This window comes from Rhinoraja longicauda, chromosome 15, assembly GCF_053455715.1.
Source record: "Rhinoraja longicauda isolate Sanriku21f chromosome 15, sRhiLon1.1, whole genome shotgun sequence".
Lineage (NCBI taxonomy): Eukaryota > Metazoa > Chordata > Chondrichthyes > Rajiformes > Arhynchobatidae > Rhinoraja > Rhinoraja longicauda.
In genome coordinates, this window is record NC_135967.1 from 38,119,229 (window position 1) to 38,247,394 (window position 128,166).

Consider the following 128,166-nt stretch of genomic DNA (forward strand, 5'->3'; position numbering starts at 1 on the left):
GACTCGGTGGGCCGAAGGGCCTGTTTCACTGCTGTATCTCTAAAACTAAAACTACACACCATCATTTAATGCTGTGTGATTAAGAGCAAAACCCTGGCGTGCTTGTCATGGGTTGTTCTGCTCCACGTGGCTGTGGTATTAATGTAGCTCCAGTCTTCTCAGCCGTACAGTGCAGCCAGACTTCAAATATGAACTTTTAAAGGGCACAATAACCTAGTCCTAATCTACGACATCCAATGTAGAAGACTCTGCCAGTCACCTTGCAAGCTATTCCACTGGAATAGTTTAGTTGAGCCACATGAAGCTAGGCATAATTCTCGAGACCATATCGGTAAAAATCTCTCAAAACGATAGTTTCACCAAATAGTGAACGGCCTGGATAGAGTGGATGTGGGGAGGATGTTTCCACTAGTGGGAGAGTCCAGAACTAGAGGCCACAGCCTCGGAATATAAGGACGTACCTTTAGAAAGGAGATGAGGAATTCCTTCAGTCAGAGGGTGGTGAATCTGAGGAATTCATTGCCACAGAAGGCTGTGGAGGCCTAGTTAATGGATATTTTTACAGCAGAGATTGACAAATTCTTGATTAGTACGGGTATCAGGGGTCATGGGGAGAAGGTCAGGAGAATGGGGTTGAGAGGGAAAGACAGACCAGTCGTGATGGAATGGCGGTGTAGACTTGATGGGCCGAATTCTGCTCCTAGAGCTTATGAACTGCGAGGGTCAAATGGCAACAAATACTAATATCGGGAGGAAATAACACATCAGATCCTGACATGATCCCAATGATTACCTAGACATGGGGCATGTGGGTCGGCATGGTCAGGTTGGGCCGAAGGGCCTGTCTCCACGTTGTTTGACTCTGCCTCTATGACAGCTGAAGGAGTGAAGTGCAATTACTTTGCATTACCAAACGAATATTCTGTAGGCATCGCTGATTGCATCACATACTCCAGGTGGCTACAAATTGCATCCAGTTTGTCAGTTATCCAATTCCAAACAAACTCTACTTACTCTCTCAAAAAAAGGGGTCAAATTACTCAAGATTTATAACTGCACGTCTTCTGTAGAAGATTCAATTGAGCACCTACAATGTCTAATCATGGTAGCAGAAAAAGCCAGAGGCGACCTTCTTAACTACTAGCGAGCATTACAGGCAAAGCAGCAGGGCTGATGACTAGGCTGCAATAGATCACAAGATGCCCTACAGAATCTCTATGAACTGTATTTCACCAGGGCGGCACGGTGGCGCAGCTGTTGAGTTGCAACCTGACAGCGCCAGAGACCGGGGATCGATCCTGAACACAGCTGCTGTCTGCATGGAGTTTGTACCTTCTCCCCGTGACTTGCATGGGCTTTCCCTGGGATATCCTCCATGTTCTAGGTTTCATTGTAGACATGTGAGAGAGGTTGGAAGGACACTGGGGGGCAGTGACATTGTAATCGACTTCACAGACTCAATATTTACTGCATTACTCCACTGGAAAGAGCAAAGAAACATAACGATTTATTCACAAAATGCTGGAGTATCTCAGCAGGTCAGGCAGCATCTCGGGAGAGAAGGAATGGGTGACGTTTCGGGTCGAGACCCTTCTTCAGACTGAAGAAACATCTTTTTATTTCCCCTAATCGAATATAAAGAGAGCTCACACACTTTAAAAAGAAAAAACACCACAATATGGTTTTCAAATAGGTTTAAAAAAAAAAAGACTCATGTAATCCTCTGGGTATTTCCAAGTCACAATTCCTTTGATAGACACCAAATGCTGGAGTAACTTAGCAGGCCAGGCAGCATCTCTGGAGAGAAGGAATAGGCGGCGTTTCAGTCTGAAGAAGGGTTTCGTCCCGAAATATCACCTTTTCCTTTTCTCCAGAGATGCTGCCTGCCCTGCTGAGTTACTCCAGCTTTTTGGATTTATCTTCTTATGTTAATTGTTAGTTTTATTGTGTTAAACCAGCATCTGCAGTTCCTTCCTACCTAATTCCTCAGAGGTTAATTTGATAATATAACAATAGAACTATTTTTGCAACTTTCTTTTGGATACTTATCCTCTCTTTGGCAGAGGAGTGAGTCAACGAATTGTCAATATTAGTGTAAATTTCCCCTTCATTTCATTTCAGTCAAGTACAAAGCCTATTCAACATGTTTTAAAGGATCAACAAAAAGGAAAAAATAATCAAAATCAGTGCAGAAAATGTGAAAATTTATTAGAGCAGAAAGGACAAATTGAGTACAACCTCCCAAAAATCAGCAAATAGTTTGTTACCGAGAACCCTTTGATAATTGTTAAATAGGAAGCAGATTTCACCGTAGAAAAAAAAAATGTACACTGGCCAATTTTCAATGTACAGAAAATTCCAACCACTGAAGATTAAGCAGCTTTTGTCAATGAGCTGAAGAGCCCCGTTCATTATTACCAAATGGCATTGCCTACTTTACAAAGTCATTGTAATATAAATCATCGTAAAAAAAAATCAACCAATGGGTTCCAAATGAACAGTTGGCTCCTTAATATAATACTGCATATTTCTTATAATTATCCTGCAAAATACAAAAGGTCACATGATAGTTTGCAAATCAATAAACCAGTTATAACACAATAATTCTGCTCTTCCTACTTTGCATAGTTATTTCAAAGTAACTACATCAAGTACATAACGCTATTTAGGAAAATAGAGCAACCAATTTCACAAGGAATGACCCTGGCCGCAAGCATATGCACTGTAACACTGAAAGGACTTTTGGCACTTCTACATAAAATAAAAAGAATGAGAATCAGCAGCAAACAGTAGCTCTTGGCAACAGATGTTCAATTAGAAATAGAAAGCTCATTAGTATCGGCATTTATAACACTTTAATATACAACTTGCACAATTTTCATTGCAGTAGTAGACTGTATGCCAAACCCTTCAATTCCAGAGGTTAGTGGAGCTGCAATTTACAAAATCACCAAGGTTCTTCCAAATTGACTCTTCCTATTGACAAAGTGGCATTGCACTCGAGTGGTAACACCTCCCAGGTACCACAGGCTGACAAACAAGAACCTTTATAAATTTAGCAAATTTAAAAAATTTTTTTAACACGTTTAAAATTTTAGTGCAACATACTCAAGTCAGAACAAGTTTACACAGCTGAATTCCAAACAGATTCCTTTAAAAGCCACACGACCTAGAGTCAAAATATGTGCATTTAATACCTCCACGGGAAATTACGCAAAAATAAATATCCCAAATGACCAGTCATAAATTCGTTGAGTGACCTTCCATGAATCTGCCCCCATTTATGAATTAGTTATGCCAGCAGAGGGTAATTTGGTGAAGGATTATAATATCCAGGCTACAAACAAAACATAAAAAAAGGAAAACAAGGCACTAATGAGATTGCAATTGGAAATTAAAAAGTATTAATTTCAAATTTAACATGGATTTGTGACAATGGATTTTTTTCCCCCTAGCTTCATACCTAATTTGATTTATTTTAAAAGTTTAATTAAATATACAACTTAGGACACGGACATTGTTTAAAGTGAGCCACAATATTAATTTTAGCCAAAGCTGAAAAAAGACAGTTTAAAAATATATAGATGAATAGAGAGAGCATGGCTTTTATAGAAATCTGATGGGTGTAATCACAAATAGAATAAACAATTTTCCAAACTTCATAACCAAAGACTTTTGTGCTACACAGGAACAATTTAATACATCTCTATTGCCGATTTGCACAAGCCAGATATTAAATCGAAAAGCAAGGGCTTCTCGGTAACTCCTAATGAAACCAGATTCATTCCCTTATAGTGACTTTGCTGGTCACAGGAAATGAGGATTTACATGGATTCAAACTCGTCTATCCGCTGCTTGGTGTTGCCCTGCCGAATCTGCCTCAGAGTTTTGTACTTGTCTCGTCCTGCCTTCATGTTCTCGGCATGTAACATGTCATTCCGTGTTTTCTTGGTCTCGTCCCGTGCCTGGGCCAGCTCCGAAGTTAATGCCTTGGAGCAGAAAGAAAAAAAAACTTTCATCAGCCAACATTATATGTATACGATACGATAGATCTTTATTTATCCCAGGAGGGAAATTGATCTGCCAACAGTCATAAAAACACAAGACACACAAAATTAAAGTGAAGAGTGGAAAGGACTGGGGATGTGCAAAGATGGGGGGGGGGGGGGGGAGGAGGAATCAGACTACCCCACAACCGAAGGGGAAGGAGTTGTAGTTTGATAGCCACAGGGAAGAAGGATCTCCTGTGGCGTTATATCTGATGACTTCCAAAATGTACTTCCAGGCATCTCCAAGTGCCAACTTAATAAGACTACTTTAGGGAGCTTGTGATTATTGATAGCAGAGCTGTACTGAAAGATATTTAACCGAGCAGCTCAAATCACTGACTTCTACGAACGTCATGTCCTTCTACTCTATTCTGAAACTTTTCTTCCCCCTCCCAAAATGCATCAATCTCCTCTTCATTAACCATACCCTTCATTATTCTCCCCTATCCCACCATTTCGACTTTTGGTTTGAACAGGATATTGTAGGTATTGTATTGTGGATATTGTAGTCCACAGAGCTCAGAAGACTATCGGAACACAGCTAACAGCCTTGGAGGGCATCTACAACACACGATGCCTCAGAAAAGCCACCAGCATTCACAAGGACTCCTCACACCCCTGCAATGGTCTGTTTGAAATTCTACCATCGGGCAGATGCTACATGGCCTTCTACGCCCGCACCTCCAGACTCAGGAATAGCTTCATCCCCAGGGCCATAGCTGCTATGAACCGGTCTTGCTGAGCCGGATGGTCACATCGCACAGTGAACCGGCACAGATCTACTTTATACTGTTTTAAACTGTTTCTAATTTGTTTCACTGGGTTGTATAAATTTATACTGATTAGCTAATTAATTTATTGCATCGTATGGGAGGCGCATTCCCAATCTCGTTGTACGCCTGTACGATGACAATAAAGATATATTGTATTGTATTGTACACAGGCAAATGGAAGCATTCGGTCATAAAACGGGTAAACAAGGAACATGTTCTGGCCCACCTGCAGTTGCTTCTGCACGCGCTGGTTTTTCTCTGCCTCGGTTAGTCGCTCCTCCTCACTGCGATCTTGCACAGTCCCCTCCGAGCTCAGCTCCGCACTCGCCTCTGCGTCGTTCTCGTCGTGCTCATCCGCACGCTCGTCTTCAGCTTGCGGGATGGGAGGGAGTGTTGTAGCCACTTTCAGCTCCTCTTTGGTCTTTTCCAGATCTCGCTGTGCCAGTGTAGCCTGCCAGCCAATAAGTTTGGACATTTTAGTTTAGACTTTGGTCATATGGAACGATGTTCAGTGAGGACAATAGGGACAGCATGTCCTGCAACTTCTCAAAACACGCAATCACATTCACAGGATTATCTCATTTGAAATCAAGGACTTTGCGCACCACCAGGGCCCACTGTAACCTGGTACTGCAGTAGTTAAAATGGACCATGCTTCTGGATTCTTCTATTCCTGGTATGAAGGGCATCTAAAGATCAGTAGGTACTGAAAGTCACACAATTCAGACTTTATTGATACAGCGCGGAAACAGGCCCTTTGGCACAGAGTCTGCACCGACCAAGAATCACCCCATTCTCTAGTGCTCTCCTGCACACTAGGGGCAATTTACAGTTTTACCAAAGCCAATTAACCTACACACCTGTACGTCTCAAGTGTGGGAGGAAACCGGAGCTCCAGAGAAAACCCACGCCATCACAGGGAGCACGTACAAACTCCATACCAACCTCACCCATAGTTACGGTCGTACCCGGGTCTCTGGAGCTGTAGGGCAGCAACTCTACTGCTGCGCCACCCCAAGTTATTGCAGTTAACACCACAGAAACCATGAACTTCATCCACCTCAAATTCAACAGCAAGATCCACATACCGTTTCGCTGAACACCTCTGCTTAGTCCGCCTAAACCTACCTGACCTCCCGGTTGCTTAACACTAACTCCCCCTCCCATTCCCACACTGACCTTTTTATCCTGGGCCTCCTTCATTGTCAGAGTGAGGCCCAGCGCAAATTGGAGGAACATTACCTCATATTTCACTTGGGCAGCTTACACCCCAGTTGTATGAATATTGACTTCTCTAACTTCAAGTAACCCTTGCTTTCCCTCTCTCTCCATCCTTCCCCCTTCCCAGTTCTTCGACCAGGCAGACTGTCCTCGATTACATTTCATGTTAGCTAACAATGATCTATTCTACATTTTCCTTGATGTTCATCCCCTTTGTCTTGTTTTCACACCTTACACTTCCTTATCTCCGTATCTCCCTCTCCCCTGGCTGAGTCTGAAGAAGGGTCTCATCCCGAAACGTCACCTATTCCTTCTCTCCAGAGATGCTGCCTGTCCCGCTGAGTTACTCCAGCATTTTGTGTCTATCTTCGGTTTAAACCAGCATCTGCAGTTCCATCCGCCACATTCCATCTGGGTGTCCTAGTGCATCAGTCACTGAAAGGAAGCATGCAGGTACAGCAGGCAGTGAAGAAAGCCAATGGAATGTTGGCCTTCATAACAAGAGGAGTTGAGTATAGGAGCAAAGAGGTCCTTCTACAGTTGTACCGGGCCCTGGGGAGACCGCACCTGGAGTACTGTGTGCAGTTTTGGTCTCCAAATTTGAAGAAGGATATTCTTGCTATTGAGGGCGTGCAGCGTAGGTTCACTAGTTAATTCCCGGAATGGCGGGACTGTCGTATGTTGAAAGGCTGGAGCAATTAGGCTTGTATACACTGGAATTTAGAAGGATGAGGGGGGATCTTATTGAAACATATAAGATAATTAGGGGATTGGACACATTAGAGGCAGGAAACATGTTCCCAATGTTGGGGGAGTCCAGAACAAGGGGCCACAGTTTAAGAATAAGGGGTAGGCCATTTAGAACGGAGATGAGGAAGAACTTTTTCAGTCAGAGAGTGGTGAAGGTGTGGAATTCTCTGCCTCAGAAGGCAGTAGAGGCCAGTTCGTTGGATGCTTTCAGGAGAGAGCTGGATAGAGCTCTTAAGGATAGCGGAGTGAGGGGGTATGGGGAGAAGGCAGGAACGGGGTACTGATTGAGAGTGATCAGCCATGATCGCATTGAATGGCGGTGCTGGCTCGAAGGGCTGAATGGCCTACTCCTGCACCTATTGTCTATTGTCACACCATTTTCCTAACCCAGAGAAATTATAAGACTTGGAATACAGAAGTTGTAACAAAATTATTTCTGGCTCTGTGTGGTAGCAGAAAGTGTAACCCAGTGAGATTTTATTTACTCGGACTCCAGCCCAGATATAGCAACTCCATCAAAGGACCCAAACATTCTTTCCAGGTGAGACAGAGGTTCACCTGCACCTCCTCCAACCTCATCTATTGCATCCGCTGCTCTAGATGTCAACTTATCTATATCGGCGAAACCAAGCGCAGGCTCGGCGATCGCTTCGCTGAACACCTGCGCTCGGTCCGCATTAACGCAACTGATCTCCCGGTGGCCCAGCACTTTAACTCCCCCTCCCATTCCCAGTCTGACCTCTCTGTCATGGGCCTCCTCCAGTGCCATAGTGAGGCCCGCCGGAAATTGGAGGAGCAGCACCTCATATTTCGCCTGGGCAGTTTGCGGCCCGGTGGTATGAACGTCGACTTCTCCAACTTCAGATAGCTCCTCTGTCCCTCCCTTCCCCTCCTCCTTCCCAGATCTCCCTCTATCTTCCTGTCTCCACCTATATCCTTCCTTTGTCCCACCCCCGACATCAGTCTGAAGAAAGGTCTCGACCCGAAACGTCACCCATTCCTTCTCTCCCGAGATGCTGCCTGACCTGCTGAGTTACTCCAGCATTTTGTGAATATAGCAGAATCAATCTGGGTTTGGTTACTTGATCATAAACGTGCAAGTGTTTCTCCTGATGAGCAAATTTGCTGACAGGCCAATGAAAATAAAATTACAACAAGATGGTTTTCAGTTTAAAATAGACAGTAATGGGCTCAGTCAGTCACCAGTAAGCCAGGGCCAATAACAAAATGCAGAAGGGTCTAAAAAAGCAATGATTGTGGCAGTATTTGCCAATGCAAGTTAAGTGTTTTAGGAGTGCATGGCAGTAAATGGAGGCAAGGGAATGGCCAGTGACAGAAAAATGAGCAGACCGCTTGGCAATCACCTCCATCCAGAGTTGCCAGGCTTGTTATCTCCAACATGCATTACGTTGCAGCAGAACTGCAACTGCTTAGGAAGAGGCATGTTTTCCACGCACACATTTCAAGTTAACAAACTAAATGACTCAAGTACACAAAGATAAACTGTTTGACTATCCATGTACTTGATCAACTACCTGCTATGACTTACTGCAGTGCAAGATACTGGACATCATTAATGTGGTACTAAAAATGCTCAAAAGGTCAAATCGCCTCAATCAACTGGGCCCAATGACATCTAACGGGGTGCATTTTTATAACCTCTGGACTTTGTTGTAATTTTAATGCCTTCGAACTTTATAGCTAATAAAGTGGTTATTGCTGTTGTGAAGGAAGTTTGATCATTTGCAAGGACCCACAAACAGCAATGAGACTGGTCATATTACATGCAGTAATGCTAGGCGAGGACAAAGGCACAACATTCCCTGCACATTCTCAAATCATGGAATCATTTTTTCACAGGGACAGTAGACACAATATCTCATTTGAAAACCCAGGCAACATCACACACATGCGGGTGTTTGGAACAAGCTGCTGGAGGTGGTAGTCGAGGCCGGAAGCATATACCTTTAAGAAACATTTGGACAAGTAGATGGATAGGACTGGTTTAGAGGGATATGGGCCAAATACCAGCAGGTGGGATTAGTGTAGATGGGACATGTTGGTCACTGTGGGCAAGTTGGGACAAAGGGCTTGTTTCCACACAGTATAACTCTAACGCAAGGACCTTTGTGCACCACCAGGGCACACCTGGTACTGCAGTAGTTAAAATGGAACATGCTTTTGGGATGCTTCTATTCCTGGGATGAAGGCTATCCAAAGATCAATAGGGACTGAGAATTACAGAGTTTAGACTTGAGATACAGTGTGGTAACGGACACCTCGGCCAACTCAGTCCACCCTAACCAGCAATCACCCTGTACACTCGCACTATAGAACACACTAGCAACAGCGTACAATTTTACAGAAGCCAATTAACCTACAAACCTGCATGTCTTTGGTATGTGGGAGGAATCCGGAGCACGCGGAGAAAACCCACGTGGTCATGGAGAGAACGCAAAAACCCCACACAGACAGCACACGTAGTCAGGATTGAACCCGGGTCTCTGGCGCTGTAAGGCAGCAACTACCGCTGCGCCACCGTGCCGCCATTCTGCCTATTAACCACAGGATCCTGGCAAATACCAAGGAATGGTGGGGCAAATATCATCTCTGAAAGTGGTAGCACAGGCAGGTAAGGTGGTCAAGAAAGCATACAGGATAGTGGCCTTCTTTAGCCAGGGAAAGGAATGCAAAAGGAGAGATGTTACAACTTTATATAACATTAGGTAGGTACTGCTGGAGAACTGAGCACAGCTGGAATCACTCCTTTATATGGACTCGAGAAGATAGAGGTGTGGCCTGGTATGAAACATTTCACATATGAACAGAGGATGATGAGGTGGGTTTGTTTTCCTTGGATTAGAGGCAGTGAGAGAATACCCAAGTCAAGGTATAGAACATTGAGAGCACAGATCGCATTGGTCATACAAAATTTCTCCATAACAGTAGTGACAGAAACAAGAGGGCATACGTTTGAGGCAAAGGAACGAGAAGGATTCTGAGGTATAACTTTCTCCACCCAGCCGGTGGCTGGAACCTGGAGGTAATTGGAATGAGAGGAAAGGGCAAATACCCTCAATGTTTTAGTATTTGGACTAACATTTGAACCACAATAAAAGCTATGGAACAAGTGATGGTAAATGGGAATAAGGCCGTGGTATGCATGGACAGATAGCCCGTTTCTATGCTATACCTTCATAGTAGCGTGCTCTTCTAGGTTGTAGTTCTGAATGAAGCCTACTTCACAGAACCTTCTTTAAGCTGAATTGCATAACAGACCAACTCCTGGCAGGCTGTGCGGCCCAAGGGGCAAGCACTAGACTCATTAAAAAACACTTCCCAAAAATGGTTTAAGTTTAGAGATAAAGCATGGAAACAGACCCTTTGGCCCACTGAGTCCATGCCAACCATCAATCACCCGGTCCACTAGCTCAATGTGAACCCACTTTCTCATCATTGATTAGCACGGGTGTTCTGGGGAGAAGGCAAGAGAATGGAGTTAGGATGGAGAGATCGATCAGCCATGGTTGAATGGCAGAATAGACTTGATGGGCCAAATGGCCTAATTCTATTCCTATCACATGATGATCTTCCCCTACTCAATGGGGTCAATTTAGAGGCTAATTAACCTGCAAACCCGCACGCTTTGGGGATGTGAGAGGCCACCCGAACACCCAGAGGAACTCTGCGAGTTCATGGGGAGAACGTGCAAACTCCACACAGACAGCATCAGAAGTCGGGATTGAACACTGGTCTCTGGCGCTGTGAAGCAGTGGCTCTACAAGCTGTGCCACCCTTCCATCCTCAAGTATAGTATCAGGAGAATAACCAGAGAACCTTTTCTGTCTCTGCTCTTTGAAAAGGCAATACCTCAATCGCTCATGGCAACTTTGTTACTCGTGACAACCACAGATCTTGTGTTAAAATATAGTTACCATGTGTAGAAAAACAAAGGTAATGTTCCATCAGATACAGCAAAAAAGACAACTAGACTTATCCTTAAGTATGTGCTTCTAAAATTCTAGTTTTAAATCGTGTTTTGTTCACAACTTACAATGCATCTCCAGTCATAGGTATTGAGGTGACTAATAGTGTTGTTACCCATGCCAAAGTCTGCAATAGAACTATTTAATCAACATTCCACATGATTGTGGAGGAAAACTTCCTGTTGGAAATTAGATAACGTGTACACATTGTGAAAGGAAAAAAATATTCAGTGACAGTCTATAGTCTTCTGGTATCCATCATCTGCTGTCATCAGGAAATGTATCTGAGCAATTGCATAACAGACCAACTCCTGGCAGGCTGTGTGGCCCAAGGGGCAAGCACTAGACTCATTAAAAAACTCTTCCCAAAAAAGGTTTAAGTTTAGAGATAAAGCATGGAAACAGACCCTTTGGCCCACTGAGTCCATGCCAACCATCAATCACCCGGTCCACTATGGGGAGAGGATTCACAGATCGGAGGTTCAATGGGATTTGGGAATGTTGCTGCATGATTCCCAAAAAGTTAATTTGCAGGTGGAATCAGTAATAAGGAAGGCAAATGCAATGTTAGAACTCATTTCGAGAGGAGAAACAAAAGCAGCGAAGTAATTCCGAGGGTAGACACAAAATGCTGGAGTAACTCAGCGGGACAGGCAGCATCTCTGGAGAGAAGGAATGGGTGATGTTTTGGGTCAAGACCCTTCTTCAGAAGTAATGCCGAGGCTTTATAAAGGCACTGCTTGGACCCTGAGCAGTTTTGGGCCCATATCTGAGGAGGGATGTGAAGAAAAGAGGGTCTCGATTATTAAGTGGTTGGACACGTTAGAGGCAGGAAACATGTTCCCAATGTTGGGGGAGTCCAGAACAAGGGGACACAGTTTAAGAATAAAGGGTAGGCCATTTAGAACTGAGATGAGGAAAAACTTTTTCAGTCAGAGAGTTGTGAATCTGTGGAATTCTCTGCCTCAGAAGGCAGTGGAGGCCAATTCTCTGAATGCATTCAAGAGAGCTTTTAAGGATAGCGGAGTCAGGGGGAATGGGGAGAAGGCAGGAACGGGGCACTGATTAAGAATGATCAGCCATGATCACTTTGAATGGCGGTGCTGGCTCGAAGGGCCGAATGGCCTCCTCCTGCACCTATTGTCTATAAAACGTCACCCGTTTCTTTTCTCCAGAGATGCTATCTGACCCACTGAGTTACTCCAGCCTTTTGCGTCCATCTGAGGAGGCATTGGAGAGGGTCTAAAGGCTTACAAGAATGATCCTCGGGATGATTGGGTTAACATATTGTGTGCTTGACAGCTCCGGGCCTGCACTTGCTGGAGTTTAGGAGGATCTCATTGAAACTTACCAAACAGCAAAAGAACTGGATAGAGTGGATGTGGAGAAGATGTTTCCACTAGTGGGAGTGTCTAGGAATGCTGGGCACAGCCTCAGAATAAAAAGGACGCATATTTAGAAAGGAGATGGAGGAATTAAGTTAGCCAGAGGGTGGTGAAATTGTGGAATTCATGGCCACAGACGGCTGCGGAGGCCAAGTCTTTGGGTAGTTTAAAAGCAGAGAATGACAGGTTCTTGATTAGTAAGGGTGTTAAACTTTACGGGGAGAAGGCAGGAGAATGGAGTTGAGCGAGAAAGATAGATCAGCCATGAATGACAATGACAGTAGGCCATTCAGCCCTTCGAGCCAGCACCACCATTCATGGCTGATCATTCTCAATCAGTACCCCGTTCCTGCCTTCTCCCCATACCCCCGGATTCCGCTATCCTCAAGAGCTCTATCTAGCTCTCTCTAATGAATGGTGGAATAGACTCAATGGGCAGAAAGATCTAATTCTGCTCCGATGACTTATGAACATCTCACAGAACTGGACCTCAAGATGTCGTTCAGGAGAGGAAAGCTTTATTAATTGACTTGGAGATTCCAAAGCCTTACCTTCTCCTGCCATTCAGAAGCCTCATCCTCCTTCTTTTTCTTCGTTTCCTCCAACACATTTATTTTGGAAGTGAGTTTCGTGAGCTCAGCAGCCTACAAGTTGATGTGCACAGTGTTACTTTCCCACCACTTACCCATTTCTTTCCGAGTACAAACATGCCAAGGCATTAACATTGTTTCATGCTTCTTGAAAGGAAAAGCCATAACGACGATTAACAGATAATTGGGAAACTACGTAGCAATGTTTAAAACAGTTTCAGCATTGGGTTATGTCAGCAAACCAATTAAAATTCCACTGGCTTTAAGAAGCATTGGGTCGCCCCTGGTTTTCAGTCTTCATATGCAGAGTCTTTTACCAAGAGTAGGGGAAATCAAGAACCAGAGGACATAGGTTTAAGGCGAGAGGGGCAAGATTTAATAGATACCAGAGAGACTATTTATTTCAGTCAGATAGTGGTAAGTATCTGGAACAAGATGCCAGACAAGGTTGTTGAGTTAGGTACAATAACATTAAAAAGACATTTGGACAAGTATAATGATATGAAAGGTTTAGAGAGATACGAGCCAAATGCAGCCACTTGGGTCTAGCTTAGATAGTGCATCTTGGTTGGCTTGGATGAGTGGGCTGAAAGACCAGTTTTTGTTCTGTATGACTCTATATTATAGAAAGGCCAGTATAAATCACGTACATTATGTTTAGAGGATGCTGCAAGGCTCTTTGGTTTCACTTAGTTTAGTTTAGAGATACAGCATGGAAACAGGACCTTCAGCCCACCGAGTCCATGTCAGTGATCCCCGCACACAAACTGTATCCTACGCACACGAGGGACAATCTAATTCTACTAAGCCAATTAGCCTACAAACCTGTATGTCTTTGGAGTGTGGGAGGAAACCGTAGATCCCAGAGAAAACCCACGCAGTTCACAGGGAGAACGTACAAACTCCGCACAGATAGCATGCCGGGTCAGGATCGAACCCAGGTCACTGCCGCTGTAAGGCAGAAGCTCTCCCGCTGCGCCACCCCTAATGTATCATGGCAAGTTGGATTGCCAGGCAACTCACCCAATAAACAAGTGTGGCCCTTCTCCCTGATGTGATCCTCCCTTGTGGGCAAGCCAGAATTTGAAACAGGACAAAGCAAGGTGCGTGGAACTCAAAACCATTCACTTATTGGGTTGAATATCCTCTGCACGATATCCAGAACTATTATAGAGGGCAAAATTCATGTGATGCTATTTACCAGTTGCTCCTGATTTTTCATCTGGCTTTGGGATTGTTCGATCAAGGCCAGCTTGGTGTCCTCGGCAGACTTGCGCTCTTGATCCAGTCGTTCAGCCTCCTCCTGGGCAGATTTCCTCTCCAGGTCCAGCTCTAGTGCTTTGCGAGTTTGTTCTTCCAGTTCTGAAGGTGACAAGGGATTTTCCCGTCAGAAATGCTGCATCATAACTCATTTAATGCATGCACAGAATACAAAAAAGTTTGTTACTCTGCTATATTTTCCCAGTCACACCAGCAAGGGGGAAAAAAAGGGGAAAAAAACATTGCCATTTCTAGTTACAGCTCTATATATTAAATGTGTAGGAAGGAACTGCGGATGCAGGTTTATGCTGAAGATCAGACTGATGGAGGGTTTTGACCTGAAACGTCACCTATTATTTTTGGAGCCACTCCAGCATTTTGTGCCTATCTTCCATATTAGATGGTCTTTATGCTGCTCAGCCTCCATTATTATATCAATTATGTCAGCTATAATATAAATTGCAGACTCCATCACAAAAAACTGCCATGTTTCATGGGCTTGTTTAAAAAATGACCCAAGCTTCTCCCACACAATCCAATAGACCCAGATTAGCCTTTCCAGCTCCTGTTCAATGAGGAACCACTGACAAAATGTAAAAAAGGTACAAACTGCTGAACTCAAGTAAACCACCAACAAAAAAAAAATCTGCACATGATGGAAATCTAACATGAGAAAATGCTGCAAGTGCTCAGAAGAAATTGTCCCTAGTGGGTATAGGATAGTGTTAATGTGCAGGGATCGCTGATCGGCGCGCACCTGGTGGGCCGAAAAAGGCCTGTTTCCGCGCTGTATCTCTAAACTAAAGATCAGGCCATGTCCTACAGGAAGAGAAGCAGAGTTATCATTTCAGGCCAAAGACCCTTCGTCAGAACTAGGAAGGTGAGGAAAGACACGTGTAAAGCTGCAGGGAGTGTGGGAAATGTCTGGGTGGGTAAAGTCTCTGATAGACTGAGGTCACTGTTGGGCTGTATTACACATCTCTTCTTTCCTGCAGCACTGATTATTTCTGGTCCATTTACATCATTCTTTAATCATCAGCCCCGTCATTTTAAATCCATAGAGACACAAGAAACTGCAGGCACTGGAATCTTGAGCACAAGCAGTGCTGGAGGAACTTAGCTGGTTCGGCAGCATCTGGAGAGAGAATGGACAAAAGCCGTTTCAAAGGGAATGGAATGAAACACTTTCTCCAATCTGTGGGGTCCAGCAAAATCATCGTCTAGCCATTCCTTCCATAGATGCTGCCTGACCTGCCAAGTTCCTCCAACACTTTGGTTTATTTTAAATCCATGATCATCCTGTTCCCTGTTCGGCTCTTGGAAAAATAAGACTATGCTGCCAGCACTCAAGTCCCTGGGTAGTTCAGTCCTGCCATGGGAGTTAGGGCAAATTTAAAATAAACAGAAAATGTGCTATCCTTTAAAAAGAAAATAAATCACAAAAATCCATGCATCTTTGGCAAGTCTCCTTGCTACTCCACTGCTACCACTTTGGTGTCCAACTGCAATAACAAACTATAGCATTGATGCCTACCAACACTTTAATTTAGACCTTAGAGATACAGCGCAGAAACAAGCCCTTTGGCCCACCGAGTCCACGCCAACCAGCGATCACGCCACACACCAGCAGTATCCTACACACAAGGGACCATTTACAATTTTACCATAGCCAATTCATCTATAAACCTGTACATCTTTGGAGTGTGGAAGGAAACATGAGAAAATCCCCGCAGTCATAGGGGGAACATACAAACTCCATACAGACAGCACCCGCAGTCAGAATCGAACCTGGGTCTCTGGTATTGTAAGGCACCAACTCTACCACTATGCTGCCCGTAATCACGTTCCTCATCATTCTGAGGTTCTGATTTGTCGAGTTTAAAATGGACTGCAAGCTGTAGCTTCAATGGGGTCTAACCTTCGTAGCCCAATTTGCTAAATAATAAATCATGATCCTGGTTTGTTGTGGCAGGGAAGGAAGGCAGTACCTTCCTGTTATCAAATGAGTTATGTGTTGTCAGTGCAGTGACAGAAGTGTAACTGTTGACCTTCCTTTAACACTATAGAAAGTATTCTGACTGGTATGGCTACTGCTCTGCTCCTGTCCATCTGAACCTGTAGAGAGTAAATGCAGTAGAAGGTTGGTCGAACCAAAGCTAGCCTTTGAAATTTTCTCCAGAAGAAAGCCAATTCAAGCTGTTGCTTTAACCAATTTCAGTACTGTCCCTGAAGTTCTGTCCCTACTCTCCAGTGACAACCTTGGGAAATTCACCTGCAGGCTCATTTTTCGAAACGTGAACTGGTCGGCTCATTGGGCAGCACGATGGCGCAGCGGTAGAATGCGGACTTCCAGCGCCAGGTACCCAGGTTCGATCCCAACTACTGGTGCTGTCTGTATGGAGTTTGTACGTTCTCCCTTTGACCGCGTGTTTCCTCAGGATGTTCCAGTTTCTTCCCACACTCCAAAGACGTGCAGGTTTGTAGTTTAATTAGCTTCTTTCAATTGTAAATGGTCCCCTAGTGTGTAGGATAGTGCTAGTGTACGGGGTGATTCCTGGACAGAGTGGACTTGGTGGGCCGATGGGCCTATTTTCACGTTGTATCACTAAAGTCTAAATAATTATTTTCTTTTAATTTAAAAAAAGTGCAGTGGTGGTGATGCATCGAAAGTTTGATGTACCAGTCGTTTCATAGGCCGTTAACATAGTAGAATGATACCCATTCATCTTATAAATTCTCAAGGACAGGACATTCATTTGTGTCCCGTATCACTACAAAATCTTCCCACCCTCCCAAACTAAAGCCCAGCTAATATTTTGTTCCATGGTCTTCCGTCAGTCCACTTCCTCATCTAAAACATATCTTTAGAAAGGAGATTTCTTCAGCGAGAGGATGGTGAATTTGTAGAATTCATTGCCACAGACGTCTTTGGAGATCATGCTTTTGGGTATTTTTAAAGCAGAGTTCATGATAGGTTCATGATTAGTAAGGGCGCCAAAGGTTACAAGGAGAATGCAGGAGAATGGGGTTGAGAGGGAAAGATAGATCAGCCATGACTGAAAGGAGGTGCAGACTCAATGGGTGGGATGGTCTAATTCTGCTCCGATGTCTTATGAACAACTTTGCCATTGCTGGCGTTTTGCCTCCCAACATTACCTCTTTGAGCTTTTTGAGTCTGCTCTTCAATTTGTTTCAGTCTTCCCATCAATTCCTCCTTCTCCAGCTCAATATTTTCACGGTCTTTTTCTGCTTGTTCTCTCTTCTTTCTCTCATTTTCCAACTGCCCCCTGGAGGCCATTAAACAAAAGTCACCATTAGAAATCACCTCAACATTTGTACTTATACTTTTAGCTGAAATGCATGAACATGTCCCACAAATTAAATTACTTCGGAATATATGTCATGTAAAGACAAACGCAGAACCTGACGATTCCTCAACAGCAACTTGGGGAAGAATAATGGCCACAATGTACCAATACACATCATTCCAAGAAACAGCACATCATTCCTTTGAAGTGTCAATAAGGACCATGGTGTAATATTGTGGAAACCCAAGTTCACAGATGTGCACAATGTGCCACTGAAGGCTATGGAGGCCAAGCCAAGAGATAATTTTAAGGTGGTTTAATAGATTCTTGGTTAGTGGCAGGGTCCAAGAAGTCTCAGACTGACTTCAGAACATCCTCAAGAGGGAAGGTGAGCAGCCGAACGTAGTTGTGTATGTAGGCACAAATGACGTGGGTAAGAGGAGGAAGGAGGTTCTGCAACGTGAATATAGAGAACTAGGCAGGAGGCTGAAAAGCAGGACCTCTAGGGTGGTTATCTCTGGGTTGCTTATCTCTGGGTTGCTTCCAGTACCTCGTGCTAGTGAGGGTAGGAACAGGGAGGTAGGGGGTCTGAATGTGTCGCTGAGGAGTTGGTGCAGGGATTTCGATTTGTAAATCACTGGAATCTCTTCTGGGGCAGGGGTGACCTGTACAAAAGGGACGGGTTATAGCCTAATTGGAAGGGGACCGACATCCTGGGAGACAGGTTTGCTCGTGCTACACGTGTGGGCTTAAACTAAAAAGTCACCAGTAGACTTCAACTAAAAAGTGGGGGGTTGGAATCAACTACGTGGAAGCGTATCCATGCAGCTAATGGGAAAGAGAGTGTAGGAAAGGTCACGTTTAAACTAACAGGGCAGGGGGATGGGACCAAATGCAAGGAGACAGAGGGCCATAAAAGGACAGAAACAAAAGTTAGAAGGGAGATAAGTAAAACTAACCTGAAAGCTTTGTGCCTTAATGCGAGGAGCATTTGTAATAAGGTGGATGAATTGAATAAGGTGGATGAATTGAATGCGCAGTTGAATTGAATGCGCAGTTAGTAGTTAAGGGATATGATATAGTTGGAATTACAGAGACATGGCTCCAGGGTCACCAAGGCTGGGAGCTAAACATGTAGGGGTATTCAATATTCAGGAAGGATAGATGGAAAGGATGAGGAAGTGGGGTGGCATTGCAGATTAAAGAGGAGATTAATGCAATAGCAAGGAGAGACATTAGCTTGGATGCTGTAGAATCGGTATGGGTAGAACTGCGAAATAGCCAAGAGCAGAAAACGCTTGTTGGAGTTGTATACAGACCACCAAACAGCAGTAGGGAGATTGGGGATCGCACCAAGCAGGAAATTAGGGATGCATGTAGCAAAGGTACAGCGGTTATCATGGGTGACTTTAATCTACATAGATTGGGCCAACCAAATTGGTAACAGTGCTGAGGAGGATTTCCTGGAACGTATACAGGATGGGTTTACCGACTACGACAAGCCATTCAAGACTGGGTATTGTGTAATGAGGAAGGATTAGTTAGCGATCTGGTTGTGCAAGGCCCTTTGGGCAAACAGTGACCATAATCTGGTGAAATTCTGCATTAGGATGGAGAGTGACACAGTTAATTCAGAGACTATGGTCCTGAACTTGAATAAAGGAGACTTTGAAAGTATGAGATGGGAATTGGCTAGCAAATTATACAGTGGAGATGCAATGGCAAAGATTTAAAGACCGCACGGATGAACTCCAGAAATTGTTCATTCCTGTCTGGCGAAAAAATAAAACTGGGAAGGCGGCTGACGAAGGAAATCAAGGATAGTGTTAAATCCAAGGAAGAGGCATATAAATTGTCCAGAAGAAGCGGTAAACCAGAGGACCGGGAGAAATTTAGAACTCTAGAGGACAAAGGGGTTAATTAAGAGGGAGAAAAAGAGCATGAAAGAAAGCTTGCAGCGAAAAGAAAAAAACTGATTGTAAAAGTTTCTTTTGATATGTAAAAAGGGAAAGATTAGTGAAGACAAATGTAGGTCCCTTACAATCAGAAACAGGTGAATTTATAATGGGAAACAAGGAAATGGCAGAACAGTTAAGCAAGTACTTTGGTTCTGTCTTCACTAAGGAAGACACAAACAATCTCCTGGAAATACTAGGGGACAGGGGATCTAGTGAGAGGGAGGAACTGAAGGGAATCCACATTAGTCAGAAAATGGTGTTAGGTAAACGGTTGGGACTGAAGGATAAATCCCCAGGGCCTGATGGTTTGCATCCCAGTAATCAAGGAGGTGGCCCTCGAAATCGAGGATGCATTGGTGATCATTTTCCAATGTTCTCTCGACTCTGGGTTAGTTCCTGTGGACCAGAGGGTAGCCAATGTAACTTCACTTTTTAAAAAAAAGAGGGAGAGAGAAAACAGAGAATTATAGACCAGTTGGCCGTACATTGCTAGTGGAGAAGATGCTGGAGTCGATTGTTAAAGATGTTATAGCAGCGCATTTTGAAAGCAGTGACTGTCAAAGTCAACATGGATTTATGATGGGCAAATCATGCTTGACTAATCTTTTGAAATTTTTTGAGGATGTAACAAGTAGAATAGATAAGGTGGATGTGGAGTATCTGGACTTTCAAAAATCATTAGACAAGGTCCCACCCAAGAGATTTGTGTGCAAAATTAGAGTACATGTTATTGGGGGTCGGGTATAGATATGGATAGAGAACTGGTTGGCAGACAGGAGGCAAAGAGTAGGAATTAACGGGTCCTTTTCAGAATGGCAGGCAGTGACGAGTGGGGTGCCGCAAGGCTCGGTGCTCGGACCCCAGTTGTTTACCAAATGTATTAACGATTTAGACGAGGGAATTAAATGTAACATCTCCAAGTTTGCGGATGACACAAAGCTGGGTGGCAGTGTGAGGTGCGAGGATGCTATGAGGCTGCAGGGTGACTTGGATAGGTTGGGTGAGTGGGCAGAAGCATGGCAGATGCAATATAATGTGGATGTGAGGTTATCCACTTTGGTGGCAAGAACAAGGGGGCAGATTTTTAGCTGGTGTCAGATTAGGAAAAGGGGAAGTGCAATGCAACCTGGGTGTCCCTGTACATCAGTCACTGAAAGTAAGCATGCAGGCAGTGAAGAAAGCCAATGGCATGTTGGCCTTTATTGCGAGAGGATTTGAGTTTAGGAGCAAGGACATCCTAGTGCAGTTGTACAGGCCCCTGGTGAGACCACACCTGGAGTATTGTGTGCAATTTTGCCTCCTAATTTGAGGAAGAACATTATGCTATTGAGAGAATGCAGCGTAGGTTCACCAGGTTAATTCCCGGGATGGTAGGACTGACATGTGATGAAAGAATGGGTTGACTGGGCTTGTATTCGATGGAATTTAGAAGGATGAGAGGGAACCTTATAGAAACATAAAATTCTTAGTGGATTTGACAGGCTAGATGCAGGAAACGTGTTCCCGGTTTTGGGGGGGGGTCCAGAACCAGGGGTCACTGTTTAAGAATAAGGGGTAGACCATTTAGGACTGAGATGAGGAAAAACATTTTCGACCAGAGTTGTGAATCTGTGGAATTCTCTGCCTCAGAAGGCAGTGGAAGCTGATTCACTGGATGTTTTCAAGAGAGTTAGATTTAGCTCTTAGGGCTAAGGGAATCAAGGGATATGGGGGAAAAAGCTGGAACGGGGTACTGATTTTGGGTGATCGGCCATGATCATAAATAAATAAATAATCATATTGAATGGCGGTGCTGGCTCAAAGGGCTGAATGGCCTACTCCTAAACCTTTTTTCTATGTCTGTGTTCCTAGTGCAGGTGTCATGGGTTATTGGGAGAAGGCAGGAGAATGGGGTCGAGGGAAAGATCAGCCATGATTGAATGGCAGAGTGGACTTGAAGGGCCGAATGGCCTAATTTTGCTCCTACAACTTATGAATAGTATTTCTTCAAACCTAACCAAAAAAGTTCTTCGCATGCAAACCTGCATGTTCCTGCACCAACACACATGTGAATTTACACTGGAATGGTTAGGCTGGGTGAAATTTACCAATTACATACACGGAAAATATTATCATAGAAGCATAGAAAATACGTGCAGGAATAGGCCATTTGGCCCTTCGAGCCAACACCGCCATTGATGTAATCATGGCTGATCATCCACAATCAGTAACCCGTTCCTGCCTTCTCCCCACATCCCTTGATTCCACTAGCCCCAAGAGCTCGACCTAACTCTCTTTTGAATGCATCCAGTGAATCAGCATCCACTGCCTTCTGAAGCAGAGAATTCCACAAATTCACAACTCTCTGGGTGAAAATGTTTTTCCTCTTCTCAGATCTAAATGGCCTACCCCTCATTCTTAAACTGTGGCCCCCCTGGTTCTGGATTCCCCCGACATCAGGATCATGTTTCCTGCACCTAGCTTGTCCAATCCCTTAATAATTTTATGTGTTTCTATGAGATCCCCTCTCATCCTTCTAATACATCATGTGTAGGAAGGAACTGCAGATGCTGGTTTAAATCATAGATTGACACAAAATGATGGAGTAAATCAGCAGGACAGGCAGCATCTCTGGAGAAAAGGAATGGGTGACATTTCGGGTCGAGAAGCTTCTTCAGACTGTGAAATCTGAATGGTATCATCATGACTGAACATACTGCTCTGGCCCCCACAAGTGCCCATCAGCATTCTTAAAACCACACACAAATTTTTTTTAACTGTTCATGCAGCAATGTGTAAAAAAGGATGCAGATATAAATTCTCCGAGAAAGGCCGTAGAGACCATCCCAAGGCAACAGAGTAGTCACAGTAGATTAAATCAGCTAGTGTCATCTCATTGTCCACGAGTCAAAATACATAATTTTCTTTAAATCCCAAGAGTTTGGGAATGTGGGCGGCACTGTAGCGCAGCGGTAGAGCTACTGCCTTGCAGCATCAGAGACCTGGGTTTGATCCTGACTACGGGTGCTGTCCGTACAGTTTGTACGTTCTTCCTGTGACCTGCATGGGTTTTCTCCGAGATCTTCAGTTTCCTCCCACACTCAAAAGACAGGTTTGTAGGTTGATTGGCTTGGTACAAATGTAAAATTGTCCCTTTGTTAACGTGTGGGGATCGCTGGTCGGTGCAGACTCTGTGGGCTGAAGGGCCTGTTTCCACGCTGTATCTCTGAACTAAACCAAAATATTCCTTAGTCTGAAGAAACGTCTCGACCTGAAACATCACCCATTCCTTCTCTCCAGAGATGCTGCCTGTCCCGCTGAGTTACTCCAGCATTTTGTGTCTATCTTCAGTTGAAACCAGCATTTGCAGTTTTTTCCTACACATAAAATAATCCTTACCTTTCTAGCTGTTTTTGGTGCTTCTCCTCTCGAGCCTGGGCCTTCATCTGCTGGACTTCAATTGTATCAGGCTTACGCCGGCGCATGTAGAGTTCATGGTTCCCCATACACAGCGCTAGGATGCGTTTGTTAATGCGGAGGCGAGGTGCATAGAATACGAAATCCTATGAAAGTAAAGAGAATTGGGCTTGGCACATTGCAGCATTTTAAATGAATTTAAGGAAAACAGATGCATTCTGCAGGCAGCATCATGCAAAGGGTGACTGCATCATTTTGAACAGAAACCATCACCATTTCCCCTTCCCACATGATTATATCTCTTGCTTTTCAAGCCTCTCCCTGCACCTTTTGGCTATGAACGCTATAATGAGCAAGCACAAGACTCTGTTACATAACGTATTGCAGGCAATACCCTGTATTCAGCACAGACTGGAGAAACTAGCACAGGTGAACCCTGGGTGGATGCAACACAAGCTAATTCACGAGTGCTTCCGTGGGTGGGAAGGACTGGGAAAGGCAAAAAAAGTGATTGGCACTAAATTCATGGGAGGGCTGTGAAAACGATCGTGTCAAATTCATGTCCACCTTCACATTACGCAAATATAGTTAAGTCCGCATGCAGCAAGGTCGTCTCAAATATCAGGATTGATTTTTTTTAAATTCAGAATTAAGTGCAGTTCGCATGTTTGAGTTTAGAATCCTGGTCACAATCAGGTTTAAATTCTGTGTGACATGTAATCACGTCAACAGTAAAATATACAGACATATCACCACCATGCTGACCAGTTTGGAACACAAGCTCCTTTCCATTAAGAAAAACAAGCACAGGGATTGCACCAACAAATCAAAAAAAAAGTTGAGCTCCTCAGCAGACACAGTAATCCATAGAAAGCTCTGGTCAGGCTGTATCAGGACCACTGGAATAATGTGGTGGAGGCTAGGATACAGACCGAACGCTGCAAAGAGATGGTAGGATTGGTATTCAGGCAAAGATCAATTATGGTATAGGTCTTCCCCATTCTCAAGTTATAGGAGTAGAATTAGGCCATCCGGCTCATCGAGTCCACTCCGCCATTCAATCATGGCTGATCTCCGCCTCCTAATCCCATTTTCTTGCCATCTCCCCACAACCCTTGACACCCGTTCTAATCAAGAATTTGTCTATCTCTGCCTTAAAAATATCCACTGACTTGGCCTCCACAGCTCTGTGGCAATGAGCACCACAGATTAACTACCCTCTGACTAAAGAAGTTCCTTCTCACCTCCTTTCCAAAAGAGGGCCCTTTAATTCTGAGGCTCTGACCCTTGGTCCTAAATTCTCCCACCAGTGGAAACACCCTTTCCACATCCACTCTATCTATGCCTTTCATTATTCTGCAAGTTTAAAATGAGGTCCCCCCCCCCTCAACCTTCTAAACTCCAGCGAGTACAGGCACAGTGCTGTCAAACGCTCATCATACGCTAATATGCATTTATATTCGTACCCATTTTATGAACAGAATTGTAAAACAATCTGCAAATATCATTAGTACTTACTGGTGCTTTTTTATCAATTGGTTTGATGATAAACTTTTTGTCGTTAAATGAAATGTTTCGGATTTCACTCCAGGGGAATCCAATCTTGGGTGACAACCTTGAAACAAGGAGAGACATTGGAGCCAAATAGACAACTACTTCAATTCCACATTCTGCATCCAACATTGATTTCAACCAACTTTCTCCCCCACCTGTTAGGAAACCATATCATGAAGCCATCCACACAAGGAATAACAGAAGATTCAGTTTCAAATCCCAAAAGGAAAAGTCAAGCTTTTCCCCAAATAACCAAATCATTGGTTTCCTCTGATGGGAAAGAACAATTGCGTGTCTAAAGCAAAGTGAGCAGGGGAAACTGTTTAAATCGGAACTCAGGGCTGCATAGTAGCGCAAAGGGGAGAGTTGCTGCCTTATAGCGCCAGAAACCCAGGTTCGATCCTGACCACGGGTACTGTCTGTATTGAGTCTGTACATTCTCCCAGTGACCTGCGTGGGTTTTCAACGGCTGCTCCATTTCCTTCTACACTCCAAAAGACACACAGGCTTCTCGGTTAATTGGCTTTGGTAAAATTGTAAATGATCCCTAGTATGTAGGATAGTGTTCATGCACGGGGTGATCGCAGGTCGGCACAGGCTCAGTGGGCCGAGGGGCCTGTTTCCGAGTTGGATCTGTATCTCTAAAGTAAAGTACTATGAAGTGAATGGAGATGCCAAGCAAGGGCAAGAGTGGACTTAATTCCTGGTTTCAGCATACACCTCTAGGCCCCTCTTGTCTTATGGAAGTTGATGACCAACCACTGCAGTGGAAGCCAAATGCAATCGCCTCAATTACAAAACGCCAAACTTTCCATATAGGTAAACATGCAAACACATCTACCCGAGGGGTGACTCCCCAATAATCAATAGTGACATATTGACCAAAATCAAAAGGTACATTTTCATATAAAATTGGCCATTTGCCCAACCATTATGAAAGCCAAGAACCCCACTTGCACAAGACAACAGACTTGCCACAAAGCAGTCCATGTCTGCTGCCCATTGCCATGACATGGCCAGTTAGGGCTGCTCTCATTACAATAGACAATAGACAATAGGTGCAGGAGTAGGCCATTCAGCCCTTCGAGCCAGCACCGCCATTCAATGCGATCATGGCTGATCACTCTCAATCAGTACCCCGTTCCTGCCTTCTCCCCATACCCCCTCACTCCGCTATCCTTAAGAGCTCTATCCAGCTCTCTCTTGAAAGCATCCAACGAACTGGCCTCCACTGCCTTCTGAGGCAGAGAATTCCACACCTTCACCACTCTCTGACTGAAAAAGTTCTTCCTCATCTCCGTTCTAAATGGCCTACCCCTTATTCTTAAACTGTGGCCCCTTGTTCTGGACTCCCCCAACATTGGGAACATGTTTCCTGCCTCTAATGTGTCCAATCCCCTAATTATCTTATATGTTTCAATAAGATCCACCCTCATCCTTCTAAATTCCAGTGTATACAAGCCTAATTGCTCCAGCCTTTCAACATACGACAGTCCCGCCATTCCGGGAATTAACCTAGTGAACCTACGCTGCACGCCCTCCATAGCAAGAATATCCTTCCTCAAATTTGGAGACCAAAACTGCACACAGTACTCCAGGTGCGGTCTCACTAGGGCCCGGTACAACTGTAGAAGGACCTCTTTGCTCCTATACTCAACTCCTCTTGTTATGAAGGCCAACATTCCATTGGCTTTCTTCACTGCCTGCTGTACCTGCATGCTTCCTTTCATTGACTGATGCACTAGGACACCCAGATCTCATTGAACTCCCCCTCCTCCTAACTTGACACCATTCAGATAATAATCTGCCTTTTTTTCTTCCTTCCAAAGTGAATAACCTCACACTTATCTACATTAAACTGCATCTGCCATGTATCCGCCCACTCACACAACCTGTCCAAGTCACCCTGCAGCCTTATTGCATCTTCCTCACAATTCACACTACCCCCCAGCTTAGTATCGTCTGCAAATTTGCTAATGGTACTTTTAATCCCTTCGTCCAAGTCATTAATGTACATCGTAAATAGCTGGGGTCCCAGCACCGAACCTTGCGGTACCCCACTGGTCACTGCCTGCCATTCCGAAAGGGACCCATTTATCCCCACTCTTTGCTTTCTGTCTGTCAGTCAACCAATTTTCTATCCATGTCAGTACCCTACCCCCAATACCATGTGCCCTAATTTTGCCCACTAATCTCCTATGTGGGACCTTGTCGAAGGCTTTCTGAAAGTCGAGGTACACCACATCCACTGACTCTCCCCTGTCAATTTTCCTAGTTACATCCTCAAAAAATTCCAGTAGATTTGTCAAGCATGATTTCCCCTTCGTAAATCCATGCTGACTCGGAATGATCTTGTTACTGCTATCCAAATGCTCAGCAATTTCGTCTTTTATAATTGACTCCAGCATCTTCCCCACCACTGATGTCAGACTAACTGGTCTATAATTACCCGTTTTCTCTCTCCCTCCTTTCTTAAAAAGTGGGATAACATTTGCTATCCTCCAATCCACAGGAACTGATCCTGAATCTATAGAACATTGAAAAATGATCTCCAATGCTTCCACTATTTCTAGAGCCACCTCCTTAAGTACCCTGGGATGCAGACCATCAGGCCCTGGGGATTTATCAGCCTTCAGTCCCATCAGTCTACCCAAAACCATTTCCTGCCTAATGTGGATTTCCTTCAGTTCCTCCATCACCCTAGGTTCTCCGGCCCCTAGAACATTTGGGAGATTGTGTGTATCTTCCTCAGTGAAGACAGATCCAAAGTAACGGTTTAACTCGTCTGCCATTTCTTTGTTCCCCATAATAAATTTCCCTGCTTCTGTCTTCAAGGGACCCACATTTGCCTTGACTATTTTTTTCCTCTTCACGTACCTAAAAAAACTTTTGCTATCCTCCTTTATATTATTGGCTAGCTTGCCCTCGTACCTCATCTTTTCTCCTCGTATTGCCTTTTTAGTTAACTTTTGTTGCTCTTTAAAAGAGTCCCAATCCTCTGTCTTCCCACTCTTCTTTGCTATGTTATACTTCCTCTCCTTAATTTTTATGCTGTCCCTGACTTCCCTTATCAGCCACAGGTGTCTCTTACTCCCCTTAGAGTCTTTCCACCTCTTTGGAATAAATTGATCCTGCAACCTCTGCATTATTCCCAGGAATACCTGCCATTGCTGTTCTACCGTCTTCCCTGCTAGGGCCTCCTTCCAGTCAATTTTGGCCAGCTCCTGCCTCATGCCTCTGTAATCCCCTTTGCTATACTGTAATACTGACACTTCCGATTTTCCCTTCTGCCTTTCCATTTGCAGATAAAACTTATCATGTTGTGATCACTGCCTCCTAATGGCTCTTTTACCTCTAGTCCCCTTATCAGATCAGGATCATTACACAACACTAAATCCAGAATTGCCTTCTCCCTGGTAGGCTCCAGTACAAGCTGTTCTAAGAATCCATCTCGAAGGCACTCTACAAACTCTCTTTCCTGGGGTCCATTTCCAACCTGATTTTCCCAGTCTACCTGCATGTTGAAATCTCCCATAACCACCGTAGCATTACATTTTTGACACGCCAATTTTATCTCCTGATTCAACTTGCACCCTCTGTCGAGGCTACTGTTTGGGGGCCTATAGATAACTCCCATTAGGGTCTTTTTACCCTTACAATTTCTCATTTCTATCCATACTGATTCAACATCTCCTGATTCTATGTCACCCCTTGCAAGGGAATGAATATCATTCCTTACCATCAGAGCAACCCCACCCCCTCTGCCCACCTGTCTGTCTTTTCTATACGTTGTGTACCCCTGAATATTCAGTTCCCAGCCCTGGTCCTCTTGTAGCCATGTCTCAGTGATCCCTACAACATCATACTTGCCCATGACTAACTGAGCCTCAAGCTCATCCACTTTATTTTTTATACTACGCGCATTTAAGTACAACACTTTAACTTCTGTATTTACCTCCCCTCTCACATCGGTCACAATTGGCCCTGCCCTTAATTTCTTTTCCCCTCTAGAACTTCTGTTCCTACTCTTCCGAGAGTCTTTTGCAATATCTCCTGTATTCCCTTTTTTTTAACCTCATCTTCATATTCACAATTTGTTAACCCCTCCCCCCCACTACTTAGTTTAAAGCCACAGGTGTCACACTAGCAAACCTGCCTGCCAGAATGTTTGTCCCCCTGCTGTTAAGATGTAACCCATCCCTTTTGTACAAGTCACCCCTAGCCCAGAAGAGATCCCAGTGGTCCACAAATCTAAATCCCTGCTCTCTGCACCAGCCCCTCAGCCATAAATTCATACCCTCTATCTCTCTGTTCCTGGCCTCACCAGCACGAGGTACCGGTAGCAATCCAGAGATAACCACCTTCGACGTCCTACTTCTCAGTGTTTTTCCCAACTCTCTAAACTCCCGCTGTAGCACCTCCTTCCTCTTCCGCCCGACGTCATTCGTGCCCACGTGCACAACGACTTCAGGTTGATCGCCTTCCCTCACTAGGATTTTCTGAAGCCGGTCCGTGATGTGTTGAACCCTGGCACCAGGGAGGCAACAGACCATCCTCAAGTCCCTCCTGCTGCCACAGAATCTTCTGTCCGTTCCTCGGACGATGGAGTCACCGACCACTACGGCTCTTCCTGACTTCGGTCTCCCCTGTCGAGTATCCTTGCCAACAGGTCCGCCACTCGGACTGGAAACGTCTTCTGCCCCGACAGTTCCCAAGAGGGTATACCTATTTGCAATAGGCACAGCCACTGGGGTCTCCTGTAGTCCACGTCCACTCCCCCCTGAAACAGTCTCCCACCTTCGCTCGCTGGGCGGCACGGACTTGGAGGGCCGAAAAGGCCTGTTTCCGGCTGTATATATATGATATGACCTGGACCCTTGGCGTGACAGCCTCACAATAGGTCCTGTCGAGGAAACTTTCGCATTCCCGGATGGCCCTGAGGTCATCCAACTGCCTCTCCAACTCCACCACACGTCCCTTCAGGAGCTGCACCTGGACACAGTTCTTGCAGGTGTAGCTCCCAGAAGCTCCAGAGACGTCCCTGTCTTCCCATATCCTGCAGGAAACACACTGCACCAACTTTTCCGCCATTACAGGCCAGACTGATTTACAGCTGTCTTGGGGATTTTATTCCAATCAAACTAACCACAGTAATAGCTCCACATTCCCATGCAAATATTCCTGGCCATTTTTTACCAACTGAATGTCTGCTTATATTATTACTTGTACTAAAAATGTAAACATTTTTAAAAATCCCATTTAATCTCATATGCCCAACACCAGTCTGGGCACCAAGTACTAAGTAACAGTCTGAAGAAGGGTTCCGACCCGCCACGTCACCTAATTATTTTCTCCAGAGATGCTGCCTGTCCCGCTGAGTTACACAGTGTGTCTATAGAAAATAGGTGCAGGAGAAGGCCATTTGGCCCTTTGAGACAGCACCACCATCCAATATGATCATGGCTGATCATCCAAAATCAGTACCCCGTTCCTGCTTTCTCCACATACCCCTTGATTCTGTTAGCCCCAAGAACTGTATCTAACTCGTATTGAAAACATCCATTGAATTGGCCTCCTGTGGCACAGGATTCCACATATTCACAGCTCTCTGGGTGAAAATGTTTTTCCTCATCTCAGTCCTAAATGGCCTACCCATTATTCTTACACTGCGACCCCTGGTTCTGGACTCCAACATCAGGAACATTTTTCCTGCATTTAGCCTGTCCAACTCCTTAAGATTTTTATATGTTTCTATAAGGTCCCCTTTCATCCTTCAAAATTCCGGTGAATACCCATTCTTTCATCATATGTCAGTCCCGCCATCCAGGGAATTAACTTGGTGAACCTACATTGCACTCCCTCAATAGCGAGAAAGTCCTTCCTCAAATTAGGAGACCAAAACTGCACACAATACTCCAGGTGTGGTCTCACCAGGGCCCTATACAACTGCAGTAGGACCTCCTTGCTCCTATACTCAAATCCTCTCGCAATGAAGGCCAACATGCCATTTGCTTTCTTCACTGCCTGCTGTACCTGCATGTTTACTTTCAGTGACTGATGTACAACGACACCCAAGTCTCATTGCACCTCCCCTTTTCCTAATCTGACATAATTCAGACAATGTGTAAGAAGGAACTGCAGATGCTGGTTTAAACCGGAGAGACACATAATCTGCTTTCTTGTTCTTGCCACCAAAGTGGATAACCTCACATTTATCCACATTATACTGCATCTGCCATCCAACTGCCCACTCACCCCACCTATCCAAGTCACCCTGCAGCCTCATAGCATCCTCCTCCCAGTTCACCCTGCCACCCAGCTTTGTGCCATCCCCAAACTTGAAGATGTTACATTTAATTCCTTTGTCTAAATCGTTAATATATATTGTAAATAACTGGGGTCCCAGCACTGAGCCTTGCGGCACCCCACTAGTCACTGCCTGCCATTCTGAAAAGGACCAGTTAATTCCTACTCTTTGCCTCCTGTCTGCCAAACAGCTCTCTATCCATGTCAGTACCCTACCCTCAATACCACGTGCTCTAATTTTGCACATTAATCGCTTGTGTGGGACCGTGTCAGGCTTTTTGGAAGTCCAGATACACCACATCCACTGGCTCTCCCTTATCCATACTACTTGCTACATCCTCAAAAAATTCCGGAAGATTAGTCAAGCATGATTTCCGCTTCATAAACCCATGCTGACTTTGACCGATCCCGTCACTGCTTTCCAAATGCACTGCCATTATTGCCCACTACTGATGTCAGGCTAACTAGTCTATATTTCCCAGTTTTCTCTCTCCCTCCTTTCTTCTCCACAAATGGCAAATTATGTTTAGGTCAGCAGGGAAAAACAAGGTTGTTAAAGGTTCCTTCAAAATATCTCTCTCATACAGTGCAGGTGCAATCTCTTGACAAAGTTACCGGTCATCATGTTCATAGATGTTCAATCCAAGAGCATCAACACCAAGCCAGAGCTCAGAGCCTTTTTTGTTTTTGATACTGAAGTAGTTAACTCCATACATTTCAAGATCTTGAGCAATTTTCAGATATTCCATCATGGCATCCTCCCTGTTGAAGAAAATCAGAGTCAATAATAATGTTTAAAAGAACGACAAATTTACAGCGGAGGCAGAAGACCAAATAACTTCAGATGCTGAAAATATGAAAAAATGGCTAGAGGGGCTGAGAACATTCCACATCTGTATACGGAATAAGGAAAAGAGCTGGTGTTTCAGGTGGAGGACGCTTGGTCAGAGATAGGGCTTTTTAATATTTTCTGCTACAACATTGTTACAGTCCATGATAAAACCTTGTTGAAAAGCAAATCAGAGAATGGCAAATTATAACCTGGACTGAAAACAAAATCCAAAAAGTTACCAGGATCATTTTCACCACAATAGGATGGCTTCACGGAGCCTGGTACACAATCTATTCACGGCAAAGTGCTTGGCACTTGGTTTAACTTTTCAAAAGGACTCATTTGCAACATTAAATCTGGAACAAAAACATTTGTGCAGGAGCTTTAGTTCAGCATTGAGCAATGAAATTGGCTTGGGCAAAAAAAAAAAAAAAAAAATCCCTACATATTTCCATGTAGCCTTATTTTTAATAGATTCAGAACATGTAAAAAAAAACAATATTGAAACCTCAAACATCAATATGAATGCATTTAGTGTAGAGTTGAACCATTTTACTTCAAGTACAAATAACTTAAATTACAGTTTTAGGATTTAATTTCTATCATAAGTTTTGTTCGTACAGCAAACCCTCGCAATTACAGACCTCTATATTATGGTTAGCATGCAGTGTGGCGGAAAGGCAGTAGTGGGGAGAGAGCGGGCAGTAAAACTCGAACAGCATTGCATTGGGCATAGGTTCGCAGTGGCAAGTGCAGAGAAGATTTACAAGGATGTTGCCAGGACACGAGGGCCTGAGTTATAGGGAGAGATTGGGCAGGCTAGGATTTTATTCCTTGGAGCGCAGGTGGCTAAGGCATGATCTTATAGAGTTGTACAAGATCACAAGGAGAATAGATGGGGTAAATTCAGAGTCTTTTACCCAGAATAGGTGAAACTAAGAACCAGGGGACTGAGGTTTAAGATAATAGACAATAGGTGCAGGAGGAGGCCATTCGGCCCTTCGAGCCAGCACCGCCATTCAATGTGATCATGGCTGATCATTCTCAATCAGTACCCTGTTCCTGCCTTCTCCCCATACCCCCTGACTCTGCTATCCTTAAGAGCTCTATCCAGCTCTTAAGAATTGGCCTCCACTGCCTTCTGAGGCAGAGAATTCCACAGATTCACAACTCTGACTGAAAAAGTTTTTCCTCATCTCAGTTCTAAATGGCCTACCCCTTATTCTTAAACTGTGGCCCCTTGTTCTGGACTCCCCCAACATTGGGAACATGTTTCCTGCCTCTAACGTGTCCAACCCCTTAATAATCTTATACATTTCGATAAGATCTCCTCTCATCCTTCTAAATTCCAGTGTATACAAGCCTAGTCGCTCCAGTCTTTCAACATAAGATGAGAGGTAAAAGATTTAATAGGTGCCCGAGAGGCAACATTTTCATAGAGGGTGGTTGAGACATGGAATGACCTGCTAGGAGGCAGTTGCTATAGCAACATTTAGACAGGTACATGGATAGGAAAAGGTTTGATGAGTGTGGGTCAATTGCAGGCAGGTGGGACTAGTGTAGATGGGTCATCTTGGTTGGCATGGACAAGTTGAGCCTAAGGACCTGTTTCCGTGCAATATGACTACGATGCATGTGGCTCCACAGCAAGACTTACCAACCCGTCATATAGTACATCACAAAACGTGCACTCTTGACTCATCCCAAAATTTTAAATCCTAAAATTGCAGTATTGACTTTCCGTGCCGTTATTAACATTGGCATCAATATACATGGTTACTATTTTAGATTTAAACAAGACATTTCAGGCAAGGTAGGAAACCCCATTTCTATGCAGATGATGGAAATCAGGAGGGAAAGACTAGTGACTGAATGTTAGCGATTTCAATGCTTCTGGTAAATAATGCAAGTTATAATTTCGTATTTAATTTAAAAGGGTTAAATAAAGACCTGATCATTCCTCGATGTTCCTCGTGCCAGATTTGGATTCGATCCTCCCACTGTTCTTTGTTCAACTTGTGTTGTTCGAGGACACTGAAAAGGAGAGGCAAATGGTTCACACAATTATCACACGCAAAAAAATAAAGGAATCCCACACAAATTGGGCATGAGTTTCAGGACTCAGTCTGCATTGGATTTCAAACAGATCGCATTTGGGATACATCTTTAATTAGCAGGAGTTCCAGAAATTTGTAAGGGGTGGGGTAGGTGCCAGCTAGCAGTGTTCCTATTCTTCCCATTGAAGGGAGCAACAATGCAGCAGCTGTTGACTGACAATTGAACCACCAATTTACCACATGCCAAATCCATAATGGCAATTAGTGAGCCAATTCAGCTTCAGACGCCAAAATTAAAGAATAAACATAGGTGGTGCTTAGATCATACAATCTTTTGAAAAGTTTAAAGTGCATGAAGAAAGACTTCATGCAGTAGGATCATGGAGTTTCCCCTGAAGGGAGGTCTTTGAAAAAAACCCGTGATGAGTCAGAGACAGACTCAAAAAGGCAGCATGTATCACAGCCAATCTACAGCTGAATGTCCCCATGTGGCAGGATAAACTAGAGAATGCCCCAAGTCATAATATCATAAGGAATAGTAGAATTAGGCCATTTGGCCTATCGTCTACTCCGCCATTCAATCATGGCTGATCTGGCTTCTCCCTCCTAACCCAATTCTCCTGCCATCTCCCCATAACCTCTGACACCCGTACTAATCAAGAATCTATCTATCTCTGCCTTAAAAATTTCCATTGACTTGGCCTCTACAGCCTTCTCTGGCAAAAAAAATCCAGATTCACCACCCTCTAACTAAATAAATTTCTCCTCATCCCCTTCCTAAAAGTGGGAGGATTTGCCTTCCATTTGAGGACGAGGAACCATTAAGAAATCTGGGTGGACAATGAAAAGGGGCATTTACAAGCACAAAGATAGACAGATGGAAGGAAACAAGAAAGGTACTACTTAAGGTGTAGTATAGCCTACCCATTATTCTTGTTAAATGAATCATAACAAATTAGCCAAACAAACGATATCTGGACAATTACAAGCTAAAACCTGGAATTATTGCATTGGGAAAAAAAAGGCAAAAGTGTCCAAGATGTACTATTATCTTCATGCATCCAGTTTAAAATTAAAATATCATAACGACTGATTACAGTGGCCTCGAATGAACCAGGTTTGGTTCATAATCTCAACTCCTAAATCACAAAGTACGAAGTTGACCTCAATTTAACTGTTTGGCCAAATGGGAAACTTTAGGTTCTGCCTTTTCTTTATCTTCCCTTGATTTCTCCTTCTCCAAGTTGTCCACCCATCTGGCATTCCCTTCTGGATGGACAAAAATGTTCCCCATAAATGAAATTGAATTAATTCCACAACCATCTCTAAATCTCCCCCAAAATTGAGAAATCAAAACAGACTACTTGCAATCCACTTCATTTCACTTAGTTTAGATTAGAGAGATAGCACAGAAACAGGCCTTTTAGACCACCAAGTCTGTGCCAATCAGTGATCACCGCACACTAACACTATCCTACACACAAGGGACAATCTACCATCTTTTGGGTTGGAAGCTGCCCAAGCGAAATATGAGATGCTGTTCCTGCCAAGCTTGGGCAGCTTACAACCCAGTGGGATGAAGATTGATTTCTCTAACTTCAAGTAACCCCTGCATTCCCTCTCTCTCCATCCCTCCCCCAATCAAGTCGCACCAGCTTCTCGTTCTCACCTAGCAAACAGCAGTCTGTTTCCTTTATCATCGTGACTTTTTTGCATATCTTTCATTCATTTGTTCTATATCTCTCTACATTTCCATCTTTACCTCTTATTTCCCTTTCCCCTGACTCTAGTCTGAAGAAGGGTCTCGACTCGAAACATCACCCATTCCTTCTCTCCAGAGATGCTGCCTTTCCCGCTGAGTTACTCCAGTATTTTGTGCCAATCTTCGGTTTAAACCAGCATTTGCAGTTCCTTCCTACACGCTTACAAACTCCGTACAAACAGCACCCATTGTCGGAACTGAACCAGTATCTCTGGCGCCGTAAGGCAGCAACTTTACAGCTGTGCCACATATCACATTATGCCACCTATTTCCATTTCTTTAGGGTCTTCCTTCACCCTACTGGTCTTCTACCAAAATTCTCATCTTTGTTACCTATAAGCCCGACTATTCGGATAAAATCCCAGCAGGTCTCCCTCATGTGTCCCAGTTTGAGATTACCCAAATCTGTTGCTTAAATCACAAATGACACCAAATCTCATTCACCAGGCTTACCATTTCAAAATCTGTTTTGCTTGAACTAACGCATCATTTACAAAACTCTAGGTATCAACCTCACAAATCTCTACCCTAATTTGCTCCACATCTGGCCTTCCAGTCCTCACATGTACAATTTTCTAATCCTCCCTTCCTGTACATCCAAATTTAAGTTCATTTGCGGTGCTATCTACCAAGGTACCAACTCTGGAATTCACTTCAAGTTTCTATTTCGCGGTGCTCTACATTGTTCAAGCTGGGATAATGAAAATGAAAAGCTTCATTCTCAGAGCAGCAGGTTTTGCTTTAGAGAATAGTTTCCAAGGAATTTTATTCCAGTTCTAGCCAACTATGGGCTAATAACATTAAAGGCCGTTAAGGGGTAAATGCCAGACCTCCCCTGATGGATTCTGTAGAATAGTGCAGCATAGAGCACTAAGATAGACACACAATGCTGGAGCAACTCAGTGAGTCAGACAGCATCTGTGGAGAAAAGGAATAGGTGAGTTTCGGGTGAAAACACTTCTTCAGAAATGGCACCTATTTCTTTTCTCCAGAGATACTACCCGAGCTGGCGAGTTACTCCAGCATTTTGTATCTATCTTCAGTATAAACCAGCATCTGCCGTTCCTTCCTCTACATTGTGCACCAAGATTTGGAATTAAGAACCACTTGTTGGTAGAGAATATGGAGCTTTAGAGAACCAGGATCGGTGTCCTTGGGAAGTAACCTACTCTATGGCAATAGAGGATAAAAGTTCAAGGAAAAAAGTCACCTCTTTCTCTTGGCACTGAAAAGGAGTTAAACATTCAACTTTATTATAAACCAGAGCAGCAATCTGGGTTTACAAAGATATAACTTTTTCAATAATTAACACTGCAATCAAAAACAAAGGCAACAGACTAGCCGTAACAAAAGACTAACAAAGAGGAGCATTTTAAAAAAAGTCCAAAAGAAAAATAGAGATTTGCATGCATAAACAAGAGAATGGTATCATAACACAGCATGCAAAAGCCAGCTAAAAGAAGCCATTAACCAACATGAAATAGGGATATGGATGGTTACCATAGGACATGTTTTTTAAAATAAACATAGATGGTTGACATAGATCATGAACAAATAAAGGACTAGCACACGAAATAAGACATCAATATTACATTAAACTGATTCAGATTTTTAAACAAATTAAAATGCATTTCAACATAATGTATCAAAACTTAAATTTGAAATTCAAATGGTCATTTGTGCAAAACTGATTTCTCAACTCTATGGTGCAACTGGGTATCATCTGCACCAATGGAGCTTTCCTTCATTTCTTGCTGTGAGGTTGTTCCTCTGAAGAAAGCATATCCACCAAGACCAACTCATGTGCCCAACCAATACCTAGTCGGGGATGGATTGGTATCTACAGATCAAGAGCAAGAATCATTACTAATGCTGGTACACAATCTAATTGTTTGCCTTGATGGATGGCCATTAATTTCACAACCAGCAAATTACAAAAAACTACAGCTTCGCCTTCAGTTTGCATGGGTTGAGGTTTCATGGTTCACTGTTGTTATCAATAGATTGGCAGCATAATGGCACAGCAGTAGAGTTGCTGCCTTACAACGCCAGAGATCCAGGTTCAATCCTGACTATGGGTGCTCTCTGTACGGAGTTCGTACATTCTCTCCATTTCCTCCCACATTCCAAAGACATACAGGTTTGTAGGTTAATTGGCTTCGGTAAAAATTGTAAATTGTCCCTAGTGTGTAGGATAGTGCAAGTTACGGGTGCTTGCTAGTCGGCATGGACTCGGTGGGCCGAATGGCCCATTTCCACGCTGTATCTCTAAAGTCTAAAGTCTAAAGACCACTGAACACTTTAAAGTAGGAATCTCATTTCATCTGATTACTGACCATATTGATTGTGAAATTGGTAACTAAGCAAAATTCTCAAAACTTAAAAGTTCCAAAAGCTTTATTTTTACCTTTGCCTCTCCAGAGATAGTCAGAACTATTTTGGCACCCGAATTTTTTTTTTGCTGAGATGTGATGCAAATATAAGAAAATTTAGATCACACGTTAGAAATATAGATTTTACAATCCTGCTTCTTTGACAGAAGTAAATGAGGCAGCACACATTAATGTGAAGCAAATTCAAACCATGGTTATTTTAGAAACAAAGATACTCACCGCTGTGGAAGTAGGTGGTCATTTGACAGGTAACCGGTCTTGTGGGACTCTTTATTGAAATCGCCATATTTGACCTGCACAGCATAAGAGGCCAGCAACACAGCCGTTTCTGGGGGACAGTAGATGTCATCATTCAGAATACCCTCTTTCACTTGGAGAAAGAAGAGGCGCTGGGTGATTTCCTGAATCAGTTCTTCAGAGACGTCTTCTGGAAAAAACTTTGCTCTGAACTTGAAAAGAAGTGGACTTTCCTTACGGACATCCTGCTGAGTTACCTGGAAGAAGAAAGTAATTTTAAAGAGAAGTAACATTTTTTTAAATGGGCGCAGGAGTAGGCCATTCAGCCCTTTGAGCCAGCACCGCCATTCCATATGATCATGGCTGATCATCTAAAATCAGGTCCCCGTTCTGGCTTTTTCCCCCATAATCCCTTGATTCCTTTAGCCCCAAGAGCCAAATCTAACTCTCTTTTGAAAACAACCAGTGAATTGCAATCCACTGCCTTCTGTGGCAGAGAGTTCCACAGATTCCCAACTCTCTGGGTGAAAAAGTTCTTCCTCATCTCAGTCCTAAATGGCCTACCCCTTATTCTTAAACTGTGACCCTTGGTTCTGGACTCCCCCAACATCGGGAATATTTTTCCTGCATCGAGCCCGTCCAATCCTTTAAGAATTTTATATGTTTCTATAAAATCCCCTCTCATCCTTCTAAATTCCAGTGAATATTTTCACTAAGTATTTTCTCAATCCCTATTTGAACACTAATGTCCTAATCATAACTTGTGCAAGATCACACGAGGATTAGAGATCCCAAATCTAACTCAATTTTCTAATAAAAAAACTAATCTGGATCAAGTTAAAGTTCTTGCCAAAAATAGTTACAGGAAGTACTTTCAATAGAACTGCAATAAATAGCATGGCATGAGCACCACAAGTCAGTTAAGGGTCAGCTCTATCATAATGGCCTATTGGAAAAGACAGTACAAATCTGAACACTATCAGCTTGGATGTACTTTGAATTGTATGGAAGTACCTTTCATGCCTTTGAAAGTAACCAGGTGATGCTCAATAAGGAAAAAAAGGCTCCAGTGCTTTGCTGTTGAATTACACATCAGGACATGGTCATTCATGACTTGAAGATCACCGTCTCCCATCTTTGCCAACCGAAAGACCCCTGTAATCCCCCCCCCCCTCCCCCTCCTTTTGAAGGTCACTGCCAGTTTCCATTACCTATTCATGAAGTGCACTCGATACCCAAACCTATTACTACTCAAAGCCCTATCCTTATGTTGCCTCTGGTTCTTTTGCCAGTCAATTAAAATGTGCATATTTGGGTTTTGGAAACCCAAGCTAAACCCTTCATCGATTTCAAAACATCAAATTCACCCAACCTCCCACACAGCAAGGACCTTCCCAACTCCAGCAGTCTATTCACAAATATATCTGGAACTATTCTTTCCAAACCGGAAAATTTGGTGTAAGATTGGAGGTGAAACTAATGCTTTCTCATTATACCAGTTAATATCTGTACACTTTTAGATCACTCATTCTTTGCACTTAATACACCCTTTAACTCGGTACAGCTTCTCATACTTCCCATCAAAATATCACCCAACTATTCCTCTCCATTTTCATATCATATCATATATATATACAGCCGGAAACAGGCCTTTTCGGCCCTCCAAGTCCGTGCCGCCCAGCGATCCCCGCACATTAACACTATCCTACACCCATTAGGGACAATTTAAAAAAATATATATTTACCCAGCCAATTAACCTACATACCTGTACGTCTTTGGAGTGTGGGAGGAAACCGAAGATCTCGGAGAAAACCCACGCAGGTCACGGGGAGAACGTACAAACTCCTTACAGTGCAGCACCCGTAGTCAGGATCGAACCCGAGTCTCCGGCGCTGCATTCGCTGTAAAGCAGTAACTCTACCGCTGTAAAGCAGCAACTCTACCGCTGCGCTACCGCTACATTTTAAACCCGACTCATTTCAATAGACTATTCTTTCATATCTATAATTGTTTTGGAAGTGACATTATTTCCAGAGGTCTGGCAAACAGCTGCTTACCCACCAGGACAAAATGACACGTGTTTTATCCCAGATTACAAGAAGTGCAAGAATTAAACTCTTAACGTGAATGAATTCTTTCTGCAAATATGGCGATTGTTCAATGTGAGTAATGCATCAAAAATAGCATTGTGATAACTGTATCTTGGCCAAGGTAAAGGGCACATTTCCTGCTTTAAAATAAAATGACAACATGGAAACTTAGCATCCACCCAAATGAGACATGCTGGAACTTGATCAAACACGTGAAGGACACCACTTTGTTAGAACATATTTCTCAAATAATAATACTTTGCCCATTTCACCACCAAATTTAAAATACCACGAGATTCATGAAAATACTTTAACAGAAGAATGTTCTATTGAGTTCTTACTCTATTTGTTCAATAAAGTCATTGCTAATGTGCTGGGCGTGACTAAAATGAGATACCTTTCTGACCGTCTGCCAGTTATTGCAGGGCAACATGCCATTACCAGCTGTTAGAGCATGGCTGGATTTTTATTTATTTGGTCTTAGCAAACTGTAATAGATTGACTTGTTTACTCAGGGGAAAAAAGGTTACAAAGGAAATGCTTCAAAAGATTGGCTCATGGTTTGTCAGTTAAGATACCTTGTAGAAGTCAGACCAGTTTAAAATTTAACCTTTAATAAATACGAGGTTCAATAGTTGGCCATTCTGCCAACATTTACAAAGATGTTGTCGGGACTCAAGGGCCTAAGCTATAGGGAGAGGTTGAGCAGGCTAGGACTAGTCGTTTAAGCTCAGGAGGATGAGGGGTGATCTTATCGAGGTGTACAAAATCATGAGAGGAATAGATCAGGTAGAAGACGCACATAGTCTCTTGCCTGGAGTAGGAGATTCAAGAACTAGAGGACATAGGTTTACGGGTGAGGGGGGAGAAGATTTTTTTAGAGGAACTCGAGGGGTAACTTTTTCCACACAAAGGGTGGTGGGTGTATGGAAAGAGCTCTGGAGGTCGTTGAAGCAGGTACCATCACAAAGTTTAAGAAACATTTAGACAGGTATATGTATGGGACAGGTTTAGAGGGATATGGAGCAAATACAGGCAGGTGGGCCTGCTTTCACACTGTATGACTATTCTGCCAACCACCATATTTACCCCTTCAGGCTGTTAGAGTGGACATACAACAGTATAACAGTATAACAGAGCTTTATTTGACGTTCGGTACCGAAGTACCGAACGAAACTACATAGCAGTCATAGAAAAAAAAAGAACACAAGACACATAGCCCCAACACAAACGTCCATCACAGTGACTCCAAACACCCCCTCACTGTGATGGAGGCAACAAAACTTCCACTCTCTTCCCCACGCCCAAGGTACAGTTTAAAGGATTAAGAGGGATTTGATTTAATTTGGGGGTAAGACATGTCAGGTGAGATCGGCCCCGTGGAATGCTCATCCTGCAACATGTGGGAGATCAGGGATATTGTCGGTGTCCCTGATGACTACATGTGCAGGAAGTGTGTCCAGCTGCAGCTCCTGGCAAACCGTATTGAACGGTTGGAGCTGCGGTTGGACTCATTCTGGAGCATCCACGATGCTGAGAAGGTCGTGGATAGCACGTATAGTGAGTTGGCCACACCACAGGTAAAAGTTAAGCGGGCAGAAAGGAAACGGGTGGCCACTAGCCAGCGTAGCAGTAGGCAGGTAGTGCAGGAGTCCCCTGCGGTCATCTCCCTCCTAAACAGATATGCCATTTTGGATACTGTTGGGGGAGATGGCTCATCGGGGAAGGCAGCAGCAGCCAAGTTCATGGCTCTGCGGCAAGAGAGGGGAGGAAAAAGAGTGGAAGGGCTATAGTGATAGGGGATTCAATTATAAGGGACAGAGGGGTGTAAAATGAGGGAAGAAGCAACAGGTAGCAAGGTGAAAGTAAAAGTGGCAGGCAGACAAATCCAGGGCAAAAATCAAAAAGGGCCACTTTTCAACATAATTGTATAAAAGGTAAGAGAGTTGTAAAAACAAGCCTGAAGGCTTTGTGTCTCAATGCAAGGAGTATATGTAATAAGGTGGATGAATTAAATGTGGAGATAGTTATTAATGATTATGATATAGTTGGGATTACGGAGACATGGCTCCAGGGTGACCAAGGCTGGGAGCTCAACATCCAGGGATATTCTATATTCAGGCGGGATAGACAGAAAGGAAAAGGAGGTGGGGTAGCGTTACTGGTTAGAGAGGAGATTAAAGCAGTGGAAAGGAAGGACATTAGCTTGGAGGAAGTGGAATCGATATGGATAGAGCTACGAAACACTAAGGGGCAGAAAACGCTAGTGGGAGTTGTGTACAGGCCACCTAACAGCAGTAGTGAGGTTGGGGATGGCATCAGGCAGGAAATTAGAAATGCGTGCACTAAAGGTGCAGCAGTTATAATGGGTGACTTCAATCTACATATAGATTGGGTGAACCAAACTGGCAGGGGTGCTGAGGAAGAGGATTTCTTGGAATGTTTGAAAGATGGTTTTCTAAACCAACATGTCGAGGAACCAACGAGAGAACAGGCCATTCTAGACTGGGTATTGATTAATGAGGAAGGGTTAGTTAGCAGTCTTGTTGTGCGAGGCCCCTTGGGCAAGAGTGATCATAATATGGTAGAGTTCTTCATTAGGATGGAGAGTGACAAAGTCAATACAGAAACAAGTGTTCTGAACTTAAAGAAAGGTAACTTTGAGGGTATGAGGCGTGAATTGTCCAAGATAGACTGGCGATTGATGCTGAAAGGGTTGACGGTGGACATGCAATGGAAGGCATTTAAAGGTCGCATGGATGAACTATAACAAGTGTTCATCCCAGTTTGGCAAAAGAACAAACCAGGAAAGGTAGTGCATCCGTGGCTAACAAGGGAAATCAAGGATAGTATTAAAACAAAAGATGAAGCATACAGATTAGCCAGAAAAAGTAGCATACCAGAGGACTGGGAGAAATTCAGAGTCCAGCAGAGGAGGACAAAGGGCTTAATTAGGAAAGGGAAAATAGATTATGAGGGAAAACTGGCAAGGAACATAAAAACTGACTGTAAAAGCTTTTATAGATATGTCAAGAGAAAAAGATTAGTTAAGACAAATGTAGGTCCCTTGCAGTCGGAAACAGGTGAATTGATCATAGGGAACAAGGAGATGGCAGACCAATTGAACAAATACTTTGGTTCTGTCTTCACTAAGGAAGACATAAACCGTCTGCCGGAAATAGCGGGGGACCGGGGGTCTAATGAGATGGAGGAACTGAGGGAAATCCAGGTTAGTCGGGAAGTGGTGTTAGGTAAATTAAATGGATTAAAGGCAGATAAATCCCCAGGGCCAGATAGGCTGCATCCCAGAATGCTTAAGGAAGTAGCCTCAGAAATAGTGGATGCATTAGTGATATTTTTCAAAGCTCTTTAGATTCTGGAGTAGTTCCTGAGGACTGGAGGGTAGCTAATGTAACCCCACTTTTTAAAAAGGGAGGGAGAGAGAAAACGGGGAATTATAGACCAGTTAGCCTAACATCGGTAGTGGGGAAAATGCTAGAGTCAGTTATTAAAGATGTGATAGCATCACATTTGGAAAGTGGTGAAATCATCGGACAAAGTCAGCATGGATTTACCAAAGGCAAATCATGTCTGACGAATCTTATAGAATTTTTCGAGGATGTAACTAGTAGAGTGGATAAGGGAGAACCAGTCGATGTGTTATATCTGGACTTTCAGAAGGCCTTCGATAAGGTCCCACATAGGACATTGGTGTACAAACTTAAAGCACACGGTATTGAGGGTTCAGTGTTGAGGTGGATAGAAAATTGGTTGGCGGACAGGAAGCAAAGAGTAGGAATAAACGGGTCCTTTTCGGAATGGCAGGCAGTGACTAGTGGGGTACCGCAAGGCTCAGTGCTGGGACCCCAGTTATTTACAGTGTATATTAATGATTTGGACGAGGGAATTGAATGCAACATCTCTAAGTTTGCGGATGGCACGAAGCTGGGTGGCAGTGTTAGCTGCGAGGAGGATGCTAGGAGGCTGCAGAGTGACTTGGATAGATTAGGCGAGTGGGCAAATGCATGGCAGATGCAATATAATGTGGATAAATGTGAAGTTATCCACTTTAGCGGCAAGAACAGGAAAGCAGAGTATTACCTGAATGGTGACCGATTGGGAGAAGGGGAGATGCAACGTGACCTGGGTGTCATGGTGCACCAGTCATTGAAAGCAAGCATGCAGGTGCAGCAGGCAGTGAAGAAAGCGAATGGTATGTTGGCATTCATAGCAAGAGGATTTGAGTTTAGGAGCAGGGAGGTTCTGCTGCAGTTGTACAGGGCCTTGGTGAGACCGCACCTGGAGTATTGTGTGCAGTTTTGGTCTCCTAACATTCTTGCCTTAGAGGGAGTACAGAGAAGGTTCACCAGATTGATCCCTGGGATGGTGGGACTTTCATATGAGGAAAGACTGGATAGACTGGGCTTGTACTCGCTGGAATTTAGAAGACTGAGGGGAGATCTTATAGAAACATATAAAATTCTTAAGGGGTTGGAGAGGCTAGATGCGGGAAGATTGTTCCCAATGTTGGGGGAGTCCAGAACCAGGGGTCACAGCTTAAGGATAAGGGGGAAGTCTTTTAGGACCGAGATGAGAAAACATTTCTTCACACAGAGAGTGGTGAGTCTGTGGAATTCTCTGCCACAGAAGGTAGTTGAGGCCAGTTCATTGGCTATATTTAAGAGGGAGTTAGATGTGGCCCTTTTTGCTAAAGGGATCAGGGGGTATGGAGAGAAGGCAGGTACAGGCTACTGAGCTGGATGATCAGCCATGATCATATTGAATGGCGGTGCAGGCTCGAAGGGCCGAATGGCCTATTCCTGCACCTATTTTCTATGTTTCTATGTTTCTATTGGTTTATTCATGAGAAAATATTTATCTGCAAGTCTTTGTTCAAAGACCACTTTTATATTATATGCCAATGGTTGATTTTCTAAAGATAAGAAAGTCAATTATTTAACCAGCCAGACACACACAGGACAAGCATCCTGATCAGCAGACCAGCAAGTAAGAAACCCAGAGGAATTGCCAATTGATGGCACAGGAGGCACAATGCTGAAAGAGCAAAACAACCAGGTTGAAGCAAAAATACGACCGGACGGTGTCAAGCTTAGAAATTCTCCATTACTAAGTATGGTAGTTTCTCTCCCCACCGTCCCCTCCCAAACAACAAGTGCCATCAGCCCAGTTTCAACAGGACTGCAAGGATAAGCTGTTGTAGGGAAACACCCTACAGAAGTGCGAAACAGCCCGTCTAAATGAAGGCTCCAGTAGGCCTGGTATTTTTATTCTACGTAGGTTCAAGATACCATAGAATAACTTCCAATTCAAATAATTGCAAGAATAGATCAAATGGTCCGTCGAATCTGTAAAACTTTTTGGCAAGGATATATTCATCTCATGGATTACTGCCGAAAAAGGTTGGTTGATTTTTAAATATACACAATTTCATATGCATTTTAGAAAATTTACCAGTGACTTGCTGAAAGTATTTAGTATGCAAGAGTCCAAATCCAAACATGGAAACAGGCTCTGCAGCCCAACTGATCCATAAAGATCAAATTATTTAGTTGAGCTAGTCCCACTTGCCCATGCCTGGCCCATATCCCTCCAACAACATTCTGATCCATGTATTGGTCCAAGTGCAATGTAAATACCTGTACCTACCACTCCCTCTGGCAGCTCATTCCATGTACACACCAGCTTGTGTGGGGGAAAATGCCCCTCATATCCCTTTTAAATCTTTCCCCTGGGGTCCAGATGAAGATCATGCCCGACCCCACATGCCTTAAAAAACACGTCACATGATGCTCCACTTTGATTCATGTTAGAATGTCATACAAAGCCAAACTTAATAAACATTAGAGACAATGAAAACTTTTTCCCCCTCAAATATATATAAATATATATTAAACACCAGCAACACATTAATGGGTGTTCCCTGGAATATTTCTTAACTACTGACCTTTTTGTTGAGTTTTAACCAAGTGGAGAAGCCTTTTGTGTCTTGGTACTGAAGCCCAAAGAACCAGACCTCACGCAGTCCAATGGTCTTCACAACCTGCAGAAATAAAAGGGTTGTAGAGCTTGTGATAAGCAACAAGAACCCAGTCACATAACCACACAAAAAAATGCAGTTAATTGATCCTCAAAATACTCCAGCAGCATCCCTGGAAAGAGAGAGTTAATCTTTCACATAGCTGTCTTAAAAGAAAATTATTTACAGAAAACATTGAATGCTTTCTTTCTGTGGATACAACTATTTCTGGCATGTGTGTCTAGTTGGGCATTTACAAAATGTGTCAATGACTGCTCAAATTTTAGTCTGTTCTAGCGACGACACCAAGTCTCTGACAGGAGTAGGCAGAATTCATGCACATATATTAGGAACAATGTAACATTCCAAACTAACCAGAGTTGAAGACTGCCTGCCCAGAACTGTCAGACCCACAAAGGATTGGGACACCTGAGAAACTACAGAACTGCACTGCCCTAGCAGCTGCGGCGTACCTGCAGTCCGCCTGTCTTTGTGTTTTTATGTTGTTTTTTTGTCTTGATTGTACTGTAAATGTGATGTAGTTTTTTGGGGGTTGTGTACTATGGGGGGGGGGGGGGGGGGGGGCGGGAACTGTAAATGTCAAGTTGTCTCTTCTGAACGGAGACGCGACCTTTTGTTCTGGGTCGTGTCTCCGTTCCCGCTGCGGCCTACCACCGGCCAAACCCCTGGAGCTGGCGGCCTCCACCTGGGACTCGCCTGTGGAGGCTCCGGCCGCGTGGACGTCGGAAGCTCGCAGGTCCCTGGGTGGGGGCCGACATTGGGAGCTCCGGCAGCGTCTTCGCCCGCCCCAAGTCGCGGGGCTTGGGTCGGCCCACCGCGGACCTTTCACCGTCCGGCCGCGGGATTTTTCTCTGCCCGGCGGGGGCTTCAATGTCGGGAGACCTGACCGCCCCGACGTGCAGCGGCAGCATCTTTGCCCGCCCCGGATCAGAGGGCTTGGGTCGGCCCGCTGCGGACCTTCCACCGTCCGGCGCGGCATGGAACGTGGCAACTACAACAGCCTGACCGCGGGAGAAGACGGCAGGGGAAGAGAAAAAAGCATTCTGGCCTTCCATCACAGCGAGGAGGTGACTGGAGGAGACTCACTGTGATGGATGTTTCTTTTTGTTTGATTGTGTGTGTTATTGCTTATTTTTATTGCTCTTGTGTTGGACTGTGGGTAATCTTTCATTTCACTGCACATTTATGTGTATGTGACAAATAAACTTGACTTGACTTCTGCAAAAGCAAAGGGGATAAAACCCAATATATAATCTGAAGCTTCTAAGATGTTTTGGTAGAAAGCCCCCAAATGATGGCCATTACTCTCCTAATTGCAACACAAACGTAGTAAAATATTCAAAAACTAGAACATAGTTAGCCTCAACGAACAAAGTCCAGCAGGCTAGCAGCAGGGGAGCATGGATTTCCTAGTGCAGTTGTACGCAGATAATGGACCCGAGGGCCCGAGCTATAGGGATAGATCGGGCAAGGACTTTATTGCTTGGAGCATAAGAATCAATGTGATGCTCTTATCGAGGTGCATAAATTCATGAGGGGAATTAATCAGGTGAATGCACAGAGCCTTTTACCTAGGGTAGGGGAACATAAGGGGACCAGGGACACAAGTTAAAAGTGAGAGGGGAAAGTTTTAATAGGAACATGACAGGCAATTTTTTTCCCCACATAGAATATAGTGGATATGTGGAATGAGCTACCAAAGGGGTGGTCGAGGTAGGTGTAATAACATTTAAAAATCACTTGGACAGTTACATGGATAGGAAAGGTTTAGAAGATATATGGGCCAAATTGGACCAGTTTAGATGGGACATTTTAGACAGCATGCACGAGTTGGGCTGAAAGACCTGTTTCTGTGCTATATGACTGTGTGCTGTTACATAAATAATGCACTCTAATCTCAGACTTTTTGCACTCGAAACTGAGAGATTGTAACTCTGATACAGATGTCCCGCAAACCTTTCGACTTGGAGACCACGGGGGAGCTCCAAGGCAGAGACCACGGGGGAGCTCCAAGGCAGAGACCACGGGGGAGCTCCAAGGCAGCGACCACGGGGGAGCTCCAAGGCAGCGACCACGGGGGAGCTCCAAGGCAGCGACCACGGAGGAGCTCCAAGGCAGAGACCACGGTGGAGCTCCAAGGCAGAGACCATGAGGGAGCTCCAAAGCAGCGACCACGGAGGAGCTCCAAGGCAGAGACCATGGAGGAGCCAGTGGGCTTCAAGAATTGCAAGCACAAGTGAGAGTTTACACGTCCCCTTTCCACGTCTGGGAGTGTCTATATACCACCCATGCAAAGCCAGTCCCTTGCAATATTATTCTTACAATGTCCGCTTTGACATTGCTCCTTTTACCACTGAAGCCCAACTACAATAAAAAGGTGCAGATAGATCCCTAATGCCACCAATATTGTCATAGCAATAACTTTCAAAACCTTGGAGTGTAGATGACAGAGTCCTAGAAGTATCGCAAGTCGAAGCATTGTAAGTCGGGAGCATCTGTATTTTCTTTAGACTTTAGAGATACAACATGGAAATAGGCCAACCACCGATTACCCCCTATACTAACACCAACCTACACACTGGAGACGATTTTAGCAAAGCTAATTAACCTACAACCCTGTATGTCTTTGGAGTGTGGGAGGAAACTAGAGCACCTGGACAAAACCCATGCAGTCACAGGGAGAACGTACAAACTCCGTACAGCCAGCACCCATAGTCAGGGTTGAACTCAGATAAACACAAAATGCTGGATGAGTGCCATTCTTTCTCTCCAAAGATGCTGCCTGTCCCGCTGAGTTACTCCAGCATTGTGTCTATCTTCAGTGAAAACCAGCATCTGCAGTTCCTTCCTACGCATTTTATCTTTTCACTCTTCTATAGAAACATTACTAAAAGAGGGTTTCTCTAGATCCCAAACTTTCTTGGTCTCTGATGAAATCTCTCATTACCCTCAAATCTCAGGTTTATTGTTACCAAAGGGACCATTTTCTCTTTAATCCAATACCACCATAACTTTGCCACAGACTGACCACTTTGGATTCCCGTTGGATTACTGTGCCCCAAGGAATATTTGCATTTGTTGTAAGCCATGATATCAATTCATCAAATGACAGCCATTGCCCATTTGCACTGTCTGCCATGCTCAAAACAAAAATACAAAACCTGGAGCAGGGATAAGCCACTCCAGCCTAGCCTGTAATCAATATCATGGCTGATCTGCCCCAGGCCTCACAGGCTCAATACCTCAATCTTTCAAAAACAAAACACATTCATATCCATGCATCTGCTTGCTTTAAAAAAAAAAACCTCTCTTGAACTAGTCTTAAAAACACCCTGGTTTGAGGTTTCCCCTACTGGTTAAAACATCACAACATCTACCCGCTCATGTCTGCTAGGAATCTTGTTCCACCCCTCACTTTTCCAAACTCTTAAGAATGGAGAATTTCTTCCACTGTTTGTGATAGAACCCAGGACCTATTCACTTATGGACTGTGCTCAATGCATTTATATCCTTTTCTTTTTATAAGGGGGCCAGAATGGTGGCTTCACTGCACTGGTACCTTGGAAAATCTTTCACATACAGATCTTTTACCATACCATTATAATATATATATATATTTTAAATAGCCAATCATTCAAAATCCCACAAAACATAGTGACTGCAACATCAAACAAATTGCTGTAGATACCAGAAATCTACAAAGCAGAAAAATTCTAAAAACACAGCACATTAGAGGTGTCTGTGGAAACATTAATGTTCTAAAGTGATTCCGATCAAGAAGTTTCTCACCCACGCTCTTGTTCCCCACAGATGTCAACTGATCTGCAGTGCATTTGCAGCATAGTTCTTTTGAAAATTGTAGCTTTTAAAAAAAAATGTCAGCCAACATCCTGAGTTCACGATCCTTCCCTCTCACCCACTGAACACATTCACTGCCCAAGTTCACACAAGAGGTCCGGGAGAGGCACTACTATCTGTAGAAAGCACATCAGAATAATCAAACGGCTTCCAAAAAAAAGTTTAAAATGAACCAATTATAGATTTTGATCAGCACTTTTCACAATAGGTTTCAGAAGGGAGACACGAAATGCTGGAGTAACTCAGCGGGACAGACAGTATCAACAGAGAGAAGGAATGGGTGACTTTTCCGGTCGAGACCCTTCTTCAGTCTTCAGAAGGATCTCTACCTGAAACGTCACCATTCCTTCTCTCCAGAGATGCTGCCTGTCCTGCTGAGTTACTCCAGCATTTTGTGACCATCTTTGGTTTAAATCAGCATCTGCAGTTCCTTCCTACAATGGATGAAGGGGAGCCAGTGGATGTAGTGTATCTAGACTTTCAGAAAGCATTTGATAAGGTCCCACACAGGAGATTGGTGACTAAAATTGGAGCACATGGTGTTGAGGGTAGGGTGTTGACATGGATAGAAAATTGGTTGGCAGACAGGAAGCAAAGAGTAGGAGTAAACGGGTCCTTTTCAGAATGGCAGGCAGTGGCGAGTGGAGTGCCGCAAGGCTTGGTGTTGGGGCCACAACTGTTTACCATATATATTAATGATTTGGAAGAGGGAATTAGAAGCAACACTAGCAAGTTTGCAGATGACACAAAGCTGGGCGACAGTGTAAACTGTGAAGAGGATGTTAGGAGGTTGCAGGGTGACCTGGACAGGTTGAGTGAGTGGGAGAGTTGTGAATTTGTGGAATTCTCTGCCACAGGGGGCAGATGCAGCATAATAGTATAGATAAATGTGAGGTTATCCACTTTGGCAGCTAAAACAAGGAGGCAGATTATTATCTCAATGGTGTTAGGTTAGGCAAGGGGGAGGTACAGCGAGACCTGGGTGTCCTTGTACACCAGTCACTGAAAGTTGGCATGCAGGTACAGTAGGCCGTGAAGGAAGCTAATGGCCTTCATAACAAGAGGATTTCAGTATAGGAGTAGAGAGATTCTTCTGCAGTTGTATCGGGCCCTGGTAAGACCACATCTGGAGTATGGTGTACAGTTTTGGTCTCCTAATTTGATGAAGGACATCCTTGTAATTGAAGCAGTGTAGCGTAGGTTCACGAGATTGACCCCTGGGATGGCGGGACTGTAATATGAGGAAAGATTGGAAAGACTAGGCTTGTATTGACTACAGTTTAGAAGGATGAGGGGATCTTATAGAAACATATAAAATTATAAAAGGACTGGACAAGCTAGATGCAGGAAAAATGTTCCCAATGTTGGGCGAGTCCAGAACCAGAGCCAGTCTTAGAATAAAAAAGAGGAGGCCATTTAAAACTGAGGTGAGAAGAAACTTTTTCACCCAGAGAGTTGTGAATTTGTGGAATTCTCTGCCACAGGGGGCAGTGGAAGCCAAATCATTGGATGGATTTAAGAGAGAGTTAGATAGAGCTCCAGGGGCGAGTGGAATCAATGGATATGGGGAGAAGGCAGGCATGCGTTATTGATTGTGGACGATCAGCCATGATCACAATGAATGGCGGTGCTGGCTCAAAGGGCCGAACGGCCTCCTCCTGCACCTATTTTCTATGTCTCTACACATTTCAGAAGGGGTTAAGTGTAGTATTGTTTAGATTGTTCTCAAAGCAATCATCTTTTAAAAAGTCATTCATTCACAGTTTCGCTGCAAATGATCTGCACAGGACTTCCATTCAGACATAACAGAAGAGACTGGAATGTCTATGGTCACTTTGGCATAACATTAATATTCTTGGCCGAGGTAGTCAACAAGTACAAGGCCATATATGGCCATATAGATTGTGAGCTTGCAAAGCACTCCAAAAGCACAAAGGCAGGAAATGCTTGGCTGCTTTGCAAAAAGATCACGCTTTGGATGTCAGCTAGCTTGCACAAGGTAGGTGATGCAAAATGCTAGAATATATGCATCTGTTTCAAAGCTTTCGGCTAACAACATCACACTTGCATTGATCCAGAAACTTGGAAGCTCAGATCAAAGCCCAGGTAACAATGCTGTCCTTATCAAAGTGATTGAAGGACACTTGCCAGCTGAACAAGACATAACATGCCCAAACTTGCATAAAATGCAAATACAAGTCAAGCAGCAAACAGTCAGAGATTCGAGTCTTGCTGTCAGCAGCATATAAATTGGCAACAAGTTTCCCAACCAAAAGAGAGTCTTCATTTTATTCAATTCATAGATGTCAGCACCAAAGGTTTCATAGAATGCAGTGCATTGCGCAATGCTTTTAAATCATTCCAACACCAAGCCATCTCCACCACTGGTGTTCCCTTTTGACTTGACTCGTGGTCTACATTTACAGAACATTGAATAACTGTTGCTACAAATCAAATTACATCCTATTTTAAAAAAGGTGTATAATTGTTAAATTGATATTTTCACACACCACCTCCAACACTACATCCTCCTGAACATTCAATGCTAATGTATCGGTGAAAAATGAACACATTCTAGGTTCAGGGTGCCTCAAGAACCCTATAGATTATGTTTAGAGGGTAACATTATTGAATAGATGTATTGTAATATCAAAGGTGTTTATTCACAAAATGCTGGAGTAACTCAGCAGGTCAGGCAGCATCTCAGGAGAGAAGGAATGGGTGACGTTTCGGGTCGAGACCCTTCTTCAGACTGATGTCAGGGGGGCGGGAAAAAAGGAAGGATATAGGTGGAGACAGGAAGATAGAGGGAGATCTGGGAAGGGGGAGGGGAAGAGAGGGACAGAGGAACTATCTAAAGTTGGAGAAGTCGATGTTCATACCACTGGGCTGCAAGCTGCCCAGGCGAAATACGAGGTGCTGTTCCTCCAATTTCCGGTGGACCTCACTATGGCACTGGAGGAGGCCCATGACAGAAAGGACAGACTGGGAATGGGAGGGGAGTTGAAGTGCTCGGCCACCGGGAGACCAGTTTGGCCAACGCGGACCGAGCGCAGGTGTTGAGTGAAGCAATCGCCGAGCCTGCGCTTGGTTTCGCCGATGTAAATAAGTTGACATCTGGAGCAGCGGATGCAATAGATGAGGTTGGAGGAGGTGCAGGTGAACCTCTGTCTCACCTGGAAAGAGTGTTTGGGTCCTTGGATGGAATTGAGGGGGGAGGTAAAGGGACAGATGTTGCATCTCGTGCGGTTGCTGGGGAAAGTGCCCGGGGATGGGGTGGTTTGAGTAGGAAGGGACGAGTGGACCAGGGAGTTACGGAGGGAACGGTCTCTGCGGAACGCAGAGAGGGGAGGGGATGGGAAGATATGGCCAGTGGTGGGGTCCCGTTGTAGGTGACGGAAATGTTGGATGATTTGTTGGATCCGCTGGCTGGTGGGGTGGAAGGTGAGAATGAGGGGGATTCTGTCCTTGTTGCGAGTGGGGGAAGGGGGAGCAAGAGCGGAGCTGCGGGATGTAGAAGAGGCCCTAGTGAGAGCCTCATCTATAATGGAAGAGGGGAAACCCCGTTTCCTGAAGAATGAGGACATCTCTGACGCCCTAGTGTGAAACACCTCATCCCGAGCGCAGATACGGCGTAGACGGAGGAATTGGGAGTAGGGGATTGTCTTTTTGCAGGAGACCGGTGGGAAGAAGTGTAGTTCAGATAGCTGTGCGAGTCAGTGGGTTTATAGCAGATGTCAGTCACTAGTCCGTCTCCTGTGATGGAGATGGTGAGGTCCAGAAACGGGAGGGAGATGTCGGAGATAGTCCAGGTATATTTAAGGGCAGGATGGAAATTGGAAGTGAAGTGTATGAAGTATTGTAATATCACTGTTATATCCTTGCACTAAATGTTGTACCCTGTATCTGTGTACTGCTTGACTGTATTCAAGTCTAGTCTTTTCTTTGACTGGATAGCACGCAAACAAAAGCTTTACACTGTACCTCGGTACACGCGACAATAATAAACTAAACTGAATATTCATTAGGGGCAGGTTCTCTATTTCTCATCCCAACTTTTCAGTAGATTTTAATATGCAAGAAACACAAACATATTCTCAATTTGCATAGGGAAGTACACAAATAACTCCCAGTCACAATGCCATTGCAACCAAGATCCTCATGTGCACAGTTATAACTGCATTTTCGATTAAAAACTAAATTGTAAATGGAGGATAGTCTGATGTAAATCTATTCACCTCTACACCAGAGGGGTGAACCCAGGCTTTCAGGATAGAGGAAAACTTGCTACTCTGGGTTGTGAGCCGACTGACGAGGCTATTGTGGGGACCATATGCTCTTTCACTGATTACACTGTCAGGAGTGATCTTTCTGCTGCTGACACAGGGCTCTGTGTGCTCCTAACATATGGAATAAAGCTGACAATACCATCCCAAATTCTCACCCTCCGCCTACAACAATCATGGGCCAGGGATTCTCAAGGCAGAGGGGATCTTGCATCCCAACACCAACTCAAAAAGGTTTTGAGCACAGGCTAAAATCTCCCTGAAGGTATTTATTCACAAAATGCTGGAGTAACTCAGCAGGTCAGGCAGCATCTCGGGAGAGAAGGAATGGGCGACGTTTCGGGTCGAGACCCTTCACGTTTGTACCAGCATCTGCAGTTATTTTCTTATACTGAAATCTTCCTGGTTCTCTCTTTCCATGACGGAGCTGATCCGAATACAGACAGAACACATTTCAGTCATTTGGCGTCAGGCACGCCCAGTGGAGCCAACTGAATGAAAGCCAAGTTAAGGGTTGAACAGCTCAGAAATGGGCCCTTCAGCCCACCACGTCCATGCTGACCTTATGTTGCTCACCTACACTACCACCCATACTTGGTCAGTATCCTTCAATGTGCAGAAAGGAACTGGACATGCTGGTTTATACTGAAGAAATACACAGTGCTGGAGTATCTCAGCAGATCAGGCAGCATCCCCAGAGAAAAAGGATGGTGGTGTTTTGGGCCGGAAGGATCCTGACTCGAAATGTCACCAATCCTTTTTCTCCAAAGATGCTGCCTGATCTGCTGAGGTACTCCAGCACTTTGTCTATCTTCAGTGTCTTACTCTTTCATGTGCCCTTCTAAAATGTCTCAAATTAGATTTTTGTTTTGCAACCCCACCAGTCTTTGCTATTAATTCCAGATGCCAACCATTCTGTATAATAAAACTTTCTCTTTGACTACCTTAGAAAACAACTTCTTCCTCTCACCATAAACCCATTCCCGCTTGTGTTTGATACTCCAACCATGAGAAAATGTTTCTGACTATTAACCCGATCTTTTTGTTGTGTATAAATTTATATACTTCCAACAAGTCACTCTCAGCCTCCTTTGTTCCAAGGAAAACAAACCAAGCTTATCCAATCCCTCTCTATAACTGAAGTCTTCCAATCCAGGCAACAGAGAGTGGTGAATCTGTGGAATTCTCTGCCACAGAAGGTAGTTGAGGCCAGTTCATTGGCTATATTTAAGAGGGAGTTAGATGTGGCCCTTGTGGCTAAAGGGATCAGGGGGTATGGAGAGAAGACAGGTACGGGATACTGAGTTGGATGATCAGCCATGATCATATTGAACGGCGGTGCAGGCTTGAAGGGCCGAATGGCCTACTCCTGCACCTATTTTCTATGTCTATGTTTCTATGAATCTCCTCTGCATTCTCTCCAGCTTACTCACATTCTTTCTATTGGCAGCAATCAAAACTGCTGACAGTATTCAAAATGGATCCAACCAGTGCTTTATAAAGTTGTAACATGGGCATGTAACCTTTACATTCTATGCCCAAGTTATGAAGCCAATAATGCCATATGCTTTCTTCAATACCCTATTTACCTGTGTTGCAGCTTTAGGGAACCACGCAGATGAACCCCATGGTCCCTCTGTTCTTCAACATTCCGTAGTGTCCCACCATTTATTGTACATGCTCTATTTGACTTTACAAAATTGATCTCCTTGCGTCACATAGAAACCCATTTGTCAGCACTCCGCCTGACTTCCGTCCAGATTTCTATCCTGCTGTAGTTCCAGGGCCATCTCCTTCACTATCAACACTACCAACCTTCCGGTCCTCTACAAATTCACCAAATTAGACCTCCTACATTCAGACCGGAATCATTAATGTCATGAACAGCAAAGGCTCCGGCACAATCTCAATGGTACATCACAAATACCAAACCTCCAATTGGAAGGGCAATCATTTACCACTACCCCTTACCTCCTGTCACTATGTGTTCATGTCCTTAACCTTCTGGACCAGCCTACTATGAAGGACTTTGTCAAATGCCTTCCCCAGTGTCCATCTAGATAATATCTACCATGTTCCCTTAAATCTCCTTAAATACCTCAAAACTAGTGAGATAGGATTTCCCCCAGCATAAAGGCCATGCCAACTATAACTGATCAGCCCCTGCCTTTCCAAATGTGCACTAATCCTTCCCTTTAATTTCTCTGGTACATTTCCCCATCACTGACATAAGGCATACTGGCCTATCCTTAAAAAAAATAGCCATCTGTCATTTGGCACTTCACCCATGTCCAAGATACACAAGTTTCCTTTGGGGACTACGCCATCTCCTCTTTGGTTTCTCATAGCACCCTGGACGAGATCTCATCCATTCAGGTGACGTGTTTTTATTAACTTGATGCTCTATTATGAGTTTGTAAAGATACACAGCAATAGGCAAAGTGTTGCAGAACACTACAGCATAGAACAGGCCATTCGGCCCACAATGTCTGTGCTGAACATACTGCCAAGATAAACTAATCTCATGTGCCTGTTCCTGATCCATATCCCTCCACCCACTGGCATAAAGAACCACCTGAGCTGTTTTGGTTCACATAGAAACATAGAAAATAGGTGCAGGAGTAGGCCATTCGGTCCTTCGAGCCTGCACCGCCATTCAATATGATCATGGCTGATCATCCAACTCAGTATCCCGTACCTGCCTTCTCTCCATACCCCCTGATCCCTTTAGCCACAAGGGCCACATCTAACTCCCTCTTAAATATAGCCAATGAACTGGCCTCAACTACCTTCTGTGGCAGAGAATTCCACAGATTCACCACTCTCTGTGTGAAGAAATGTTTTCTCATCTCGGTCCTAGAAGACTTCCCCCTTATCCTTAAGCTGTGACCCCTTGTTCTGGGCTTCCCCAACATCGGGAACAATCTTCCTGCATCTAGCCTGTCCAACCCCTTAAGAATTTTGCAAGTTTCTATAAGATCCCCCCTCAATCTTCTAAATTCCAGCGAGTACAAGCCGAGTCTATCCAGTTTTTCTTCATATGAAAGTCCTGCCATCCCAGGAATCAATCTGGTGAACCTTCTCTGTACTCCCTCTATGGCAAGAATGTCTTTCCTCAGATTAGGAGACCAAAACTGTACGCAATACTCCAGGTGTGGTCTCACCAATGCCCTGTACAACTGCAGCAGAACCTCCCTGCTCCTATACTCAAATCCCTTCGCTATGAATGCCAACATACCATTCGCTTTCTTCACTGCCTGCTGCACCTGCGTGCCTACTTTCAATGACTGGTGTACCACGACACCCAGGTCTCGTTGCATCTCCCCTGCTCCATTCAGATAATAGTCTGCTTTCCTGTTCTTGCCACCAAAGTGGATAACCTCACATTTATCCACATTATATTCACCATTGGTTCAGATTAGTATCAGAGTCAACTTTGTACATGATTAAATAAGTTTGATTATATATTGCTCATTACATTCAAGGCGGTTTTAATCCATGCATGCTGAGGATTTCACTGAAATTGAACATTCCCAATCACAAGTAAAATAAAAGATTAAAAGGAAAACATCCTCTCCAGAACATCAGCTTCCAACAAGAGGGTCCTGAACTGTGCACTTTCCCAATAAGCCTTTGTGGGAGCAATAAGGGGAGCATGTTCTTTGGCATATAACAGTGAATCTTAGAAATAGCCATGGACAGTCCCTTGCACTGGTAGAAAATGTCTTGGCCAGACCCAAGAGTGGCAGAAGTAGTTTACCTATGTGCATCCTTGGTAACAGCAGAATCCAGCATTGTTTTAGATAGTCTAGACTTGATCTTCGCTCTTCGGATAGGTAGGCATTGTGCCAGTTCCAGAGGATTTTAAATAACCAAATTTTAAATAACGAAAATTTTAATTTCTCAATACATTTGGAAATGAGACAAGGGAGAAAAGTTAATCAAATTGTTCAGAGTGATTTTCAAATTGTTCAGAGTGGGCTGGCAGGCATCTCTGGAGAAAGGGAATGGGTGATGTTTTGGGCCGAGACCCTTCTTCAGATCAGCAAGCAACCTGATTTAAATTTTGATAATAGTACTCTGACTCTCTCAAGTGTCAGTGCAAGGAGCCTGATGTCCTGGCCAATTTCGGTAACATATCCCCCATCTTCCATGAACAAAGAAGTGGTGAACAACAAGTGTTTCTGCAATAGAACAGGATGTTAAGCTTATTAGTACAAGATAACAACAATTAGCATGAACATTGCCCCACTCAGTCCTAAATACACCGGAAATCCTCACATCCTGCCCTTGACTGAAAGGCAAGAGGGAAACCCCATTGCAAGCTTAAACTACCACACGAGTGAACTTGCTGCATCAGATTAATTGCCAAATGTGCAGGCCACTGGCACACTTGGTATTTACTTTTCCCCACTAAATTTCCCAATTTAGAAAAAGCAAGATCATAATGGCCTAATGTTTGGTCGAACAATTAAGTGTTGTACCTGAACAATGTTTTTTTTTTGCACAGCTCCGGAATTAAGATTTAAAAAAATCCTTTTTAAAGTTAATGCAACCAGTTTTGAAACAGAAAGTGCTATAAAAGCAGCTCTTTGAAAGCAGTAGTTCAGAAGCAATGTTAATAAACTATATCAAGGAAATCAACACATTCACCTTATCTGATATTATTTAGGCAATTGCTTTGGAAACAAATTGTATACCTTGTCATTTCAAGCATTAGAAATTAAGAATATTTAAAAATCCCCAAATCCCTGACACTGGATTCAGAAATGGCTCAAAAATTGTCTATGTCTTTAGGCACAAAGAAATGGTGTTGCCACATTTTGAATACTGATTCAATGCTCTAGTATCGGGATTATTGATTTACAGATTTTTAAAATATATTAAATATTATCTGTGTATTGCATTACAGGCCAGTTATGCTGCTGCAAGAATCTCATTGTTCAGTTGTCGATACACATGACAAACATTTTTGACTTTTCTTGTACAAAATCTCACCTCTACTCCCACAGTCATAATGTAATCTTGTGCATCAAGCAACTTTGCTGTCAAAGAATATTCAGATATAATTTTGCACAACAGTGCTCTGCTTATCAAATACATTGATTTTGAATAGAAAGATGAATTTGTACACTAAAAAGAGATTGATAATTGTCAAAGTTTGGAAAGTCAGCCACGTTCAATTGTGAGTTACATCATGTATTGCATGTTTAGTTGTTAGAAACATAGAAAATAGGTGCAGGAGGAGGCCATTCGGCCCTTTGAGCCAGCACCACCATTCATTGTGATCATGGCTGATCGTCCACAATCAATAACCCATGCCTGCCTTCTGCCCATATCCCTTGATTCCACTAGCCCCTAGAGCTCTATCTAACTCTCTCTTAAATCCATCCAGTGACTTGGCTTCCACTGCCCCCTGTGGCAGAGAATTCCACAAATTCACAACTCTCTGGGTGAAAAAGTTTCTTCTCACCTCAGTTTTAAATGGCCTCCCCTTTATTCTAAGACTGAGGCCCCTGGTTCTGGACTCGCCCAACATTGGGAACATTTTTCCTGCATCTAGCTTGTCCAGTCCTTTTATAATTTTATACGTTTCTATAAGATCCCCTCTCATCCTTCTAAACTCCAGTGAATACAAGCCTAGTCTTTTCAATCTTTCCTCATATGACAGTCCCGCCATCCCAGGGATCAATCTCGTGAACCTGCGCTGCACTGCCTCAATTACAAGGACGGCGTAAGTACAAGGTGGAAACAGCAAAGGTGGGTTTGAATTCAGGGGAAACTGGGATGACCTAGTTCGGAACTTCAAACCATTTCGATTCTGCCTGGGCAGAATAAATACAAATAGTGAAATGCACAAATGTCCTCAGGCAATGTTCTTGGATACAGGACAGGTTATCCAAGCAGAACAAGGTGCACAGTTTAACATACCTGGTCAAACAGCTGCTTGCCAGTGGTGTTGGGCTGAATTGCAAACTCCAGCTCTGCATCCATAGTGGTAACCCGAACATTAATCTGTTGAAATAAGAGAGACTTGCTTTATTCCCAAAAAGAGAAACACGATTATCAAACAGAAATTGTATTTCATCAATAAATTTCATACTGGCGGGCCCTAGTAAGCTAACATTTAATGTATTCTATTGAAGCTCCAGCATAGGATCAGATTTCAATAGATAGAATCACCAAGTTAAAGTTGGCTTGCTAGCCAACATGGAAAGAAGGAACTGCATATGCTAGTTGGAAAAGATGAGAGGAGTAACTCAGCGGATCAGGCAGCATCTCTGGACAACATGGATAGGTGATTTTTCAGGTTGGACCCTTTTTCAGGTGCTCTGAAGTCTGAAGATGGGCCCCGACCCAAAACGTGACTGTCCATGCTCTCCAGAGAAGCTGTTAGACCTGCTGAGTTACTCCGGTTGTTTTGTCTCCGTTTTGCTGGTCAACATGTCAAGTTACACAAACAAGATATTTCTGATGCTGGAAATCAGTTTAAATTGCTGTAAATACTTGAGCAGGCAGCCTCTGCAGATTCAAGAGTGTTTCATTGTTTGGTTCCTGGTGCACATGATAATGAAATTCTTTCTCACGTAGGAAGGAACTGCAAATGCTGGTTTAGACCAAAGATAGACACAAAATGCTGGAGTAACTCAGCAGGTCAGGCAGCATCTCTGCAGAAAAGGAATAGGTGACGTTTTGGGTTGGAACCATTCGTCAGACTGAAAGATAGAGAATGCCAGAACTAAACAGGGCTGACAACAGATGACCTCAGGAAGGGTAGAGTCCATAGAGGTGCATTGTTGTCTGGGTAAGATGTGATATCAACAGGGATACAAGGATGCAAACAGTAGGCCGAGGAGGGTGGGGAAGGAATGCAGGAGTTATTTGGAATTAGAGAAAAATCTGAGAAATCTTGCTGCAGCATTACAAGCACATTAAATAACACAGCAAGGTATTTATTCACAAAATGCTGGAGTAACTCAGCAGGTCAGGCAGCATCTCAGGAGAGAAGGAATGGGTGACGTTTCGGGTCGAGACCCTTCTTCAGACTGAAGAAGGGTCTCGACCCGAAACGTCATCCATTCTTTCTCTCCTGAGATGCTGCCTGACCTGCTGAGTTACTCCAGCATTTTGTGAATAAATACCTTCGATTTGTACCAGCATCTGCAGTTATTTTCTTAAATAACACAGCAAATAAATATACAATAATGAATAATATAATAAATGGTCAGGAATACTAGGGAACCAGGCCATAATAGTGTGAGACAAAGTACATATTGCAACCAAAATAAAGTCCGTACTAGGTAGTTTTGGAGGTAGGGTGATGTAGTTTGGTTCAAGAGCCTGATAGCTGATTGGAACTAGCTGTTCTTAAACCTACAACTCATGGCTCCCAGGCTTCTGCTCTTCCCGAAGGTAGCAGCGAGATGAGAGAGTGGCCAGGCGGGTGTGGGTCTTTGATGATTTTAGATACCTTGAGGCAGCATCCTCTACAGATCCCTTCGATCTTGGGGAGGTCAATACTCATGATCCAGGTGTGGAAATACAATTACTGGTGTTGTCTCAGACTCTTGCAATGAAAAATGGTCACTTATGACTCTTCAGCCAGAAGAATGGACCGAAACCCAAAATGTCATCTATTTACATTCTCCAGAGATGCTATCTGACATGCAGAGTTATTCCAGCACTTTGTGTCTTTTTTTAAAGGGTAGGGATAAGTTAGGTCCTAACCAAATAACCTGTAGGATATGAACTTCGGTGCATTTTAAGATGGTTTAAAAATAAGTGCTTGCAATTCACAAAGTAGATCCCACATCCAAGTTATTTTACAAGACATTAGTGAAACCTTTCCACAACAACCTATATGGTGCAGAAATTAATGTTCAAACTCAAATTGTTGCCCTTTAACAAATAAATGATGACTGTCAGGGTGATTATAATTTATCAGTTCCTTCACCTGCCCCCTTTCCAGGTGATCTATCTTCGGTTTAAACCAGCATCTGCAGTTCCTTCATACATATACATTTACCTCAACGTTCAACAATCTAGTGCTGACAGTTTTTCGTAAATGAATTGCCATTTTAAGTGGTCAAATAAAGCCGTCATATTCGTACCACAAAGCCTGAGACTAGGCCTTTTGCAATTTTGCTATCTCAGTGTGTGAAACTGAAGGGGCTTATCTTTTTACGCAAATCTCCACAAGAATGTGAAATCTGATCAGTTCAATTAACAAGGATTTCAGCTTCCTTGGAAATGGTTCAAAGACTAAATAAAGTGTGGGAAGAAAATTCTAAAGCACTGGTTTACACTGCCAATAGTTACTAATGCAATTGGAGACAAAAGTAAAGCCTGTATGCCTGGTGAACACATTTGGCAACAGTGACTACATAAAGAACAAAGCTTTGCAGTTTGTGTAAACTGCTGGATTGTACAGAAGATGTTGATCTTCTGATACATGCAGAAGCCAATGCCATTATTTATGCCCCCCCCCCCACAACCTCCATTTATGGTAGAGTTTCAAATGGCTGTGTTGGGCAGTAAAGTCATGGGGGGGGGGGGGGGGGGAGAGGTTGGTGAGAAAATGGTGCTTGTACAAAGTGTAACATTGGAAATGTTTTTTTAAAGGAAAATGGGCACACAATTAGCCCCACACTACCTAACTGATATGGGTCTACTACACATTCAATCATGGCTGATCTATCTTGACCTCTCAACCCTAGTGTGCAAAGAAAATACAACATGAACTGGGGAAAAAAACCTAAGAATGGAGATTCTACATCTGGAGAGGAACCATTCAACGAACAATGCAGGCGTTAACCTCTAATTATGGCCCAATTTATATTTTCTTGCACGGCCCAGGGCTGGTAATACTTTGCACCAAATGCTGTGCACTTGTTAAAGTCACCAATTGTGTGCTAGTTAATGTCACCACACGTGTTCATTGGATGCTACAAAACATGGAGGCACCACGTTCATCAATTTTGGCCCAGTTTTCTATTCCGATCTAAAAATGATTTTTAGTCCTGGATATTATGGCATCTCTGCTCTGAAGCAAATGGGTGCACTGCACTGATGTATCAGTGAAGCCCTGACCTTACCAGTCAACTTTGGCCAGCTCCTCCCTCATGCCAACTGCAATACTGACACTTCTGATTTTACCTTCTCCCCCTCAAATTGCAAATTAAAACTTATCATATTATGGTCACTGCCTCCTAATATCTGTGTCAACCACCACCTTTGGCATGGGCAGTACGTTGCAGACACTCACCACCCAGTGGGGGGAAAAAACAAAAAGACTTGCCCCACACATCTCCTTTAAACTTTGTTTCTCGATCTCGCACCTTAAAGTTATGTCCTCTAGTCTTTGACTTTTTCCACTAAAGTATGGAGAAATCAGACTCCAAACAGAGGGAAAAGAAAATATTTCTTGGTAGGGAGGGGAGAAAAACTTCCATTTTGAACTAAGTAAATATGCTGTCAAATCAGACAGCGAAGTGAATCCACCGTAATCAATAGATCAATTTGAGCAAGTTCATTGATGGCCGCATAGCAGAAGCGTCCACGTCGCGGGGCTGGAAACTGGAAGTGTCCTGAGCTAATTCTGCTACCACCATCATCTATTGTACAAGTGATGGCTCCCACTGATTGTTGCCGGAAGCTTCCGCCATTTTTAGGACGGACGGTGACAGTGATGTAACATTTGAAACATTGATGATGGACACAGAGGAAGAAGTAGTTCATAGATGGTTGGTCTCTGGAATTGAAATAAAATTGTTTGGAGTAGATAGAATAGAGAACAAAAACGATCATCAAGTTAAACAACGGACACCTGCAAGGTCACAAATGGGACTTTTCCTCCACCCCAGAATGTGGCCATTTCCTTTTGCATTCTCAGCTTGAGTTTCCTTTCTATTTACAAGATTATTTTAGGTTGAGGAAATCACTTGGTAGGCTATATATTCAAACAGGAAGGAAATGCAGCACTCAGGGGTTTTTTTTTGTTGCAGATTTGAAGTGACAGAAATCCTTCCATTGCATCCTTCCTTCATATACTATGTGCATTTTTAAAACATCAACAGTGGGATAACACTGCAGTGGAGATTTGATATTTTATCAGCTGAAGTACTTGTCAATCCTTCCCACGGCATTCTGATATTAAATTACCCAAGTTGCCCTGTGGTGCCTGACAAAGTATTTCAGCAGTAAACACTCCTAAATCAATGAGGGCAACCCTGAGGAAAAGAGGAGAAGAAATCAGGAAAAAGACTACTTGTGATCAATCACAATTTTTTAAAATTAAAAATACTCTTTCCTCAAACCAGGTTGAAACTCCCTGATGTACTGAAAAACTATACTTTAATTTTAAATGGTAATTAATAATCTACTAAAACTAGATTTGAATCATCCATGACTAAATCCTGTAGTATTTTTATAAGTGAAGTGTGGTCCAGCTATCAATTGCATCAGTTATTCAAATGACGTTCCAGAGAACTGCTGGCAAGCTCGCTTGTGTTTCTTTCACCGCACCCAGGCAGCTTCCGGTCATGTTAATTATGGTTTCACTTAGTATCAGTAAATGGCTGGCCTTTTGTTGTGTTCATGTTCAGTAATAGAGCAGTGAACAGATTACCCTCATTCAATACATCATCTCCAAAGAATGACAGACTTGGAAGTCTGAGGCTACAGAATTCCATAGAAATAAAAAGCATCAATTAAGATTCAAAAATCTTAAAACATTAACCTGCAGTTTCTCTTGTATTCGTAATTTACCCTAAAAGTGTTTGGAGTTCAAGGGAAGTTTAGAGTACTCCACGAAAGTGAGTTAGTACACCAGTCACGTTTACTTCCTCATCCAGGAGATTGGAACTCACACCAAGACTCAAAACACTTCTTTCCCCCCCCCCCCCCACCCCCAAAAAAGGTTCTTCCAGCATTTCCAAAACCTATATTTGAAATAGAGTAATTTTACCCCACAGTTGTGTTCCTTCCTGCTAATAAAACACAGACCCATAACCAAAGAGTTGAGAAGTGCCACCATTTGTCCATGAAGCCAGTTTAAAAGGTACGACAAACAAACTTCATAAGTGATAGTATCAGAATTACGCCATTCGGCCCATCAAGTCTACTCCGCCATTCAATCATGGCCGATCTATCTTTCCCTCTCAACCCCATTCTCCTGCCATCTACCCATAACCCCAGACACATCCTCCAGCCTACCTTGCTGCAGGCCTTGCACTTTGTTAACCCGCACTTTCCTTGCTGCTCTAACGCTTTATTCTGCGCAGTTTTCTATGTTTCACTGCCTGGCACCCTCGGGTGCGGTTTGGTCTCCCCGCGGGGCAAACAGGCACAGTTTACCCCTGGATGTGGTGGGCATTACTCCGGGCCCAGGCCTGTGGTGTCGGTGGGTGGGGGCCCCTCCCCCGCAGGGCCCGGCGCCCTCAATCCCCTCACCTCACTGAGGCTCAACACTTCCAACTCCTGCCAGTTTGTCCAGCTGCACAAACCGCTGACTCGACCGAAGCTCGGTGCAGCAACAGCAGTGGGCGGGGGGGAGGGAGGGACAGCATAAACCTCTGCTCTATTCATCCTAAAGTGGCACTTATACACAGACCATTCATTACCAAGCCAACAAGTGCAGAAAAACTTCACCTGACAGGAATAAAAATAGGCCCCATGGGCATTTATGCAAAAGTAGAAAGAATCCATGCGGACGATGAACATATTCCATCTCTCAGAAACAAATGGGTTGTACATTTCCAATAAAGATAATATCTGATAAGAGCACAGGTGGTTGAACAGGATGTCAGAAAACGTTTTCTGCTCCTTTCTACAAGTGGTCAACCCTAGTAAATTCAATCACATAGCAGATCACCAGTGTTTGACCACACTGTTGAATTACTGCTCAATGTGATGCCGCATGTACAGGGCCATAGTACCAACGGAACCACAAGAAAAGGGAACAAAAATTGTGTTCACAGACACACAGTTGAAATTAATGGACACTCAATCTCCCCAATTGAATGTTAGAACCTGGCAGAGTTGATGGGAAAGGTAGGAGAATAAAATGGGAATCATGAAGTTTGGCGCGTGGATGTTGGGCATAAAGTCAGGGGTCTGCTCTCTTGCCGTATGTCTGACTTAGCCAAGCTAATGATAATTATGCCCATGCACAGGTTCTGCTGAAAATCAGCCACCCAAATTATTAAATGAGCAATACTGAAGCCTTTGAAGGTCCAGTGGAAATGAGGCATATGCATTCTTAAATAGGGCCCAGCATGCAAGTGCATTAATTTCTATTGTACAACACTGCCCAATCTTTGACACTTTATATTGTAGATCTGGTGATAATTAAAGCAATCGCTATTCTATGTAATGGTTTTAGAATGGATAAACGTTTAGAGAGCAGTTTTCAGGAATTTATGCCATTGCTCTGAAAAGTACTTTCCTCTTCAACTAGTTCCCAATACAATTTGCCATTTTCATTCATTCCACAATTTTCAAAAACCCACAGCACCTCTCGCATTTACTCTTAATAATCTTGCAAGTTGTTTGAGAAGAGTACCATTCCTGATCATTTTGTACATTAATACCTGCAGTTTTGTTGAGGCCAAAATTAGTGTCAACACAGATACTTGGACATACAGAAACAGGCCACGTAGCCCAACCACAAACCACAAGTCTCCTGCATAAATTCTCAGATTCTCATTCATTAATTCACCATCAACTCCTACCCTTTGCATACATTCAGCTGTGGCTTCAATCAGTTCCAGTGACGACAAGTGTGCCACACATTTAACTGATAAGAGATTTCTTAGTGACCATTTTATACTGACGCTCCCCGTTTGCCTGAATGGAAACAGTGCACCCACTCCCACAAACTCACATGATTACAAACCTGAACAAGAACATTCTTTGAAGGAAGGAACTGCAGATGCTGTTTTAAACCGAAGATAGACCCAAAAAGCTGGAGTAACTCAGCAGGACAGGCAGTATCTCCGGATAGAGGGAATGGGTGGCATTGAGTCAAATCAAGACCGTTCTTCAGAAACATTATTTAGTCTTCTTTTCAGGAGACCCCAGCTTACATGTTGATTGCAGTGAGGCAATTTACATTTCTAATCCAACCTCAAACTTGCCAAAGTGAAATGCTTTCATCATCCATCAATTTGATAATTATGTAGTCAGTCAGCAACTTTACAGCAGCAATATTTAACTTGCCATCGTCCTCTTCAAATTTGAGGAATTTCCTCCCCCATCATCCATTTTGATTGTAGCCACATATTTTTCACTTAAGATTTAAAAGCTTTTAAAATGACTAACAAGTTAATAAAAGTTCCTGCACCTATCCACGAGATGCTTTCCCCAAACTATCGTGGAAGAATGTGTAGGAAGGAACTGCAGATGCTGATTTAAACCAAAAATAGACACAAAAAGTTGGAGTAACTCAGCGGGACAGGCAGCATCTCTGGAGAGAAGGAATGGGTTATGTTTCAGGTCGAGACCCTACTTCAGATGCTGCCAGTCCCGCTGAGTTACTCCAGCTTTTTGTGTCTATTTTCATCTTGTAAGAATTACCTTTAAACCACTCTGCTTCAATTCAGTTGGCCACCATATATCCATCCATTTACTCCAAAACGTTCCACGCTTATCAGAAGTGTCCTGACCTGAAACATCACCAATGCCTGTTCTTCAGAGATGCTATCTGACCCACAAGTTACTCTAACACTTCGTGACATTTTTTTCCTCCATGCTTGGACTTTAGACTCAATCTTAAATTCAGACTTGAGACTTTGCAGCATCCTCTCCTCCACATATTACCCACATTACACTGAATGTTATGCACTATTCAATGAAATTAATCAAACAAATGTCCCTCCTGCACTTCATATTTACTGCACTTAATAACCAGTGACTTTATGAAGAGAACATATGAGAATCCCATCTCCAATGCTAAACAATTTGAATTTTGGCTCAATCTCCTCTTTAACATGCAAGGTTTTTTTAAATCTGCTGCTTCAAATGCCTCTTGCCATCATTTTCTGATATGGCGATAATGCACCAATCACAAAAGGGGATTATTTTTGTGCATTTATGATTTAATTTAAATATTTGCTGTTTTAAAATGTCATAATTTCTAATCTAATAATTGTGGAGTTCATTTGTAAAGCTGCGAAACGAAACGTCACCCATTCCTTCTCTCCAGAGATGCTGCCTGTCCCGTTGAGTTACTCCAGCTTTTTGTGTCCATTCTGGATCATTATTAGTGTGGTTCCAGCACATTCTTTCTAGACCACAGCTTCCAGCAAGTGGTCCTGACCTTCCACAGCACTGGGGCTATCTCTGCGCAGGAAACCACTCTGACACCAGGCGAGACCACAGCCTCGGTGGCTGTCAAAATGTCCGTACTGCAACTGCTTACAAGGGAACCTTTAACATTAGGCATTACCCACACATGCTAGAATTTGGGATTTTTGTTTCCTTGTTAGAAGTACTTCTCCTTCCAGCAGGCAACTCTCTCATTCATTCAAAAGGCTACTCTTGTTCTCGTGACAGGTGTAAATAATACCCAAATGTTTTCTCCCAGTGGTCTTAAGATATGGATTCTCATTGTCTATCCCCATTGACCTCCAAATTGGGGGAGCAAATAATAGTCAACTACATGGCAACCCAAAATGTCACCCATTCCGTCTCTCCAGAGATGCTGCCTGTCCCGCTGAGTTACTCCAGCATTTTGTGTCTATCTTGGAAAGTCAGGAGTCACATAGAGGTTGCACTTGGCAATGTTAGCACATTTCGTTGACAATCAGCAATCCAGTTGTTTGTTTTTTTTTAAACAATGCAGTTATTAGAACAACTGTTAAATTCTTGCTGAAACTTAGATTTCTGCAGCTGTCAAACTTGGGTCACATGATTAATGTGACAATATTCTGGCTTCATATTCATGGGTTTAACCAGCATTTCTGTCATCAGGTAGACAAAGAAATGATAGCTGCAAGAGCAATCACTGGTTTAAATCGACATGACCATTGGAAATGAACCTATTTACCAAATAATTCTACCACTTTGCCTGCAGATTTATCATGCCAATCCCTTAATAGTCCTTTTACATCTTCACCTTTTACATGCATTAACATTAGTCAGACAAAATATTAAGTTCAATGTTTTCAAAAAAAATGTAGTCACTTTGCATGCAGTTCCTCATTATCTTTTTCTCCTCATCGTTGATCTTTATTCATCCTGATGTTGAGTGGAGTGTATTTTTCTAATCTTTAAATAATTTACTAGACTTGCCATTGCTTCTAACACCACTGTACATCAACATTATCCACTTGACATCAGAGTTTAATTCTCCACACCATTTAAAAGAATCATTCTCCAACCCATTGGTCTACCTTGCCAACAGCGTTTTATTACGGTTGTAAATGTTTGAATGTTCTACTTTTAAAAACGGCTCAGCAGTTCTAGTTCTTTCTCCAGAAGAAAGTCTTTCGGTTGACTGTTGATAGGAAGGAATTCTCTCCCTTCACCTTAGTAACTCTTCCAGCCAAAGTTAAATGTTGCAGCAGCCAAAACACTGCACACCTTAACAAATTTCCTAATTGCATTTTTATCTGTAAATTAAAAACATTAGTGTGACTTCTCTATACAAGTTACATTTTTTCATCTCTATTCATATTACATTCTCCAAGACTATTCTGGTGCACACCATTTATTCATGAACCATTGAGAAGTCAGAGCTATCACAAGCGAATAACTTGCATTGACATTCCTTCCAAATGGGGCAGATTGAGAAATGCCAATAGTTTCTACACAAGTGTCATGAAGCTCAGAGCTCCCATGCAAGCCCATTTCTAAGATGCTTGCCAAAAGATCATCAAACGTGCACTTTGGTCAGCGAAGGGATTTAGTCACCGAACCCAATGTCAGTTTAAGTTTGATTATGTCAGTAAAGATGCACAAGGAGTGAAATACGTGAATTTTACAATTCTTCACATTTGTTTTGTTTTAATAGTTTGAGATTAAATTAGCTAAAAGCTGGTTTGTGAATATAAAGAACGTTCAAGATCATTGAAAGCTGGCTAAGCCTGGAAGCAACTTGGCATCAAAGTTTCCTCAACTTTTATCGATGGGTTTTGTTCGGACCCATCTAGTTTATGACGGGCAATTGTTGCTCCTCACAGCCAGATAGGTTAGAGCCAGCTTTCTGGAAGTTGAAAATTGACGATCGACACTGACGTAGCAAGTAGACAAGGCGGGGAGACCAAGTAGCTTGATTCTGCCAAGAAATACCAAGCCACTATACATAACATTCAACTCTCGTCTCTGCCACGATCCACCCTGGCTCCAACCCCCCCCCCCCCCCCTTCCATCATCACTGCTGTGTTTGATTACCAAAGATGGCAGTACTGAAAGCCACTAAAATATTCACTTCTTTACTGCAAATGTGTTCCAAGACACAAAAATAAATTATACCCTGTCAAACCTTGGGGCTCTTGGTCTTTTATTTCCAAAAGTACACATGCTTGTAGACCAACTCAAATCTCAAATTAAGTCACATGAAAGAGCTTTCAATTTTTGAGGATTACATATAATTAAAGCCATGCCTATTCTGGCTCGATTTAAAAACTATTCATCACTACAAATCCAGATTAAGTGAAGGATTCTGCCAGACACAACCCTCCTTGGTTAAAACTATGTGCCTTCAGTATACACACTAGGCATTTTCATTTCTCTCTGCTAGGATTCAAGAAAGGTTCTCAATACTTTGCCCAGATACTCCAAGCCCAGATATTCAATGCTCATGGAGCAAACACCAGTCACAGGAAAGCAACCCAGAAGGAAATAATAGGTGAAAGGATGAAACAGCAAAGCTTAAACAAAACTGGTTCCACCTTGTGCAGGAAAGAACTGCAGATGCTGGATTCAATCAAAGGTAGACAGAAAATGCTGGAGTAACTCAGCAGGACAGGCAGCATCTCTGGAGAGAAGGAATGGGGGACCTTTCGGGTAGAGACCCTCCTTCAGACTGAAGGGTCTCGACCCGAAACATCGCTCATTCCTTCTCTCCAGAGATGCTGCCTGTCCCGCTGAGTTACTCCAGCATTTGGTGGTTACACCCTGACTAGCACAGATGAAGACAAATAATACAAAGCTTAAAATTCACACGCTACATCTGGAAGTGGAAAGCATTTCCCTACAAGGCAAGAAGTGCAATGTCCTGGGCTACAAAGTACAGGTTGTGTCTTACATCATGGAAGCAGGCCCTTTGGCCCAACTTGTACATGCTGACCAGGATGCCCCATCTACGCCAGACCCACCTGTCATTGTTTGCTTCATATCACTCCAAACCTTTCCCATAAATATGCAGCCAAATGTCGTTAGTTTAAAGATATAATGTGGAAACAGGCCCTTCAGCCCTATGAGTCTGCACTGACTTGCGATTCCCTTAGACTAAGGGAAATCGTAAGTATACATTAGGAACAATTTAAAATCTTTACCGACAAACCGGAATATTTTTTTGCAGTGTCAGAGGAAACCGAAGCACCCAGGGAAAACACATGCAGTCACGATGAGAATGTACAAACGGCACCCACAATAGTCAGGATTGAACCAGTGTAACTGGCGCTGTAAGGAAACAACTCTACCGCTGTGCCACCATGCCACCCCTATATACTGTTATAGTATCTGCCTGAACCATGCTGGCATCTGGTTCATATACCCACCATTCACCGTGTGAAAATGTTGCCCCTCAAGTTTTGATTAAATCTTTTCCCTCTCACTTTCAATCCACATTCTCTAGCAGAACTATCAAGGGTTCCCATAACGTGAATTGGATATAACACAATTGACAATTTAGGGGTCCAAGGGATTTAGAGTCAAAAGCTTCAAATTCTTGGGCGTGCATATTTCTGAAGATCTTTCCTGGACCCTGCACATTGATGCAAACTATGAAGAAAGCCCATCAAAACCTCTACTTCCTGAGATTCGGTATGTCAGAGAGGATTCTCTTGAACTTCTACAGGAGTCTAGTAGAGAGCATATTGATTGATTCACAAAATGCTGGAGTAACTCAGCAGGTCAGGCAGCATCTCGGGAGAGAAGGAAAGTTGCATCACAGCCTGGTTCAGCAACCTGAATGCCCAGGAGCGAAGAAGTCTGCAAAAAAACATTGCCCAGTCTATCACCGGTTCTGACCTCGCCACCATTGAAGAGATTTACTGGAGTCGCTGCATCACAAAAGGCAGCCAGCATTATCAGAGACGCACACCACGTTGGCCACACACTCATTTCACCACTGCCATCGGGAAGAAGGTACAGGAGCCTGAAAACTGTAACTGTTCAGGAACAGCTTCTTCCCTACAACCATTAGGCTATGAAACACCACATCCTCAAATAAGCTCTGAACTACATAGACTATTATTGCACTATTATTGTTTTTTTTAATGTGTACGTATGTATATGTTTACAAGTAAGAATTTCATTGGATATATGACAACAAAACACTTGACTCTCGAACACCGTGTTACTTGGGCTGAAAATGTTTTTAAAAAAGGTTTTGATTGGGAATCACTCCCACACTAAAATAGACACAGGCTGCCAGTTTTACCATGGGAGATGAAAGTTATTTTGGAAATTGAAAGGCAGAGAAAAGTAGTATTGGGGAAAAAAAATGTTTCCATGCAATAATCAGACACCATTGTCTCTTTAGAACAGAATGCTATTTAAGAGTTACTTTGGAAATTGGCAAGCAGTCATTTATATTGATACTTGTGTAAACATACTCTATTGAACAATGTTAAAGACAGCAATAAAAGAAACATAGCTATTAAAATCACCTTTTGAAAATCCTGTGGGAAAAATAAACATTGTTATTCAGAGTCTGAAAAACACCAGCCTTTAACATCCCCTTGTCAATCCCATTGACACAATTACGTTTCTTAGGAATTAAACTATCATGTTACATTGGAACGAGTTGTACACAGCTGACCACGCATGCTTTAAAAAATGCCCGAACATTTCAAGCACCATCTTGGTTGATGAATTTAGTAGGTTTAATCCTTTTTTTAAAAAAACACTCCACACTGCTCTAAACATACTTCAAGTACCTTTTGTTTTGTTAAGAAGTCTTTGTTTTACCAACACTGTAAAGGGCCTGGCTCAAAGTTAAATATTTAACATTTTTATTCAAGCAAGTCTATTCATTCATCCATGGCACACATTTGAGTTCAGTTTCAACCACTGCAATCTGAAGCCTATTCTATTTATATTGATCAGCCTGTAAAGAAAACTTACTGGCATAGGTCCAAAATTCCAGACCGCAGTTCTCTCAATTGTAAATCTGCAGTTTACTTTATACATTCCATTTATCGTCACCTAGCTGTGTTGTCCTATTACCAGGCTTAAAATACTTGGTTAGTAAGGGTGTCAGAGGTTTATGGGGAGAAGGCAGGAGAATGGGGTTGAGAGGGAAAGATAGATCAGCCATGATTGAAAGACGGAATAGGCTTGATGGGCCAAATGGTCGAATTCGGCACCTATAACATGAATTTTGGCCGGGGGGGGGGGGGGGGGGGGATGTTGCCGGTTAAGGGTCCTTCAATGCCAATCCTTTTGACTTTAGGGTGAAGCAAAGAACTGCAGGTGCTGGTTAATACACAAAATGCTGGAGTAACTCAGCGGGTCAGTCAGCATCTCTGACAAACATGAATCCATGACATTTCAGGTTGACACCCTTCTTCAGAGAGACTGAAGAAGGGTCTTGACTGGAAATGTCACATATCCATGTTCTCCAGAGATGCTGCCTGACCCAACAAGTTACTCCAGCACATGGTGTCCTTTTGAAATGAGCCTGTTCTTCATTGTACTTATCAAGCATTTCAATGGCAGTATCCTGCAACAGAAATTAGGTGACACGATGGTGCACTGGGGCATGGATAAGCAGCAGGGCACATTGGCACATCATCCACTGTGCCATTGCATACTGTGATGTTGGTGGTGACACATGTAGCAGGGTGATACATGTACACATCACTCATCAGGGTTTAACTGTGTCCTCGGGAGCTATGAATGGAGTTTGCACATTTTCCCTGTAGTCACGTGGGTTTCCCCAGCAACACTCGTTTCCCCTCAACTCAAATAGAATTGTCAGTAGGTTAATTTGCCTGTACTCCTCGTGTGGGTGTATGACTGATACAAGTAGGAGAATGAAACTGATAGGGGTTTCCTTTAACAGTCTTTTTTTTGCATATCTTTCATTTATTGTTCTTCATCATCATCTATAGCTCTCGTTTCCCTTTTCCCTGACTAGCCTAAAGAAGGGTCTCCACCAGAAACATCATCCATTCCTTCTCTCTGGAGATGCTGTCTGTCCCACTGAGTTACTCCAGATTTTTGCGTCTATCTTCAGAATGTCCAGACAGCAGACACAGGAGGCCATTTGGTAAAAGGGAAAAATCAAACACAACAGTAACCTTTGGGCACAGCCTCCTCCACTGGTGTTGAACCTTGTGTTGTATTATTGGCTATTCTAGTTGCTTCAATAATTACTTGCTTGCTTTGGTTGGCCACTGACCGTAGCCTCAGACTGCGAGGTCCCTCACCTTTCCAGGTGAGACAAAGGTTCACCTAAACCTCCTCCAACCCCATCTATTGCATCCGCTGCTCTAGATGTCAACTTATTTACATCGGCAAAACCAAGCACAGGCTCTGCGATCGCTTCGCTCAACACCTGCGCTCGGTCCGCATTGACCAAACTGATCTCCCGGTGGCCGAGCACTTCAACTCCCCTCCCATTCCCAGTCGGACCTTTCTGTCATGGGCCTCCTCCAGTGCCATAGTGAGGCCCACCGGAAATTGGAGGAACAGCACCTCATATTTCGCCTGGGCAGCTTGCAGCCCAGTGGTATGAACATCGACTTCTCCAACTTTAGATAGTTCCTCTGTCCCTCTCTTCCCCTCCCCCTTCCCAGATCTCCCTCTATCTTCCTATCTCCACCTATATCCTTCCTTTGTCCCGCCCCCCTGACATCAGTCTGAAGAAGGGTCTCGACCCGAAACGTCACCCATTCCTTCTCTCCTGAGATGCTGCCTGACCAGCTGAGTTACTCCAGCATTTTGTGAATAATCCCTCAAATACTTAGTCTCAGGTGATTTCCTCCACATCCATTCGCTTCTGATGCAGAGTATTTTGCTCAACAAATAAACTGCAAGTACTCAGTTATGTTTATTCTACCCTGTTATTCTGCAAATCAGTTGCCCTCTCAGGTCTTCATTGAAGTGTGAAGTTCCATTTGCAATATATAGCGAAAATATCGTCATTTTTTCCTTGTGTATTCTGTGCAACCAGCTACCAATGCAGGAAATTAAGAATGCAAACATTTTCCCTCCCCTCCCCGATATTTTTATGCTGAAAGAACTCAAATGAAGATGAACTCAGTGACCTTTTTTGCAGTAGTGACAATAAATGCTTTGGCTCATACAATGATTGGAATTTAAAGCTGTTAATATTCATGCAAAATAACAACAAATTCTGACGGTCTGCCCTGAGTATTTTCAGTGCTATGTTTTAATTTAGTACTTATGTAGATGAGGTTCCAACAAAGTTACTCTTTAGAAATATGTTAAAAATCAAATGAATAGTGCTAACTACCAACTCACTTTTTGGGGCCAAGAAGGGAGAAAATAAATCCAGATTCTTTACTTGAAAGTGATCCTCCAAAAAAACCCCATACTAACAGCTCCTCCAAAACAAAATTACCAATCAATGTTGAATCAAGGGCCCCCAACCCAAAATGGCACCTCCCCATTCCCTCCACAGATGCTGCCTGACCCATCGAGTTCCTCTAGCGGAGATAGGCACAAAATACTGGAGTAACTCAGCAGGACAGGCAGCATCTCTGGAAAGAAGGAATGGGTGACGTTTCAGGTCGAGACCTTTCTTCAGACACTTGGTGTTTTGCTTAAGATTTCAGCATCTGCCATTCATTCACAAGTTCTAGGAGTAGAATTAGGCCGTTCGGCCCAACGAGTCCACTCCGCCATTCAATCATGGCTGATCTTTGCCTTCTTCCCTTAACCCTTGACACCGTTCTAATAAAGAATTTGTCTATCTCTGCCTTAAAAATATCTTTAAAAAATATTTACACATTGTGTTTCCAGTTAGAATTGGTCTGGAAAATAGGATGAGGTAACCTATGGTTAGCATGGACACAGTGGGGCAAAGGGCCTGTTCCCCCACTGTATGACTTGCTAAAGTTTGCCACAGAAATGCAGAACCAAGAAGCATATTGGAAAATAGTGTCAATGGAGTATCAAAGGTTCAAAGCTCTGTTTATTGTCACATGTACCAATTAAGGTACAGTGAAACTCAAATTACCATACAGCCATACTAAAAAAAGCAACAAGACACACAACTACATAAAAGTTAACATAAACATCCACCAAAGCAGATTTCCCACATTCCTCATTGTGATGGAAGGCAATAAAGTCTAAACTTCTTCCTCTTTATTCTCCCACAGTCGGGGCAGTTGAACCAGGCGCAATAAGGGCGACCGAAGCTCCCGCAGCCGGTGATCGGAGCCCCCGGGTTGGAGCTCCTGAAGCTGCTCTCTAACCAGGGACCGTGAGCTCCACAATGTTAAAGTCCACAGGGTCCCGCGGTTGGAGCTCTAAGGTCGATCCCCGACAGGGACCGCCAGCTGCACGATGTTAAGTTAGAGGGAGTACAGAGAAGGTTCACCAGATTGATCCCTGGGATGGCGGGACTTACATATGAGGAAAGACTGGATAGACTGGGCTTGTACTCGCTGGAATTTAGAAGACTGAGGGGGGATCTTATAGAAACATATAAAATTCTTAAGGGGTTGGAGAGGCTAGATGCGGAAAGATTGTTCCCGATGTTGGGGGAGTCCAGAACCAGGGGTCACAGCTTAAGGATAAGGGGGAAGTCTTTTAGGACCGAGATGAGAAAACATTTCTTCACACAGAGAGTGGTGAGTCTGTGGAATTCTCTGCCACAGAAGGTAGTTGAGGCCAGTTCATTGGCTATATTTAAGAGGGAGTTAGATGTGGCCCTTTTTGCTAAAGGGATCAGGGGGTATGGAGAGAAGGCAGGTACAGGCTACTGAGCCGAATGATCAGCCATGATCATATTGAATGGCGGTGCAGGCTCGAAGGGCCGAATGGCCTACTCCTGCACCTATTTTCTATGTTTCTATGTTTCTAAGTCTTGCAGGCTCCCGCGGTTGGAGGTCCCAAAGTCGACCTCCAGCAAGAGGCCGCCAACTCCTCGATGTTAGGCCGCAGTGTGGACGGAGATACGGAATGGAAATAAATAACGAGTAAAAAAGAAAATCACATCTCCATCGAGGTAAGAGATTGAAAAAGTTTCCCCCAACTCTCCACATAAAACAAGCTAAGGAACACTAAAACATACATTTAACACATACTATAAAACAACATAGAACGGACGAGACAGACTGTTGGCACGTTACTTCATATCAGGAATAATCTCAGCATATTTGCAAGCAATTAATGTCAGACACTAGGCTGGGCTAGGGAAGAGGTCGTGTCTTTAGCGACAAAATGCAAAGGATATGATCACATATTTGAGGTTGATAAGTTTATCTTTGGTTGCAAGGCAAGAAAAATAATCTGCAAAAGCAAAATACTGCACATACCTGAAAGTTAATCAGGTCAGGCTGGAGTGAGAGAGCAAAAATAACAACCGGTCAATGAACCGAGACCATTCATTAAAAGACCACGAGGAAAGATCATCGACCCAAAGTATCTCACTCCCCACAAACAGCATTTGACCCGGGTCCATTCAGTTTAAAATCATGCCATCATCAAATTGATGGTTGTAGGAGGAAAGTCTAAAGGAATCATGCGGGCAGGTGGGGGGCGGGCAAGTGTAAGAGTGGTAGGTGCCTGGAACATGCTGCCAGGGGTGGTAGTGGAAGCAGGTATAATGGCAGTGTTTAAGAGTCTTTTGGATAGATACATGGATATGTAGGGAATGTGTGTGTGGGGGGGGGGGGGGGGGAGGGAAATATGAATAACATGCAGGCAGAGGAGATTAATTTAATTTGGCTTCATGTTTGGAGGCTTTGCAGGCCTGGTCCTGTGCTCCACTGTTGTATGTTCTATGTTGGAAAACAAAAGAATGCTGCCAACTATCTTCTAAAGTTCAATGCAATTTAAAAAAAACTTAATCTAGAACACAATAATACAGATCAATAATCCTTCAATAATACAGATTACGTCCATTAAATGTTTGAAAATAATTAGTTTAATATGTTACCTAGACTGTTTGATATGTATTGGGCCAAATATTATGGCATTTATTGACTTAAGCTTTCTTATTTTAGTAACTTTATTGAAAAAAATTATCAGATAAGAATATCCAATAGCACACAGTTAAAATTTATAAAGGTACCATTTTGTTGCAAAACATTTTCATTAAAAAGGTCATTTATAGCCCAAATTGAACAGCAAATCTATAAACAAACCTTCAGGATCTGTATTTTCATGGAAGTTGCCTATTAAAAATGCAACATGCATCCTTTAAGGGCTTTGTTGTATGCAACAGTCATTGTTATGGTGTATCAGACCACTTAAAGTGAACACAAAATAAGGTTGCAAATTACAGACCGCACACAGAACCAGAGCATTGTAAGCCCTGCATGTGCAGTTGGCAAATATCCTCAGCTACTGGAGTTAGAGTTTCATTACATGTGCCAAGTAGCAGCTTACTTTAAGCAATAGTGTTCTTCTGCTAAAATCCCAAACTGCCACTGAATGGTAGTATTACTGCTTCTTAGTATGCAAACCATCACTGCGGCACTCCGTTAATACTACTTTAGGGCTAATCTCTACACAGAAAGAATAGAACTGCTGTAAATACCCCAACCCCCTCCAAAATAAAACTCAATTTGTTGATCCTGGCATTAATTTAAACCCTTGCTCAGCGAAAATAAATAAATACACACAATGGGTACTGAAATTAGCAAACAAATGGCAATCGAGAAAATATATTCCAAGTTATCCACCCAAAAGGTTTGTTTAAATAAAAATCTAAATGGAAGTTCAGTTACTGTAGGCAAGGAAGTTGCAAAAATGTGTTGCTGGATGACAGAACAGCTGCTTCAGCCAGATGGCAAATTCATTACAACATATGTAGCTCTAACAATCGAGTCCCTTGTAAGAATGTGTGATGATGTAGGAACATTGGATACATGGTTTCAGCAGTTAAGTAGAAAGCTTTTGCCTGCTTATACTCATCTATATGGTGATACTTGGAGCACGTCTTCTGATTCATGGTATATAATACGGTACCATCAGAAGAGAAAAATGCCTGGAGCATTGTATAAAATTGAACCTTCTCTGTAGGGAATGGGGCCACGTTCAGACTTAGTGCCTGGGCTGGTTCAACACAGAAATAGCCCTGCGCATTAATCACCTACTTTCTCACTTTTGGTACCAGGAAGGGAACAAATTAAGTTTATCTTATAAAATGTAACATTGAGACTCTAGGACTGAGCAACCAAATAGTATACACTGTGCAACTTAATTAATGAGTAGTCAGTCCGTCAAAAACCACATCTATAAAACACTGCCATGTTACAAGTCCACGAGCTTGAAATTCAGTTTGATACTTCAATGATAATTTGTTACTCTTGTTAGCTTAATGTATAGTGCACAAGAACCAAGTTATCTCTGCTTCGATACCAATAAGGGGATCTTGCTACTGATCAACAGGATGCCATTATGATTTGAGGTTTAAAAAAAAAAACAATATCAAGAACAGCCATGCATTTTAAAACAAAATTTGGGGACTCTGGCATTATATGCCGAAGGATTTGCCCCTTTCTCCATATCCATTACTCAAGGTCTTCAAAGGTCTTTTACCATCAGATCTTGAAAGGAAGCCAAAGCTTGCATTAACCAGTCAAAACTAAACAGTGATCTGAGTAAGGGTTTGTTTTTTAAAAACAGAAAACTTGCAAGATGTACAAGTCAGAACCAAAACTATTTCCCTTAATTTTACCCCTCTAGAAAAAAATTTGCATAATGCAAATGTATCACCTTTAATGCATTAATATATCCTCAAGACACTTCACAGGAGTTAAGCATGATTTTACATTGAGCTGTGCAAATTAAAAAAAGGTGACATAAAAACTTTGAGAGGACAATCAGGAGAAAAAAAAAAATCCAAGAGTTTACATCCAAGAGATGTTGACCAACAGAGAAGTAAGAGGGTCAGTCACTAGTATGTCTCCTGCGATGGAGATGGTGAGGTCCAGAAATGGGAGGGAGATGTCGGAGATAGTCCAGGTATATTTAAGGGCAGGATGGAAATTGGAAGTGAAGTGTATGAAGTCAGTGAGTTCTGCATGGGTACAAGAGGTAGCACCAATGCAGAGAAGTAATGTTCAGGGATGTCCAAAAAGTTCAGGAGTGGAGGACCAGAGATCGCTGGGCCACACAGTGGCGCAGTGGTAGACTTGCTGCCTTACAGCACCAGAGACCCAGGTTCGATCCTGATCATGGGCGCTGTCTCTACATGAAACATACAATTCCATGAGTATGTTCTCCCCAAAACCATGTGGGTTTTCTCAGGATGTTCCGGTTTGCTCCCATATTCCAAAGACGTGCAGGTTTGTTGGTTATTTGCTTTCTGTAAAGTGTCCTTAGGGCCTACGATAGAATTAGGCCACGGGTGATCAATGGTCAGCGCAGACTCGTTGGGCTGAAGGGGCCTGTTTCCATGCTATTTCTCTAAAACTACATCAAGGGAGATTGCAGAAAGGATCATGCATGGATTTGAAGAGAAGAATGAGACTTTTACAAGAATCTGATATTGCAGGGTTCAGAAACAATATTTTCAGACAAATTTCTTCAGAGTGGCAATGAATGTAGCCAGATTAGATTATGGACAGGACTTTGCAGAGTTTATGGTACATACAAATTGGCAGCTGGCCAGAAGAGCAGATGAAATATATTAAATATCTGAGCCAGAGTGAAAGGATTGTGTCATTCTTTCAGAATTAAGTCTAATTCCAGAACTGCAGGAGGAAAGGCAGGGCAGAATTGTTTGTAAATTTGATGAAATAAGGGAAAGAGGCGGTCAGTGGTGGTGTCAGAAAGACATCATGCTGGAAGCTAAGATCAGAATCAAAGAGCGAGAGATCAATTCCATGAGATGAGATTGGAAGTAGAAGGCAATTCCTCAGCTACAGTTGTGATTGCAAAAAAAAGACCAGGCTCCAAGATTATGAATTGGTACAAAGTCAATCGTTAATTGAAATGCTACACTTCAAGAATCATTTTTGGACAGTGCTGCAAAGTTTTTTTGTTGTTGTTTTTTTTTTAATGGATTTTTAGAGTTCAACTTCAATTCCCAGCTGTTAAAGTTCAGCAGGAAATGGAAAGCCTACCCTTGCAACACCACTGAAACTGAACGAAAACTGAAAGTAATTCACCGGCATCAAATTGAAATCCACCTTTGAGAAAATTTGGTCAATTATCATGGAAACAGGCGAACAGGCTCCCGGCAGGCCACGGCTATACCCCGACAGCAGCCCCGGCTCGCCCGCCGCGGAACCGAGAGGGGAATGCCATTAAACCTGGCCCCTGTTCGCCCCTGAAGAAAGGGAACCGGGGAGGGGGTAATGGGACTCAGTGACTCAGTTTTCAAGAGAGAGTTAGATTTAGCTCTGTGCTAAGGGAATCACGGGATATGGGGAAAAAGCTGGAACAGGGTACTGATTTTGGATGATCAGCCATGATCTTATTGAATGGTGGTGCTGGCCTGAAGGCTCCTGCACCTATTTTCTATGTTTCTATGTGACAGCGGTAGATGCTGGACAAGGGCTGCGGTAGTCACACCCAGGGCACAAAGGTTTAAGAAGATTGGACAAGGCGAGGGATGATGACTGGATGGAGGTGATGGGTGCAACAAGCCTAGATGGCCAGCTGGAGCTGGGACTACGAAGTGGCGCCAAAACCTGGTGACTTCAGCATATACTCAGTGGGCTGTTTCTATGCATTATTTACTTAACTGGGGAGTGCACTCATAATCTGATCTGTCTGCAAAAAAATTTTTCACTATCTTGGCACATACGATAATAAAGGAACTAATTCTGCCATTTAAGAGGATCATAATTCTCATCAAAACTCTATATTCCCATCTACCCATTTGTCACTTGCTAATCAAGAATCCATGATGCTGCCCGAAACTTTCAAGATAGATTTGGATGGGTGACAGAAACAAACTTTAATTCTGAGATGAGGGCCATGATAAATACGTGCTCAGAAGAGAAAGTGTCAGGGGAGCAAGGAGGATAGACCAATATGTAACTTGGTGATAACAAATATTTTGTCACAGCTTTAGGAGGAAGATAAGAGTGCCCGTCTGTATGTAGTTTGTATGTTCTCCTTGAGAGTTTTCTCCAGGAGCTCTTGTTTCCTCCCACATTCCAAAGACGTACAGGTTTGTAGGAAAATTGGCTTTGGTAAGAATTGCAAATTGTCCCTAGTGTGTGGGACAGTGCGAGTGTACGGGGATTGCTGGTTGGCGTGGAGTCAGTGGGCCAAAGGGCCCGTTTCTGTGTTGTATCTCTACATTAAATATGCCCAAGCAGGGAGGCTTGCAGTGGGTGGGAGCTGAAAGATGGCCCCACACAAAATCCAAAAATTCAAACCCACAAATGCCTATATAAAGACATCCTCTATAATTAACAAGAACCTCTGCTTCACAACTCTCTCCCTACCATCAACCATGGGCACCGCACAACCAAAGAGGAAATCTAAGGAGATGCAGAGAAGGCAAGTGATAGCTGATCCATTGGAAGAATCACCACTAGTAGTGTTGATTGGCACAGAAAGTTTAGAAGAATGTAGAAACTAGGATTGGTAGATGCTGGTTTACAAAAGACACAGAGTGCTGGAGTAGCTCAGTGAGTTAGCAGCTTCTCAGGTGAATAAGGATAGGCGATATTTTGGGTGGAGATCCTACTGACACTTCCCAACCCGAAATGTCGCTAATCCATGTTCTTCTGACATGTTGGCTAATCAACGGAGCTGCTCCAGCACACAGTCTTCAGAAAGATTAGACCCCAGCAGGTACAACAAATAGGAATGTCTTCTGTAATTACTGCTCAAAGAACCCTTCAGATGTCAAAAGGGACAGTGGAAACTATAGACCATTTTTAGCTACTGGAACTGAACCTCCCAATGAGGGGTGAAATAAAAGCAGGTGTGACACGAGTCAGAGAAACAAGAAATGAAAATAGATAAATTTAATATTCAAAGAGAGATACAAGATAATTGGATGCTGCTTAATCACAGATGAAGACATTCCCAGCATGGGATATTTACCATGCATTTTGTTGGGTAACGTAAATGAGACCACTCCTGGTTAATACACTGTGACTAAAGGTTAGTTCCCAAAATGAAACGCAACTCCAGTTTTAATTTGAAAATCAAATTAATCAATAGAAATAAAAACATGAAAAATCTTAGGAAATCCCAGCAGGTAGATCAGACTGCAATCAACAAGTACAAAGAGACACAATAAATAAGCTTCTCTGCAAACCACTGATTTTGTAAAGCAGCAACTAAATCTTTAAAAGTTGCTGCTTGCACTACAACCATTTATATAAGGGCAAGTTGAAATGTGCGTCAAAATTATAGACAAGCTAAAGTCTACAGAGAAAGGAAGGTGAAATCCCGATTCTGAACACACCCGAACGCAAGTCCAAGGTTGTCAGAACAGAGTGGACATTGGACTCTCAGATGTGGCGAGATGGGTTTTTTAAAAACCTCTTACCTTGTGATATTGATTCTAACGATGGAGAAGAAAAGGTAACAAAACAAGTCATTAAAAACTGCTCCATTGCATCCTAATTTTTTTTTAAATTAAACATCAGTTCTGCTTTTATCTTCGTTCACAATTAATGGAAACACTGTTTTAAAATCTTTAGCTCTCAAAACAAACCTAGGATTGAAGCAAGTCATTTGACTGGAACGTCAAAATAACTGACCTTCATGAAAATCTATCAAGCTTTAAAACAGACCTTAAATAGATTTAAACGTGAACCGCACACAAGGTTTTCAATCAGTGTATTTGCACAGGATTTTAAGCTTGGAGATTTTAAATAAAAAGACACTACCAGCAATCAAATCTGTTTTCTGCAGTTCATTGACATAGACATATAAAAAAATCTTATTCCAGTATTTCGATATTTTCCACCACGCAAAGTCAGTTTCAAACATCAAATATCCTGTAATTCAGCAACATTTCTTCAATGTGCAAAACTATAGTCAAGAAATTACTCTCAAGCTTTGAAAATGCAAGGTGCTGAGGATTTTGTCTTTTTTCATCTAACCTTTTGCCAACCCCTCTGCCAATCAAACTACATCTCACCTATATCCACCCATCAATTGCCTGGCTTTATTCCTCACCCAGTTTTCTCCCCGTTAGTCGGTACAAGGGCCCCCGACTCAAAATGTCACCTATCAATGTCCTCCAGAGATGTTGCCTGACCCACTGAGTTACTCCAGCACTGTCTCATTTTTGTACACCATCATCTGGAGTTTCTTGTATCCACATCTTACCAGCTCAATATTTGTTACCTTATTTTAATTAAATACATGGGATTTAAAGCAAACATCAATTATAGGGGTTCGTGAAATACACTTGAGCTGGTGATGAAACAGAAAGAAAAGTCAGCATTTAAAAGAGGAAAGACAAAGGCCAAGATTAGCACTATTCCTTGGAGTGGGTGATACAAAGAACCACCAAAACTGATTCATGCTCTTTCTATTCGTTCGACAATGGAGAGAGGGGGGTCATTTGAGACATGTTTGTGCTGTGGAATGAGGCAGCTAGATTTGGTATTCTGACGTAAGATGTAGAACTTTTGGTAAGAGGATGACAGCATCCACACCATTCTCTCAAAATATGTCCACTTTTAAAGTCAAATCGACAGTCAGCCAAAGTAATCCAATGGCATATCCACGCTAAAAACACAAGAATGCAGCTGTAAAGAGTTTAATTTTTATTCATACACCATACGGTATCGAATTTGTTAATACATTTCTCTCCCCCTTTCCTCTCACATTATTCAGCTACTAATTTTAACTGGTTTCATATTGTTTAATCAATGATACTTTATTGTCACATGTGCCTTAGACAATAGACAATAGACAATAGGTGCAGGAGTAGGCCATTCAGCCCTTCGAGCCAGCACCGCCATTCAATGCGATCATGGCTGATCACTATCAATCAGTACCCCGTTCCTGCCTTCTCCCCATACCCCTCACTCCGCTATCCTTAAGAGCTCTATCCAGCTCTCTCTTGAAAGCATCCAACGAACTGGCCTCCACTGCCTTCTGAGGCAGAGAATTCCACACCTTCACCACCCTCTGACTGAAAAAGTTCTTCCTCATCTCCGTTCTAAATGGCCTACCCCTTATTCTCAAACTGTGGCCCCTTGTTCTGGACTCCCCCAACATTGGGAACATGTTATCTGCCTCTAATGTGTCCAATCCCCTAATTATCTTATATGTTTCAATAAGATCCCCCCTCATCCTTCTAAATTCCAGTGTATACAAGCCCAATCGCTCCAGCCTTTCAACATACGACAGTCCCGCCATTCCGGGAATTAATCTAGTGAACCTACGCTGCACGCCCTCCATAGCAAGAATATCCTTCCTCAAATTTGGAGACCAAAACTGCACACAGTACTCCAGGTGCGGTCTCACCAGGGCCCGGTACAACTGTAGAAGGACCTCTTTGCTCCTATACTCCTATACTTGGTACAGTGAAATGCTTTGTTTTGCATACAACCTGGTACAATCAAAAAGCAGACTTCACCTAGGCAGTTCACAAGTGTCACCACATTTTGGCACCGACAAAGTTGCAAAAAGTCCACCGAAGAATCCCATCTACTGTCCGCTGTCGCTCGTGGCAGCAGCCCCGCCCCCTCCATCCCCCCAGGCTGAGTCCCCTTTTGTTTTCCGCAGTCCCCACCCCACGTCCTATTCTTCTTCTTCGGCCCCCTCGCTCACGGCTGACCATGGGTGATGCATCCTAGTTGGCTGCTTGCTCCACACCTCGGCTAGAGCAGCGTCACTTGTGGCTGAAAAGACCAATGCGGGAGTGACAGTCTATGTCGCAAAGGTCACATGTGTGTGGTCTCTGGTCTGTTGAAGTTGCTGCGCTCCTTTCTGCGTGCCCGCTTTTCTGCCGCTGCGTTCATCAGTTTCTCCTCCCCCGTTTTGAGATGTTGGTTCAGGGTACCTCTCCACCTTGTACGGTCAGCTGCAAGGCTCTCCCAGGACTCCACATCGATGTCGAGCGCCTTCAAATCTCTCTTGCAGACATCCTTGTAACGTAGCTGGGGGCGGCCGATGGTTCTCCTCACAGATGTTAGCTCTCCATAGAGGATGTCTTTTGGAATACGGCCATCCTCCATGCGGTGGACGTGGCCCAGCCACCGCAGCCCGAGTAGAGTGTACATACTCGGAAGGCTAGCGCGAGACAGGGATATACCCAGGATACGGCGGATGCTTCTAAGGTGGAAGGTGTCGAGTCTTCTCACCAGTCTGGCATATGTAGTCCATGTCTCACTGCCATACAGCAGCATGCTGTTGACACAGGCATGGTAGACTGCTATCTTTGTCTTCACTGTCAGCTTTGGATTGGTCCACACTCGAGTAGAGGCGAGCGAGAGTTGTAGCTGCCTTCCCGATCCTCTTGTCAATCTCTGTGTCCAAGGAGAGGTTGTCGGTGATGGTGGAGCCGAGGTACGTGAACTGATGGACGGCATCGAGTTTGTAGTCGTCAATGATGATGACAGGAGGTGCCTCTGTATCCTGTCCCAGGACGTTCGTCTTCTTCAGGCTGATGGTCAGCCCAAAGTCCTTGCAAGCCTGATAGAAGGCGGTCATAAGGAATAGGAGTATACAGGCATGAGACAAGGAAAAGCTGAAAAAAGAGGAAGGGAGATGGGGGTCCAGGGGGCATTGTCCACTGATGGGGTTCAAAGGGGCAACACCCCTGGCAGGGGTGAAAGGGGACAGTGGCCCCTTTATACGATACATTTTTGATAATTATACCTTGAAATGACACAATTTCCTTGCTTGTTTACCCTTAATTTATCCTGTTTTTTAATTTTAAATCATACCTTACAATAACACATTTACCTGATTGAATCAGGTAAAAAAAACCATTGTAGTGTCTATGACATACAGACCCTTGAATGCTTTTGTTTTTCAAATAAGAAAGTTCTTATATTTTAACACCAAAACAAGTCAACTTTAGCAGGTTATATATTAGATGGATACAATGCATTTCCATTATCTTTCATGGGTTTGCCAAGTCTTCACACAGACTCCCTTTTTTGTGCAACATGCGCTTCTAACATAAGTTCACTTAACTTTATTTCTGATATCAATGAATGAGAATCAGCTGCATGGATAGCCATTAGGGAGAGTCCAATGTTATTGCTCACGGGGAGCAGTGTGGACCCGATAGGCCAAATGGCCTCGTGTACGGTAACAAGCAACAAATATAAAGTTGCATTACATGTGGGAAACGCTAGTACACTCAGTGACACAGCTGCAAATTTTTAGAGCATTGAAACAATGTAATCGTCCGTAGAGAGAGAGAAAAAAAATCAGTGCGTTGGCACAAACAATTAAGAATATTCCTTTGCAGGTCAAATGTATCCATTTTGAAACGCAACTAAAAGTTCCTACACATGATAGCTTGTCATTGGAGATATATTTAGCAAGGAGGTTATATATATGCACATACAGAGCTGGGAATTTTACCAATGGTGATGATTGTAAAGTGGAAGGTAGGAAATTGTCCCACCTGTCACGATTGATCGCCCCCTCCATACCTAGCAACCCACCCCTATCTCACAGTATCACGGGGGGGAGGAGAGAGACAACTACATCAGGTTACACAGTCAGGGCTCCCATTCCTTATGATTATGCTGGAAATATTCTGGTGGGGGGGGGGGGTGGAAGAGTAAAGAGGGTAGACACATTTTTAAATCACAGGAGGAAGGGGAGGATCTGCCAATGTACCATCTGCGTATCGGCTCACTGTCTCGCCGAAAGCCATTTACACCGGAGATTTAGACATTTGAAAAAATTTCCTTTACTGAATTTCTAAATCCGCAGAGAAATCTCATGGGAGAGTATAATTAGGCCATTCGGCCCATCAAGTCTACACCGCCATTCAATCGTGGCTGGTCCATCTCTCCCTCCTAACCCCATTCTCCTGACTTCTCCCCATAACCTCTGACACCGTTACTAATCAAGAATCTATCTATCTATCTATCTATCTATCTATATATATATATATATATATGGCTTAAAGATATCCACTGACTTGGCCTCCGAAGCCTTCCGTGGCAAAGAGTCCCACAGATTCATCACCCTCTGCCTAAAGAAATTTCTCATCTCCTTCCTAAAAGAATGTCCTTTAATTCTGAGGCTATGACCTCTAGTCCTAGACTCTCCCACTGGTGGAAACATCCACTCTATCCAAGCCTTTCACTATTCTGTATGTTTCAATGAGGCCCCCCCATCATTCTTTCCTTCATTCTCGGCGGCCATCAAACTGTCCACAATATGAAAATGTACCCAGAACTCAAATGAAATGGAATCCTGTATTTGAATGTCATTCTGAAAAGTTTTTGACTCAAGATCCCAGGACTAGTTAAACTAGGTTAGCGGTCTCCAAACTACAGCCCGCGGGCCACATCCGGCCCACCATGAGATTTTAATCCGGCCCGCAGCAAGCTCTTAGACAGCGAGGACTGGAGGCAGAAGCTGCTGGCGGAGAGCGGATCGCCACCGACCCAGAGCCGGGACAAGGCGAGAGATCGCAGCGCCCCCTCGCAAACAACAAACCCAAGGAAACTTCCCTCCTCACTGCCGCCGCCGCTCACCCCGGGGGCAGGGGAAAGAGAGTGGGGGTAGAGGGAGCAGCGCGAGCGTGAGGGTCTGGTGAAGGAGCGCCGCCACTTGCGGATGCTGCTCCCTCCCTCTCTCTCTTCTCCCTCTCTCCCAGAGCCAGTGAGATCTGCGCCGCTCCTCCACTCTCTCTCCGGCCCCGTCTCCCTCTAACGCAACGAAATCCGAACAAACACAAGTGAAACTTCCCTCCTCGCCGCCGCAACTCACCCCGGGGATGCGGGGCTTCTGAACAACAATCACACTTGTGTTTGTTCTTATTTTGTTGCGTTAGAGGGAGACAGGGCCGGGGAAGAGAGTGGAGGAGCGGCGCAGATCTCGCTGGCTCTGGGAGAGAGAGAGAGAGGGGAAGAGAGTGAGGGAGGGAGCAGACCCCGCAAGTGACGGCGCTCCTTCACCGGACGCTCTGGCACCCTCCCTCTCCCCGCGCTCCCGCTCTCACCTGCTGCTCCCTCTACCCCGACTCTCTCCGCCCCCCCACTCTCTCCCCTCCCCCCCACTCTACCTCTCTCTCCTCCAGTGGTGGTTACTGTATTTTTTCTGTTTTATAAATAATTGTATACCTACGGTATATATATTCCAATATTTCAATTTATTCACAAAATGCTGGAGTAACTCAGCAGGTCAGGCAGCATCTCGGGAGAGAAGGAATGGGTGACGTTTCGGGTCGAGACCCTTCTTCAGACTGATGTCAGGGGGGCAGGACAAAGGAAGGATATAGGTGGAGACAGGAAGATAGAGGGAGATCTGGGAAGGAGGAGGGGACGGGAGGGACAGAGGAGCTATCTGAAGTTGGAGAAGTCGACGTTCATACCACCGGGCTGCAAACTGCCCAGGCGAAATATGAGGTGCTGCTCCTCCAATTTCCGGCGGGCCTCACTATGGCACTGGAGGAGGCCCATGACAGAAAGGTCAGACTGACCTTTCTGTCATGGGCCTCCCATTCCCAGTCTGACCTTTCTGTCATGGGCCTCCTCCAGTGCCATAGTGAGGCCCGCCGGAAATTGGAGGAGCAGCACCTCATATTTCGCCTGGGCAGTTTGCAGCCCGGTGGTATGAACGTCGACTTCTCCAACTTCAGATAGCTCCTCTGTCCCTCCCTTCCCCTCCTCCTTCCCAGATCTCCCTGTCTCCACCTATATCCTTCCTTTGTCCCGCCCCCCTGACATCAGTCTGAAGAAGGGTCTCGACCCGAAACGTCACCCATTCCTTCTCTCCCGAGATGCTGCCTGACCTGCTGAGTTACTCCAGCATTTTGTGAATAAATCGATTTGTACCAGCATCTGCAGTTATTTTCTTATACTTCCAATATTTCAAGCTCTTTTTAAAAATTGAATGTTATTTGTTGCCATATAAACCTAATGTAAACTAACCTAATCTAACCTAACCTAGAGCTGATCATCAACTTCCATAGGTCACACAACGGGGAATACGCCCCAATCTTTATCAACGGGGACAGTGTGGAGGGAGTGTCCAGCTTCAAGTTTCTGGGCACTCACATTTCGGAGGACCTAACATGGTCCAATAACACTGCTGCGCTGGTCAAGAAGGCACAGCAACGACTGTTCTACCTAAGAACACTGAAAAAGTCTGGTCTACCCCAACAGCTGCTGACGACATTCTACCACTGTACCATAGAGAGCATTCCAACACATGGCATCCCTGTGTGGTATCTCAGCTGCACGGAGGCAGAGAGCAAAGCTCTTCAGCAGGTAGTCCGTAGAACTCAGAGGACCATCGGAACACAGCTGCCAGCCTTGGAGGGCATCTACAACACACGATGCCTCAGAAAAGCCACCAACGAGATTGGGAATGCGCCTCCGATACGATGCAATAAATTAATTAGCTAGTCAGTATTCATTTAAACAACCCAATGAAACAAATTGTAACAGTTTTAAAACAGAATAAAGTGCAAGTAGATCTGTGCCGGATCACTGTGCGATGTGACCATCCGGCTCAGCAGGACCGGTTCATAGCAGGGCGTAGAAGGCCTTGTATCGTCTGCCCGATGGTAGAAGTTTGAACAGACTGTTGCAGGGGTGTGAAGAGTCTTTGTGGATGCGGGTTGGCTTTTCTGAGGCATCGTGTGTTGTAGATGCCCTCCAAGGTTGGTAGCTGTGTTCCAATGGTCCTCTGAGCTCTCTGGACTACCCGCTGAAGAGCTTTCCTCTCTGCCTCCGTGCAGCTGAGATACCACACAGGGATGCCATGTGTTAGAACTCTGCTATAATTTTGGATACCAGACACGAAGCTGCTATAATTTTGCCAATCTTAGTTTTAGTTGCAAGCTTGCTTTAGATACCAGGTACAAAGGCTGCTCAGATGTGGGTGGTACAGTCATGGGGGCTCTGTCTCAACCATACAGCTCCAGAAAACTGGGTTTTATTGTGCCGTCTTTATGGAATTTCTCCTTGCGATCACGTCAATTCCCACCCACATCAAGGCTTGTAGATCTATTGACCACTGTAAATTTGAGTGTAGGCGGGAAAGGAAAATGGGGAGAACAAATTGTCGGAACGTTTATGGGGCAGCTGGGATTCCTTTGTAAACTAGCAGAGACTCGGTTAGTTGAATGGGTTCTTTTCATATGGCAAGGAAATATAAAATATGTTCAAGTTAGCTGCCCTGCCACTCCATTAAATAACAGCTTAAGTAAATACATCTGCAGACAAATTGCACAAGACAAGAAATTGAATTGTTAAGGAGCCTGTCAATGACTTGCTTTAGAAGTTTCAAAGTTACTGAATTAGTTAGCCTAATCTTCTAAGCACATACAAATAAACATCTACATGAAAAATACTTGGCAATATAATAATAATACATTTTATTTGTCATGTGTAGGTTGGCAGAGGGTCAACAGTACAATGAAATGTATTTGACAAGACAACGAGTCACCTCAGCAGTAATATTCCAAGGATAAATAAGATTAAAAATGACATTAAGGTAAAAAGACAATATTAAAAATAGTTAAAAAGACAATAAAAATAATCAACATAAACATAGCACAAAAAGTAAGGAAAGTTGTGTTTGGTAGATTATTTCTTTGTTGTAACAATGCTTCTTGGCAATAAATCTTATACCGTTGGAAAGCCTGTTTATTTCCCTTTTAAATGGTGCCACATTTGTAAGGAACATGCATTTGTGGAATGAGCAGCAGAGCTCAGTATGTGGGTTGCGCCCATGAAAAATCTGCCAAATCTTCTCTGCCAATGCCAAACAGCTTATTCTGCCATTGACTCTTGTTCGGTGTTGTTTGGTGGATTGGATGATTGAAGTCTGAAGAAACAAGACATATTGGCAATTTAACAATTTATTCATTTAATAAACAGGAGCCTCAGTAGCATGTGGAAGAACCATACACAGCCACAACAGCCTGGCACCTCCTCCTCATGCTGGTCACCAGCCTGGTCACACACTGTTGTGGGATGGCACCCCATTCTTCAACCAGCATTTGTCGCAAGTCAGCCAACGTGGTTGCGTTGGTCACTCTGGCACGAACAGCACGCCCAAGCTGATCCCACAAGTGTTCAATGGGGTTGAGGTCAGGACTGCTGGCAGGCCATTCCATCATCTCCACTCCCAAATTCTGGAGGTAGTCTCTGAGAAACCCTGCTCTGTGGGGGCGAGCATTGTCATCTTGGAGGATAGAGTTCGGTCCCAGACTGTGGAGATATGGGATTGCCACTGGTTGCAGAATCTCATCTCGATATCTCTCTGCATTGAGATTGCCTCCAATGATGACAAGCCTCGTTTTTCCAGTGAGGGAGATGCCGCCCCACACCATCACACTGCCTCCACCAAAAGACGTTACTCTATCGGTGCAGCAATCAGCATAGCGTTCTCCGCGTCTTCTCCACACTTTGACCCTATGATCCAACTGCCGTAGGCAGAATCTGGACTCATCGCTGAACATAACGTTCCTCCACATGTTCAGGTTCCAATGCACGTGTTGCCGACACCAGCGCAAACGGGCCTGACGGTGAAGGGCAGTCATGGCAGGCCTCCTGGCAGCCCTATGAGACCGGAGATCGGCTGCGTGCAGTCTGTTCCGAATTGTCTGGGCAGAGAGCCGTCGGCCATATCGTCCTGCAAACCTTGACTGCAAATCTGTAGAAGACAGCCTATGGTTCCTAAGTGCTGACAGGGTGAGGAAACGGTCTTCTTCGGGTGTCGTCTTCTTGGGACGCCCACTTCGCGGCCTGTATCTGACATCCCCCGTTATATGGAACTTGGCCTTCACTTTGGAGATGGTACTAGGGTTCACTCCAAATAATGCCGCAACTTGGTTTTGCGGAACACCAGCTTGAAGTTGCCCTATCGCACGGGCCCTATCCAGATCAGTCAAATGTGGCATGCCGATTCTTGGAGCAGACACCTACTGACCACTGCAGCAGGGCCCATGCTCACAGATGCTGCCAATCAGGCACCTGATTGTCAGCACCTGGGGGTACCAGAAGCTCAAAACAAGAGTCAATAGCAACAGCAGAATAAGCTGTTTGGCATTGGCAGAGAAGATTTGGCAATTTTTTCATGGGCGCAACCCATATACTCAGCTCTGCTGCTCATCCCACAAATGCATGTTCCTTACAAATGTGGCACCATTTAAAAGGGAAATAAACAGGCTTTCCAACAGTATAAGATTTATTGCCAAGAAGCATTGTTACAACAAAGAAATAATCTACCAAACACAAATTTCCTTACTTTTTGTGCTATGTTTATGATTTGAAATGTGTTTATGAGTTCAGAAGCCTGATGGCCTGGTGGTAGAAACAGTTCTTAAGTCTGGTGGTACTCCAGATAAGGATGGGGGAGAAGGATAGAGAGGACAAAGGGAATATCTCTGATACACCAGGTCAAATGTTGGTGCAAGGATAGTTATTGAAGTTATCTGCATGATAAAGATATAAACTGCACATTTTCAATAGCTTGTCCCACATCAGTCCTATCCTCAACTATCAGAAGTATTCCCTTTGTTCTAACTATTCATTCCACACATTGCAATTTAAAACACAATTTGTTTTCGCTCTCTCTCCAATTTCTGATAAAGGATCATTGACCTGAAACATTAACTCCCTTTCCATAACTGCTACCTGACCCGCATGGTGACTCTAGCATTTTTATTTATTGTTCCAACTGAGCTGACTCCCTGTTCCATCACTGGACTTACCACCGAGATCAATGACAGAACACTAACATGCCAAACTGAGATGCCTTCTCTGAAAAAGGGTCTCGACCCGAAACATCACTCATTCCTCACTCCATGGAAACATCACTCCATCACAGGAGAAAAACTAGTGACGGACATTTACTACAAGCCCACCGAATCGCACAGCTATCTGGACTACACTTCTTCCCACCCGGTCCCCTGCAAAAAGTCTATCCCCTACTCCCAATTCCTCCGTCTACGCCGCATCTGCGCCCGGGATGAGGTGTTTCAGACTAGGGCTTCCGAGATGTCCTCGTTTTTCAGAAAACGGGGCTTCCCCTCCTCCATTATAGATGAGGCTCTCACTAGGGTCTCTTCTACATCCCGCAGCTCCGCTCTTGCTCCCCCTCCCCCCACTCGCAACAAGGACAGGATCCCTCTCGTTCTCACCTTCCACCCCACCAGCCAGCGGATGCAACATATCATCCACCAACATTTCCGTCACCTACAACAGGACCCCACCACTGGCCATATCTTCCCATCCCCTCCCCTCTCTGCGTTCCGCAGAGACCGTGCCCTCCGCAACTCCCTGGTCCACTCGTCCCTTCCTACCCAAACCACCCTAACCCCGGGCACTTTCCCTTGCAACCGCACGAGATGCAACACCTGTCCCTTTACCTCCCCCCTCAACTCCATCAAAGGACCCAAACAGTCTTTCCAGGTGAGACAGAGGTTCACCTGCACCTCCTCCAACCTCATCTATTGCATCCGCTGCTCTAGATGTCAACTTATTTATATCGGCGAAACCAAGCGCAGGCTCGGCGATCGCTTCGCTGAACACCTGCGCTCGGTCCGCATTAACGCAACTGATCTCCCGGTGGCACAGCACTTTAACTCCCCCTCCCATTCCCAGTCTGACCTCTCTGTCATGGGCCTCCTCCAGTGCCATAGTGAGGCCCACCGGAAATTGGAGGAGCAGCACCTCATATTTCACCTGGGCAGTTTGCGGCCCGGTGGTATGAACGTCGACTTCTCCAACTTCAGATAGCTCCTCTGTCCCTCCCTTCCCCTCCTCCTTCCCAGATCTCCCTCTATCTTCCTGTCTCCACCTATATCCTTCCTTTGTCCCACCCCCGACATCAGTCTGAAGAAGGGTCTCGACCCGAAACGTCACCCATTCCTTCTCTCCCGAGATGCTGTCTGTCCCGCTGAGTTACTCCAGCTTTTTCTGTCTGCCTTCTCAAGTGATCATTTTAAATATTTTTAATTAATTTCTAATATTTCAAAATAATATAATAATAATAATAATTGTATTTGTCATATGTAGGTTGGCACAGGGTCAACGATACAATGAAATGTATTCGACAAAACAGGTCACCTCAGCAGTAATATTCCAAGGATAAATAAGATAAAGATGACATTAGTAAGATAAAAAGACAATATTAAAATAATCAACATATATGATGTGAAATGTGTTTATGAGTTCAGAAGCATGATGGCCTGATGGTAGAAACTGTTCTTAAGTCTGGTGGTACGCACAGCCATACTCCTGTATCGTCTGCCTAACGGTAACAAGGAGAACAGCCTACGTGCTGGGTGGCTGTGGTCCTTGATGATGCTGCGTGCCTTCCGCAGGAACCGCCGGTAGAAAATGTCCTGAATGGCCAGGAGACAGTTGGCAGTCTGAAGAAGGGTCTCGACCCGAAACGTCACCCATTCCTTCTCTCCCGAGATGCTGCCTGACCTGCTGAGTTACTCCAGCATTTTGTGAATAAATCGATTTGTACCAGCATCTGCAGTTATTTTCTTATACAGACAGTTGGCAGTGATGTGCTGTGCCGTCTTCACCACTCTCTGAGGTGATTTGTGGCTGTGGGCAGAACAGTTCCCATACCAGACTGTAATGCAGCCCGTCAGCAGGCTCTCGATGGTGCATCTGTAGAAGTTTGTGAGGATGCTGGCGTTCATGCCAAACTTCCTCAGTCTTCTCAGGAAAAAGAGCAGCAGGTGGGCCTTCTTTGTTATTGTGTCCGTGTGCAGTGTCCAGGAAAGATCCTCAGTGATGTGCACACCGAGGAACTTAAAGCTGCTGACCCTTTCAACCTCAGCATCACCGATGTGGATGGGGAGGTGTCCACTCCCCCGCTGTCTCCTGTAGTCCGCAATCATCTCTTTAGTTTTGCTGACATTGAGAGAGAGGTTATTTTCCTGGCACCAGCTGTTTAGTGCCTTTACCTCCTCTCTGCATGCCATCTCAATGTTGTCTGTGATGAGGCCCAAGATGGTCGTGTCGTCAGCAAACTTTAGGATGCTGTTGAGCTGTGCTTAGCTGTACAGTCGTGCGTGAACAGGGAGTACAGGAGAGGACTCAGCACAGAGCCCTGTGGTGTGCATGTGTTGAGGATCAGTGAGGAAGAGGTGTGGCTGCCAATTCTCACCACCTGGGGCCTGCCTGTCAGGAAATCGAATATCCATCCTCAGGTGGAGGTCTCCAGTCCAAGATCAAGGAGCTTGGGGACGAGTTTTGAGGGAATAATAGTGTTGAATGCCGAGCTGTAGTCAATAAAGAGCATTCTCTTTATTAGTTCTCAATATTAGTTATAATTGAGTAAAGGAATTTTATAAAGAACAATCACAAAGGTTAAAACCCATCATATGTCAACATTAATTCCACGGGTGTTTTGATCACAACCTTTGATTAGTTGTATCAACTTAAATGTATCCATAAATGATAGAAGCATTTTTAAAAACTGAACCACTATAATGAATCATTTTTAATTGGCATTGCTTGTAGATCTTTAGTAAAATGCACAAACAGAAGAATAATATTCCAACAAATGTAATAAAATTGCCCACCAGCACAAATATTGCCATAGATTGTTCAGTGTTGAGAATGTAGCATCGTGGATGATTGCATGTCTGGTTATTCACAGGGTTACTAATTTTCATGAGGTACGCAGAAGAGTAGGGAAAGCAAATGCAAGCCAACAATTCAAATGTAATTTCTCCTAATTTTTACACTCAATAAGATACATTGTAGGAAGGAAATTGGCGTGTGATGCGGTCTAGCATCTTAACTGAAAAGTATAGTCAGCAAAAGTGAACATTGTTTGGCTGCTGTCCGGTGATTCGATCCCTGCCACAAAATACACCCATTCAAATGATCCATTTGATTTGACTAGGGTTTTCATTATAATCTAAAGTGAAGGTAGACGCAAAATGCTGGAGTAACTCAGCGGGACAGGCAACATCTCTGGAGAGAAGGAATGGGTGACATTTCGTACGAGATCCTTCTTCATACTGATGTCAGGGGAGAGGACAGGACAGAGATAGAACTTAGTTGGAGAGAGTAAGACTGGTGGGAGAACTGGGAAGGGGAGGGGATGGAGAGAGGGAAAGCAAGGGCTATTTAAAGTTAGTGTAATCTAAAGTGGGTCTGCACAGAGTAACGTTATGGGTAGGAAAGAACTGCAGATGTTGGTTTACACCGAACCTAGACAAAATGCTGGAGAAACTCAGGGGACAGGCAGCATCCCTGGAAAGAAGGAATGGGTGATGTTTCGGGTCGAGATATTTCGGGTTGGGTCTGAAGTAGAGTCTCGACCCAAAACATCTCCCGTTCCTTCTCTCCAGTGACACTGCTGTCCCGCTGAGTTCTCCAGCATTTTGTGTCTATCTTCAGTAGCATACGAGTAGTTTGTTAAAATGACTGATAACATTGGACCACAACCTCAGCCACATAGCTTTAACACAAAGGTTTAGTGCAAAACTAAGTCCACTATAAACCCTAAAGTTATTGAAGGGTTATACATCTTCAATATCAGAGGACAAATACCTCCGTGCGTAGGAAGGAACTGCAGATGCTGGTATATACCAACGGATAGAAACAAAATGCTGGAGTAACTCAGCAGAGCAGGCATCTCTAGAGAAAAGGAATAGGTGACATTTTGGGTCAGAAGCCTTCTTCAGACTGCTGCAGTAGGAATCACAGAGGGGGAACAGTGAAGGAGAGTGTTGCAGAACTCGGAGAGAAGATGAGAACTTCTTCAAAGTAGGCATATCTTGAGGAGCTATCGCAGTGAAACTGACGATGTAGAAGGGAACTGACGAGGTGTGTAGAAGGGAACTGCAGATGCTGGTTTATACCAAACACAAGACACAAAATGTTGTAGTAACAGTGGGTCAGGCAACATCTCTGGAGAAAAGGAATAGGTGACATTTTGGGTCAGAACCTTTCTTCACACCCTTATTGACAAATACTTTAGTTTGTGGATGCTATCTAAAGTTAACAGCAATTTCCTAACTTTATCTGTTATCTTAACACCATACAGCGCACCTGCGGCAATCTTTAATCTAGCATCAAGTCTCATGGATTCTAACCAAGCCTCACCATATCAAGTGACACAACAGAAACATCACTGATTTTTCATTTGTGCTCAAGTAATGCATTGTACAGTTGATTTACATTCCACCAGATCCTCTGAACTGGACAGCCTCAGGATTATTGTTATGTATTTAATTGATGGCCGGTTTAGCAGATGAGGCCAAAGTCAGTAAAAAAAGCCAGAACTATGCTAGGAATTCCTACTCTAAATAAACATCTGATAACTCCAGCTGGGTTAGCATAGATAATATCGGGAGGACTACATCAACAAATTGACATTTACCCCTGATTAATACCAAGGTGGCGAAAGCAAAATGGGAGCAAAGAACCAGACAGCATCCAATATTTATGCATCCAACTAATATTCAAATAAAATACGATGACAAAACAAGTACCTTCCCGTATTCTTTTAGTTTAGCGATACAGTGCAGAAACAGGCCCTTTGGCCGACTGAGTCTGCGCCGACCAGCGATCCCCGCACATTTACACTATCCCACACACTAGGGATAGTTTACAATTATACCAAGCCAATTAACCTACAAACCAGCACGTCTTTGGAGTGTGGGAGAAAACCCACAAAATTGACGGGGAGAACACACAAACTCCGTACAAACATGCACCTATAGTCAAGATTGAAGCCGGGTCTCTGGTGCTGTAAGGCAGCAACTCTACCGCTGCACCACGGTTCCACCCTAGCACTTGCTAGTACCACATGCAAATTGTATACAAGTGATGCAGGCAAGCTATCACAAATAATTCAAAACAAATGCCATTTCTAATCAAAGTATGAAACCAGAAATGTTAATTCTGGTTAAAAATTGAATTGGTTTTCTCTACCTGACATGTTGAGAGATTTCAGTAGCTGCTAAATAATTTATTTCAGAATAACTACTCCAAGCATTTGAGGACCAGTTTTAAGGCCACTTGTGAACAATCCCTCTGCTACAACTACCTCAAATGATAATCTTATGCCAATATCCCACTCGGATGGTACCCTTCTACATTTCAGGTGCAAAATTGGAAGCTGCTGATAAACTGGTACTATGGCGTCTCAGTGTCAACAGTTTGCTGGAATCCATCTGCTGACAGTTTGCCTCATCTGTATTTATATTTAAAAAAACAGAATGCAGATTACACATCACACAGCTGTTTACAAAGGATATCATCTACTATGTGATAACAGCAAGCGATGATGATATGGGAGACTCTAGGATAAGTCAGGCTTGCTTTAAGTCTGCAAAATATAGTCTTGGTATCAATTCCACTACCCCAATCAATAGAAGTACTTTGTAACAGAAATTGTGAAGCACTCAGACTTGACCTGGTTGTGCTGAGTTGCTGAGTGAGATCAGCTAAAACAGGAGCACCAAACTGGCCTAAGCAAACACTGTCACTCAGTCCGCCTAAACCTCCCTGATCTCCTGGTAGCTAAAGATTTTAACTCCCCATCCCATTCCCACACTGACGTTTCTGTCCTGGGCCTCCTACATTGTTAGAGTGAGGCCTAGCACAAATTGGAGGAACAGCACTTCTTATTTCACTTGAGCAGCTTACACCCCAGCAGTATGAATATTGACTTCTCTAACTTCAAGTAACCCTTGCTTTCCCCCCCCCTCTCTCTCTCTCTCTCCATCTCCATCTTTCCTAGTTCAACCAATCTGACTGTCCCTCTGGTTTCATTTTACCTCTGTATGCTTTGTTGTCACCTTCTCCTAGCTAACAATGATCTATTCTACATTTTCCTTGACCATCATCCCCTTTGATGTCTAGTTTTCAGACCTTACACTTCCTTATCTCAGCGTCTCCCTCTCCCCTCACTCTCCGTCTGAAGAAGGGCCTCGACCCAAAACTTCACCCATTCCTTCTAGCTAGAAATGCTGCCTGTCCCACCGAATTACTCCAGCATTTTGCGTCATCTAAGCAACCAGGAATTGGGAGGAAACAATGGCAGTACCCCCCATTAGTAAGGTCTTTTTAGCAGATATGATTCTACCACTCCCAGATATAATTTTTATTTCCTCACCTCATGGTTTAAGAGCCTACTGAGAGGAAATGATGGAAATCTGTTCTGGTGCAAGTGAGCAGCATTAGTTTACGTAAAATGACTGACTGACAAGCTGCCATTTTCAAGAGTGTTGACTGAAAACACGGCACAGAACAAGTGGTTCTGGAAAAGTTTTGGTAGTTTTTGGAACAGAGAGAGGCATTTGGGAAAGAATTTAAAATAGGGCCACTGAGCTTAACGATTACCCATTCTAAACTGTTATCATAGTAGTCAGCAATTTTCCAGTTTGTACTTTGGGTGTGTCACTGAAAGTAAAGAAAGAATTTGCCACTCATTGCTGAACATGGAATCCATCCAACATGTTGTTGGGAGAGAATTGCAATTTTGCAAAGCAAACAGTGGTGGATATCAACCAATCATGAATTAGTATCTTAATTTGCAAAGCATATTTTAGAATACCCAATGTGCCCTAAAGGGTTTCGGAAAAACCTCAAAATGACAGATAAAAGCCAAATGACAAGTCTGCAGTCACACAAGTCACACAATGTCCTGTCACCCACTACCATTTCATCTTTTCCCCACTGTACAATACAAAAGATTGCCCTCATGCCATGTACAATGGAATTCAAACCTCACTCAGTCCTGCACTCAAGTCCAATTAATATATATTTTTAAGTAGCAAAAACAATGCCATGTGAACCTTTGGGACAATATTAAAGAATCAATTTGAAGAGCAGTTGATCAAAACACTATCCTTCAATGACAATCACAAAGATCCATGGAAAAGTGCTCAACTGGCCTGTTGCCCAGCTGTTTATGATGTTACATTTGTACTGCCAACTAGCTTCAGCTAGCCACACTCAAAAGAGAGATTTACACAAGTCTGGCTGCTTGGGCGAGGCAGTCGCCACTTTCTGCAGAACTATTTTGAAAATGAATCAGCACCTTCGGGAAGCATGCGGAAGAGGCCCATCAACTTTTAAACAAATGAGGAGGAGGAGGAGAGAGCTACATATCCTGACAGGGAGACAGGTAGTGATGGAAATAGCAAACAAATTCGAGGGCAGGAGTATTAGAGTTCATGCCAACATCCAGTACTTAAGAGAACTGCAACTTTGTTGCTACATGGGTTGTTAGCAAAATTTCCCCTCTATCATCACAGTTAAAGTCATGGAGTCAAAAGATAGACATGTGAACTGAAAAACACATAAAGCCACTTTGTTAATTTGTAATCGTTAAAGTAGCAGTTTAAAAAAAAACTTTTGATATTGCACTTTTCATTGGCACTCCAAAGAAAGCATGGTGATCGAGCGGATCTATAATTAAAAAAGGCGACCCAAGTTAACTTAGTGAGTTACATCACTTCAAATTAACTTGTCGAACTTCACCTTATTTAGTCGGAAACAACTCATAAGTAGTACACGTTGCCAATATTAACCAAAAAGTTGAAGTGAGGGAGAATGGGTGGATCACAAGAAACTGGCCTGTTGCAATGAAGCGGACACTTGAGTAAACGCGAGTAGCCAAGGGTGGGGGGGAAAGCAAGAACGGAGAGAATGATTGAACCAAAGTTAGATAAAACAGAGCCATTGTCCTGAGGCTGTGTGTGACCCCAGAGCTCAAGAGTAGTCAGAATGCCAAATAAGGTTCTTCCATTACCCACCAGACTACTGTTAGGAAAGAATCCCGTACATGACGCATTGCAGGAAGCTTTGAGTCACTTGAGTTCCGTTATAAGTTGGGCAACGGCCAAAGAAGTGTCGAATTAAGAGCTTTGTTAAAATATTGATACACTTCCCAAAGCAAAAGGAAACTATGCAGTTAAAAACTTGCACTAATCACCACAGATTTAAAATTAGCTTGTCCCAATGCAAACTTAGAAGAAAGAGAGGGCTGTTACAAGTCGTGCCAGTCGATTTGGTAGAAGTGTAGGGGAGAGCGTAGAACGAGTTTGGAGAAGGAATAGAGCGCTCGGCCGCTTCCCGCCACTGCAAGGCAGCAATGCCCATCACACCGCGGTCTCGCCGCGGACAGAGCGGGGGAGGGAGGGAGGGAAGGGAGGACGGACACCCGGCCCTCTCGGCCAAATACAGCAACCTTCACAGTTTATAATGACGGCGGAAAAAGTTTTGAGCGAGTGAAAAAGCAGAGTAGCGAGAGGGGGGGAGGAGAATGAAAAAGGGAGAGCAAAGGAGAGGTAGAATACGAGGGGGGGGGGAGGGGGAGTAGAGAGAGGGAGAGAGAGAGAGAGAGAATGGTGAGGAGAAGGGGGGGAGATTAGAGGAGAAGGAGGGGGAGATTAGAGGAGAAGAGGGGGGAGATTAGAGGAGAAGAGGGGGGAGATTAGAGGAGGGGGAAGATTAGAGGAGGAAAGGGGAGAGATTAGAGGAGGAAAGGGGAGAGATTAGAGGAGGAAAGGGGGGATTAGAGGAGGAAAGGGGGGATTAGAGGAGGAAAGGGGGGATTAGAGGAGGAAAGGGGGGATTAGAGGAGGAAAGGGGGAAGATTAGAGGAGAAAATGGGGATTAGAGGAAGGGGGAGATTAGAGAAGGGGGGGATTAGAGGAGAAAGGGGGGAGATTAGAGGAGAAAGGGGGGAGGTTAGAGGAGAAAGGGGGGAGGTTAGAGGAGAAAGGGGGGAGGTTAGAGGAGAAAGGGGGGAGGTTAGAGGAGAAAGGGGGGAGGTTAGAGGAGAAAGGGGGGAGGTTAGAGGAGAAAGGGGGGAGGTTAGAGGAGAAAGGGGGGAGGTTAGAGGAGAAAGGGGGGAGGTTAGAGGAGAAAGGGGGGAGGTTAGAGGAGAAAGGGGGGAGAGAAATGTAGGGAGAAGCGAGAGCGAGGGGGGGTGAGAGGGGGAGCGAGTAAATGGAAATGAGAAAGGGAGGGAAGGAAGGAGGAGAGAACAAGAGAAGAAACTTGCAATAAAAAGCAAAGAACGAAGCTCAAGCTCACAAATGCAAAGCCTCCATATGGATTAAACTCCGGTAACGCCGACTTTAGTAAAACTAACATTCAACCAAACGCAAGGGCAAGGCAGCGCACACCCATGTCACGTCTATACAAATGGTTGCCTTCTTACCGTTTTGGGCATTTTGTATTAATGTTCTCCCAGGCCAGCTCAAACCGAGACTTAATTTTTTTTTTCTCCTTTTTCTTTTCTACAAGTCGCCGCTTTTTTTTTTTGTCGTCGTTGCTTAAAGCCAGATGTTCGCTCCGCCCATCTGCTGCTCTACTGAATGCAAAATCACCACGAACGGATCAATTACACGCTCTCGGACGCAGCAGACAGTTAAGGGGAAAAGGACCTGGAGCGCTGAGAACGGTCGCTACTTAAATTTAGCATGCAGCACAAGTCCAACTTCCTGCTAACGGAACGTGAATGTCTGAATGTGACACCACACCCAGGAAAACGTTCACATTTTAAGCAATGAGGAAACAGACCCCGCCTCGCTGTTGCAACAGGCGCTGCTGGTAGCAATACTGAGTAGCACAGATCATTTCTCTTGCTGGTGAACAATCAAAGAATATATCTAAGGTATCTCTGTAAACGAAATATTCTTTGAGTAAACAGGAGAGTGTGAAACCATGATTAATCTTGGCCAATCAACACATATAAGGAAAGACTAAAATACTTTTAAGAAGTAGATGTACAATATTTTCGAGGTACTACTAAAATATTTTTTTTAGGGAGCTAAAAGGATACATATATTATTCTCAAATGTTTAGGCCCAGTCTGAGGCAGAAACTGTGCTTGGCAGATCTTTCCCTTGGATCGTTATTTGTCCAAAAGGTAGTGGAAAGAATGTGTAAACTGTCAGAAATGACAGAAACTTAACAAAATCAAGTCTCCCTCACACTTTTGAGGCTCAATCAGCCTATTGTTAATACGCAAGACCATTGAAACATCTAAATGCATAGCCCAAACACTTATTGATATTCAGTGGGTATACTTACTATACTCTTTAGAAATTTAGTGAGGAATAGAGTGGGTAGATGCATAGAGTCTGTTTCCCGGAGAAGGTAAATCATGGACCAGAGGACATCGGTTTAAGATGAAGGGGAAAAGATTTAAAATAAATTTGAGGGGTGACTTTTGTGGTGAGTGTATGGAATAAGCTGCCAGAGGTAGTTGAGGCAGGGTCTATCCCATTATTTAAGAAACAGTTAGACAGGTACATATATAGGACAGGTTTGTAGGGATATGGATCAAACGCAGGCAGGTGGGATTAGTGTAGCTGGGACGTGTTGGCCACCGTGGGTGAGTTGGGCCGAAGGGCTTGTTTCCACACTGTATCACTCTATGACTAGTATTCAACAAGGATTGCAAAATAATCTGTTTAAAGATTATTTCAAGAGTGTTTTATTGTCAAATGCACTGGACAGAACAGTGAAATTATTATTTGCATCGAGAGTGTTTGGATGAGAGCCGAGGACCAGAGGGCACAGCAGAATAAAAGGAGATGAGGGGGAATTTCTTTAGTCAGAGGGTTGTTACTCTGTGGAATTCATTGCCACAGACGGCTGTGGAGGCAAAGTCATTGGGTATTTTTAAAGCAGAGATTGACAGGTTCTTGATTAGTAAGGGTGTCAAAGGTTACAGAGGGAAGGCAGCAGAATGAGATTGAATGGGAAAGAGAGATTAGCCATGATTGAATGGCAGAGCAGACCAGATGGGCCAAATGGCCTAATTTTGCTCTTATGACATGACCAACAGGTTTGTAAACACATTACTCAATAGATAATATTATAAGCAAAAGAAAAGTTAAATAAATAAAAAATGCTAGTATATTGCAAAGACAAAACAAAGCCCAAAGTCACTAAGGCAACCCAGGCAGTTCATAGTTTGAAGTTTAGTTGGAGTTCATGGTGTTCAATAGCCTGATGTTGTTGAGAAGAAGCTGTTCCTGAACCTGGGCGTTACAGCTTTCAGACTCCTATACCTTCTTCCTGATGGCAGGAGTGAAATGAGAGTATGGCCAGGGTGGTGTGGGTCTTTGATGATGCTGGCTGCCTTTTTGAGACAGTGCCTCCTATAGGTCGCTTTGATGGTGGGGAGGTCAGTACCTGCGATGGACCGGGCAGTGTTCACCACTTTTTGTAATCGCTTTCATTCCTAGGTATTTGAATTGCTGCATATTCAAATATTTTACATATAAGCAGTCTGAAGAAGGGTCCTGACCTGAAACGTGGTCTGCCCATTCCCTTCACGATGCTGCCTGACCCGCTGAGTTCCTCCAGCACTTTGCAAAATAATCATTGTTTTTACACTCAGTAGGAATAGAGGGAAACATGACTCCTCTCCCTTTTTGGTAATATTGTTTCTAATATTTTTACAAGTAGATTATTATTTCAAGATTATTTCAACACTACAGCATAGTGGTCAACTTGCTGTTTCACCCGCAGGTGCAAAGATCACAAACTCAATGCTCGCATTTATTTCAAGAGGGCTTGTATACAAAAACAGGGATGTAATGCTGAGGCTCTATAAGGTGCTTGTAAGGCCACATTTAGAATATTGTGAGCAATTTTGGGCACCAGATCTGAGGAAGGATGTGCTGGCTCTGGAGAGAGTCCAGAGGAGGTTTACAAGAATGATCCCAGAAATGAGTAAGTTAACCTATGATGAGCGTTTGTCGGTATTTAGTCTGTACTCACTGGAGTTTAGAAGAATGAGGGAGAACCTCATTGAAACATACAGAATAGTGAAAGGCTTGGATAGAGTGGATGTGGACAGATGTTTCTACTAGTGGGAGAGTCTAGGCCAAGAGGTCATAGCCTCAGAATGAAAGGACGTTCTTTTAGGAAGGAGTTGAGGAGAAATGTATTTAGTCAGGGTGGTGAATTTGTGGAATTCTTTGCTACAGAACGCTGTGGAGGCCAAGTCAGTGGGTATCTTTAAGGCAGAGATAGATAGACTTGTTATTAGTTGCAGGTGTCAGAGGTTATGGTCAGAATAAAGCAGAGGTTCGATTCTGATCTTGGGTCTTGTTCTCATGGAGTTTGAACGTTCCTCCTGTGACCACGGGAGGATGTCTTTCCTCCTATTTACCAAAGACGTGTCTTTATAAGTTATTTGGCCTCTTTGTAATTTCACCTCTATGAATACAGTGTGGATGAGAAAGTGGGATAACAAAACTAGTGTGAACTGGTGATCAATGGTCATCATGGACTCAATGGGTCAAGGGCCTGTTCCCACGCTGTATTTCTAAACTGTAGATGGAGTTTTAGACTATGGTAATGGAATCAGGAAGGAAAGTGGAATTGAACCCAAGGTGGAACCAGCCATGATAGTGAATGGTAGAATGGGACAATGAATGTACGACTACTATTTTTTGCTGTTCTTTTGTATGGCCAAAATTACTTGGCCCAAAAATGATTCCTTGAGTTTAAAATCAGCACGGCAGGTCTGAAGAAGGGTCTCGACCCGAAACGTCACCCATTTCTTCTCTGCAGAGATGTTGCCTGTCCTGCTGAGTTACTCCAGCTTTTTGTGTCTATCTCCTTTAATTCAATGTGTTTGGAGCTTTTCAATGAAATAACGGAAATTATACCATAGATAGAAATATGTATCTTGGCAAGGGGTCAAAGTTTTGAACTTTCATTTTAACACAGGTAGCAGTCTCCATTCTGTAAGAAGAAATGATTTTAAGCCCCACAGATTACTGACTTAATTCTACCATGACTGAGTCAAAGCAAGGTTCTCGTGTGGAATGTGGAGAATTACATTGTTTGGGTTATTGTGACCGGAACTGCATGTAATCACCATGGCACCAAGACTATAAACTGGACCATACTTTTAGAATTGCAAAGTGATTTCCGTGAAAATTGAATACAAAGGACGGTTTGTTTTCTAATTTGGAACAGAGTGCAAGAAAATTATTTTTCATCTGATATGCAAATACTCATTCAGGTGTTGGAGATTAAATCACTGCAGTGAACTTAACTGAATGTCCAACCACTATGATGTCTGAGGCCTGGCTGGAACTTTGCAAACTGGGACATCGAGTCTTTTGATATATCCGTGCTTCTCCTCAAGCAGTCCCCAATTTGCATTCCTCAATCATTCAGCCAAGGCCCAAATTTTATAATCCATAAATTCATAAGTTCATAAGTGATAGAAGGGGAGTTGGACCATTCGGCCCATCAATCTACTCCGCCATTCAATCTTGGCTGATCTATCTTTTCCTCTCAACACCATTCTTTTGCCTTCTCTCCATAAGCCCTGACACCTGTACTGATTAAGAATCTATCTATCTCTGACTTAAAATATCGACTGACTTGGCCTCCGCAGCCTTTTTGGCAAAGAATTCCGCAGATTCACCACACTCCGACTAAAGAAATTTCTCCTCATCTCCTTCCTAAAAGAACGTCCTTTAATTCTCAGGCTATGACTTCTAGTCCTAGACTCTCCCACTAGTAGAAGCATCCTCTCCACATCCACTCGAAATACGGCTATACCAGCGCCTTATAGAGCCTCAGTCCCACTAAACCCTAATTTGGGGCATTCTTGAGAAATCCATGCAACTCAGGAGAGTCTTCCTCATATCCTGCGATTGCACTGGTCTACTGAACTGCCACAGTCAACAGCAAAGTCAATGCATCTAAATAACATTAGTAATAGTTTGTTTCACAAGGCTCATGACTCAATATGTCTGAAGAAGGGTCTCGACCCGAAACATCACCCATTCCTTCTCTCCTGAGATGCTGCCTGACCCGCTGAGTTGCTCCAGCATTTTGTGTCTACCTTCAATATTGTGTACCTTGGGCCCTTACACTCAATTGCAGAGACTTAAACTCACCAGCCATGTTATTCACGGCACTAAAGTCTTGGTCTTTGTCTTCAACTTTGATCTCTGCCAAATTACAATTCAAACACAAAGTACTCGTGCTATAACACCAGGATAAGCGCTCAAACAAGAAAACCAAAGGCAAAGCCAAAGTACTATCTAAACTGATTATACAAACTTATGCTAAGGACAATAACTAACTCCATATGCAAAAATCAGCCATCTACATGTTAACGAGCACATTAAAAAAACCTGATCGTGTAGATACAAGTATATCATTGAGGTTATCAAATGAATACCTCCCTTCACTGGTATTTCATTGAGTTAGGCCCTCTGACTAAATAAATTCCTCCTGAAGTCCTTCCTAAAATTACATTATTTTACTCTGAGGCTATGGCCTCTGGTTCTGGACTCTCCCGCTAGTGGAAACATCCTCTCCACATCCACATTGCGTACAGTTTTGGTCTCCTAATCTGAGGAAAGACATTCTTGCCATAGAGGGAGTACAGAGAATGTTCACCAGATTGATCCCTGGGATGGCAGGACTTTCATATGAAGAAAGACTGGATAGACTCGGCTTGTACTCGCTGGAATTTAGAAGATTGAGGGGGGATCTTATAGAAACTTACAAAATTCTTAAGGGGTTGGACAGGCTAGATGCAGGAAGATTGTTCCCGATGTTGGGGAAGTCCAGAACAAGGGGTCACAGTTTAAGGATAAGGGGGAAGTCTTTTAGGACCGAGATGAGAAAGTTTTTTTTCACACAGAGAATGGTGAATCTGTGTAATTCTCTGCCACAGAAGGTAGTTGAGGCCAGTTCATTGGCTATATTTAAGAGGGAGTTAGATGTGGCCCTTGTGGCTAAAGGGATCAGGGGGTATGGAGAGAAGGCAGGTACATGATACTGAGTTGGATGATCAGCCATGATCATATTGAATGACGGTGCAGGCTCGAAGGGCCGAATGCCCTACTCCTGCAGCTATTTTCTATGTTTCTATGTTTCCATGTTACTCTATCCATGCTTCTCTCTAAATGCCACCATCTGCTTCTCCTATAATTATTTTTTGATTCCTTCTTAGATCAACAGTTGATCATTATTCTAATATTGCTCAGTGCTAATTGGTGAAATATTTTGTTTGATGGCACTGCAGTGAAGTACCTTTAATCTGTTTTACTGTTAAGGCATTCTACAAATGTAAGTTGTAATTGCAAATTGTATTTTTTTTGTTTTGGGGGGGGCATAACTAGATAACTAGGCACCACATGTACTGGACCATCTCTGCCCAATTGTACTGGGTGGTGAACAGAAGAATACAAAAAGATGACTGAAATAACTTTTTCTTATGTCAACAGCAGCAATTCTTGCAGGATTTATAATGATGAAATTGACCTCTGTTGCCCCAACTCCTTAATCTGCCTGTATTAACCCTCCCAGATTTGCTTTCTACCGGCTGGATTGGCATCTGAACCACCACATATTATGCTACAAATAGCAGTGGGACAGTCATTCAATAGTTGAATATCATTGGCATTATGGCTCCTCCTCACTCACCACATTCAAAACATCACTGAAGTCTCACCTGTTCAGCACCGCCTTCAACCACTGAAGGTCACCTCACCTTCTGTCTCCTTTCTCTGTTCGTTTACTTATTTATCTATTTATTCACTTCCCTATGTTCTTTAAATCCCTGTAAAGCGTCTTTGAGTGTATGAAAAGCGTTATATAAATGTAATGCATTATTATTATTATTATTAATCTTTCTTTAAAAAAAAATCCCTAATATAGCATTACTTATAATTTCAGGAATATTAGTTAATATCTCCTCCAGAGAGAATACCTTCAATTAACAAGCTTTCTTCCGCCTCTCTCAGCTGACACCACCAACTGCATTGTTCTCACAGACACTTCCCTTTGTTCTGACCACGCTTCCCGGCTGACCACCACTCTGTGGCTTAAAAAATGTATGTCATAACGCATTAACATTCTCTCCAGATGTTGCCTGACCTGCTGAGTGTTTTCAGCATTTTCTATTTTTTTAAAGATTTATATCATCAGCTGATTTTGGCTTCTTGCTTACATTTTTAGGACTAGCAGCTGGCTTGAGCAATTTACTAAGAGGTCTGTAATCTCCCTCTCAAGTGTCAATATCTGTTTACATTTTTCAGCACCTGATTCATTGACACATATGTAGTAAATGTTTTCTTGTAGTGTTGCAGCAATGTCATCAAACTGTTTTAAATGGCACATTAACTGGCATGCGAGAATAATATGGGTAGAATTAAATTGTTGAAGCTCTGCCTTCGACACGGTCATCCCCACCAAGCTCATCACCAAACTCCACCAGCTAGGCCTCAGCTCGTCGTTATGCGACTGGATCCTAGACTTCTTGATGGAGCGACTGCAGGCAGTAAGAATGGGCCCGCACCTCCACTATCACCCTGAGTACCGGCACACCACAGGGCTGTGTTTTGAGCCCCATGCTCTACTCCCTATTCACACACGACTGTGTTCCTGCATTCGACACCAACACCATTGTCAAGTTTGCAGACGACACAACGGTGATCGGGCTGATCACCAACGGTGATGAAACAAACTACAGAGCGGAGGTGCAGAACCTGGCGGACTGGTGCTCAGATAACAACCTGTCCCTAAACACCTCCAAGACCAAGGAGCTGATCATCAACTTCCGTAGATCACACAACGGGGAATAAGCTTCGATCTTTATCAATGGGGACAGTGTGGAGAGAGTGCCCAGCTTCACGTTTCTGGGCACTTACATTTCGGAGGATCTCACATGGTCCACTAACATTGCTGTGCTGGTCAAGGAGGCACAGCAACGACTGTTCTACCTGAGAACACTGAAAAGGTCTGGTCTGCCCCAACAGCTGCTGACGACCTTCTACCGCTGCACCATAGAGAGCATCCTAACGCATGGAATCCCTGTGTGGTATCTCAGCTGCACAGAGGCAGAGAGAAGAGCTCTTCAGTGGGTAGTCCATAGAACTCAGAGGACTATCTGAACACAGCTACCAGCCTTGGTATCTACAACACACGATGCCTCAGAAAAGCCACCAGCATTCACAAAGACTGTTCACACCCCTGCAATAGTCTGTTCGAAATTCTACCATCGGGCAGATGATACAAGGCCTTCTACACCCGCACCTCCAGATTCAAGAACAGCTTCACCCAAGGGCCATAGCTGCTATGAACTGGTCCTGCTGAGCCGCATGGTCACATCGCACAGTGAACCGGCACAGATCTACTTGAACTTTATACTGTTTTAAAACTGTTCCTAATTTTGTTTCACTGGGTTGTATAAATTTATACTGATTAGCGAATTAATTTATTGCATCATATGGAAGGCGCATTCCGAATCTCGTTGTACCCTGCGGAAGGCACGCAGCATCATCAAGGACCACAGCTACCCAGCACTCAGGCTGTTCTCCTTGTTACCGTCAGGCAGACGTAGTATGGCTGCGCGTACCACCAGACTTCAAGAACAGTTTCTACCATCAGGCCATCAGGTTTCTCATAAACACATTTCAAATCATATATCTTGATTATTTTTAATATTGTCTTTTTACCTATTTTTAATATTGTCTTTTTACCTTACTAATGTCATTTTTAAAATCTTATTTATCCTTGGAATATTACTGCTGAGGTGACCCGTTGTCTTGTCAAATACATTTCATTGTACCGTTGACCCTGTGCCAACCTACATATGACAAATAAAATGTATTATTATTATTATATTATATTATTACAATGACAATAAAGATATATTGTATTGTATTGGAAATTGCTTCCCTCCTTTTTATAATCCACATTATTTCCAGTAGTCCTCTGATCTTTCTTGTGACGTGTAATGGCCAATAATCACCCGACTTCCTGCAACTTTATTGCACATGTTTCAACTCTTTGCATCACATTTGGTAGCAACTGATTCATACCCAGGTTGTCCTGAACTGTGCACGTCTTGAGTCCAGTCTTTCCTTTCTTCTACAATAACATGTTTTAAACCCAAACTAAGAGACTTAGAAACTTTTAAACCTGAACAACTAGTGAGCAATCCTGAGCTACAGTCTGTTGTACCTTTGTTGTGACTCTGGAAGGACCATGAGTACACATGTTTATGATGTTATCATGGTGGAGCTTAACTCCAGGCTGTTTATTCCAAGGCCACCTGGATCCAGAGTGACTGCCTAATCACACCAATCACTTATATACACAGGCATACAAAGTAGTCCTTGGATACACAAAGTAGTCCCAGCAATATCACAACATCCCCCTTGTCTTATATATTACAACACAGTCTACATCATTTAAGACCCTCGGATTATCTTGGATTGGACTTTACTGGACTTTATCTTGCACTAAACGTTATTCACGTTATTCCCTTTATCATGTATTTTTACACTGAGGATGGCTCGATTGTAATCATATATTGTCTTTCTGCTGGCTTGTTAGCATGCAACAATGCTTATCACTGTACCTCAATACACGTGAAAATAAACTAAATTAATCTAAACTAGAGTAATCAGATTGCATATATATCAACTTTTAACACTTTTCGTTCTTTGGAATTTCATATGGACGGTTTGGCGTAACCTCTGGGCTTGCTTTGTCAATTTAAATAGAAGCTGAGTTTCTTTCAAGAGTTTTGATGGTGGCTTTGTAGACCTGCACTACCATACATCCTGATTTAGCCAGGAAGGCAGAGAATCCTGAACAACAGTCACCCCCAAACTCCTTGCAAATACACCTCTGTTATCCAAAAGGCGCTACCATTCTTAAACAGAATGTTTCCTGTTATTGTCATTTTAAAAGGTGCCAATGTATGATTTCCAGCTTTTAGACTGCAAATCCAGACATGGATCTTATCACAAACAAAACATTTCCTTTTTGGAGTAGAAGAGTGGCGTTGCATTTGAAGCACAACTAGTGCATCTGTTGGAAGTTCCAGCAGGATGCATGATAATTTTTATATATTAAATCACTGTTTGAAACACATGTTCTAAATTCATTTTGAAGTGGTGTTCTGATTAATTTTGTATGTAGAAATTTGAAGTTTGTCTATTTGAGTTGTTAAATTTAGTTTCCATTCTGTTAAAAACTTTAATTAGAAGGTTTTAGTTTGGTTAGTCCACATTCGGGCACAGTCTAATTAGAGATATTTCTTACTTTTAATAGTACAAACGTTTTGTGCAGAGAAAAGTACTTACAATGTATTATGCTGGCATTAACTACTCTGTAATCTGTACTTTTATAGTTACAGTCAATCCCTTTTAAGTTATATCCAGATGAGTTAAGAATATGATGCTGTTGTAACTTGTATGTCCTGTCAATATTTTAATCCTATCTATGGTTCTTTTTATGTATTCTTTCTACATCTTCACATTGCTAAAATCAAAATTAATACATTTTCTTGCAATCAATAATTTATCCCAGACAATCATTTTCCTTACTTCCTAAAATATATATATTTTTCTGAATCTTAACAATTCAGTCATTTGGATTTACATTTGATAACCAGGAAATGGAACTACTCTCTCTGATTTAGCTAATGACATTAGGAAGCAACTGAGGTATTTGTAAACCAAAGTTTATATCAAACTTTGACATTGAACATAAGAGGGTGATCTGAGCTTTGTCTACGAATGGAATTTGCATGAGTAGTTAAAAAAGCTTTGTCACTTAGCCTGCCTGAATCCAACAGAAGCCTACTAGTTCACACTTTCACAATAATGCTGACGAAATAGAAAACTAGTGTGGTCTATTTTAACATATCCATTTCAGGTTCCTGAGATATTATCATGACCCAATGCAATGTTACTGTGACAGCCTGAGCTGGAAATGGCATGTGGTGACATTCCGCAGAGACCGTTCCCTCCGTAACTCCCTGGTCCACTCATCCCTTCCTACCCAAACCACCCCATCCCCGGGCACTTCCCCCTGCAACCGCAGGAGATGCAACACCTGTCCCTTTACCTCCCCCCTCAACTCCATCCAAGGACCCAAACAGTCTTTTCAGGTGAGGCTGAGGTTCACCTGCACCTCCTCCAACCTCATCTATTGTATCCGCTGCTCTAGATGTCAACTTCTTTACATCGGCGAAATCAAACGCAGGCTCGGCAATCGTTTCGCTCAACACCTTCGCTCAGTCCGCCTTAACCAACCTGATCTCCCGGTGGCTGAGCACTTCAACTCCCCCTCCCACTCCCAGTCTGACCTTTCTGTCATGGGCCTCCTCCAGTGCCATAGTGAGGCCCACCGGAAATTGGAGGAACAGCACATCATATTTCGCTTGGGCAGCTGGCAGCCGAGCGGTATGAACATTGACTTCTCCAACTTTAGATAGTTCCTCTGTCCCTCTCTTCCCCTCCCCTTCCCAGTTCTCCCTCTAACTTCCTGTCTCTACCTATATCCTTCCTTTGTCCCGCCCCCCTGACATCAGTCTGAAGAAGGGTCTCGACCCGAAACGTCACCCATTCCTTCTCTCCTGAGTTGCTGCCTGACCTGCTGAGTTACTCCAGCATTTTGTGAATAAATACCTTTGTGGTGTACCTCTAGTTAATTTAGGGGCAGAAAATGGTGAAATACTGTTTTGCAGCAGCTCTGTGGGGGAGGGCGACCATATAGGCCCTTCTGCTGCTGGATGTGTGGGGCAAGGTGTGGTGGAGACGCCCCTCAAAATAAGGGAAGAGAGTTAACACCAATGGGCCACATGAGTGGCACGGGTGTGGGGTGAAATTGTGTGATTTGGGTAAACAGTATTGAAAGTATGTATAGCCTCTGAGAATGTCGGACATTTTTTTTTGCACAGTTCCTGTATTACATATATTTATTTACTTGAATAAAGTCTATTTTGATTTTTTTTTTTAAAGGCTCATTAAGAAGGTGGTGACATCCAAGGCCCAGAAAAGCAAGGCCCTGAGGAGTGTTGCAGAACAGAGAGACGTAGGAGATAAGGTGTGTAGTTGCCTGAAAGTGACCACACAGATAAACATGTTTAGTAAGTTTTTACTGAACTGTATGCAAAAAAATAATTTTACTGTACCCAGCACATGTGACAATAAAGTACCATTGAACTATAATTGCTTTTTGTACTTTTGTTTTTGCACTATCGTGCTCTAGTTTGCTTAGAAATTATAATTTGTAGTATTATTTATTATTATTTTTGTAGCACCTAACATGCTTGTAAAGATGCAGCAAGAAGACTTTCATCATTCCGGTTCACATTAAGTGTATCTGACAAATAAACAGACTTGATCTTTGTTCCTGACATATTCCAGTGTGTCACCAAAGTCACCATACTTGCATGACACTGACCAGCAAGTTATACAACCATGGGAAAGGTCTGATTGAATTGCTATTCATCATTTCCAAAAGGTCTCTCAATAAAATGTATCACTGACAAATTATCTCTTCTTTGACCTTAGCTTTCAAAGGCCAAAAATATCTTCTTGCCTACTGGATGTGACTTCTTAACACAGCAGAGACAGGAAATGGAACTGCCCTATTTGATTCAGCTGCTGACCTCCATAAACAACTGAGCCATCAGAAGAGCCCTTCCTTGCTGTCTTTAAATGTGTGATTTTCACATTGAACTGCACATGGAACTTAACAAAACCATCTACAATTCCCACGAATCAGCAGAAACAAGTTCCTCTACAAAACTAAATTTGCATTGCAACATCCGGTGCTGTAAAAGTTCAGGGTTCAGCTATCATAGATCGTAGAACAGTACAGCACAGGAGAAGCCCTTCGGCCCACAATGCCTGTGCCGAACATGATGCCAGGTTAAACTAATCTTCTCTGCAATTGGTATCATACCATTGTATTCTGTCATTACGTTTGACAGAGGTTTTATTCAATTTTTAATTTGTGCTGTGGAGTTTCAGTGTGTTACGTTTAGAAACATAGAAAAATAGGTACAGGAGTAGGCCATTTGGCCCTTCGAGCCAGCACCGTCATTCAATATGATCATGGCTGATCATCCCAAATCAGTACCCTGTTGCTGCTTTCTCCCCATATTCCTTGATTCCTTTAGCCCTGAGCTAAATCTAACTCCCTCTTGAAAACATCCAGTGAATTGGCCTCCACTGCATTCTGTGGCAGAGAATTTCACAGATTCCCAACTCTCTGGGTCAAAAAGTTTTTCCTCATCTCAGTCCTAAATGGCCTACCCGTCAGTCCTAACTGGCCTACCCCTGGTTCTGGACTCCCCCAACATCGGGAACATTTTTCCTGCATCTAGCCTATCCAATCTTTTAAGAATTTTATATGTTTCTATAAGATCCCCTCTCATCCTTCTAAATTCCAGTGAATACAAGCCCAGTCGACCCATTCTTTCATCATATGTCAGTTCCGCCATTCCGGGAATTAACCTGGTGAACCTACGTTGCACTCCCTCAATAGCAATAATGTCCTTTCTCAAATTAGGAGACCAGAATTGCACACAATACTCCAGGTGCGGTCTCACCAGGGCCCTGTACAACTGCAGTAGGACCTCCTTGCTCCTAAACTCGAATCCTCTCACAATGAAGGCCAACATTTTGACTCACTGATCTTAATTTGCAGAGATGTTGACGAGTGAGAGGAATGTCGGTGAGCGAGCAGGGCCGTTGGAGAGCCGTTGCCCGCATGAGTCCCGGGAATAAGGAGGGACCCGGCATGGGGAGGCCGCCGAGAACAAAGAGGACCTGGCATTGGTGGGGGGAGTGGGGCTGCCGAGAACAAAGAGAGACTGGCATTGGTGGGGGGAGAGGGGCTGCCGAGAACAAAGAGGGACTGGGGTGGGGGGAGGTGGGAGAAATCGAAGAGGGACTACATTGAATACTTTTTTTACTTTGTTAGCGCCTTTACGTGGCAAGTCTTGCATACTTGTACTGTATGCAAACACAGAATTTCATTGCACCAAATACATGTGACAATAAAGTGTCAATCAATCAATCATTCATGTGTGCATGAGGAAATTTTGCTGCCATCAGCAGAAAATGACGATTAATGCCCACTCCAATTGCCTTCAAGAAGGTGTCTTGGCGCCAACAAGTTTGTCTTGATTTGAGGAACTCTTTGAATCTTTTCCCGAAAGACAGCTTCCCGTTTGACGTTTCCCCCAGTCATTTTGTCCCCTTGCAGAACTGCCACATCGATCACTTCTCTTGAAGCCATCGCATGAAATGATTGTGCAATAAGGAACTACAGATGGTGGTTTAAACCAAAGATAGACACAAAAAGCTGGAGTAACTCAGCGAGACAGCAATGCACAATGCAATTCTTAACTATAAACAACAGTATATCCCTGATTAGACTCCTGATTTACACTGATTTAGCAATTCTCAGCAAGGCAGGAATGAGCATGTGACAAATAGTCTCACCATTTGTCAAATGGGCAAATCGTTAATGATTCCTATGCCTATTCCAATGCCACTGCTGGATTAGCTATCTCTGCAGTCAAGGGGTGAGAAAGGGACTAAACTCACTTTCTATTGAAAGTTATGATTGAATTACTGTTAAACCACAAAGCACTTCTGCTATAACACCAGGATAAAGGCTCAACCAAGAAAATCAAGTCCAATGCCAAAGTAGTATCTGAATATATTATATGAACTAGTTTATTTGGGCTCACAATGGAAAAAAACACACTTGATTCCATATCAAAAACTCCAATACCTGCAAATTGTTTATTGGTTTTCATACAATGATTTTTGATGAAGAATCATGCACAACATTAAAAAAAAGTCTTCCATTTTAGGCTTTGTACTAAATAGCCAAAAATGGCACTGTGGACATGTGCCTAGCCGAAAGTATGTAATGAAAAAATTAGCTTCAAAGCTTCTTTCATCTCTTCAGTTCTGGTGAGGTGTCTTTGACCTGAAGCAGTAACTCTGTTGCTCTTACTACAGATGTGCCTGACTTGCTGAATATTTCCAGCAATTTGCATTTTTGTTTTGGATTTCCAGCATCTGCAGTATTTTTGGTTTTCATCCTGTTTTGTGTTTATGAATGAGCAAAGCATGCTTTAATGAAGAAAGTTTCACAAGGCTAGCATGTACTTTTGAAACAAAAGTTTATAAGGTTAGGAATTGAGTGGGGATAGATCTTGTTTTGGTCTCCTAATCTGAGGAAAGACATTCTTGCCATTCTTGCCATAGAGGGAGTACAGAGAAAGTTCACCAGATTGATTCCTGGGATGGCAGGACTTTCATATGAAGAAAGACTGGATAGACTCGACTTGTACTCGCTGGAATTTAGAAGATTGAGGGGGGATTTTATAGAAACTTACAACATTCTTAAGGGGTTGGACAGGCTAGATGCAGGAAGATTGTTCCCGATGTTGGGGAAGTCCAGAACAAGGGGTCACAGTTTAAGGATAAGGGGGAAGTCTTTTAGGACCGAGATGAGAACGTTTTTTTTCACACAGAGTGGTGAATCTGTGGAATTCTCTGCCACAGAAGGTAGTTGAGGCCAGTTCATTGGCTATATTTAAGAGGGAGTTAGATGTGGCCCTTGTGGCTAAAGGGACCAGGGGGTATGGAGAGAAGGCAGGTACGGGATACTGAGTTGGATGATCAGCCATGATCATATTGAATGGCGGTGCAGGCTCGAAGGGCCGAATGGCCTACTCCTGCACCTATTTTCTATGTTTCTATGTTTCTATGTTTGATCAGAGAGGCGAATTGCTGAAATACCATTGATCTCCTGCAGGAGATTAATTGGAGATGGTGTGGGTAAGGGGAGGGGAATAAAGAGTGTGATGGGGGTCACGGGAGTGGTATAGTGGAAGATGGCTAGTCATGATCATGTGGGTTAGGATGATGAAGCAACTGTTCTTTATGTGCTCTGCATCTTTGGCAGTCTGAAGAAACAAAATAGGTCTTACAAGATGCAATGATTTATGTTTTCATGTAAGCAACTCCCGACCAGCTGTGACCATGCCCCGACAGCAGGCCTGGCTCATCTACCACGGAATTGGGAACCTGCTGAGCCTGGCACCTACACGTCTCCGAGGACCGGAGAACTGGAGAAGAAGGTTGAAGGAGTCGGCAGTGGACACCAGAACAAAGGGCCGGTAAGAAGAACCGTGGGTCTTACCTTCCGCGCCCTCAAGGTCAGCTGCTGGAGGCACCCCAGGGGTAAGAAGCCTAATGGTGGCCAGGCGAGGAGAGTTTGCGGGATAGTTTGCGGGATAATCCGGACGGAGGTAATGGCTGCAATGGACCTTTATGGTCAGCTGCAGCTGAGACTTTGAAAATGGCACCAAAACCTGACGACACTTGCATATGGACTCAATAGGCTGTTCTAGGGTATTCTACTTATGTGCAGCGATAATCCTACTGATCTGTATGCAACAAAAGAATTTCACTGTGTAGAAATAAGTGATTGCAGATGCTGGCCTGTACCAAAGATAGATTTTAGATTTTTTTAGATTTAGAGATACAGCGCAGGCCCTTCGGCCCACCGGGTCCGCGCCACCCAGCGATTCCCCGCACATTAACACTATCCTACACCCACTAGGGACAATTTTTTATTTTTTTTACATTTGCCCAGCCAATTAACCTACAAACCTGCATGTCTTTGGAGTGTGGGAAGAAACCGAAGATCTTGGAGAAAACCCAGGCAGGTCACAGGGAGAACGTACAAACTCCGTACAGACAGCACCCGTAGTCAGGATCGAACCCGGGTCTCCGGCGCTGCATTCGCTGTAAGGCAGCAACTCTACCGCTGCGCCACCGTGACGCCCCTAGACACAAAGTGCTCGAGTTACTCAGCGGGTCAGGCAGCATCTCTGAAGAAAAAGGATGGGTGATGTTTCAGGTCAGGACTCTTCTTCAGATTCTGTGATTTGGTACATGTGATAATAAATCACCATTGAACCGTTATTCTGTTTGAGCATTTAACCGTGTTAAAAAAACAGAGCAAGTTATGTAGCCAGAATCGCGGAGGACGTTGTAAAAGCAATCACCTCCACAAAGTTTTTCACTCACGAGTAATCTTAGAAAGTAATTAAAATCATTTTCTGCTGTATGTTTCTGAAAGTACTGATTTTGTGGGACATATCTTTCATACCTAATTATAGTGGCCAGTCCCTGTTGTGTGAGCTTCAAATTTTCTTAACATCTTTGGTAAAATTGCAGGGTGGAACTTTGGCAGCTGATCACATTTTCCAGTAGTTACATGGGATTAGTTACTGTTGAAATGGCTGCAGACAGAAATTCATTCAGAAAGCTGGAGGTACATTCAGACCCTTGCAAAATAGGTCAGCCACTTTCCTTAGGGAAAGGGGAGAGGGTAGTTTTGGTAATGATCAGGGCGTGAAGAATCTCAGAATCTGCAGTAGTGATAATATTGGAGGCTTCCCGAGGTGTCATGGGCCTAACTCAATGAAACACCAGTGAAGGGAGGTCCACTTCATAACCCCAATGATATACTTGCATCTACACGATTAGATTTTTTTAATATGCTTGTCAACATGTAGGTAGCAGATTATTGCGTACGGAGTTAGTTATTGTACTTAACATAAGTTTGTATAATCAGTTTAGATAGTACTTTGGCTTTGGGCTTGGTTTTCTTAGTTGAGCGCTTATCCTGGTGTTATAGCACAAGTACTTTGTGTTTTAAATGTAATTTGGCAGAAATCAAAGTTGAAGACAAAGACCAAGACATTAGAGCAGTGAAAAACTTGGCTGGTGGGTTTAAGTCTCTGCAATTGAGTGTAAGGTAAACCCAAGGTACACAATATTGAGTCATGAGCCTTGTTATAACAAACTATTACCAATGTTATTTTGATGCATTGACTTTGCTGTTGACTGTGGCAGTTCAGCAGACCAGTCCAATGTCAGGACATGAGGAAGACACTCCTGAGTTGCATGGATTTCTCAAGAATGCCCCATATTATGGGTTATTAGGCGCTGGTGAGGCCACATTTGGAGTATTGTGAGCAATCTTGGGCACCATATCTGCGGAAGGATGTGCTGGTTCTGGAAAGAGTCCAGAGGAGGTTTACAAGAATGATCTCAGGAATGAGTAGGTTAACCTATGATGAGTGTTTGTCGTCACTGGGCCTGTACTCGCTGGAGTTTAGAAGAATGAGGGAGGGACCTCATTGAAACATACAGAATAGTGAAAGGCTTGGATAGAGTGGATGTGGAGAGGATGTTTCCACTCATGGGAGAGTCTAGGACTAGAGATCATAGTCTTAGAATTAAAGGACGTTCTTTTAGGAAGGAGATGAGGAGAAATTTATTTAGTCAGAGGGTGAAGAATCTGTGGAATTCTTTGCCATGGAAGGCTGTAGAGGCTAAATCAGTGGATATTTTTAAGGCAGAGATAGATAGAATTTTGATTGGTACAGGTGTCAGAGGTTATGGGGAGAAGGCAGGAGAATGGGGTTAGGAGGGAAAGATAGATCAGCCATGATTGAATGGCGGAGTAGACGATTGGCTGAATGGCCTAATTCTACTCCTATCATTTATGACATGACTATTTTACCTGCATCACTATTAAGGCAGGATATAAAATATTCCCAGAAGACATTTGCCATGCAAAATACATGGGTGTGAAATGTTACCAACTTCATTGGACTGATTGATACCTTCATCTCAAAAGACGTCCTTTATACTGTAACTTGACTGTGTTAGTAGCATGTTGGGATAACATTTTATAAACATGTGGAAAGAATTTTAAGGGCAATGGTGCTAATTGTTTGGAATGACTATTGGTTATAAATACAAGGATAAGTTTGCCACAACTCACGTTACTTGATAATGCAGACTGTTGGTATATATTTCTCATGATGACCATTTAGTATGGTATGTTTATAGTGATTATGTTTGCAACTTTCCTCTCTCAGAACAAATTGTAAAGATTTTACTGGTTAGCAGTAAGATAGCCTAAAGGCAAAGAACACAAAATGTAAAATTATGAGAGGCGTAGATTGTTATTGTTTGTTTGTTTTTACGCATATGTGTGTGTGTGTGTGTGTGTGTGTACACACACACACACACACACACACACACACACACACACACACATACGCATTAAAAAAAACAATAGTACAAAAAGACAAAACCAATGCCGCCCAAGTCTATGTAGTTATAATTATAACTATGTTATAACTATGTAGTATATTTATAACTACGTAGTAATATATTTTAAAAGTTCAGTATAATATATACTGAAGACAGACACAAAAAGCTGGAGTAACTCAGTGGGACAGGCAGCATCTCGGGAGAGAAGGAATGGGTGACGTTTCGGGTCTGAAGAAGGGACCTGACCCGAAACATTACACATTCCTTCTCTCCAGAGATGCTGCCTGTCCCACTGAGGTACGCCAGCTTTATGTGTCTATCTTCAGTTTAAACCAGCATCTGCAGTTCCTTCCTACACACACATATATATAAAAAACTTTTTTTGTTTATTATATTGTTTACAAAGTACTCTGTTTACATTTTCTGTTGGCTGCTGCAAGTAAGAATATCATTGTTCTGTCTGGGACATAAGACAGTAAAACACTCTTACTTCTCGACTCCTGATATGCAGGGTAGATTAGTTTATCTTGGCATCATGTTTGGCACAGGCTTTGTGGGCTGAAGGCCTGTTCCTGAGGTGTACTTTTCTATGCTCTAAAGGACAGTGATGAGTTGTGCTGTGAAGTGCAGATTGAGCGCATGCTTATTTTTCTTCTGAAACAAGTAATGATCTGCCCAATGCACAAGCTGCCGGCACTGGCAGTTCTATACCCAGCTCTTCTCTTTTTTGGAGCTCAACTTCTTTCTCTCCTTTTTATTTCCTGTGAAATTTTAGGAGCGGCTAAATTATACATCAGCCGCAACATTTCTCACAATCCCTACTTGATGAAATTGCAGGATTCACCCTGACCATCCAGGGATTAGACACAGTGTTTGTGTCAGTGATATATTCCACAATGATTCTGGACACATGATGATTCCCTGTCCTTGGAACGACAAAAAAAACCATCTTCAAAGGTTAAAGCAGGAACCACAAGCCTCCTCAAGTCTCATGTTGCTGAAGGGAAAAATTGTTTGTTAATATATTAAACATGATAGCTTGTGCTGACATGCTTATTCATGAGACTTGGATTATTCACCTTTTACATTTTCAGGGAAAGAATTCTCTTCCCATTTATGACATCGATGGAAAGTTTAGGTACCACCCTAAAGCCACAAGCGTGAATAATAGCACCCTGCACCTGTGAGAGGTTGGCCATTTAGAGGATATTAAAGTGTTTTAATCCTGCACTTTCTGTGCTGCTGGGTCCATGTGCAGTAATGAACTTGGAAACACACCCAAACAATGCAACTGTGACGTGCCTAAAACCACAATGAGTTGCTTACTGATTCATCACACCAGAAACTGCCAGAAAGATTTTGATTGCATATAGATTATCTTTGGAAGGTTTAGGAAACTCAACATGTCCCCAACAACTCTCACCAACGTCTACAGAAGTGCCATAGAAAGCATTTTATCGGGATGCATCTCTGCATGGTTTGGGAACAGCAACATCCAAGACCGCAAGAAAAATTGAAGAGAATTGTGGATGCAGCCCAGACCATCACACAAACCAACCTCCCTTCCATTGACTCCATTTACATCTCACTCTGCCTCGGAAAGGCACAACCAAGGACGAGTCGCACCTCGGCCACTCCCTCTTCTCTTCTCTCCCATCGAGCAACAGGTATAGAAGTGTGAAAATGAACATCTCCAGATTCAGGGACAGTTTCTTCCCAGCTGTTAACAGGCAACTGAACCATCCTACCAACAACTAGAGAGATGTCCTGAGCTACTATCTACCTCATTGGAGACCCTCGGACTATTTTTGATCGAACCTTACTGGACTTTATCTTGCACTAAAAGTTATTCACGCTATTCCCATTATCATGTATCCGTACACTGTGGATGGCTCAAATCTAATCTTGTATTGTATTTCCGCTGACTGGTTAGCACGCAACAAAAGCTGTTCATTGTACCTTGGTACATGTGACAATAAACTAAACTCAAGCTCAAACTAAACTCAATCTAGTGCCACAAAAGACAAAAAAATGGCAGCAAAGGTTATGCGAAAAAAGCAGGAATATTGCATTAAGACATATTGCATATTTGTACGTTCTCCCCATGACTGCATGGGTTTTCCCCAGGTGCTCCAGTTTCCTCCCACACTCCAAAGACACGCCGTTTAGTAGGTTAATTGGCTTTGATTAAAATTGTAAATTGTCCCCAGTGTATAGGATGTGCATGGACGTATCTAATGTTGGAGCAGGATTATCTGTAAGGAGTTTGCACAATTGTAAATTGTCCCTAGTGTATGGGATAGTGCTAGTGTACGGGGATCGCTGGTTGGTGCGAACTCGGTGAGCCGAAGAGCCTGTTTCTGCGCTATATGGGTAAACTAAACTAAACTAAACTAAAATGACTGTTTAATAATTGGCAATGGAAGTTATGGAGTCTTAGAATTATATAGCACAAAAACAGACCCTTCAGCCCACTGTGTACCTGCTTACCATCAAGTTCCCTGCTGCTATTTTCTTGTGTCAGTCAAGAGGTGCCGAGCATTGCTCAGCAGAGTCTTCAAATGTGATGTTTTTCCTACCTTGGACATCTAACTGTTGCATTGAACAGTGCAATTGCCAATGAAGCCAATGGGAAATCATCCCTCCAGGAAATGTAAACTAACTGCGTTAATTATTCGGCCCACCTACTCCCTACATATAAACATGGTAGTGCAAATGAAAAAGGCAATCACTGGATGAACTAATGATCCAGAATACACTGGGTGTGTCTTTTGTCCAGCCTTTGTTAATCTTTGCATGGTTCTAGACACCCACGTAGTTTACTGCAATAAAAATGGCATCTATCACTGAGAATTGTTATGAACATACAGCTGGGCTGACTAATGTGAAATAAATTCATCTCCAGTAGCACTCTGTCAGCTTGGTGTCACGCTTCTGATTCACTCCAAATTGATAGCTTCATCTCCAGTGGAAATGTCGAGCACTGTTGATAACAACATATGATTTAAATGCAAATGTGTTGAGGTGATGAAATGGAAGGTTTGAAGAACTAACTGAATCTAAAGCAATCACTTTCTGCAAGCATTTATTCATGAGATGTCCCTGAGAAGTGCTGTAAGGATGGGAATCAATAGGCTGTAAACAAAACATAGATTATCACACACCTTATTTCGGTAGTACCTAGCAGAAGGTTGAAGAAGTTATGGAGGAATATTAGTTTAGTTTATAAGGTCATAAGGTCATAAGTGAGAGGAGCAGAATTTGGCAACTCGGCCCGTTATGTCTACTCCGCCATTCAATCATGGCTGATCTATTTCTTCCTCCTAACCCCATTCTCCTGCCTTCTCCCCATAACCCTTGACACTCGTACTAATCAGGAATCCGCCTTAAAAATATCCATTGCATTGGCCTCCACAGCTTTCTGTGGCAAAGAATTCCACAGATTCACCACCCTCTGACTAAAGAAATCCTTCCTCATCTCCTTCCTAAAGGAACATCCTTTAATTCTGAAGCTATGCCCTCTGGTCCTAGACTCTCCCACTAGTGAAAACATCCTCTATCCAAGCCTTTCACTTTTATTGTCATGTGTACTGAGGTACAGTGAAAAGCTTTTTGTTTTCGATGAACGATGAATCTGAAATAAATACCTAAAAGACAGATTATTGGAATGAAGTTGCTTTCAGCCTGACATTTACCAGACTGACACGAGTTCCGTTCGATGTTTTTAAAGCGCCATCTGTTTGTGGACAAGCGATTTGTGGCACATCCCTTGTTGACTTGGTTACAAAGGATGTTGCAAGGCCCAAATAACCTGACAATAGCACAGGCATGAACAAGTGGAGATGCCATTGTTCGGCAGGCACCACCCATCCCTCTTCACAATCACACCCAGCTTTCAAAAGTCTCATTTGTTTTCTCTGTGATTACAATTGTCTTGCAAATCTGGTATTAAAAACAATACATTTTGATCACAAACACTAAGTATGCTGAGTGCAGGCTCACTCTCTGAAGGTTGAACAGCACAAACAACTAAAACAAGAAAATAGCTTTCATTTCAGATTTGGGCACACTTCTTTTCAATTGTGTGCTAGAGTAGAAAACTCCACTGATTTCTAGGGCGTTATGTATGGTCCATAAGGATGAATTATAGTTTTCATTTGAGGAAAGGATAATTGGATCAGAATATCAGTTGCTATTTTGCAGTCACGAAATCTGTTCCTTATTGGAGTAGCCTTGACTCTATCTCGCAGCATGCTAATCAGTCCTATCTCACTACAACCCCAGACCTACAAGAAGTTGAAAAGGCCATCTGGCAACTAAAAAGCAACAGGATCTCGGTTCCTGTTCAAAACTCAAGCATTTGGCAGAGAGGAACTTTTGTCAATTTATAGACTTAACTCCCATAGCTGACACGGGGAAGATATACCAGAAGACCTTGGAGATGCTGAACGTGATTATCTTCAAGAAAGGAACCGATTCCAATTGTGATATCCACTGAGGCCTTGCAGAAGCCGTTGATTCTGTCGAATTACAGCGGCCCCCAGCAATTTGCTTCCAATTTCTGTATAATGTCATACAGGTTCTGACCATTGGAGCCAATGTCAATGAGGACTGGCATCAGCAAAGCTGCACCATCACTTCAATGATTTCCGAAGTCATGTTCTCTGCAATATTGTGCACCTTTTCCAATGTTAGACTGGAGTTCATCTGCATGAAAACAGAAAAAAGTTTATTCAACATTGACTTTACTTTAGGACCAAGATCAACCCAACTTCAGTCATCAAACTGTTAGATGGCTTGTGTATGTGCATATTTGAAGGCCGAGCTCCAGTCTGAAGAAGGGTTCTGACCTGAAACCTCATCTAACCACATCCTCCAAAACTGCTGCCTGATTCACTGAGTTACTCCAGCACTTTATGTTCTACACCTAGCTCCAAGTCTCAATTAGATCATTTACTGTTTTGTATGAGTCAGTGGAGTTTTCACTAAACAGCTCCAAAACAAAGGTCCCCTACCAACCTGTCCCTGCTGCACAATCCTGACCCGAGGAAAGTTAGACTACTTTCCTTATCTCAAGAACTACCTCAACCAAAACAGATGTCAATGAGGAAATTCACCATCACCTCCTGAGTTGCTGCAATGTATTTGGCCAACTGTGGCACAGAGTATTTGATGATTAAGATCTCATACCTTGCACAAAGCTTCTGGTTAACTGGACAACAGTGATCCCTGTCTTCCTGAATACTTCTGAGACTTGGCCTAGGCACCCCAGACACAAAGCACCAGATATTCCACAAACCCTATTTCTGCAAAATCCTCCAAATCCAGCGGCAGAACTTGTGAACCAGTTGGGTTCTTCAGCCCACCGAGTCCGCGCTGACCTGCGATCCCCACACGCTAACACTATCCTACCCACTAGGGACAATTTACAATTTAACGAAGCCAATTAGCTTACAAATCTGTACGTCTTTGGAGTGTTGGAGGAAACTGGAGCTCATGGAGAAAACCCACGCTAGTCACGGGGAGAACTTACAAACTATATACAGACAGTAGTCCGGATTGAACCCGGATCTCTGGTGCTATACGGCAACAACTCTACCGCTGTGCCAACGTGACCCCCTAAATGGAGATCTCAGACTCCATTTAAATTCAGTGGGCTCCAGTGGGCAGATCACATTATTCACCAACCCAACAGCAGGACCTTGAAAG

General features: G+C 43.3%; 1 protein-coding gene across 1 annotated transcript; it reads right to left on the reverse strand.

The window, feature by feature from the left end:
* Positions 1–2,191: 2,191 nt before the first annotated feature.
* On the reverse strand, positions 2,192–104,003 carry msna (moesin a). The gene is made up of 13 exons (XM_078412522.1): positions 103,716–104,003; positions 60,042–60,125; positions 45,874–45,969; positions 37,800–38,074; positions 33,319–33,402; positions 31,152–31,298; positions 24,195–24,291; positions 22,659–22,822; positions 17,171–17,301; positions 13,956–14,116; positions 12,716–12,808; positions 5,049–5,273; positions 2,192–3,989 (listed from the first exon to the last, which is right to left on the reverse strand). Exons 1-13 carry the CDS (start codon positions 103,725–103,727, stop codon positions 3,825–3,827), a joined length of 1,734 nt encoding a protein of 577 aa, XP_078268648.1. The 5' UTR covers positions 103,728–104,003; the 3' UTR covers positions 2,192–3,824.
* Positions 104,004–128,166: the final 24,163 nt, after the last annotated feature.

Excerpts from the sequence above, each read along its gene's own strand:
- msna (XM_078412522.1), bottom strand. Across the intron at positions 5,274-12,715 it reads CTTCTGAATGGCAGGAGAAG|GCTACACTGGCACAGCGAGA; the intron begins GTAAGGCTTTGG and ends ATTGGCTGGCAG. Across the intron at positions 3,990-5,048 it reads GCGTGCAGAAGCAACTGCAG|GCATTAACTTCGGAGCTGGC; the intron begins GTGGGCCAGAAC and ends TTCTGCTCCAAG.